General features: G+C 42.4%; 6 protein-coding genes across 15 annotated transcripts; 2 read left to right on the top strand and 4 right to left on the bottom strand.

Moving 5' to 3' along the window:
• The first annotated feature begins 19076 nt into the window (after nt 1-19076).
• On the top strand, nt 19077-24766 carry tbr1b (T-box brain transcription factor 1b). The gene is given in 7 exon segments (XM_053877792.1): nt 19077-19104; nt 20832-21480; nt 21548-21702; nt 21775-21896; nt 21973-22131; nt 22255-22316; nt 23291-24766. Coding segments are annotated over 7 exon segments (2007 nt in total). The 3' UTR covers nt 24123-24766.
• A 1476-nt stretch (nt 24767-26242) lies between these two features.
• Nucleotides 26243-51758, top strand: slc4a10b (solute carrier family 4 member 10b). 5 transcript variants are annotated; one of them, XM_053876191.1, is made up of 26 exons: nt 26243-26364; nt 28168-28209; nt 36363-36444; nt 37557-37706; nt 37775-37913; nt 38312-38472; nt 38546-38731; nt 39369-39457; nt 40415-40572; nt 40670-40757; nt 43244-43390; nt 43539-43636; nt 44760-44934; nt 44999-45132; nt 45384-45629; nt 45756-45861; nt 46827-46988; nt 47104-47217; nt 48253-48414; nt 48482-48733; nt 48860-48928; nt 50340-50513; nt 50583-50702; nt 50766-50824; nt 50891-50983; nt 51072-51758. In XM_053876191.1, exons 1-25 carry the CDS (start codon nt 26317-26319, stop codon nt 50964-50966), a joined length of 3237 nt encoding a protein of 1078 aa, XP_053732166.1. In that variant the 5' UTR covers nt 26243-26316; the 3' UTR covers nt 50967-50983; nt 51072-51758. The 5 variants fall into 5 exon arrangements, with proteins under 5 accessions (XP_053732166.1, XP_053732170.1, XP_053732165.1 ...); XM_053876190.1 differs by having other exon boundaries at nt 26244-26364; nt 37554-37706; XM_053876195.1 differs by lacking the exon at nt 47104-47217 and having other exon boundaries at nt 37554-37706.
• Nucleotides 51759-54147: 2389 nt separating this feature from the next.
• On the bottom strand, nt 54148-55745 carry gcgb (glucagon b). Of its 2 annotated transcripts, none has more exons than XM_053876197.1 (3): nt 55604-55745; nt 54370-54525; nt 54148-54302 (listed from the first exon to the last, which is right to left on the bottom strand). In XM_053876197.1, the coding sequence occupies exons 1-3, from the start codon at nt 55696-55698 to the stop codon at nt 54185-54187; spliced, it is 369 nt and encodes a 122-aa protein (XP_053732172.1). In that variant the 5' UTR covers nt 55699-55745; the 3' UTR covers nt 54148-54184. The 2 variants fall into 2 exon arrangements, with proteins under 2 accessions (XP_053732172.1, XP_053732173.1); XM_053876198.1 differs by having other exon boundaries at nt 54165-54293; nt 55604-55742.
• A 771-nt stretch (nt 55746-56516) lies between these two features.
• Nucleotides 56517-67622, bottom strand: fap (fibroblast activation protein, alpha). The gene is made up of 26 exons (XM_053876196.1): nt 67528-67622; nt 67373-67451; nt 66144-66233; nt 65979-66073; nt 65093-65167; nt 64972-65024; nt 64832-64901; nt 63372-63492; nt 63160-63314; nt 62948-63045; nt 62736-62865; nt 62627-62665; nt 62462-62560; nt 62312-62382; nt 60851-60904; nt 60642-60766; nt 60503-60553; nt 59198-59296; nt 59064-59133; nt 58799-58993; nt 58681-58735; nt 58521-58620; nt 57820-57878; nt 57666-57738; nt 57467-57540; nt 56517-57388 (listed from the first exon to the last, which is right to left on the bottom strand). Exons 1-26 carry the CDS (start codon nt 67528-67530, stop codon nt 57281-57283), a joined length of 2241 nt encoding a protein of 746 aa, XP_053732171.1. The 5' UTR covers nt 67531-67622; the 3' UTR covers nt 56517-57280.
• A 2222-nt stretch (nt 67623-69844) lies between these two features.
• On the bottom strand, nt 69845-81686 carry ifih1 (interferon induced with helicase C domain 1). The gene is made up of 16 exons (XM_053877631.1): nt 81131-81686; nt 79905-80076; nt 79729-79812; nt 79456-79521; nt 76743-76963; nt 75618-75828; nt 74735-74952; nt 74190-74291; nt 73999-74122; nt 73718-73930; nt 72907-73163; nt 72686-72835; nt 71728-71889; nt 71472-71665; nt 71235-71328; nt 69845-71097 (listed from the first exon to the last, which is right to left on the bottom strand). Exons 1-16 carry the CDS (start codon nt 81566-81568, stop codon nt 70900-70902), a joined length of 2904 nt encoding a protein of 967 aa, XP_053733606.1. The 5' UTR covers nt 81569-81686; the 3' UTR covers nt 69845-70899.
• A 513-nt stretch (nt 81687-82199) lies between these two features.
• LOC128765920 (potassium voltage-gated channel subfamily H member 7-like) lies at nt 82200-139288 on the bottom strand. Of its 5 annotated transcripts, XM_053877167.1 has the most exons (15): nt 138852-139288; nt 138463-138693; nt 119196-119351; nt 111870-112310; nt 111201-111412; nt 100459-100884; nt 95682-96081; nt 94064-94264; nt 90867-91121; nt 89651-89856; nt 89453-89540; nt 89171-89347; nt 88245-88401; nt 85354-85534; nt 82200-84424 (listed from the first exon to the last, which is right to left on the bottom strand). In XM_053877167.1, exons 1-15 carry the CDS (start codon nt 138925-138927, stop codon nt 84161-84163), a joined length of 3471 nt encoding a protein of 1156 aa, XP_053733142.1. In that variant the 5' UTR covers nt 138928-139288; the 3' UTR covers nt 82200-84160. The 5 variants fall into 5 exon arrangements, with proteins under 5 accessions (XP_053733142.1, XP_053733144.1, XP_053733143.1 ...); XM_053877169.1 differs by lacking the exons at nt 138463-138693; nt 138852-139288 and adding an exon at nt 121818-121855; XM_053877168.1 differs by lacking the exons at nt 138463-138693; nt 138852-139288 and adding an exon at nt 121608-121753.
• Nucleotides 139289-144179: the final 4891 nt, after the last annotated feature.

Here is a 144179-nt window from a genome sequence, read left to right as displayed (position 1 = left end):
ATTCATGACTGACTCTCTTCCTCACAAACAAAGGCTGCAGCTAACAATGCTGTTCGCACCTTCTGCTGCTGATGTGAAGTCAAGACAATGACCTGAGAGATATTAGGAATATCTTAAGGACAAAATAGTGCTGCGAGCGCTTAAAGCCGACGCTGGCGCCGAGCTGCGTTCATAAATAGCAAAGAACAATCCTGACTAATTAGCTGCGAGCTGGTGGAGGATCGCCGTGTGCCAAACACAGTGTTTTAATAGCCACCTAACGTTCAGCCACACAACGTGGAGTGGAGAATTTACTGGCGAGTGATTCTCACTAATGAAGCTTCTCTTGTGAGTCTGGACAGAGTTGAAGTCCACAGCCTGCCTCAGTCTCTCTCTGGGATCCACAACAGCTGCTGGCTCATAATTATCTTGTCATTCATTGTTAGTTAGGAGAGCAAACTTGCTCTGACAGCAGCCATTCCTCCAGTCTGTTTGCCACGGTGGGAAGGAAAACAGCTCTTTTCCACCCCCGGGGTTGTGTTTTTTATTTTTATTTTTTTATATTTATCTGACACTTCCCGTGTTTAAGAAGACTGGTGGCGCATAAAGGAAGAGGAAGGACATAAAGGACAATATATTCATGTTAAAAATATTTTAGCGAGCAATGTAGCCATGGTATAAAACAAAAATATATGTTTAATATTACACATATGGGGGAGAAAATGACAGTCTCAAAGTACAAGAGATGTAATGGGAATAATGTATGTAGGGGGAATAATGTATATATATATATTTTTAATCTTTATCAAACACTTTCTGTATTTAAGAAGACTGATGGCACATAAAGGAAGAGGAAGGACATAAAGGAAAATGATTTCATGTTAAAAATATTTTAGCAAGCAATGTAGCCCTGATATAAAACCAAGATATATGTTTAATATTACACATATGGGAGAGACAATGACAGCCTCAAAGTACAAGAGATGTAATGGGAATAATGTATGTATCTTTTTTTTTTATCTTTATCAAACACTTTCCGAATTTAAGAAGACTGATGGCGCATAAGGGAAGAGGAAGGACATAAAGGAAAATAATAATAAAATAAAAATATTTTAGCAAGCAATGTAGATATGGTATAAAACAAACAACAACAAAAATATTATTATCATATTATTATCATTTGACATGATCTGAAAAACTTCAAATTATGAGGATTAATAATGAGGAACAAGACAGAAACTACCATTGATATTATATGGATGTTACTAAATGGAATGTGATTTGAAAACAGAAATTCTGCATCAGAACACGAGTCCAATTATGATACATTGAAAGTCAAGATCATGTTGAAAAAAACTCCCAAATCCCAAAGAATTTGGAGCTGTAACTCGAGGAAAAAAATGAACGAAAACAATATCAAGTCAGGCCATGCAATTCTAATGGACACGTATGGAAATAAATATAATTTCAGAATATAAAAAAATGTTACATTATATATGTGTGTGTGTTTTCGTTCATTTTTAAATATATACTGTATATATATATTTTTTTTATATATATTTTTTTTCTCCTTTCAAATGCATTTTGACAAGAAAAAAAAAGGTTGAGCGATCACGGTCAGACTTTTGGGGAGAGCTAAAAAAGAGAGGGAGCGATATGGATGGAGACGTGGAAGTCGCAGGCTGATTACGAGGTGTCAAAATTGCCAGGAGCAGGAAGGTGAAAGCAATCAGGGGTGAGAAGAGTGCGGCGTCGGAGAGGGGCAACTAATTATCCATCTCATTTGTGGAGGGAGCATTTGAGGCAGCTCGGGCGGTGACAGATTGGAGCGGAGGAGAGGGAGGTGTTGGAACAATGGACCACCGTCACCATCATTACTGCATGCTAATCACCAGAGCTTCTGCACCACCAGTCGGTGCTGCGCGGAGATTTTGAGGAGAAGTCGGCGGCTTCAGGGGACCGAGCTCACGTCCAAGAGAGGAGACACACATGGTTCATGTGTTGGCACCGCTCGGGCGATTGGATCGCACGTTTCTATTCTGCTGTGTTGGAGAATATGGAGGACAATTGCAGTCGAAATGTGAGACCATGAAGCTAGTTAGCTGGGGCTTTGCAGTGGTCAGTACCTGTGTCAGTCGATAGCGTGTATTCTGATGTGAGTTCAGGGTACAATTTACGAAATACGCTAGTGGTGATCTGGTTCCGAGGAGACATGCGAATACTTCAGTCTGAGTGGATTCCCAACAAGTCGCAGCTAATAGGGACACAATGGGAGATACAATGAGAAAATAAATACAGGTAGCATCCGACTTATGACCTGCTTGACTTACGTCCACCCGTAGTTCGAACTATGGCCAGCAGGTGCTTATTTATTTATTTTTTATTCAGTGTCCGGCAACGCGCTTACGACAGTTACGGCAGCACAGTATCCCAGCATCTCACTCTCACACAGTGATCTACCACTACAGTAGCACCTATAACCCTCGCGTCGGCCATTTTGAATGGCATTCCACTTATGTCCAATCTGACGTACGACTGGTTGGTCGGAACTGATCCCGGTCGTAAGTCGGATGTTACGTGTATTTTGTTTTGTACCTGACATCAAACATGTTTAAAAAAAAATTAAATTCATTTACTGTTATCTTGCATCACTCTGTTGAAGTCAAACAAAGTCGCACTCACTCCCCATTGAGTCAAAAGAACAGATGCTCCTGATTCAAGGTCACCTTCAGTCATCTGCGTTTGTTCATTAACATTTACGAATCAGTGACTTGAAAAGTGACGTTGCAGTAAATGCATCTGCCATCTGGCGATTATCAGTTTTATTTTACGTTATTTTACAGAAGAATCTTACGCTCTCTAGCCACCTTCAGGAATACGCTAAGAATGTTCTGATACAATTCAAGGTAGCGGTGAATTGTTGCAGTGAAGTATTTGTTCCTCATGTGTTTCTGATATGAACAATGGCATGGCTTCATTAGCAGACTAGGCTGGTTATTGTTTATGAGATCATGCCATTGTCAAGTCGATGAAACCCAAGTGAGAGGAAAAAAAAGGATGGTCACGGGTTTAACGAGGCAGAAACTAAACATGGAGCTAGCGGGAGGACTGGGGTCACCTGGCGGCAGTGGCCTCTTCACATCAGTGTCGCTCAGATAATTAACAGGCGAGCAGAGAAGCATATTCCAGTGCGTCTGCACCGGTCACCGTTGGCATGAGAGGCTGCCAACTCTCAGGGCGACGTGAGCTGGGAGTGTCACCTCACAGTTGTCTCGCTGTGCGCCGCGCTCGCCGCGCTCTCTGTGCAGAAGCGACTTTGTGTTCGATTAAATGTGTTGAAGCCGTCGGCGCCTGTGTAAAGTCTCCAAACGGCCCCTCGCCATTGTGTTTGTCTCCGGGCTGGTCTGTGAGCCCGGCTTTCTGGAGCGCGGCGTTGGCAGTCACAGCAAGTGATGACAGAGGCAGTGGTGAGATCGCACCCGGCGCCCCCAGAGGAGGCTCCCCCGTTCTTCAACACGCCGAACAGTTTTGATGATGCCATTGTTCTAAAAACACACCACTTGTGCGGACCGACTCTGGGCAGGCCGGCTCAGGAGGGGCGGTCGTCTGCCAATTTGAATGAATGGCAAGACGGGTAGTCTGGCTATCAGGATCCTGCGTAGGTTGTTTTTCTTGTCGACACGTGGGGGGGGGATCGAGCAAGGGGATCTCAGCGCAACTTGCAATTCAGAGGTTAAGCCGCCATGAAAGAATCCATTCTCAGTTGAATGGCCTCGCCTCGCCGGCCTGGACGACAGGGAACGCGCTCTTGCCTCACTCTAAATTTGCCAATTAACACCTCCGATGAGGGGCTGCCGCTGAACATCACCGGAGCGGGGAGAGGAGGAGGAGGAGGAGAAGGAGGAGGAGAGGGGCCGCTCGCGTGCACTTTGTTTTCCAGACTCTGATCCACAAACGAGATGGTCTGGGATTTATTTGTGCACAGGGAAGGATACACAATGCTAAAATTAGCTCCTGTCTTCTAGTTCTGCATCAGACTTGTCAAGTGACACAGTTGAGGTGGGCACCTTTAGAGGGCCTACTCAGTTTAGCATGCTTGTCGCCAGAATATTTTTCCCCGTCCATATCTGGGGGAGCTTCGCGACAATGTCCTTCTTCTAATCCTTCATTTGAAAACGCTCCTTCCTTCCTCACTACCTTCAAATGAAGTCGTCCCTGCAGCAGCACACCGGCTTATCAGACTCCCAAACAACACCTAGCGCAGGTGTGAATATCAAAATCCCCCGAGTGAATCACTGTGACTCCCCATGTGTTATCCTCCGAGTCCTGCTAGATGCGGCTGTATGTCACCGCTGCCGGCGAATGCCACCCTCAGAAACACCTTTGGCTAAGTGTAAGGTGGCCATCCTCCTTACCAGCATGTTTCGCCGCTGAAAAAAAGCCCGGCACCTTCACCTAATTGAAAAAGCACCTGAGTGTACGCCGGCTGGTTGTTGCCCAGTTTAACTCACACCGTAACATGGCGCTTTCACAATCCATTAGCAGGCGGTTTAGCAATACGCAATAAATGGGAGAAAATGAACTCAAGTGCGGCGGTCCGTCTAATTATATCATGATGGAAAAGGGCCGCCAAGGTGTGAGCCGACAAAGGTCTCGTCCTAACACTTTGTCAACAAACAGCCATGTTGATTTATCAAAGAACTCTTGGTGTCGGCCTCCACGTGTTTCATATTTGGATGGCTGGTCTTGCATACGGACCAATGATTAATTCGCCGCTGAGAAACCAGCTGAACGATGTCCTGGCAGGCCGCTTCCCTGACTGACACCTCCAAGGAGTTGTGGGAGGACAGATTCATTTACCGTCTTTGCTCAGATGCAGCATGACACAACGCCATATCAAACCACAATTTAATGGTGCAAAACATTGACCAGCCTGGAAGTGTAACGGAGCATCCAGCGCCGGGTAGCTGGCATGAGCTCCGGCTCCTAGGTCCACGTGGACTGTAAAAAATGCAAAATCCTAATAACAGAATCATATACTGCCATATCGGACAATATATGAAATACCGACTGATGCTAGAGAAGTTAAAGATCTTCGATGAGTTGAAACAAAGTGTCAAAAACAAAAAGAAGTAAATGGTAACTGGGAGAGTCCCACAAGTCCTGTTTAACTTGTGCCACAAAGAGGTTTAGAGACTGTCCTTGTTGGACACAAGGTGACCCCCCTGATTCCAGATTTATGAAGTAACTTGGGGCCACACCAATGCAACCACACGGTGGTATGACCACGGCACTATGTCCCACACAACTGAGTCAACGAGTCCCAAGTTATATTTGTGCTATGGGCTACACGCTGCCTTGTTAGCATGAGCTAACCTGTCATTAAGCTACATTCATAAAAAAACAAGTGGTTTAACGGCTTTCGCTTTATCATTGTAAATAAAAATATTTAACCTTTTGGAAAGCTAACAAAGATACCTATTTCATGAGAAGGCATTATAATTCCTTCCTTCCTCAAAAGGGGACTTGTACTTTAGCATTGATTCGAGAGTACATAAATATGACTTTTTAAAAAATAATACTTTTCATAAAAATAGAGTAAAAGAAGTACTGCTACTCAATAATAGAATCATAATTTAAAAAAAAAACTTCCACTTTAAAGAAACATGAAGTCAACCGATATCAGGATGAATGAAAGCATTATGTACGAGTAAATAATTAGAACTGTCTCAATATCAAAACAGATTCTGCAAAACATTTTGCTGTTTCATAGTTTCTCACTAACCTCATTAGGGCTGTTTGTTTTTATAGTTGACTTGTTGAGTTGATGTATTTTAAAAGACTCCGATGCCAATAAAAATGAAACATAATAAATAAATGATAAACTAAATTTGATTCATTCAGAAATTATACAACAAAGCATTAAAAGTCTTAGTAAAAATGTGTTGATAATTTCCAGCACAAGTGTATTATAGGCACAACAAAACCTTGTGTGACCAGTTTGGCCCTCGAGCCAGGCCTTGAACTGGCTGCTCTTTAAAGATACGCATTATTTACAGGCCTTTTCTGAATATAGGTGGGAACAGACACGGCGTGTCTGGCTTGTTGATTGGTGGTAGCTGGTGCGATGTAGCACGTTTTTTTGTGTTCTCTTTGTGGAAGCTGTGAAAGTGGCACGCCATATGCAAGCAATACTCTAGCTTGCTGCTGGTCCTGCCAATTCCCCCAAGATCAGTGGTTCCTGCGCCAGCGCTCACACTCTCTTTGTCCTCATCCTTTAAGTCGGACAGCTTTTTCTCCCTACGGGTGTTTAATTGTCTGCATTTGATGTTTTCCTCCGACTGCTGTTTTCAAATATCAGATGTAAGCAAATGGAAAAACAGCAGGCGGCAATCAGCAATACTCGGGGAAAAGTTTTCTCCCCCGTCCGCATCTGCACCGAGCAAATTGGGTGCATATTTTGTTCACACCTCGGGCAACCTGGGGATAGCCGACACAATTCTCCCATGTCATACCTGCGACAACAACCTGCAAATGGCTCCCCGTGCCCCAATCTGTGAGCTGGAGACCCGACGCTCTTTCTGCTGCATCTACATGTTTTCCTCTACCCTGTGGCTTCTACATGTACAAGGTAACACAAGGCAGGAGCGGCGGAAATCTCTGCAAACGGAGAGCGTTTGATTCAGGAGCTGCGGGCCGATCTTGGTTTTAGCATCAACAGATGGCCGGTAGATGGGTTTAAGTGAGTAACACCACTGCCTGGTGTGGAGTTGGCTGCAGCAGAGGAGTAGTGTACAACTGTCGTGTCATATCTCCTCGTGTGAATGGTGATGTCACTGTGATAGATGCTACTCAAGCGGGATCTTGGCCTGCACAGACCAGCTCGGGGAGATCCCTGTCTGTCTGCATTATTTAAGCTCTCAACCTCTCACAAGCAAAAGGCTTCGGCGCTGAATATTTGAGAGACAGATATTTTTTTTATTGAGGTGTATTAGGCGAAGGGGAAAAAATAGAGGCGCTGCCAGCCGGCGCTGCCTGGACGGTCACCAAGGCAACTTGCCGAGCTTGTCTGATGATCCTCAGGACTCTTGGCCGTCTCAAGGGGAGATGTTTGAAAGAAGTGGCCGCTTTTCTTTCTCTCTTTTTTTTTTGATCGTCTTTTGACAGTGAATTGATGGATCATTGATGATTTTGGGTTCAACTACTGCAAACGTATCAAACACCGAAGAAAGCAATGCAGTAACAGATTTGTGGAAAAAGTATTATAAGTAATCCTTGGAATAAAATGTATGGCATCGCATCTGCACATCAAAACAAGAACAAATAAAAAGAAATAAGCTTATCATATTTCAAATGATTTAGGAGAAAAATAAATATTTAAAGGAACAGTATCAAAATAATAGTATGTTATGTCACACCAGCTACCACAACTGTTTGTTTCCAACTATATTCATGAATAAAAAAAAAATCTGTACATTCTTAACGGCGAGCAACGCTTGGCTCGTGGGTCAAATCTGGCCTGGTCTGATCTTTGTCCAGTCCTCGTGAGGTCACACATTCATGCCAATAATCATTTACAATTATTCAACGTTTTTATTTTATTGGTGTTTTTTTGTTTTTTTAAATGCTGTTATTGCTTTAAAATCATGTATCAAAGTCAACAAAAATGGTATAACACTCTTGCTCCTACTATTATTATTAATATTTCAAGCAATGAATTATTAAGAGGAAAAAATTCTGTTAAACCCGGTCATCAGTTTAAGCAACTCTTGCCTGCCAGTGGACTCCAACAGTAAGTCAGCCTCCTCCATCATAACTTTTCTTGATCATCCTCTCCACTCCTCTCTCATAACACATTCTCGAACCTCATTGGTTCACTAGATTCGCAGCACACACACACACACCCCGCAGCGATGTCTGTAAACACGTTGCTAACAGCAAACTAGGATTTCATGTTTGAATTGACCCTTTGTTTGAGCCTGGAAAGAAGGGATGAAAAAGAGCAGACTAAGGTGTTGATTCTGTTCCACCATTGTTTATGAAATTAAACGTATCAATATTTCAAAGCAAGACAGGAAGCAAATCTGCTCATTAAAAGCGTAGCAGACACGGTGCCAGACCACGGCTCAGATCCTGACAAGCCCGGCTCAGTATCGATCCATCTGGCTCTGAAGACACTGTCGCGTCACCCCTGCATTTAAGTGTTATCGCGGCATCGTCGAATGATAGCGCTGTCAGCTTCAGGGAGAAGCTGCCGCCTGATGTTGCTTTGTGTTGTCGAGTCCAACTGTTGAACACGGTGTTTGTGCAGAGAGTGCGTGGAAACGGTAGTGCTCCTTTGATCAACAATCATGTCAAAGTAGGAGCAGATGCCTTCAGGGTCCCCTACAGCATCAGTCCTAGAGGTTGGGTCACGAAGGTGAGTCTCAAAAATGCTCACTGTTTTTATATTGGATTTATTTCAATTTATTTCTTGATTTGGAACACGACAGGCCATGGTGGATCAGGAAGACAGCTCAGTAGAGAGGCACTGCTGCAGTCCATCTTCCTCTCATCCGAGGTCTGGTCACAGCACAAGGATGAGGCACCCACCTTCAGCTTATTTGGGCTAATGCCTAGGCCGCTTAAACACAGATGAAAGCGAGAGAATCTGTTAGGGTTTTATGTCAGATGCTGCGATACACCTCAAAGGCAAGCAGACAATTTAAAAGCTCGAAGCGATGAGTGGCACTGTCGTCCTTTTCACCGCTAAATGTGGACCATATATATATATATAATAATGACCATATATATATATATATATATATATATATATATATGTAAATGTGGACCATATATATATATATATATAAATGGATGCTCAATTGCAGCACAAGCCCAGTGTAAATAGTTTCAAAATGGATTCCATCTTTGAGGTGGATGACAGGCGTGGAGGGTGGCAGAGAAACCAGCCACACACACACGCACACACACTTGCTATCAGAGTGTGACAGAATGGTGAAAATGTGAGAAGCAAATGCTCTCCCCTCTAATGAAACGTCTAATGTAAAACACCATCACGCTCTCAGCAGTGATATTGCACCCAGTTGATGTTTGTTAGCCTCAAAAATATAGGTTTTCTGCATGATAATGTAGTTTCTGTTTAAAGCTGAACTCATATATTCAGCATGGGACGGCTCATTTCCAATGTCAGGAGCTTCCCTGTCGCTGGCAGATCCTGATACTGTATTAGAATCCTGCAGGTGGGACAGTAAACCGGGTGCTGAGACCGCAACAGGAAGGCCCTCCATTCTTTGTGTGACAATGTGCTTTGCCTCTCAGTGAGAATCTCCCTCCCTGACCTTTAGCAGCACTCTGGTTGATGAACAGGCCACTGGGTGATGTGAAGCTTGACAGATAGGTCCTTGTACTAAATGTACTTCCACATTCTACTTATATAATTGTGACTGAAACCAGGTCTGAGCCGGTTCCCTTCCACAGAAGGTCAGGATGTGTCAGTGTGTCACTGTGACAGACGGTGTCAGAAGTGGGATGAGTGAAGCAGGGCTGTCCTACAGACGTAGTGCAGATCCAGTGAAGCACAAAGTGAGGTGAAGATATAATGTGATGCTATGTTCACGATTCAACTCTGATGATGATGAACACAGATGAATCACGAGTATCCAACTCAATTCGGACCCATTTTTTCTGAAACAAGAGAGAACAAGAGCCTTCAACAGTTTGCTCCAAATGGATGGTGATATAAAGAGCTTCCAAAAACAGTTGACAAGCATGGTATGCTGATCACATGATCCATTAACACAACAAGGCCCCTGCTGGCTGTATCTAGCAAGCAGTGGTCATGAACGCCAAAAAAAACGTTGTGGTGAAGGGGTGGAGTCTATGTATTTTGACTCAAACCACAGCGGTTAGACTCTTGAAAAACATGTCTCCTTTGCGTAGACCCTTCTAGACTGTTCAATGATAGATATGGTCTGCAACGTTCTGGGTTCTTGAATCATTGAGGACTCGTTCATGTTGGATATGGCAGTCATTGCTACCTGAATTTGAAGTTTTGAAAACAGTTTGTCTCTGTGTGATCAGAAACGGAAATAACAGTTTGATGTAATCACCTCCCACACACTTGCTCAGCATCAGGAGGTCACAGCCGCTCTCTTCTGCAGCGCTCTGAGTGAGGAACTGCTCTGGTGTTTGCTTGGTTGAACGTGTGCAAAGGAGCTGTTGCTCAGGATCTATTGAGTGACTGGGTGTATAAATCAAGCTGTGTGTCATGCACGGCGCTGCAGTAAACCCCTGAGAGACACAATAAAAGGAGTGATTTCTGTGGAGATCAAACATGAAATAACAGTGCACATTAACTAGGTTAACTAGAGTAATTAGTTTTTAATAGATTACAATTTTTAACCTCAATGAATCGCTCTTAAAATGAGTTAACTCAAAAGCAAATCAGTCAGTGTTGATAGTTAAGGAAACTAAGGAAGCTAAAAAAGCTTTAAGGTGTTTCCATCATTTTGTCCAACCCCTGTAGATGGCACATTAGATGACATTATTAGCATTTTCATGGCGTTTGCTACCAACGCTCCCCACCTCCACCCTCATTTGTTAAATCATATCAAGCGGTCTGAGCTGATCTGAAAAGAAGCCACGTTTAACATTATGATGCGTTGATCTGAGCCTTCAAATGCAAACTGCATCCCACTTCTGAGGCTTCCGGGGTCTGAAAATGCTTGTGCGCAGCCGGATACTGTTGAAATAAAGACACAACTTTATATTAGCAGACACATTATTATGTATTATGTCGTGGGAGATGAATATTTTCATTTTGCTTTCTCTCCTTCCAGAAACCGCAACATTGCATGTTCCAAATGGCAAGCGCTAAATGCTGCCTTAATACAGTTAGCACAGGTTTGCATGGACGTTTAGCATATCACCCCATAATCCAGATTTGGGTGACGTTGAAGGCATGAATCTGTAGATGCAGAACAGCACAAACTGTCTGGTGTAACGGTCCCTGTGATACATGTGATGGGCCCACAAAAACAGATGCCGCGGATGCTTGAAGGAAAATACAATATTTGAGGGAGAGCAGGAGCTAACAGGCGACTGTCGTGTTACCAGAATAATCTTCATTAAAATCACAGGCAACAACACCAGGCCAACACGCAGCTCATTGGGAATGCAGTGTGAAAATGGAGGCCCACAGATTATCACTCCGTGTAACTCATGTTTAATTTATCCACCAGCAATATTGTCAAGAGCCCGACCGTTCCAAACGAACGCGGATAAAAGGCTTTGCCGAGCCCAAAAATAACAGCGTGGAGCGAAACAAAACGACGAGCGACTTCATGTCTGTTCAGATAATATAGCCGCTTTAGCGCGTTGATATTTCAAAGCTTTACTTCCAAACAGTGTTTGTACAACAAGTGGACATGATACGCTGCACTTAACCTTTCCTGCAATTTACCTGCTGGATAAAAGAGGATTTATAGATTTCCAAGAAATAACCAGCCCTAAACCAATTCTGTACGTTCTATGGTGTGTTTTTCCTCCTCCTCCTCGTCCTCCTCCTCCTCCTTGGCCCCGTAGCTGAGTGAAATGGAATTGCCTCTCACATTCAAAGACAGCTCTAGGAAGGTGATAATAGAGCTACTCCCTGCTGTCTGCAGGCAGGAAATAGGAAAGTGGCATATGGGGCCAGGAACCAAATAGAGAGGAAATGTGACCAGGCGAGGGAAGAAACTAAAGGAAAGGTTAATGATCAGCTCTCAAATCTACTGGGAAGAGGAATCCAAGTCGAGGAGAAAAATAAATGTGACATGATTTTAATGCGGCATACATCTGCGCTGTAACCGATAAGAACGGGACGATATACGCGGTATTTTTAGGTGGGTCGCTTCTTACAAATTTTGTCTGAGTTACAGAGCTATTCGGGCCTTCTCTGGTGGAACTTTGATTGCAACAATTTACACAAAAACTAGACAATTTTGGACCTCAATCATCAGAACCGTGTGCTGTTCAATGATCCATGCAGCAGGGATTTACAATATAATAACATCCGACTTACGACCTGCTCAACTTACGTCCATCCGTACTTACGACCATGGCCAGCAGATGCCTATTTTATTCAATTCAATGTCTGGCACCGCAGCACGTAGCCGCCCAGCAGCACGTACGACAGTCACAGCAGCACAGTATCCCAGCATCTCTCGCAATGTACCACTACAGTAGCACCTATAGCCCTCGCGTCGGCTATTTTGAATGGCATTCCACTTACGTCCAATCTGACTTACGACCGGTTGGTCGGAACCGATCGATATTTTTCTTACACCGCTAACCAGTAGTGGTGGAACCTTTGTGGACAGAAGCGGAATATGACTTCCTTTTCAGCGGATATACAGTGGAGAGGATTTTCTCAGCGAGTAAGTCCTCTCCCGACATGTCGTATTTAAAAGTCTTTCTCACGCTCAATTTGCACAACGGTGAAAGAACGTCACGTGACAAGAGATCCTGCCGCGACAAGTGCGAATGTATGAGTGATCCCACCTGTGGCGAGGAGTCACGACTTCGCTTCTTAATTTAGGATTTTTGTGTTGTCATTTTTCTGACAGTACCTTCTGACACTACTAGAGTGTTGCCAAATAAATAATGCCAAAAAACAAATGGAGGAGTTTTCAAATAATCAGTGCTTTGTGCGTTAATGCTGCTTTGACTGTAGTCATCTGAGCTGTGCTTGAGTGTGAATCGTGCCCCTGTTCTGTTTGTGGGTTCACACATCACATCAAGTCTGCACAGATACAAGTTCCTAGCTCTCCCAGTCGAGTGGATCGTGCTCAGAAAAAAAGAGTATTCTCCGAGGGGCAAAAGCACACACACACCATGGCATGGCTACTCTTAAAATGGAAGTGATGTTTTATAAATAATTTCAATCGGCACAAACATCAAGCTTCACAATCACAGCAATCCAATGATATTCATTTGGCATAAGTCAGTTTCATTCCTGCGAGCTTTTCATCAGAAATGGTTTGAAAAGTGGAGTCGCTGTGAATTTTTCATGCCGTGGGCTTACTGGGGACAGTGGCTGCGTTCATCACCCGCAGACGTCTGACGGTGCACCGCAGCAGAAATAACAAAATGGTCACAGCCCAGCCGCACGGCTCGGGTCATACAGGCTCTTTAAATTTTAAAAGGACCAGCAGCAAACCAAACAGTTGATAACGGGTCAGTATGAGGTGATAAAAGAACTTTTCCAAGGGACATTAACCGCAGCAACTAACTTGATCTCTGACTCCATATCCTCGCCATTTGATAAGCAAAATGAGCTCCATCGTTGCACCGCAATTCCACCGCTGCTTGTGCTTGGCTAGCTTTCCTTCACTCTGTGACAATCTCCCTTCAGAAGAACGTCATGGTTTGCTTTTGTTTTGCAACAGTTTATTCAGTTTCCTGTAAATGTATTTTGAGGCTGTTGATATTAATTCAGCTCTTTGCATTTTTTAGTTTTTTTTCTCTCTGCATGCCTTTTTTTTTTGCGTGCATATTTTTAATTTATTTTTTATGAAACGAAAAACAAACAAGATGTTTCATGTTAATGCTGAGTGTTTCCTTGTTATATTTTTTGTCATTGCTAAAATAAGAAATCTTTTGCTATGATTGTATTAAATTAATTTTTAAAAATCAATTTTCAAATAATTTATGGAAATATTCTGTTTACATTCCCCCTCTTCTACTGACATTTGCCATTAACGTGAACTCCATGGCACCATGCCGTTTTGGAGTCAAAAGTTTTACACGATTCGCATGGTCAAGGGAAGTATCTCTTCATTGCGTAGTCTGCTGCAATGCTAACTAAATGAGTGCTTTTAAAATTCACTTTCACACGCGCTAACTTTGGATTCCAGTGCAACTTTGGCTGAAGTTTTTGGATGATTCAGCCTTTGTAAGTGTCCGGAACAACGCGCAGGTCATAAAAGGCTGCCATCACCAACTTTGTCACCGAACATCAAGATCATTGAACAGTACAAACAAATAGGAATATACGAGAATATAAACTGGGCAGGTCACATAACATAGAACAACCAGAAGGGCCCATTTCCCAAGGCCCTTTGGCGTGAATGGGATGTGTTATGACTCAGGTGGCGCCAAGCATCTTTTCTGTTGTGGTCTGTTTCTGTTTCTTATTTTATTTTTGATTTCATTTTATTTCTCTGTCTGTTAGCATGTCTGCTGCTGCTATATAAAATAATTCCACAGTGTGGGAGCGATAAAGACAATCCAGGGGGATCTGGGGTCTGGTGCAATCGAATTGTGTGACTTCCTACTTCCCCTGTTTTCATTTTGAAAGTTCTCCCACCATAGACTGTTTTGCTTTATTCTCCATTTAGTCTGTTTTTTTTTTTTAATGTACAATATATTATCTTATTTGTTTCTACTTTCACCTGTTTTTATTACCTTTATCCCTCCTAAAAATCCACTTTAATACTTCTGTAATTCTGGTTGTTAATGCTGTTATTCTCTATTGTATCAGTGAGACAAGCCACAACAGTGATAGTCCTTTGTTTTTTCGTCCCCTCTGTCTCTGTCTTTTGATCAGGTCCACACTTCTTTTATGAAACATGGTTTCTATTTGAACTAGCGCATGAGCGTGTCCTGTCGGAAATGAGCCGGCGCCATTCTGGATAGAGTGATCTCCATAGAAAGGCGCAAACACAGCCAGATAGGTTCAGCCGCCATGCAAAGCTGCTCACCTGGCTGAGGTTAATTTACTGCCAGCGTTGCGGTGAGGAGTCATGGTTGGGTCTGGTCAAGCTGGGCCAACCTTAAAGATCATGAATAATGAGCAGGTGCAGGAGCGCTCCTCTGCGTGGACGCGTGCCTCGGTGTGTCCAGGGAGGACGACTAATGAGGGTTTAAAAGCCACAACTGTCCACTCCTCCCCTCCGCAGGCCTCCAGCTGTCCTCTCTGTCACCTAGCATCCTGATTCCCTTTGACAGAGCGCATCACCGGTGGAAGCCAAACCACAGGGGGCTATAGTTATGCTAGCGTAACGCGCGATGCTCCCGATTAGACGTACAGGTTAATTAGCAGCTCGGGGTAAATAAAGAGGAGACTGGTGACCAAAGGGCTGGAGGAGGAAACGGAGGCAAACACTTCACTTTGATTTATTGATGGAAATTGCGATGTGACGTCTGGCAAACAACATATAAATAACTTAAGGGCCATCTTAAATGCATCTCCATTAAATTTTCAGGGCCACTGTAATATAAGCCACTACCTGTCATGAATCCCAAATAACCTTGGCTCCATCCTCTTAGTTTGAGCCCACCCAGCCTCATTCCTTATTACTGGCCTGACAAGGAAATGTTTACCCATCCGACAAGAGACAAGCCATTTCATAGTCGGGAAAAGCAATTTCACCTGACTGGAGGAGCGCACCATGCCCCCCATATCCTTGTGAGGCCGTAATTTTGTTGTCATTCGGTGTGCCGTGATCATGTCATCGGAGTGACAGTGCTGGGCTTTCGGTAAAGTCCCTTAGCTGGTGCTCACTTTCAGGCTTTTTCTCTCCTTGTCATTCACATTGATTAGATTAGACCCAGGTGGGAAGCAGCTTCTTTTTTGGCACAACAGAGCAAATCACAGCGAGTGGAGAGTTAACAAGCGCTACTTTACTTTGGAGCTATGAATAGAATCAGAGAATTGTCCATGAGCAGCATCAAAGGAGCCCATATTTAGGGGCAGTTGTGTGACATCATTGCTAAAGTAAAAGGCAGCCAACTCCTTATGTAGCGCTTGAAGCAGCAACTGGCGAGCTCAGTACGAAGCACCTGTGACTTTGGCACCATTCAGGAGAGCAAATCATCTTAGCTTGACAATGCATTGTGGACTGCAGTCGCCATGTTTACAGTCGACAGAGAGAGAGAGGAGAGAGGAAATGTCAATGGATCGTAGCGGGACAAACTGGACCTGCATCCTAAGGATCGATAGAGAAATTGATCCATAGAAAGTGAACTATGAGGTAAACCAAAAATGAACGAGTAGAGGTGGTTATGCCTTTGATTGATGCAACTTCTAAAACAGTGTGAGATAGGAAACGTGCGAGTGTCCCGGCACTTCACACATGTGGCAGATAGGATTTGAAGAAAACATGTCATGAACTCAAGAAACCATTCAATAAACGCAAAATTATCTCAGTTGAGTGAAGAGAGATGAGCTTTGCTGTTAGCTTAGCTAACGCAAGTGAGGTTAGCTAACATATATGTTTTGATTCAGGTTTTATTTATTCAAACTTCCAAGCCTTTGAATGCCATAAACACACCAACATAAGCCACGTGACTGCGTGGAGAGTGATGTTTGGGCTGCTATCCAGGATATTCTGCGCATCTTTGTTACCGCCGAGATTTTGGAGTCCTCGGCTACGGAAGAGGATTAGGGCCAGTGAAGAAAAAAAAAATTGGCAAAATTCTGACTTTAGTCTCAGAATTCTGACTTAAATCTCAGAATTCTGACTTTAATCTCAGAATTAAGAATTCTGACTTAAATCTTAGAATTCTGACTTTAATCTCAGAATTCTGACTTAAATCTTAGAATTCTGACTTTAATCTCAGAATTCTCACTTTAACTTTTTTCTCAGAATTCTGACTGAATTCTTCAAAGTCAAAATTCTGACATTAAAGTCAAAATTCTGACATTAATCTCAGAATTCTGACTTAAATCTCAGAATTCTGACTTTAATCTCAGAATTGAGAATTCTGACTTTAATGTCAGAATTTTCACTTTGTGTCGCTTAGCAATGAATTATGGGGAGATTAAAGTCAGAATTCAGCCTATTATTATTTATTTCTTCACTGGCCCTAATCCTCTTCCGTACTCGGCTCTTCTTCAGTTTGGACTTGAAGCAGTCAGGGTAATGAGTGTGGCGCTTAATAACGCAGCACGTTGGCACTATGATCAAAGTTTAGATGTTGTAAAACAACTTCTTTCCCTTCCTACGTAACAGATCAGAGTGGTAGTAGCTGACTTCAGATTAAGTAGTGGCTGACCGAACAATAGGGTGGAGGTGTCTCACAGCTCACCACTGAAACAGGTAGCTCAGTGCCTGCAGGAGGCTTTAATAGAGGGCCGAGGGGGTCCAATCTGCAGCGCTGGGCCCCCCTGAGGGGCCTGGCTGGCCATGGCAGGCTGCAAATCTGCCCCTTTGGTCCACCACGTGTCTAATCCAATAAGGATACTGCGGGTGCTGTACCTGGGGGAGATGGTGTGAGTTCACCTCCAGTGTGGCTGGTTTGCTCCGTGCCATTTTCCTGATTAGAGATCAGGGCTGGGAGCCTAATCCTGTAATGAGAAGAGCAGAGAGTGGCCACTGCTGCTTGGGCGCAGACAAGTCTGTGCTTGCATGTTTCACAGGAATAGATTGCTGGACCTTCTTGTTCTACTGTAATGACCCCTATTGTTAGCCGCAGAGAGTCAAGCCTGTTCATTAGAGCCACAGTCCGGCAGATTTGCACCAGGAGTCGTTCTTTTTCCTCTCCTTTCTCCTCAGGACATTTGCTCCTTAATGAACTTGCAGTTTATCTGACTCAAAGGTGAATTAGTTTGGTGGAAATGGGTCCTGTATTTCGCGTGGGTTTTAAAGCTTGCCGCCTTTTTTCCCAATTATTATCTTCAGAGGATATTTGGAAAAAAATACAATGACAGATGAAGCTGTTCTTTTTCCAACATCCTGAGAAGGTATTAATTGGTTATTACATAGATGATGTCGGGGATATTTTTCCACTCCCTGTCAGGAGCTAACCAGGTTGATCCTTCTTAGCAGCTTCTGAACCACCAAATACTATGGATCTTCTGTCTTCTTCTGCAACCATTCTTGCCTAGAAAGATAGTCATTGTTAAACTTTGAGAGTTAAGAGTCATGGGGACTCACAACTGGACTATCATCACTTTCAAAACTCACTCTGGGTTTTGGTGGAGGACCAACAGTCCGGCACCACATTTCTAAACCACACTAAGTCTCAACACAGGGCAGGTCCACCTTCTGGCTTGACTGGCTACCACAAAGCACAAAACCACCGTCTTACAACTTTGTTTCCCAAGCTGTTGTCATTCTAATGCAACCGACAGTATGTGACAGAGATTCCGAAATATTGTTCCTGACGGTCCTGTGAAGACAATTTCTGTGCTAGTGTTGTGTTGCTCAAAACCACTAGTTTAGTAAAGATAGTTTATGTTCTGAACTTCAGAGTAGAATACAATCACAATTTCATAAATCATAAAATGATATATATAAACATTGTAGAGATATAATCACATTTCTGGATATTTCATTATTTTTGTATTTTTTTCCTATCTATGTGACATGAACCATTATTTCATTTGCATCAATCCAAATGGTTGAAATATTCATCTCATAAAGTCTGGTCCAGGAAGATTCTCCTCAGTGAAATTTGCTGTGTCTTTGTGTGGGAAGTCTTATTTATCACTGACAAGATTAAGTACAGGAATGGTCCACTCACCACACTACAACGACTGCACTGGAGAAGATGTTTATAAAATAATTCCTCCCTTAAAGACGGAAGTATTTTTCCTCATGGTTACTTTTATTGTCAGGTTGAGCAAAAGAGCTTCTTGAATGTTCTATGAGACCAAAACTGGTCAATACATTATCAATATGTCATGGCATTACTACAAGTTTTGTTTGCCACGTACTAACACAACAACAACAACAATAATAATAACAACACAAAACCAATAACCAACAGCAATATAACTGTGACATATTTCTTTCAGCAGTTTAAAGTTAAGTGGAGTGACAGTGTTTTAGTTTTTAGAGTTTTAGGGAGTGTTGCTCTAAAACAGGGTCTTAAAACCGCTGACCGAGGGGTGAATGGAGGAGAGTCCGGGAGGTATCTGAAAATAAAAAGGTTGTTTCTGAGATTTTATTTTTCCCAATGTAGATAACTGTATATTGAATGATTCCACTGCACTATATTGACCTTGTATTTTTGGATTTAGCAAAAACAAACTAGATCACAAGAACACATGAATGGTACTTGTGTTCTTGTGAGAGAAAGTAAGACTTTTCAAACCACTATTTTTCACAATGGCAACCGTTAAAATCGTGCCCACCGGTAACTTTGTTTTTAATAAATGTCTCTGTGTCTACTAATATATTAGATCCTTCTATGTGTCAAAGCTGGATGTGTTTACTTGACATTAAGCATCACATTTATGGTAAAATGCAGGAAACTGATATTCAATTACTGCCTGTACATCAAATGCTATTTTGGTTTCCCTAATTGAATTAAACAAACAGGCCTGACATGTGTTTCTCTTAAGTCCAATTACATTTTAATGGACAAATGAAAGGAATAAAACGCTCTGGACCACTGCGGTGTGTGTGTAGACGTTCATCTGCTTTCTCCCCAGCAGCCGCATGTGCTAACGTGATAATAATCTTGTTAGACTAAATTACCATGAAGGTGATAACAGAGAGGTACAGATATTGTTTTACCTCCCGCTCATCGATGTGTGTGTGTGTGTGTTTTTTTATTTTAAGGAGAGCAGATTACAATATCACGTTGAAGGTTGATTTCTTCAGCAGAGACATAAGAAAGGCTCCTGTTCCCTCCATTAAGTCCTGCGTCACTGAGAGACGAGCTGCACTTGCTCCTCCAGCTGCGTTTGTCACTTCAGCCCCGCTACCAGCGCGCCGGCTCATAACTTTAAGGCATGAAATATTCACCAGCCCGGGGACTCATAAACACATCTTCAGTGGGACGCCGTGATTTCACGCTATATCACAAACATTTTAAGGCTGCCTGTCATTTTCGGCCTGTTAATAATATATCTTGGACATACTTTGGCACTCCTGGCGCATGAATAGGTAAATAACGCAGATAAATAGGTAAATAAATAACGCACGGACGGAGGGGAGCGTCGCGGGGAGGCGTCAGTTTTGCTTCTAATGACAAAAAATAAATAAATAAATAAATAAATAAATCCTGAGCAATTTGATATTTGCTTTTCAGAAAACGTAGCCGAACTTTTCTAGACGGCTTTGCCGACGTTTCTATGGCAACGCCGGAACTGTTGTTATTGCATTACAAGTGAGAAAAACCAACGTTTCATTTGAGTTCCACCCTCAAATATTAAACTCATCGCATCGTTACTACATGAATAATACAAAGGCGTCGTGTTAAGAATGAGAGTCAGCAACGGTTTTCCGGGGAAGATGCGTCTTCTTTTTAAACATACATTTGTGATAGCGGTCGATATTCCTGGCAAACATAATCATAATTTGTCACAAAACTCAAATATATTCAAAAGCAACTTGTCGTGTAAATCTATCCACCCGGAAGGGATTTATTCGCATTAACCCTATTAGAGTTTTAGATCAACAGACGGGTAGTTTTGTTTTTTTTTATGAAATAAATAAGAAAAAAAAAACAATAAAACAAAACGTATGAAATGGTCTTTAAACGAAAAAGGCTTTTCAGAGGGTTATCGCTTACAGTTCGTGATATACTGTGACGTCACGACTCATTTTTGAACTTTTGGAATGATTAAAAATATCAACATGAAAATCCATTTTTTTTGGTTTCATTTTAAAGCGTGGATGATATAAGCGTCTCCAGATTGGTGTAATTAGGCTAATTCAATTACAGGCTGCTGTCAGCCAATGGCGCGGCTTGTTTCATTAGCCCACAGAAATAAACACCCTCCATCATTGCAGGATGGCGTCAATTGGACAATTTGCCGCGTCGGGATCTTCGAGGCGTTTTTGTCGCGTCGGATCAGGGGGAAGACAAAAGCGCGTGCTATATAGGTTGAGCCAGGATTGGCGTGTCTCCTGCAGCGACTGGTCTCTGCAAGAAATTTATGAATGTGGGCAGTGGCTTCGCAGATCCTTCAGAGCGCTCGTGGTAGGACCATCCTGTCATATCTGCAAGTGACAAGCTGGGAAGAAGTTTGCCCCTGAAAAAAAAAAAAAAAAAAAAAAACTCCAGGGAGATGACGAATCAGTCAGAGGCTGACAAATTTCCCGACTCCAAGGACGCGTCAGGGGACGTGCAGAGGGGCAAACTCTCTCCTGATCTCCACGCTGACATCCGTCATCATTTCGATGGATCTGCTGGAGAAAGGTGCATCTTCTCTCCGTCCAGCCAGTCAGCTCCAAGTGCCATGTTTCCATACCCGAGCCAGCACGGAGCTGCGCACCCCGCCTTCTCCATCGGCAGCCCCAGCCGCTACATGGCCCACCACCCGGTCATCACCAACGGAGCCTACAACAGCCTGCTGAGCAACCCGTCTGCTCAAGGGTACCCGGCAGCCGGATACCCCTACGCGCAACAGTATGGCACATACCAAGGAGGCGCCTTTTACCAGCTCTCGTCGGCGCAAGCGGGACTGGTCTCCGGGAAAGCGCAGGTGTATCTGTGCAACAGGGCCCTGTGGCTCAAGTTCCACAGACACCAGACGGAGATGATCATCACCAAGCAGGGACGGTGAGTGCGCGCAGCTCTAACGCCCAAATTACGCACCGGCGGCCGTCTAATCCAATCCTCTCCACAGGCGGATGTTTCCATTTTTAAGCTTCAACGTCTCAGGCCTGGACCCCACGGCGCACTACAATATTTTTGTGGATGTTGTACTCGCTGATCCAAATCACTGGAGGTTTCAAGGAGGGAAGTGGGTGCCGTGCGGCAAAGCGGACACAAACGTCATAGGTGACTCATTTTCTCTATTTGTAAAATCCGAAGCCGCGTGAACGGATCGGCCCTGACACTTTTTATTCGCAGGGAACCGAGTGTACATGCACCCGGACTCCCCCAACACCGGGGCGCACTGGATGCGTCAGGAAATCTCATTTGGGAAGTTGAAACTTACAAATAATAAAGGCGCCTCGAACAACACGGGGCAGGTAAAGCCGTTGTTATTCAAGTGATTCATTCCCTCGGCAAAGGTAGGGAGAACTAAAAATGTGCTCGGACCTCCAGATGGTGGTCCTGCAGTCCCTCCACAAGTACCAGCCCAGGCTCCATGTGGTGGAAGTGAACGAGGACGGGACAGAGGACAGCAGCCAGGCGGGGAGAGTCCAGACGTTCACCTTCACTGAGACCCAGTTCATCGCCGTCACTGCTTATCAGAACACTGATGTACGAACAGTACAACTGCTGAACTCAAGCATTAAATATTGTCTATAAATGAAAAGCATGTTAATTGATGATGTGAAAAAGACCACTTGTGGGATCCTCAACTCTTTTTTTGTTGCTCAACAGATCACGCAACTAAAAATCGATCACAATCCGTTTGCCAAAGGATTTCGGGACAACTACGACACGTAAGTGAAATCATATGAATTTATAGTTTATTTCAACCTAAATATACCCAAAGAAGAAGAATGTGTCTGTGTTATTATTTTATGTTTGTGTATATAAAATATAATATTCTACTGATACTATGTGTGTTTATACAAATATCTCTGTCTAAATGAAATTGGACTCCAAGTGCACCAAAGTATTTACTGTTATTCATAAGAAAAATATTCTCTATCATGAAGTAAAGTGCTTTACAGTACACATTACATTGTTACATCGTAATATCAAAAGCTACTGAGATAAATAATGGAACGCACATCGGTTACTGACTCGTAAATGACTCAGAACTGGTTGGAGGACTACTATTAGAGATTTGAGGACTCTTTCAAGAGAAAGTGTGGATTTCACTCTGACAAGTAGACTGTTTTTGCTCTACAATCTGGGAAAAAAATTGATAAAAATGTTATTATTTTCAAGATTGGAATTCAAAAAAAAAAAAAAACGATTTGTGTGAATAAATTTGCAGGTGTTATATATTATTACCTTTAAGTATCAAAAAATATTTGACGTATTTATACAATATTTGAGGAGGCGGGAAGATTTTCTCTTTGAACCAACTCTACTGTTTGTGAGATTTTAATCTAATTTACAAGTTGGTCGAAATGAATGTCCACGAATGTCATTTTATTTAAAATGGCTTGCAGCTTCATGTAAATCCATCATTCAATATCTTTAGCCAATTAGACATCTCTGAATTGTCTTCACCAATGATACAATTTTATCCCATGTTATACACATTTATAACACTAGTGATGACGGCCTCAAAAGCATTTTCATTTTCTCCACTGAATTAATCTGTTTCTGTATTTTCCATATATATATATATATATATATATATATATATATACGCAGTACATACAGTATGTACATGGAGGTGTTTTAAGTCAGCGTTTTTAAAGCCATGCTATTTGACTGAGTCGGGGTGTTTCCCTCCCAGTGTGTACACAGGCTGCGACATCGACCGCCTGACCCCTTCACCGGGGGACTCTCCGCGCTCCCAGATCGTGCCCGGTGCTCGGTACGCCATGCACAGCTCTTTCCTCCAGGACCAATTTGTCAGCACTTATGCCAAGTCCCGCTTCCACCCTGGCGTGGGGAGCGCTCCTGGCATGGAGCGCAGCGTCCCACTCGGCAACAGCTTGCTCTCCCCGCAGCAGAGCGACGATCCCGCGGTCGCCTCCCCCCCGCAGCGATGGTTCGTCACCCCCGCCAACAACCGCCTGGACTTTGCCGCTTCGGCATACGACGCCGCTGATTTCGCCGGTAACGCAGCCACCTTGCTGTCGTACGCGGCGGCCGGAGTGAAGGCGCTGCCCCTGCCCGCCGCCGGATGCTCCAACCGGCCGCTCGGATACTACTCCGACGCCTCCGGCTGGGGAGGCCGCACGCCGCCGCAGTATTGCGGCGTCAACAGCAAATCGAGCTCGGTGTTTTCCTGCTGGCCTTCCAACTCCATCACCGGCAGGACGAGCAGCAGCTACCTGTCCGCGGAGGAGGGGGAGCCCGTCCCGCCGGAGAGGTCCCCAGAGGAGGCCAAAGCTAAAGACATGACGTCAGAGTCGAGCTGGATAGAGACGCCGTCCTCCATCAAATCCATCGACTCGAGCGACTCCGGCATCTTCGAGGCCAAGAGACGGAGAGTGTCCCCGTCAGCCACGCCGGTCCCCGACACCGTGTCCCCGCTGAAGACTGAGCTGCTGCCGCCGAGGGAGTGCGAGAAACTCTGCTCCAAGGACGTTGGCTACTACAGTTTTTACCCTCATAGTTAAGTTAGCCGAGCGGATTCTCGCTTCCAACTTTTACACCTTCAGTCGCTTGCTTTAAGGATCGAGGCCACAGAAATGAAAATACAAGTGGAAATATTCTGAATTATTCAGACTGTCTTTCTTTGTAAAGTTGCTGACTTTCCCTTAAGCCATCAAGCGCAAATAAGTAAACCAGTTGCCAACCATTTTTGAATCATATCCATCTTGATCAATAGCCAAACGACCCCATCAATATCTTTAATATCGACATAATTATCTTGTAATAACCGAATTTAAAACCGACGCTATTACTCATTGAAAAACGTTGCTCTATTTTAGCACAGAATTTCGAAGAATTAAAACGCGTCATTTCACTTGACAATATTTTCCCGTTGCCATGGAAACACAAAACAGTGACAAAACAGCTTTTCCTCCGCCCGCTACTATAACAACATATTTTTCTTTTCTGTGGCCCAAAACCTCCAACGTATAAATCAATTGTACATAATATTCTGTGAAGTGTTTTGATGTACACATATTAGAAAAAAAGCCTATATGGTTGTTTCTTAAAACCATCTTCTGTTCAGTAGCCTGAAGTGTTCGTAAATATAAATATATACATATATATGACTACAGAGTTTTAATGTTTCTTTGGTAGCAAATGCTGGCATAACTCCAATGACATCTGTCAAAGCATTGCGGTGTGTTTTGTACTTGATCACAACTGTAGGCTACACCAAATGATCACGACATTCATGAAGTGGTTGAAGCTCTTATACATGTTGGCAGTGTAGGTTTATGTTCCTTATGTTCTATGTGCGCTACTCTGTTGTGAGAATATTTGTCTCTGCTGTAATGTAACAAAGATGTAATAAACTGCAGGAAAAGATGTTGTAGCGTTGTAACTAATGTGCGGATAAAGAAGGTTTATTTACTCACCATTTATTAATTAGTTAATGACTAGATAATCTAAATTTAATGTGAGGTTGTTAGTGGTGTTTTGTTATGAGTCAATTCTATAGTGGAATTCACGAACTGCTGATTTCAAAACAATGGAATCCAGCCAAGTTAAATTCAGTTTAAAGTGTTTCGAAAGCGACACAGTAGAATTTCCACATTTTAATTTCATGTTTTGAATGGTTTGACCCTGAAACCAAGGCGGCTATTACTCATTTGACGTCCCACTGTAATCGAAAAACTAAAATAACCGTGTTTAATTCAGAGCACTGGGTCAAATTTCACATGGTATGCAGCCGTTTTATACATGAAATATAAAATTAGGAGCAACATTAAAGTTGTGATCGTGAATGGAAATGTCTGTCGCTAATCGCTATATATATATATATATATATATATACCTGTATAACGAGCGGGGGGAAATAGAAGTAATTGAAGGATTAAAGTGCAATACAGAACTCAACAGCAGGTGGCGGTATTTGACTGGATGTCAGGCTGCGCTCCATGGTTCAGATTCACATGAGCAGAGAGAATATTATTAATGTTTTCACTTGTGCGTCTGAAGCGAAATAAACACGTTCTCTTCCTAAACAGACGCCCACTTCACTGGGCGAAGGATTAGCCCGAATTCAGGTGAGAGAAACACATGATCCCTCCCATTAAACTTTTATTGGTCACACAAAATGCAATACATCAAGCATAGTAACTAGTGTTTATAAAGCGCCCTCTTAGTCTGGACATATACTTCATATGCTATTTCATTTAGATCTGATTATTTGAAACAAAACACACTTATATATTCACTGATCAATGCATGCATGTGATATATTCAAAAAGTAATGTCATTATAAAAATACAAAATGAGTATAACAAAAGGAACCACAATACCAACAATGCGAGAGTTTTATATTCAACAGTCATTTTAAAGCACTTTACTTAACACAAAATACAGAATAATGGATCTCAGTTGGTCAAACACAACGTTCAGCGTGACTGTGTTTTATTGGCTTTGCTAATGTTGAATTAAAAGCATAGACTTCCGCTCTAAGTGTTTCAGATGGTTTTACGCAGGATCTGCTCTCTAAAGCAGCACAGAAAAAAAGGGGCATTAATTCTTAACTTCCGTCCCATTTGCCTTTTAAACTTAATCTGCAGCGTGCATGATAGAAACAGCCACTAATCATCAGCATATAAACATGTGACCATCCCGACTCGGCTCAGTCACTGCTGCACCTAAGGATATCACTCAGCGGGATCCAGGATGGAGTCCAGGGACCAGGGAGCCCACATGGAGCCGCTGCTGCCGACGGTAACAAATGATCAAACTAACAGAACATCGTACAATAGTTTTTAAAAATATGTTTTTACTGCTATTGAGTCAGTTGTATTTGATAATTGTGGAGTAGTGGGACAAAATGGCACCTGAGCAGATGTGTTGAACTGAAGATTTTTTTTTTTTAGCGCTTCAGCAAGAAAAGAAAAAAAAGGTCGTAAAAAAAGGTCATAAAAACAAGAATTAACTGCACTAACCAAATGATCTTCAACTACTTGATGATAAAATATCATACAGGTCTCGATTATCATTATTATCATAGATTTCTTATTCTTACACAAGTGTGTTTCAGGAATATAAATAACAGATAAAGGGAAAGGTCACCCAAAATTACAGTATATATAGTAACAAGGTTATCCCATTGTTTACTATTTGGTACTGCATAAATTTGTGGGTCACATAAATCTCTATTTATGCAGGCCTCTAGGGGTCAGAACAAAGCTACAAGAGAAATAAAACTATTTCCCCATCTCATTACTGTTTGAAATTCAAATACAACTTGATTTATTTTTAGGTCTTCATTTTCATTCTTTCTTGTACCCCATAATTTTCATGGTTAATAGTTCTCATTCTTGAATAGGAATAAATAAAAATATCATATTTACATGTTTCACCCACCACTTAAAAATACCAATATGATTTATGCTGACAATGTTAAAATATTTTAACACATAAAGTCATGGTGTAATTACCCCTTTCCTCATTTTTATGATAATTAAGTAACCAAATTCCAGACTCCTTTTCTTGTCCTACTGTATTTGGGAATGACACCGCCTCACAACGCTCACAGCATTTACTTTAACCCCTTAGAATTTGGGATTTTTATTATTATTTTTTTGATGGTCCCTGTTCTGGGAAAACGTTCATCTTTCGTTCACAAACGTAACCTGTTAAAGACCACTTCCACACTGTTTTGTAAGACTCACCAACCTTTCCCCGGTTAAACAGCAGACCACGCCAGCACAACTAGACAGTGAAACTGAAAATGGCTCCTATGAATGGCTTCTATTTTTATGGAAAAAAAGGCTAACTCCTGTAATTTTTGTGAAAAATCAAGCCATATAAAAACGTGTGTCATAGAAATGACAAAAAAATGTCCTGCAGCTACGGTGGCTTATTAATACACACATGAAATGAAATGTTAAAGGTGCTGTTTCTGCCATCATGAAGTGAACCATGGGAAGGCTCAGGTGTTCTACTGTGCTACAGACACTTGTGGTGCTGTTGAAACGTGTGCCTACTCTCTCAAATCAAGTAAATAAGGAAGCACTTTAACAGTAAGTGAGTCAAGAACTCACTCGGGCTGAAGCCTGGTCAGAACATTCTGACGGGATTTTGTCATCAGTTGCAGCTGAGGTTTTTGCCCTTGATCTCCACTTTTAGATCTGTCCAGCTTTAGCTCCATAAGATCTGTCCATGACCTGAGTTCTGGAGTCTGAGAACACGGAGGGACTAAAAATAACAAATCACGTTTAATCTGCAATTTTACTAAGAGGTGCTGTGAACGCGTTGACTTGTGTGTTTCTGTGACATCCACCATGGAGGCTGTGGTTTTGCTGGACGGTCTGTCTGCTATCAAAATGACCCAAAAGGTTTTGGATGGATGAACTTCCACATGGATGTGGTGACTAAATGTGTTGCTAACTCAGGAACTGGAACGTTCCCAAACCACTTGAGGGCAGCAGTGGATGTGACCTCTTGGCAGGATGCTTAGGGAGCTGTCGACTCTCCGAGGGCTTATCTACGTGAAACTAAAGCTGTTGTTCTTGCTTTGTTTAGGTTTACTCTTTCTTTGGATCATCAGTTGGCCGCAGGAGTTTGGTGAGTTTAAACTGACTTTTGTTTGTTCAGTTGACAGTCATTTAGTGTAACACTTGGGGCATCTTCCAAACTTTGTCACTGTGAGGAGTAAATTGAACCATAACCACATCAATGAAAGTATTATGAGCGGTATTTTTGTTCCTAATATAAATATTGTGCATTAATACTGTTGACTTTTATTTTTCAAATTTCTTTAGACAACAAAAACCTATGAAATATACTTCATAAATGAAAACATGGAAAATATGAGACATTTTTGTGCTAGTATCCTGAGGTTTATTTAAATAAATATTCTGCTTATCATTGCAATGTTGTCCAGTCACCTTCATCAATATGACAGCTCAGTGTATAATGCAGTGTACCTGGAATTTGAGCGCTGAAAATTGCTTCCTTCGCACACAGTTAATCTGCATTATTTGCATCAATTCATCTATTTTCTGCAATGAATTGATCAAAATTAACAAGTTAATATCTAGTCATTGTTTAAATTCAAATTGTTTCATATATAGTCACCAGAAAATGTGTTTTTTGTTGGTGTCTTTTGAGGCACATTCAGCCTTTTCGCCATTAACACAATGTTCAGATGAAAACCAACACTGTATAACACTATTTACACATTGGGAAAGTTGAATTTTGAGTCGTATTCAGACGGCAAAGGCAGCCTCACATGAGGTATTGAATTGTAGTAGATGTTTTGCCTTTTTCAGCAGCGCAACATATATAAAAAAGACAGGACGGGGATGTGTAACAAAGCGTCAATTGCTATTTAAAGTCTATTTAAACTGATGTGGTGTACCACTAAGGAAGAGAGCCAGGTAAGAGGTTATAAACAGCAACTGACATCCAGTATGACTCAGTGAAAAGAGCATCCGTACGTCTACCTATATTTTGTGTATCCGGTTATTACATGAAGAAGAACCAAAAAATTGAGATAAAAACGACTAAGCATGGACATCAAGCCTAACTGACACAGAACTTGTGCGGTTGTGACGGACACTGTCTTCATATGGACAGGCCTTAAAACAAAGTGGGTTTGAAAGATTTAGTATCTTGCCACCTATCAAGACTCATGCAGTCAAATGTGCTTGGAAAAGAAGGATGGACAGAGCTTAAGATCGATCCAGTGGAACATCTTCCACCACGCGACCTGGCATTGGTTTGTCATGGTGAGGAAAGAGCTGAGCCACGAGGCAGAGAGTGGAAGTCAATCGATGTTAATTGGTGGTCAGAAACTTTGGGTAGTGACTGAAGAACACGACACAAACATCAAGAAAGAGCAGCTCAGCCATCAGTAGTTGCAGTGGCTTAGCGAGCTTGTTATGTACATGCAACTGGGAGGCGGCACTGGTACGGACATGCTGCAGTATAGGTTGACCTGGAAAGGGAAGCGTGGGCCTCTTCACTTTGACTGCTGCCCCCACTACTTGATCTTGGATCACTGTAAGAAAGTGAATGTCAGACAGATGTTCTCAAGTTTAATGTCCTACTGTTGTGAGACCCAATCTGTTGGGGATGTAGTCTATCTCTTGACAGCATTTACTGTGCCGAAGTCAAGATCATCTTATTCCATAATAAAGCCTGTTTTGCCTGCCGAGTCTGTTGGCTAATCACTCGCAGATAAGAATCTTATAAAGCATTTATGACCTTCAGTAATAATACATTCAGATTCTCGACACTACTTTTGTCCAGTACAACGATTTGTAAAAATATAAAAAACGAATAAAAAGCGCTGCCTGAATAGAGCTTTTTTTCTTCCTGTGGAGTCAGTGTGGACAGCAGGGATGACGATGTTGCCACGGTTTTAATCTCAGTGGCTGCAGACGTTTGATGGACGCTCAATAATAAATTACAGTTGTTCAACTCAACAGAAGGGCTTGGGCTTCCACCCGGCGTGGTGTGAAGCAGAGCAGCTAGCGCTCAGATCAGCATCCATTCTGACTAAACTGACTACTGAGCTCACACTTCTGAGGAGGAGGAATGATTTCGGACAATTTGGAGGAGCCGTGGCTGTTCAACTGCCAGGTAGGACGGCGAGTCCGCGTAAAATCTTGATCATATCTTCAAATGTTGCGACTACGGACAAGATCTTTTACACCGAGAAGCTGGGAAGTCTGTGATATTTCTGCCACTGGTGGCTCCAGAAATGCCACGGCCATCTGTACGGATCACATCCAAGTATCTGCCACATCCACTGATGTCACCTTAGCTCTGTAGACTGCCTGTCATTTCGGATTCCCGCTCCAGCCGTCCAGACACAAACTGGTACTTTGCCAGCTTTTTTTTCTTTTTTTTTTTCCCTTTACTGATGTCTCAGATGTCATTTTATCTTTGTCTATTTTTGTTTCTAGTCATATAAAAGTTGTTTTAAAATTAAATTAGACATTCTCACTTGCAACTTAAGTGTCAGCAAAAAAAGATATATCTTGCTTGTTCGTTTGGGATACATGTATTACACTGTTACACTGTTGTTACTTAGAGACTCTTGGATATGCAGTAGCTAGAATATTATTCTTCAGCTCAATGTCAAGACGATAAGCTCAATAATGAATTGATGCTCAAGAAAGAGCCCACACATCAGTGGTTCCCTCACCGACGAATACCTTGGTTCAGTCACTAAGCAATGTCGCCTCTGTAACAATGGGTGGCGCTGTTACTTTGTGTCCGACCGGTTCAAATCTCAATAAGTACACTGCTACAACAACAGTATATCGAACTTGGCGCACAACGATCACACCGACTTGTTTCACTAAAGAGGTCCAGAATAGTGAGAGCAAGCTTCTGGGATATAAATATGAGGGAACATGTGGCCATTTTTTAAAAAAACTTAGTAGTTCAAGTCCAAACATTTCACATGAGACAGTGCCATCTGGTGGCCTCTGAATGTCAGGACACTGTTTCATGAAGTTTCATCAATTCAATCCATTCAATACTTTGTCATGAAAACTCATCTACTCATTACTAGTGTCGACATAGTTCTCCCCACCATGGGGACAATATTGACTGTATCAGATCAATAATGCTTGATGCAAAGAAAGGGAATAAAAACAGTTCACGTTTTTGTAGCATCTGTGAACCTCATAAGCAATGCAGCTAGTGATGTGATGTTCCTGCCATTTCCTTAATCCAACACATGAGTGAAGGTGGTCAATGTCCATGTCTATTCGACGGCATTGTGATTTACAACATGGCTAATATTTGGTTCACTGTATTGTCCACTGACATCAACCCCAGGACCAATGCACGGTACACACACACACTTGTATTTCTATTTTTGTTTGGACATTGTGAGATTTCACATTGACACGATGCTTTCCCAAGCCTCTCACCCTTAACCTGACCATCCTGTCATGGCTGTCTGAGGTTAGACCCAGGTGCAATGTGTGCTGGACGACAGAAGGCATGGAGACGAGATTAATTTAATAATTTAATAGACAAAGACGAGGCTATACACAGTCAAACAGGAATGAAGAACGAAAGGCGCCGGAACCAGAACACGGACTGGGAGTTACACATATGAGCAGGGGAAAAAGCCAGAACTAAAGAGAGGCAAATTATAATCACGCACTCGGAAGTTACTCGCGAGGCCCAAAAACACAAAACGTTCGATGGTGGTAAACACATACACACGATGAAATAACTATATCAATGTGGAAAGAGATCTACAAAATACTCACATGCGGAAATCTACCAGAGATGGAAAATGAAAGCAGAGATGAAGCGAGAAGAAGTTTACCATTGGGAACGCGAAGAAACCATCTGGCGACACAAGCTAGCGTTGAGGAGTTGATATCCGTGGAAGTCCGATTACCAAATACAAGCTAGCTGTGCCGCTCGGAAAGCTGAAGAGAGAACAGGAAACGGAAACAAAGGAAGCATGGAAAAACGCGACATGACAATAACAATACAAGCATGACACATCCAACAGAAATGGTTAGTAACCAGGACTCTGGCCTAAACTTAAACCCCATTGTAATGACCCAGTTACTTTGAAGTCTTCATCCTAAAATTATACATAACCTAGTGGGGTCTAGCAAAATGTCCCTACAAAGTCATAGGGCCGTCACAAGGATAGTGTTGTCAAGAATTGGACCCCACAAACACACACATATGATTTCTCTATTGTATTAAATGTTAGATCACCTTCTTAGCGTTGTAGTCGAGACCACCTAACCCTAGACCAAGACCAATGAAGGGATCGGACTCAAGACCAAGACCGAGACCAAATTGAATAAAAACTGCTTAGTTGGTTACAATGAATGGAGATTTATTTTGGAAAAAAATTGGTTTCTAATTTCTAATAAATAAATACGTATGTGACTACATGTATGTATGTGACTAATAGAGTCATGCTTCTGCATTTATTTTGGTCTGTTTCGGTGTGGACTCTGTCTGGGATGACTCTTGCTACTTCTAGTGGGAAGAAAAGCACTCGGAGAGCGCAAACCTCCGCCAAGCCGCTTCAGTCCACCACCCAACACAATTTCCCAATGACAAAGTATCTTTCATAAAAGAAATCACTGGATCCAAATGCTGACACGATGCCAAAAATGATCCTAAATTTCCCAATGTTAGCGATTCCTTGAAAAAAAAATCCTGGATCCTTACGGTGATCCAGGTCTCTCCCCAAATTGAATAATTCTTCCTAGTCTCATTTCACATATTTTATGAAAATTTCATCCAAAATTCGAGTTCCAAGATCTTCTGATCACAAATAAACAGCAATTTCTGGCCACTGGCAGCACCAAGACCTTGAGACTCCAGTACTAGAACACCACCTTCCACACTGTCATCCCACCTCTGACAGGAGAGAACTTTGTTTGACGTTGCCAGGTCCAACATCCCTTCCAGTCCTCATCCCTTTCTGTCAAATCATTCACAGCAGGATCATCCGGGTACCGCTCCACAGTAATCTGGGATCAGACTGCATTTTAAATGGTAATATTGCTTATTGTTATTAGACGCCTTCTATGCCGATGCATTGTGAGCAACTTGAGCATGAAGCACTGACAGCGTGTGGGTCCTTCTGTCATGCACGGCCATATTCTAAAAAGCAGAATATTTGAATTAAAAGAAATACATTCTAAATTTTTGGCTCACAGCCAGGTCATATTTGGGTTTAAAAAACACAGGCACTTTAAGCTGAGCGGGGATTTTGATATGATGTGTACTCATGTGCAGATTATGAGTCTGGCTGGGAAGCTGGCCCATGTGAGGTTACAGCTGTGAAAGGTTCAGCACGTCAACTGACGGTCAAGGCGGGTACACTCGGAACACTGGATTAAAGTGTAACACCTCCGATGCTCCTTCTGGGTCGTGCTGACCACGTCCACGAGAGCAAAACTCAACTCTTCCATTTACAGCGTTTGACAGCAGCGCTTCACTTTACATGATCTGTTGTGGTGTGCCTAGCGGCGTGTGTGTGTGGCTCTAAGTCTTAAGCCACAGTTCACTCATCATCCCTCACATGCTACGACTCTGATAATGAATCTGTCTACAGATATTGTGGCTTGTCTGAATGAGGTCTGGCCACATTAATGCTGGCCGGCAGCGAGTGAAGAATGATTAAGTGAGAGGATGGTATACGTGCAGCAGCGTTGGTCCGGCCGAGAGAACAACATGCTGACACCTCCTCCAACACCTCATCTTCACATCTGCCTTTGAAAAGATTAGTCTAAGCCTGAGCGCCATGAAATACATCAGTTGTTCAGAACAGCCGGAGAGTGAGACAACGACATGTCGCGGCGAGAAAACCGTTCATGTGTTGGAGTGTTGGAACAGCCTTCCTTAACGTCAAATATCAGCGTGGAGAGAAATGGAGACTCCAGTTTGCTCACAGTTTAAGTTGTACACTTGTTTACTCTACTAATAACTTTCAGTTTTTTTTGTAAATGTCAAGCATTTTTTTTAGATGTTTTCCCAGTCCAGGGTTGCCAGCAATGTTCCCTCAAATTTTTCATGTGTCTGAGCAAACACACAAACTCTCTGAGCGGTCAAAATGCTGACTGATCATTCTGGGATTTGGTAATAGTTCGACCCATTAATAGTGGTCAGGCTTTTATCTAGGAGGGCGTCTGGTGTCTGCAAACCATGAAAAAATTGACGCCCGATTCTTGATCATAGCTTGGCCGGCAGGTCAGGCTGGTATATGGCGGCCAAGAAACGGTCGAGAATTGAGCTTACATTTTTTTCATTTTTTTGCAGACGCCCAGACGCCCTCCTAGATAAAAGTGATGATAGTCAGAGCGCAATGGGAGCTCATCTATTTCCATCTCATGGGGGCTCAGATAACCAAAAATATGAACAGGAGTTAATGGTGAGATAAAACTTATTTCCTGATCTAGCTTAACATTTCTCACATGATGCCTGTGAATTGGAAAGACACTTTCCAATGCTGTGAGAGTACCACTTTTCGACCGGCATCAAAAGTTACTTTATGTTTTGTGTGATATGTAGAACCTAACTACAATGGTCAGACTCGATAGTCGGTCGAGTGAGAGCCTGCGTGCGGGACAAGCGCCACAGCAGGGGTGTCAAACCTGATAGGTCAACCAATCAGGTGTCAGCTGAAACAATCGGCAGAAAAAACAAAAACAAAAACAGACACTCATCTGACTATTTATCATTTACATTGATATGTGTGATCCAGAGCATGAGACACAGTGGACCAGAAAATTACTTTGATAGACTTCCATTCATTTTCGTCCGACCTTAGGGCCCATGGAACGATTTAGGCTCCCTACTGCTGCCAACTCCACAGTAAGGAGAGTCACCATTGGCTGTCATTGCCAAATAACATGATCCCTATTTTGCTATTTCGATTCACTTACAGCCAGATAACAGTCTTTTAGCATGAGGGTTTTGGTAAGTTGGCAACGCTAAATTCCTTACTTATTTGACACACATCATAAAGTTGCACCATCCATCCATTGCATAATCTCCAACCCAAAGAAAAAGGCATTGTTTATCAGAATACGTTTACCTAATTTCCAAACATTTGCAGGCAAATCTTCACATCTGTCCATGTCAGTCGCTCAGCCTTCACATTTAAGGATTTTCTGAACCCAGTCCACTTAATAAAAGTTTGAAAATATTGATGCGTGCGTCCTCTCGTGAGCCAGAGTTAATCTCAGATGAAATCGGCACATTTTCATTTTGAGCTTCAATTGAACGTCAGGATTTACTCGGAAGGAAATGCAAAGGTCAGACCAGTTTGCAACTTTATCCACAGTGTCCTGAGTTTAAAGATGGATTGGGGGACATCTTACTCTTTCTTCAGATGCATTTGCACAAGATGTCAGTTGCAATTACAAGCACAGATGTCCTTGTTTAGTGTCTTTCGGGTAATAAAATGAACAAAGCTGCAGAAAATGAATGTATGAAAATATAAATGGTGCTCCAAAACAAGTGAAGCGGCCCAACGGAAGGGTTTGTGACACGTTAAACAAACTGTGCTCTATAGACCAAGCCACATGTAGATGCAGAAATGAAGTCCGGAGCTACTTTGTGGAGTCTGATATGACAAACTGGCGTTGTTTGTTGTAGTGATTCACTTTTACCACCGCCCCCTTCTCACCTTCCTGGGGATTACATAAGTGGACCATCGTTCACACCACAGAAAGCTGGTTGTCACAGTTGTCAGAGCTGACGGCACCGAGCCACATCCTGCTGAGTCTGTAACTCGCTCCGGCCGCATGCATCTCGTCGGAAGTGATTCGGTGAATAAAATAGCTGAATGTGTTTCAACGCCACGCGGGGCTCTGGTCCTCCGTGGATCCATCGTAAATCTCTCAAGCAGCCTTGATGATTCCCAGTCGTCATTCAATATTCTCAGTCGTAATCTCACAAAAGCCTTTCACTGAGGAGGATTATGGTCCTACGCTTCTCGCTCGTGTCTCACATGCTAGCGGAGAACGCACAGGTCGCTGCCCGGTGTTAATTCAATACAAACACAGTTCAATGAATCAAAATAAGTGGAAAAGCTATGGAGAAAAGCATTTTGAATTCAGCCAGCTGTTGTGTTCACAGTGTCCTGAATGGTGAGTGGGACAGCGTGTCAACATTTTATTTCATAATGTGTGCTTGTGCAAGAATGCCATTCAAGCTCCAGTTTGTTCTGAATTACATGAAAAAAAAAGTGTTAATGTGTTCTGCAGAGAAACGATGACGAGGCAGTGGTGGACAGAGGAGGAACACGCTCCCTGCAGAGGTCCAACTTCGAACAGGAGGATCTTGAAGGTACAGAGAAGCTGTTGTCAGGGGCAACCGACTCAATTGGTTTGGTGTCAAGAGTGAGAACTATTTTCAAAAGGACATGAGAGGGAATGAGTTTTTAAAATTGCTTTTTTTTTATACTTTTACAATAGGAAATTGGAGAAAAGAAGACGGATACATGAGTAAAATACAGACCGAACGTCTTAGGGTACAGTTTACCATAATTAACGATCAAATGCACATGTTATTTAAAAAGAAAATGATGAAATCGTATGGGGAAATCATTGTAACGAAATAACCAATGACATTACTGGCTGTGAGGAGGTCAATTACAGCAGAAAAAAATAAACTAAAATGTCAGTTAAACTGTAAGGAATAAAATTATATTTTCACATAAAATTGTGAATTGTAACAAGAGATTTCAAAGGGAGAACTTTATAAAGCAATAACTTCAAAATGGAGCATCATCATGATGACAGATGAGTTGGATTTGGACATGAGTTGAAATGTGGACCTAAATTTGTGCTTTGGAGTTGTATAAAAGCCTCCATATTCCACGTCCCCCCACAGCTCCTCATAATAGCTGAGTGCTTGTGATCTGAAGGTCTAACTGGATTCAGTTTGTTACAGTAAGCCAGTTAAAAAAAACATACGTATCATTGAAAATTATGTGATTTTTTTTGCCCTAAAATAATACTTGTCAGTACACTACATATATATATATATGCTGCAATATGTGCAATATGTGATCACAATCCACGTACAACTACGAAAACATTTTTTATCATGACCTGCTTGACTTACATCCACCCATACTTACAACCATGGCCAGCAGATGCTTTTTTTTTTTATTTATTTATTTTATTCAATGTCTGGCACAGGTATCCCAGCATCTCACTCTCACACAGCCATCTACCACTACAGTAGCACCTATAACCCTTGCGTCGGCTGAATGGCATTCCACTTACTTCCAATCTGACTTACGACCGGTTGGTCGGAATCTATCCCGCTCCTATGTTGGATGTTACTTGTATATCTATGGACAGTTTCAAATGAAAATCTACTGTTTATTCATTACTAACAACACATCGAGACTCGTGTCGTCTAAATCCACTCTGCATGTGACGCCTCAGCAGGACACAGGACTCTATACATTGGGGTCCATGTTCCTTTGGGCAGCACCAGGCATCGTAGTCACCGCAGACACCGCCACCACGGACACAAACACAGACGGAGCAGGGAGCGGACCCCCATCTTGGTGGAGGGACGAGAGTCCCCAATTTACGGTATACACTAACAGTCTTCCTGGGTCTGTGAAGTTGTCCTCAATGGATTCATACCACACCCCAAACAGACACCCCATCCCAGAGAGTCCAGTTCCTGCTGGGGGCGGAGGACGATGACGAGGACCACCTGCCTCATGACCTTTTCACTCAGATGGACGAGATCTCAGTGAGGGAGGGGGAGGACTCGGACTGGAGAGAAAGTGCCAGGTTCGGTGTGTTTTCCTGCAACTAAGCTCCGCGCGAGTGGAGCAGCTTTGTGGTCTCACTCACCCTGATGAGCTGCCTGTCTTAGATTCCAATTACATTAGGAGGCCACGTCTCATCCATGCCATGACTCCAGATATAAATATCACAGAAGAAATCTGTGAAACAGAAATGCCTTCATGAGAATCTGACTCGGTTATAGCAGGTAATCATTGAAGCAGATTTTATTTGGAATGATTAACTAAGGACATACGCTAAATAGGTAAAACTGACAGAAACGATGATGTTTGAGCGAGAAATGAAGAGAAACGGGGAAGGAATGTTTCTTTAGCTTGAACAGATGGTGGGCTTCTTGGCCATCTGGTGACGTCCCCTGACTAAAACCCAAACTGGTTTCACAGGTGGTTGAAGTTCGAGGAGGATGTTGAAGACGGAGGAGAGAGATGGAGTAAACCTTACGTTGCAACGCTGTCGCTGCATAGTTTGTTCGAGCTGCGCAGCTGTATCATCAACAGCACGGTGCTGCTCGACATGAGGGCCAGCACCATCGAGGAGATCGCAGGCAGGGAGCCATTCGTGGGACGATTCACTGTCTTTCAATAGATGAAAACACTGAAAGGCTTCTTTTCTTCCAGATATGGTGTTGGACCACCAGGAGTTGTACGCTCCTCTGGGGGATGAACTTCGACTGAGGGTTCGTGAAACTCTACTGAAGCAGCACCATCACCAGAATCAGAAGAAGCTCTCCAACCGCCTCCCGATTGTCAGATCCTGGGCCGATATGGGACGGCGCTCCTCAGACCACCATATAGACAAAAATGGTGAGAAAGCCCTGAAAACACTGAAGGCATTTGTGCCAGTGGTTTTCTAAAAAAGAGGCATTGTTGTTGACTTGCTTAATCAACCTTGAACTTGAGACTTAAATGGTCACAGTTCTGCTGCCTTCATTGAGAAATATTACATCACATGACTATGAACAGGTCGGGCAAGTACGGTGAAGAGAGTTGACAAGTAGACTGGGTGGCCTGAGGGTTCCAAGCGCACCTGCTTTTATCTTCTGTGTGGCGCTACGGAATTGCAGTTTTATCATTTGAACTTTTTCTTTTAGCTTTTTATACTAACTTCTGCCTACTGTACATGTACATTTTAAGTCTTATCACGCTAATTTATGTACTATTTGTTGCTTTTATTATTTTTCATCCTTCTCTAGTCTGACCAACTACATTAATGCATCTTTTTTTCATCCAAACAATTCTCCATGCCATTTTTTTGAGTATGAGATTGGGCAACCAAAAAAATGAAAAATGAAAAGTCAACTCCCAAACTACATCCACAGGAAAGTTATTAGTGTATTAGCCTAAGAGCAACATTCTCACTGAACTGAAGAGTCCATGTTACTAAGTGTGATACTGTGCATTCTTTCCCCTTTTTCAACCACCACTTTGCTTGATATTCCAGGTCAGATGACATCATCCCAGACTCATTTAGCTGCTCCTGATGGCAAAGGCGACATCACCAGGGAGAACAGCTCCGTGGACTTCAGTAAAGTAAGAGCACATGAATTACAACCATAAATACGGGCCGCCTTTTACTGAGAAATGAACACACTGACCCCAGAGAATGAGCTGTCATATCAGAATGTCATATCAGCTAAGTGTTTTTAAATGTCAATCAAGTCAATGATAAAGGCCACTGACTGTATTCATTGGAGGTTGAGGATTATTCATGTTAAATGTGATGAAAAACACGTCAGAGACAGAAAACCTTTTGCCCGGGTCAACATGTGACCTCTTGCCCTCTCTCTAGACAACGATGATGATAATCTGCTAAGGGGCAACAATGCAGCTGTACATTCTATATTCGCTCAGCAGATTTAATAATGATACCCAGTGTTGCATAATGCACACAGCTCAGCCATCACTGGTTCAACATAAATTAATTTGACAATGAAGCCACCAGATGTTGTGCAGCGATGTCTTTTTCTGGACACAGTGCTTTGACCTCCCAGAGTTAAAGAGCACAAGGAGCCATAGAAATGTGAAGTGCTGCGGACAGAAAGCACCACAAACCTCGACCCACAGTAGTGCAGGACTGCGTCAACATAAATGAGTCTGAGGACGGTGAAAAAAATGCCAGTTAGTATTTAGCTTGAATTACTAACATAAGATGTTTGAAATATATTCACTATAAAACCCACAATTGGATCAGTAAGTGTCCAACTTGACCACTGAGAGGAAGCACAATGGTCACAAAAAGCTTTCTTGTTGATCATGAGTATCACACTTTCCTGTGTTTGCTCATTGTTATACAGTATGTCAAATTATAAAATGCCTAGAACTCCTCTCATAGTGTTTGTTACTAAGCTGATGGATTACACATATGTTATTTATAGAACAGTTGCTGTGTTCATACAGATGCACTGCAAGTTTGAAAGTCTGCTCTCAGCCAAAGCTGCTTAGACAATAAGGGAAGCACTTTCATGTCCCGCCGCATTATTGTTACAGATGGACCTTCATTTTATGAAGAAAATCCCACCGGGTGCAGAAGCGTGTAACGTTTTGGTGGGAGAGCTGGAGTTCCTGAACAAGCCTGTGGTGGCGTTTGTGCGTCTGTCGCCTGCGGTGCTGCTGAGCGGGCTTGCGGAGGTCCCCATCGCCACCAGGTGGGGACCTCTGACCTCATGCCTGATACTACAAGACAAATATAGAGCACTTTTTGCTTCTGATCCAAACAATGACAAAGTCTGATTTTGCATTCAGGTTTTTGTTCATTCTTCTGGGACCCTTTGGAAGGGGGGCTCAGTACCGTGAGATTGGAAGGTCCATCGCGACTCTCATGACCGATGAGGTGAGAATTTCCAAACCTACAAGCCGTACATTGATTCGATATATTTACCAGATGCCATATTTGGGATTCGTACAGTCGCTTTTTGCATAAATTGACAGTTCCGCAGAACTCTGCAGGGTGATGAAACATTTCTCAGCACGAAAAGCTCAGAGCTTTTATGACAGGCTTTTTTGGCCATTAGTCAGCCCTCATGTCCACTTTTTTTTGTCTGGGACTTAAGCTGTCAGCCGTCAGCATGGTGGAAAAGATGGACTTGGACAACTCTAAACTCGGTCAGGCATTCTTTGTAAGCGAGCAGATTTGTTAAAAACCTGACTTTACAAAGGGAGGCGTTGTGTCACTGGGGCTTTGTCAGTGAGCAGATTGTGGATTCACCACCATTTTCCTCTCTAAGTGGGACATTTGTGTTTAGACCCTCTGACAACATGCAGAGTGACACTCTTGTTTTCAGCCCTCTAGACCCTCCATGAGGGAATATGCTTGTATCTAACCATCACAACCGAATAACCGCATATAGGAGTGAGGCTGTGTTAACGTCCTTGTGAATCATTGTTTAGCTGTCACCTTGAATACTTGAATCACGGAAAAGAACCCGTGATAGGCGAAATCCGTGCAGTAGTCAGCTTTATTTTTACCGTTATTGTACAATACTGAACCACGTATACAATGAAACCAAAGGCCAAAACCAGGCCCAAGCATAAAAAAAAAATACAAACATAATCGTTTTCAACAAATAACTATGATAGTTTTTGGAAAAACTGTAAAATAACATTTTTAATAGTCAGTACGAGGTCGGACACATTGTGACTCACGCGTATTTCCGAGAGAAGAACATAGTTATGGGCAATTGTTGGCACTCTCTTTTCTTCTGGACAAGAAGATTTTTATCTACTATTGTTGCCAAGCGACCGAGTGTCAGTCCATCCTCCTCATCTTTATCAACACGTGTCCCTTCTTCTTCCCCTTGTTCCTCATCCTCGCTTGGTGGCTTTGTCATCTCTGCCAGATCTTCATCAGTCAGCGGATTTGTGTGCGCATCCATCAGGGCATGAATGTCATCAGGAGTCATGTCATTAAAGCCGTCTCCTCTGAGCTGTTCAGCTAGATTCACAGCTCTATCTACCACGGAGTGATGGATCAAGGTCTTGGTCTTGTTGTGGACAGTTACAACCCTTTTTGCATCCTTGTTGAAACTTATTGCTGCCGTCCTCCTTATGTTATTTTCCTCCTTCTTTATGGAACGAACCGAAGATTCATTTATTCCGTAATGGCGCCCGACAGCCGCATAGCTTCTACCTTCCTTCAGCATGTCCACAAGTTTCACTTTTTCTGCGATATTTAGCATCTTTCTCTTCCTTTTGGCCGCGTCCTCAGGTGCCTTTGCCGGTGCAGAACGTTGACATTGTGGGTTTCATCATGGAGTGAATTTGCAAACGTAGAGAGACGAGGCGCGGACACTGTTCACGTTGGTTAGTCCCTTGGCCAATCAGGATGCAGAACACAATGCACTGTTTAAAAAAAAGAATAAAAAAAACGGCACTAAAAAAGTCTGTGAAACAGCGAAGCCGCGAAAGGTGAACCGTGTTATAGAGAGGTTCACTGTAACGTTGACTATGAGGAGTGACTTAGTAGCAGTTAGAGAAGCACTCAGAAAGTGTAAATCTCTGGCAATAAAGAATCCTTTAAAGAACTAAGGCTGTGTCCCATTTCTCACCCTAACACTGAGTTTTGCGCGTTCACCTGTAAGTGTAGTGTGTCCCAATCCTCCTAAGACCGAGGAAACTCGCCGTCCACCACTTGAACTGATCCCTTCAAAGCGAGGGAGCTCCGGAGCTGACTTGAAATCAAGTGGGAATATGAAGTTGTTTACTTTCTCTTGTATCACACGTTAGCGATCCAAATGGTCCCACAACATGAACAATACAACATGTATGTACAACAGTATTTCTTCTTAGCAAACAACAGTGGGCTAGCATCCAGGCTAACGCTAACATCCTCATACCTCTAACAGATCTATCACCGCAACATAGTGGAGGGCACTAAAAACCAAGTGTTAAGTGATAGTGTTAGAAATGGGACACAGCCTAAAACTTGCTCTGACCGGCACACAAACCCGGGCCACGGTGGTGAGAGGGCAAAATCTAGACCTTGAAGATGTGTATTTCTAGTGTACTGAACACCCTAATTGATGGCTGGTAGCAAATGAATCGTATCACTCCGAAACCGAATACTTTGTCCCTTGTCCCTTTACACGTCTTGAAAATTTAATTGAAATCCATCCGTAACTTTTGAGTTATTTTGAACACAGACAGACAGACAGAGCAGCAACATTGGAAACATTTCCTCCTCGGTGGAGGCAAATATTTCAGGTGTTGCAGAGCTACTGCTACACCCCAGCAATGACACAGTCCACAGTACTGGCCATAGAACAAACAAAATGTTCACATGGATCTTGCTTTTCAACAACGTTACAAACTGTTGCCCAGGTTTTCCACGATGTTGCCTATAAAGCTAAAGACCGAAATGATCTGATCGCTGGTGTTGACGAATTCCTGGATCAAGTGACGGTCCTGCCACCAGGAGAGTGGGACCCATCCATCAGAATAGAGCCGCCAAAAAACGTACCTTCTCAGGCAAGTAGCAAGAACTGCAGACGCCACTTGGCTTTGTTTTCACTGCTGCCACTCAACTTTGATACTAAATCAGTAAAGCTGGAAACCTGTCTGTTCATGGTGCTGCTTTAAAACTCAGATCATAACTGCTCCACAATTTCCCTCACAGGAGAAAAGAAAGAAAAGCAACCTTTTACATTCGGATGCAGAAGGCAATGGCGAGGAGCACGGAGGCCATGGAGGTCCAGAACTGGAGCGCACAGGACGGTACGGTGAATCAGTCGATGAAATATTGTGCAAAAAGATGAGGGTGATGTGTCGACAAGAGGCACTAGTGCTGTTTTTCGGACCTGCTCCTTTACTATTAGAAAGCTACACGGAAGCTCTTACATTTTAGCTACAAAAGAAAACCTAAAAAAAAAAAAAACTATTGAAGGAATAAGCTACCTCTAGCAGCGTATCGACATGCTGAGTGTAGAACGGACTGTTATCTAAGGCGTTTGGCAGATATTTAAGTCCAGTTTATGACACAAATGTTGCAACATTTGACTAAAAATGTTTTTGTTCAAGATGAAATAAACATTGATCCATAATATAGTAGAAAACATTACTAGGATAATGCCAATAAACTGACCATATGTGTAAATATTGTAAGTAAATAGAGAATTTTCTGTTCTATTAATACAATGAAGTTTTCATAAATGTGCGGCTGACTGAACCAGGGTTTTTATAATCGCAAATACACATACAACACATACATACATACAACATTCTAGTCAAGATGTTGGATTCATGATGAAAACAAATTCAAGATCTAAAGTAGTGAGACACTGATCTCTAGTTGTGAATGTGAGCTGTCCATCCAAGTCAGACATGAGCTCCCAGTCAGAATCTCACTTCCATTTCCAGGTTGAGCTGAACTCGATTTCATGACTCACATAGTCACACGCAACAAAACTGAACAACACAAGGTCATGAAGGAAGTATTGTTTAAGCCACCACAGTGAGCAACTGCAATGAGAAAATTAAAAAACACTCACATTGCTTTTTCACACTGGCGTGTCTGTACACACCTGCAGTATGATGAGATAGATGTTAATTTTATATTCATATGAAAATGTATACAGAAAATAGAAAAAAAAAACCCATTTAGTTCAAGGATTTTGTGGTTTGTAAGTACATTTCCAGTTGACTCACCTTCTTTCATCATAAAAATAAATAAATAAAAACACTAAATTCAAAGTATTATTTTATTCAGATTAAAATTCCAAGTGTCATTTAGAGAAGAGTGTATCGCGTTAAAGTGGTAAAAGTTCTGGTGTAATGAAGAGTTTACACTTTCCCACCTCTTGGCTGCACGAAAATGTAAAAACTCGTGTCGTGTTTCCAGGTGGTTTGGTGGTCTGATTCTCGACATCAAACGCAAACTACCTCACTATGTCTCCGACTACAAAGACGCGTTCAGTCTGCAGTGCGTGGCTTCCTTCCTGTTCCTCTACTGTGCCTGCATGTCACCGGTCATCACGTTCGGAGGACTCCTGGGCGAGGCAACTGAAGGACGAATAGTAAGCCTCCCACGCAGCAACGTTTCACCAATGAGAACAGCATTTTAACTCATTCATTCCCCAGAGTGCAATTGAGTCACTCTTCGGAGCTTCGCTAACAGGAATAGCCTACTCGCTCTTCGCTGGACAGCCTCTCACCATTCTGGGCAGCACCGGGCCGGTGCTGGTGTTTGAGAAGATATTGTTCAAATTCTGCAAGTGAGTTTAATGTGATCAACTGTGCGGCGATTGGTAATCGCCTTGTCTCCACCTGTTTAATCCGTTGAGCATAAAGCAGGTTAATACTGCGTTGTTTATCTATCACCCTGTGGAGGGATCCGGGCTGACATCTGGACCGCATGTCCATTTCATTGTCTATAGCACATGATATATTTATATTAAAAAAAAAAAAAAAAGGTCATCCACCCGGAGAGTGCCGCGCTTTAATCCGCGGACCTGTCTCTGCACAGAGAATACGGATTGTCCTATCTGTCGCTAAGAACCTGCATCGGCCTCTGGACTGCGTTCCTTTGTATCGTCCTGGTGGCCACTGACGCCAGCTCCCTGGTGTGTTACATCACACGCTTCACAGAAGAAGCCTTCGCCTCCCTCATCTGCATCATCTTCATCTACGAGGCCTTGGAGAAACTCATCAACTTGGGGGACTACTACCCATTCAACAAAAACAACGACCTGGACAGACTCACCTTGTACTCGTACGTAGATTCTTCTCCCTCTGTGTGTTTCAAAGAGAAAAGATAACTGCACTAGACGGAGGTACAGTAAATCCCATGACATGTGCGGGATTACTGAGTCACCCAGATGCTCGTGTGCCTCCACAGATGTTCATGCGTTGAGCCAGCTGACCCCACAAATGCCACCCTGAAGTACTGGGAGATCAACAACATCACTGCCTCAGAAATCTACTGGGAAGCCATGGAGGTCAAGGTACCATGCTGCAATCTGGCTTTCCGTCAGATGGAGAAACATCCTGCTGCTTCCTATAGTGAGGTGTCAGACCAAGCTGAGGAAGTTGCTAATTGAACCTGGTAGTGAAGGCTCCCATGGACCATGGAAAGTGGATTGGAAAGGCAGTTTTCTTCATGTCTTTTTTGTGAGAAAATCGAAATGTCTCCGCTATAACAATTCCAAAAGCATACTGACTTCAAATCGAACCAGAGACCAAACTCTATTTTTTTTGGAGGAGACACAACAGTATATCACAGATGACACCACTTTACTGGCCTGCTACGACAGACAAGAGGTGCATCTCTGGGTGTAAAAAGGTCAACCAGACAGTGCGAGGTTGCTGGTCATAATGTTATGGACAATTGTTTTGATTTATTCTGCCTTGAAATCAATCCAATGCTGCAGGGCAGGGCAAAATGTATGTTTATCATCCTCCATTGGCAGGAAACAAAAGTGCAAACACTGTGTTATATCAGTAACTTGAATGACATCAGTTACCACTCTCGCACAACTCTTTCATTGAACTATCTTCCAGCAGCATCAAATTTTTGGTTTCCCTCAATTCATGATGGAAAGCAGCCTGTTGAACAATGTTGCCGTGCGTCACATTAGTTTTGAGTATAGAGCTCTTGCTGGCTTGATGAAACGACACAGCTGGCCAAATTGGGCCCACGGGCCTCGCGTTTCAGACCTGCACATCTCGCACCGTAATCTAAAGCGAATCTGACTGTTTTGTCTACAAAGTCATAAAAACCACAGCAACCTTAAAGTAGCTCCCAGATGGAGGTTTCTGAATTGAGCAGATTAAGGGCACGCAGGCTGGATTATATTGGATTACCCTCAGCAAATCACTGTAAAAGCACATTTTTGTACTTTGAAGTGTACTTTCCCTGGACACAGAATTCATGCTCATGGAGGCCGCTTACAGCCAACGTCTCTTGCAGGACTGTGTTGACAAGCGAGGGGAGTTCGTGGGCACAGCCTGCGGCCCCAGTGGACCGTACGTGCCAGATGTCCTCTTCTGGTGTGTCATTCTCTTCTTCTCCACCGTCTTCATGTCTGCCTTCCTCAAGGAGTTCAAGTTCAGCACTTATTTTCCCACCAAGGTTTGATATGTATTGCTATGAGACTGTATCTGTCGGTACAATGGTGCGCTCTAGTGGTGGTGTCGGGTACTGCTCAGACCATATCCTGATTTTTTTGGTTTTTTGTTTTTTCCAGGTGAGAGCCATCATCAGTGACTTTGCTGTTTTCATCACCATCCTCACAATGGTGCTGATCGACTACTCTTTAGGGATCCCGTCTCCAAAACTCAAGGTCCCCAGTGTGTTTAAAGTAAGCACAACGCTGATCAAATACTTTGAGCGTACACTATTGCTGAGAGCGAAGAGAGAAAAGAACGGTGGTTCTTTGGGTTTCAGTCCCAGCTATGGTGAAGCCAGTTGGTGAAGAGAGTCAGGGCTAAGTTCATGAAACTGGCAAAGCCCTTGATGACTCTTGTCCAGTGACTCACCAAAGATTTTGACCTGCACTGAGCCACGTAACTCCTTACAAATCTGGGACTAAATCTTACCCCAGTGTTTAGGTTTTAAACGTGCAAAAGCTCCACACCATTCTGGTGTTTCCCATTTAGTCCGCCACACACTAGGTCAGTGTTTTTTTAACCTTTTTCAAGCCATGGCACCCTTGGTTCTTTGGAAAAATCCTGAGGGACACCACCAAAGGAACCTGGGCCAAAGCGCACTTTTGCTTAAAGTCCAAAAATCTCTATTCATTTGTGGAAAAACTGTAGCTACTGACACTCGGTTGTTATTTTGCCATGACATTTGCAGTTTCAAATGTGCCCAGAAAGGGATGTGTAATATGACAAAAATATATCATGATTTATTTATTTATTTATGTACTTGCTTTAAATAACTGTTTCGATATTATCACTTTTGCATTTTTTATTGTAGTTTCCAGATTAATCCTTAGCATTCTTTGCCTGAACTTGCTTCATGAAAACAATTATTCTTTCTCTCTTTACATTTTGGAGCACATTTATTTTGTTGTGCATTTAGTTTTTCACCAACTTTGACAGTCCATGAGTATCAATAAAGTTTTGCAGTGAGACGTCATGTTAGCCATTAGCTCTGCGGTGCAGACAGTCTTTGGCATTGCGGGTCTGGCAAGGATCCCTCCCTCCATAGTGCTGTCGTGAAAGTGTGTGGTCAAAGGCACATTAGGTTTAAAAACAGCTGGAAGTTTCGCATTTGACCGGCTTCTTTGCTGTGAGTGTGTGGGAAGAGGAGCGCCGCACGCCTCAGCAGCGCTGCTCTGACTCACGGCTACCACTGAGAAACATCAACATTGTGTGCTGTAATTTTGAAGCCCACCAGAGATGACCGCGGCTGGTTCATCAACCCCCTGGGTCCGAACCCCTGGTGGACGGCGATCATCACGGTGATTCCTGCTCTGCTTTGCACCATCCTGATCTTCATGGACCAGCAGATCACGGCAGTCATCATCAACAGGAAGGAGCACAAGCTCAAGGTATCAGCTCCCTCATATCCTCCTCGGCATGGAAGTGGCGTCTCACAGTTTGTGTTGATGCTTCCAGAAAGGCTGCGGGTACCACTTGGATCTGTTCATGGTGGGGGTGATGCTGGGCGTCTGCTCTCTGATGGGCCTGCCGTGGTTCGTCGCCGCGACCGTCCTGTCAATCAGCCATGTCAACAGCCTGAAGCTCGAGTCGGAGTGCTCAGCCCCGGGAGAGCAGCCCAAGTTCCTGGGCATCCGAGAGCAGCGCTTCACTGGCCTCATGATCTTCACCCTCATGGGCTCCTCGGTCTTCATGACATCAGTGCTGAAGGTCGTTTGCTGCCTTTTTTGTTTGTCTCCTCAGGCTGTCAGCGCACTTCTTTGCTTCTAATCGAATCTAAAAACAAGGGATGATCCGATGACAGGAAATGATTTATCTAGATGTTCTGTCTCGTAGTTCATCCCCATGCCTGTCCTGTATGGAGTCTTCCTCTATATGGGAGCATCGTCCCTCAGAGGAATCCAGGTAATCCTGACTTCTCACATGTTATTTGAGAGACATCGCATGATAGTGTAGAGCGAAGTCCAACGCATACATCAAATATAATTCATCTCAAGATTTTCTCATATTTGAAATATTCCAGTTCAAATGTTTACATCACATACAATTCATCTAAAGATTTTTAATATTTGAAATATTCCAATTATAACACGCATATTGTGATAAAAAAACAATATTATTGGCCGACATCTTTTAATCTCTATCAGTAGATTTTTTTTTAGCATTTGAAATATTGTTGATAGCAATGAGCTCAATTGGACAGTAGGTGGCAGTGTCAGACTCACATTCACTCACAAGAAAAAAGAAACCTCGCTACATAATTCATGGATTCAGGTAGTGATCTGGTATTCCACCACAATGTCATCGTTCCCTCCTGGTATCATCACCAAAACATGCAAGAAATGCAACTTAAAATTACGGGTGGGATTTGATGAAAAAAGACTAGTTAATTAGAGAATTTGTGATTAATTAATTCAATTAATCGCAGTTTTATGGTATAAGAATATTTGCCACAAGAAGCCGCATTTTTCAATTTGAATGAATGTGGTATATTACTGAATCAAATGATGGAGCCATACATACATTTAAACAACAAAATATTGTTTATTTTGCATCAGTTTGACAACAGCACAATAAATCAGGATGGTGTCTATATTCAAGTTTTTATATCACCTTATTTAAACTAAAGCTCTTTTCATGTCTTGAAAATATTTGTACAGTGTATAAGAATTTCAAAGCTATAAGAATTGCAAATACATTCAGAGTATTATAACATGCATATTGTGATGAAAGTAAAAAAAAAATACTATTATTGGCTGACATTTTTTTTATAGCATTTGAAATATTGTTGATAGCAATGAGCTCAACAGGACAGTAGGTGGCAGTATCACACTCACATTCACTCACAAGAAAAACACTAAAGCCCTCGCTACATAATTCATGGATTCAGGTAGTGATCTGGAATACTGCCACAATGTCCCTCCTGGTATCATCACCAGAACATGCAAGAAATGCAACTTACAATGAATCATAGATGTCTGGCGAACAGACACACGGATTCATGGTGTGACCTTGTTGCACTGCATTACTATACGTTGATCTCCGCCCACTCACAGAGGATCACCGCTCATTTTGTCACATAATTGTCTCTCATAAAAGAAGAAAAACTGCTCTGAGTTTCTGTTCTGCCACAGTTCAAACAAGAATAGAGCCTCCATATTGTCTGGCTGCCCACAGAAGGTGTTAATTGGCCTCCAGTGTTTTTCTCCATCTCCTCAGCACCTGACTCTGGTTGAATTGCTTCCCTCTTTCCTTTCTTGACTTACACACGTGATACTTCCTGCCGCATCACCCCACCAACCCTTGTTTGCCGCAGTTCTTCGACCGCCTGAGACTGTTTGGGATGCCGGCCAAGCACCAGCCGGACTTCATCTATCTCAGACACGTGCCCCTGAGGAAGGTCCATCTCTTCACCATCATCCAGCTCAGCTGCCTGACCCTCCTGTGGGTCATCAAAACCTCACGGGCAGCCATTGTGTTTCCTATGATGGTACATAGACTCCATGAGTCTCTGTGGTCCTTAGGTGCAGATTAAACACCAGTCGGTGTCTCCACGCAGGTGTTAGCTCTGGTGTTCATCCGGAAGCTGATGGACTGCATCTTCACCAAAAGAGAGCTGAGCTGGCTGGACGACCTCATGCCAGAAAGCAAGAAGAAGAAGCTTGAAGACGCCGAAGAGGTGACCTCCAGGCAACACGCTTTCATCAGGTTTTTCATTAACTTGCTGCTGCTCACTCTTCAGGAGGAAGAGCAGAGTATAATGGCGGAGGATGAAGGAGCAGAGCAAGTGCCGTTACAGGGGTACGACCTCAGCTGTTCTAGCGCTCCCTGCCCAGTTGTGATCACATGACCTCTCGGTCTCCACAGGGGGATTCCCATCATCAACATCACGGATGAAATGTCAAAAGGCTCTTTTGGAAACTCCTGGAACACTCACTGCTAAGATCTTAAAACGCCGTGGTAAGTCCTGACAAAGTCCAAAAACTACTTGGAAGCCATATATCTAAATATTTGTGGCAGTTGAAAGTCACTCCTGCTGTCATCCTAGAAGTCTTTTGAGCCACTTGAGGGAGCCTAAAGAAGTCCACCCACGGTGACTCAAAGATCTTGGAAGTCAAAAACAACACTTCACTTCAAGGGTGCTGGATCATTTTGCTTTTTATCTCTGTGTGATTGTCTCACCCCCGTGAAACACGCAGTCTCTGTAAGTCTGTGGATGAACACGCACCCCGGCGTGATAGAGACATTCTCATCCTGAAAAGTATTTTGTGGCGTATTTGTACTTGTAAATCGCAGACGTGTAAAGGCAATTTCTTGCGGAGAGATTATTGTAATATATTCTATATACTGGGACTTTCATGTGAATGTATTCCTTCGAATAAATATACTATCATGTATACCACACTCAGATCAGTATAAAATACATTCTTATATTCTGCTAGTACATTTTCTATCCGGGCAGTCAGATTAAAAGACCACTTCACACGTGCACTAAATATGAAATACAGATCAGCTAACTGCTGATGTTCATTAGATTAGACGTCCTTTATTTCTACACATGATTTACAACAACGACAAACAAATATGTGACTAAACAATACTGCGTATGCATAACAGATATTTATTCAGTTTTATATGTCTATATATCTACATGCTACATTTTATATTAAAGTTCATCCTGTTACATCATGTTTGCTTTGAATGTTTGTGCGAAGGGCAGTAAAATAAAAATGTGTTTGACCTCAATAAAGTCTCTGAAATGTTATTTTCTAATGATGGCTGGTCATATGCTTCCTTAACTACATTAAAATGCTCTGGAGGAGCAGCTGCAATCTACTATTTGAGACACCATTTTGGGCTTCTCAACATGGACTGCCATACAACTGTCAGTGTGATGGTGAGTCAAAGAACATTAAACCGCGTTGTAGCTACCTCGGGAGTCGGACATTGGAGCCGGGAATGACGTCACAGATTAGTCCAATGTGTTCCAGTTATTGTAGTCGGAAAAAAAGATAGTGACATCCATGAATGTTATTCTCCGCCTTGTCAAGAAAGAAGCAACTTCTTGATAGATACACTCTGCATTTGCAACTTGAAAACCTGCCGAACGAAGAGTAAACACAAATTTACGGAATGTGTTTATTTCTTTTCACGTATTTCATTGAGTAATAACCTCCACTTCCTGTTTGAGTTCAGGGAAGCCATCTTGGATTGCGCAGTCAGGTGGTGAGCAGCGTCGTGAATTGTTGTTAAACTTGGCGACTTTTTTCAAAAGCGACTAGCGACAAATTTATAGACTTTCCTTGGTCCCAGTTTTCATGAAAACGCACGTAGTGGCTGCCGTCTTCAGCAAGCAGTAGTGTCTTCGCCAAGCCTCTCCCCCTTCACAAAGCCTTTAAAGGCGTCAGACGCTGACTGAAGCGGCTCAACGCAGCCCTGTCCGAAGTACGAAGTACTGTACCGCTCCATTCCTCTCAAGATGGGAATTTGCTCATGCATGCGCAGTCATGATGCATCTCGGGCTGCCAAAAGCAACATTCCTCTCCTTCTTCATAAGTATTTGATCAGCAACAAAGTGAGGGAAACGATCCTAGCAAAGGATTTATTAAGAAACGATTTCAGAAAGATATATTATAATTGGCAGAAATCAGTGAAAATTCTGACTTTAAAGTGAGACTTATGACTATAATCTCAGAAGTGAGAATTCTCACTCTAAAGCCAGAATTCTGAGAAAAAAAAGCAAAATTCTGAGTTTGAAGTTAAAGTTAGAATTCTGAGATTAAAGTCAGAATTCTCACTTTAAAGTCAGAATTCTGCCAATTTTTTTTTTTCTTCACTGGCCCTAATCCTCTTCCGTACTTCTGGCTTTGACCCGTTGGGAAGATTTTCTGGCAGGAGATCTGTGACTTCATTAATAACATCGTAATAACTAATTTTGAACTATATTGGAAGAATGTTGTCTTTGGTTTATATGAAGAGCGTTTACCACCATCTTATTTTGTCATTAATTACATTATAATTTCATTATAATGCTCACAGATCCCCTTCCTCAACTGGTTTCTATATTGAAACACAACAATACTTTAATTCCATTAAACATTTCGCTAGAAACAATGACAAAGCACAAAATTAACAGCTGCTTGCTCTCAATTTGAAATCTTCATTCAAGGCTCAGCTCTAAGCTCCTTCCTCTTTGCAATGGTGATGGACAGGTTGACAGCTGAGGTTGGACAAGAACCAGGCAGAAGGTGGAGAGGAAGGCCAAAGAGGAGATTTATGGAGGTGGTGAAGGAGAACATGAGGTTTGTAGGTTTGAGAGAAGAGGAAGCAGAGGACAGGGTGAGATGGAGGAGGATGATCCGCTGTGGCCACCCCTGAAGGGTGAAGCCGAAAGAGAAAGAAGAAGAAGAAAATCATTTACCCGATGGCTTTAATATGTATATATTATTTATATTAATAATTATTATTTATTATTATGTTTGTAATTTCTATTTATTATTGTCATTTTCATTTATATGTTTCTGATATATATATATATATATATATATATATATATATATATATATATATATACACACACACAAGTCTTCCTGGCAACCTTGGCTCATAAGCTTTTACTTTGAAGGAGTTGATTTGAGGCCAGAAAGGAGGTTGGCCAGAGGTTTTCAACAGATGGTCCGGGGTTCTGTGAGAGACAGCTCGGAGAGGTGACACATCCCCAAGCACGTCAGAGCTGCTGGCTCATGCGAGTCATTGTTGTTCTGAAGCGCTGGAGTAGCTGATGAGTGTCGACCCCGTCAGTGTAGCCATCATGTGGAAGACTGACGTGAGACGTCCCTCCCCTGCCTCGCTGTCAAACCATCAGTTCGCCTGCAACGCTCCTCTCTCCAAGGACTGTCGCTCTGTCTCGATGAGCGGAGGAATTAAAGGAGTCGCTGGAACCGATTTCATATCATTGTCTCAGCAAAATGTCAGGCTTTTTTTTTTTTTTTTTTTTGGATTGAAATTTAAAGTCACATTCTCAACATCATCAACACAGCAGAGATTTTATAAGGAATATTTTAATAGCAATTTGACATTTAAATCAGCTCCGAAGACTAAAGTGGCACAAAGTTGGTGTTGGTTGGTGGTTGAATTCTTCCTCTGTGAGACGCCTCTGGTCTACTGCCGCCTGCCTCGGCCGGTCTTGAGCCAAGATACGAACTCTTTAGCCGCCTGGTCCTTCAGGTAGGTGCTGACGTCGCTGGTGTAGGTGCCATCTGCATGGCGTCTGTGGAGACTTGGGTTTAAGGTTAGGAACCACGCGTCAAAACAAGGAATTCCATCCATCAGAAAAGATCTTTTACCCGTTTCTTTTGGAGTTCTTCAGCCACTGGACGAAGTCCTGGGCTCTTCTCGTCTCCAGGTATTTACTGTAGTCGTTGGAGAACGTTCCCTCTGAGTGGCGCTTCATGGTTAGATGCTCAATGGGCTCAGGAGAAATTGAGTTTTCAAGAGTCAGTCTGGAGGAAAACAAATATATGTGTCACGTTCCGAGGAACTCTTGTGGATGGTTTATGTGTAACTCTCCTCTAACAGAGGTCATCAATTATTGAATCCCATTGTGACCTGTAACGGCAAGGTCATGAAATGTGCTCATCTTTATGGTGGCCTGTGAACGTAACGGCGCGTGGAACAACACAGACGATTCAGTCTAGTCAGACATGTTGTTTTGAAAAGAACAGGAACTCATTTTGAATAAAGACGCGCATGAATCTCATTTTACAACCGATCACTGAGGCACTCAAATCTGTGAAAGTAGTTTGAGGAATATTCCCAGCACTCAGGTTTGTTTAGTTGCACTTCAACATTGAAGGTTTGGTTAAAACGATGATAAACTGTAAAATGTTTTGCTTACAACTTTCAACATTTATGTCAATTGTCAAACAATGTCAAACATTTTCAGCTGGAATTTTTTTTAATGTATTTTTACATAGGAACAATGAATCGCAATGAATGAAGTCATCTATTTTCAAAATCGCATTTATCATTTCCTTAAAAAATAAAAAATATTTAAATATTTAAAAATATAAGATGGATAATAAAAAACATTTGAAATAAATGTTCATCCTCTTATGACTTTTTTTACAAGGGGTTTCAATTGTGTTTGTAATTTGTAGTTGTAAATTAGCATTTTTCACAATTATCACAAATTAAATATTAGTAATTAAAAATAAAATACAAAACAAATTGTTACATTGTTCTGTGTATATTCTATGATAAATATGAGGCACATTTATTTGATGATTTAAATTATTATTTAATAATAAATCACAAACAAAACATACATTACATATATAAGAAAATATTGTTTGCCTTTATCAATGCAAATTTCTGGTCTTATTTTCATAGGTGCTCTGTTCTAGAAGATTTTTCAGCCTTTGTTAAATCAAGACATTGTTTTTCTCGTGAGTTTATTTTTCTTTTGAATTCTATGTTACTCACAATGTTACACCTCAGAAGTGTAACAGTCTCTTGTCAATGGTCTGCCTTATTTTAAAGATGCACGGTGAACTGACTATGAAAAAAGGTTGAACTTACATGGAGTTTGGGAGCTGGTCTTGATCTGGAACCTGCCAGCTGCCTTGGATGATGATGAGGAGCAGGAGTGCAGCCAGAGAGTGAGCCGAGTTCATTGTTCTCACCTGTGCTTGTTGATGTCCAGCGACTGACTCAGAGAGGGTTTTTGTCAGAGTGTCCTCTTCGGTTTCATGGTCCCCTCCTGGCATCCTCGCTCTTATAAAGCCCGCCTGAGAAGATCTCTCCCAGGTGACTGCTCCGTCACTGGAAGCTCAGCGTCTTCACTGTTACTCGCACACCATTAATCAGCTTCTGCCTCACTTGCTGAGCGTATTTGACTTCAACAAAGAACCAGATCTGACAGTGGATTCAGGGTCACGTTCAAACATCCCCTCTGCACAACAAATACAGACCAGTGGCTTACTCAGTGAAGGGTGTTGTGATACTCAAACAGGACTGATGTAGGTGCTTCATGTTCATTGAACATGGTGTTTATTATCAGGTGACGGAAAAGACTTGCATGCATGAAAAATAGGTCCATTTTGATTAAAATAATAAAAATTAAGATCTATTTACATTTACATTTTAGCAAAATGGCTTCAATTATAGAATTAAAAAATGTCTTTTTAAACGTTTTTGTCTGCTTTTCTTTAAATGTATTTCACTTTTTATACCTGCCATTGATAAAACCAACATCCAGATCAATGTGTTGAAAAAAAGAAAAACAGCGATTACACATGTTCGGCCAGCAGGGGTCGTTGAAGGTTCCAAATCGCAAACTCGGATCTAATGGTGTTTTAACTATTTCCGACATCAAACAAGGACATCAGTCATACAGAATGTAAATATTTATTTGTCAAGTCAAAATACCTTTGGAATAGCAAAATCCAAGGAGACGAAAATATGAAAGTTACCATCGCAATGATTTCTCCCTGATATGTAAACACATATGAAAGCTCACTTTTCTTGTTCGCGTTGCTTTGTGGTGAAAATAAGAACTAAAACATGGACAGTTAATAACCACCCTGATAACACAAGTCATTCACAGGGTTTACGATCATGTACAACAGGTCTGCCCACACTGTTGTTCTACAAGACGCGTAAACAACAGCAATAAGCAGAGGCTGTGAAGGAGGTGTGAGGTTATTAACAACTTCATCATTAAGGCTATAACTCACACTAAAACTACAGACTGCTGACGTAACTACTCTGCGGGGGCAGCTCCTAGAGAAGGAGTCACGTAAATCAGAGCTTCTTCATTCTTCAAACACTGACAAAAATCTGATCATTGACACACAAACAACATTGGTGAGTCTTTGTTACCTGCTTGAATTCAGTTTATGATCCCTGTGTGCACTCTGGTTTCCTCTCAAGCTGCAAAAATAGAGATCTACTTTGATCTTGTTTGCTGTTTATTTGTTCCCTGTCCTAGGTGTCTGCCCCCCAACAACCCGAGGGGACTGGACTGGGGTCATTGGTGAATAAGGGTTAGGTGCTAACATCACTAACCGGGGAATAAGCAGCTTGTGCGCCTCACAAACATGATGCATTCATGACTTCACCTTGATGACCTTCATTGTTGCAGCACTCGTGTTACTGTAAACTCAGACAGGGGTTTGAACGGCACAAAAATATAAAAAGAACTCACAAAAATGATTGTATATAAAAAAACAAAAAGTGTGCTGCTGATGTTGGTCTTCACATCTGTTGGGGATGGAGGAGGCATCTCTGCAGGAAGTGGCTCATCAGGGTGTACACGTGATGAGTGGCCGATCCACTGAGGGAGTGGTCCTTGTCTGTGTACCACTGGAATTAAACGCACAGTAAGAAACATCGGAGGCTTCAGTAGATCAGCGTCAATATTAGGCCGGAGCCAATATTTACCATGGCCTCGAACTCCACTTGCTCCGCCACCAGAGCTTTGGAGATCTGCGCTGCCTGCTGGAAATGGACGTTGTCTACAGGAAACACACCATGTGGCCGATCAAAACGTTCCACTGCACATAATGCTGTTTGTGCTTTTAGGCACCGGCACGTCCTCCTGTTTTGTTACAACGGGCAAATACAGGCTTGCTGGACTCACCATCTGCTGTGCCGTGGACCAGCAGGTAGTCCACGCTCTTAAAGTTCTTGGCTCTGGCTGTCACAGTTGAATTCTGTTGAGATTCATTGGAAATGTTTATCATTTTGCTAGTGCAGATTATTATTCCAGTATCATTTGAAACCAAAATGCTCACGGTGTAGGCGTCAGAGTTCTCAGTAGGCTTTCCCATGTAGCGTTCAGTGTAAACTGCATCTGCAGAACAACAGACAGGTGAACGTAATGATGGACGATGAAGACCATACATGACGGTGACAAGCAACTGTATAGATGCTACACTGCTAACCTGCTTATGGAACAGATCACACCCTCTATATGAGTCTCTGACATCACTACATCTAAGGTGTGATAAAGAAAGATACCATTTGAATATTCTTTATGTTGCAATATCCTGATGTCACCCAATACCCCGCCACCTGCCGCTGCTCCTAGGTGCCTTCAGCTGCCACAAACGGCAAAAAAAGACAATTGCTGTTGTGCTACAAAAGACCACTCTTTCCTTCCTTCCCTCACCATTTCCATGCTGCATCTGTAAGTCCAATACTTTACAAGAGGATCCACTTCATACTGGTGTTGGACAGACGTTTTTCTAAGGCGCTATGCCACTTGCTCATCCCAACATTCACTGCCTCTCCACTATTGTCAGGCAAAGACAAGTTACGCTTCAGCAAGGAACACATTGTGAACAAGAATTCTCCACAAATCCCCACCCTCCTGAGGTTGATGCCACCCCTAATGCCAGGGTGGCTTCATGCCGCACTGTCCTACCCTCATGCTTCTTCCAGCACTGCTTCCACGCGGCATGTTCTGAACTCAACTTTTTTGGTTCACACCTACCATAATATTCCCACTTGGCCACCGGTGCGACAGCTATCCCGCACTTCAAGAGTCCACTTCCAGCCCCCAGAGCCATTGAAGTGACGTATCCGCCATAAGACTGCGGACGACAGAGACTTTAGCCGATGGTACAACAACGGCAACAGCCAGCATCACTCACCCAGCCCCACATAGCGATTCTGTCCTTGTCTATGAAGCCCATGTCAATAAACTTCCTACAACAAGGGAACCAAGAAGCATCAACGGTTCTGCTCCCACCCGAGTGACTCGGTCACTACCTCACTGCTGCGAGCTGATCCTCCACCTCAAACGTCCCCAGCCGATGATAGATGGAATGCATGATTTGGTCGCCTTGGTAAGCACTGCCTCGCCCGTCGAAGCTCGCGATGATGATCCCATGTGAGCTGGACAGGTAGGTCCCCCAGTTGAGCTTGAAGCGATAGTTCACCATCCGACTGCCGGGGCCGCCGTAGCTGAATAAGACAGTCACCTCATGTGAATGACACCGGCATCAACGCTGAGAGAACTTGAGTCTGAACCTACACATCAATCAGAAGTGGGTACTTCTTGGATTTCTTGAAATTGGGTGGCAACATCATCTGGTACCAAAGATCTACATGCAGAACACAAATCTTGAAGAACATCGCTCTACACATGTGGCGCAAGCTGAGTCTCACCAAAGCCTGCGACCTTCAACGTGCCATACTTCATGGTCGGCATTTGGAATTCAGAAAGGATGTTCTCCATCTCCTTGTTGTCTTCAAGGACAGCCAGCTCTGGAGAAAGGGTTGCACTCAAGACAACAGCAAAACCAAGGAAACATTTGACACCTGAAGACCAGGTCAAGTGTCAAACTTGTGAACAGGGTTGCGTGTTCAAGTCGCAGACAGGAAGTCATAACTCTTTGCTGACACCAGACATTTACAGCTCTGGGCCACTTATAAAGTAATGCTGCGCCTGGCTGTGACCCTGAGGCAGCTTTTTTTTTAGTGCCACCAATTTTAGGTTTCCCCTGAAGCCTGGCTTTCTTGGGGCCACATCCAGATGGACATCCACCTTTGCCAGGATTACACCGGCTTTCATGAGCTAGATGAGCCATGACCCTTAACCTTTCTGAAGACTGAAGCCCAGTGGTATCAAATAATTCAAGATGGCAACCCTGATCAAGTGCATTCTTCACTTGTATGTTTGGAGGTTTGCAGTGAAGTCATTTTGATACCATTCAGTTGATTTGTAGTGATTCAAAAATCAAATATAATATATATAATAATATCTTAAGTGTCTTGACAAACAGAAAGTCAGAAAGTTAACTTCCATGTCATGTCAGAGTTTGGTCCAGTTTAATGAGAAATTCAATGCTTCAAAACTCTCCTGTTGCAGTGCATCATGGGGCTTCAGCTACAAGGACACATGATTTTGACGTCATGAAATGACGTACAATAGACTCATAAAACTGTCTGGATGTGGTCCTCGCTTTCACAAGATCCCCCTCCGTGAAATGCTGAGTCATTACATGCATTCCAGATTTGCCCAAAGTGGTTGAGGAGTATTAGTCCGATGATATGGATGACACAGCTGCTCATTGGACCCAGCAACAGAGAGGAAGTGGGCAATGAAATGTGACTCATTTCATCGGATCATTTTAATTTTTACTAGTTTGTAGTGGCTCAGATTCATCCTACACATGATCTATCATTTAAACCACAGGAGGAACTATTGATCCAAAATACATTGCTTCAACTGTCACCTGTCATCCTGTAAACTTTGGAGGAATGTATTGGCTTTTTTATTATTTATTATTCTGTGCTTTAATTTTCTACAAAACAGCGGTGTCTATAAACACCTGCACAGCATTCACTAACACTAACATCGATGTTCCAATGAGATACGTCTTATCAAAACGGAACAACCTCGAGTCACATGTGTCGCAGCAGAGGTGCATCGGTGACAGAAGCAGTGTTAAAACAGTCGAGTTGACGTACTTGCACCTGCGCCTCGGTTGTCCATGAGCGTGTAGAGGGGCAGTCCGGGTCCTGGTTTCAGTAAAAATAGAACAAGAAGCGGCGCTGGTTGGATTATTGCTCACAGATGCGCAGGACAGGCTTCTCCAGAGCAACTGACCGTAACAGTCCAGTCGGTAGTAGGAGGCGTGAAGGCTGAAGTAAGCTGAGTTGTACTGACATCTGTCCTCTGAAAAGTCACAGGTGAGGCAGCGAGGTGTGGACGCGCTGCTTCCAAGCATCAGCCTGACAACAAGAAGTAACAGAGCATTCTTACGCCTCCATTATGGCCAATGACATCAGAACTACGGAGAGAAACAATGCCCTTACTTGTACATGTTGCTCTTCACTGGTGTTCCTTTGTATTCATTGCTCACATAATATCTGCAACACATTCAATCTCTGGTAAATATTGAACTTAAATACACAATCTTAAAAATGTTCAGGTAAAACATGCTTGAAAAATACAAACTCTCCCTATAGTAGTTTTAAATAAACTTACATTTAATTAAAAATGCACCACATTTGAACTTGAATGGACACACAACCCTCTGTGATAAGCTCTCAAAAACCTGTAAACTGAAACAATAATAATGGACATGTATTTAACATGCTTTTAGGGCATTTATGTTTTAATTGAGTTGAAGTTTGTATGTAAGTACAGTTTCAGTATGATATAATAAGTATGTATTATTTAAGTATACTGAAAGTGTGTGTGTGGGTGTGTGTGTGGACAAGTATTAATATTCTTGTGTGGACTAATCTCTGACAAGACGCTGATCTTATGAGAACGTTTTGCTTTGTGCGGATATTTTGGCTGGCTCACGGGGAGAGGCTGGGGAAAGGGTTATGGTAATGGACCTTTAATAGCTATACTTGTAGGGACATGCATTTATGTGGACTTTTTGATGGTTCCCACAAGTACAAGCCTCAATTAAAACTTAAAAATAACTGTGTAATAAAACTATGATGTAATATTGCTTCAGAGTCCTGGTTAAGGTTAGCCATTTGTTTTGGATGGTTAGGTTTTGGGAAGGTGTCATGTCTGTTTTATTTGGTGCTTTAATTTGGGTAGTTTCCGGCTGTGTTCTGTGTTTTGCATTTCCTTGTTTTTCCCCAGCTTTCTGAGCGACACGGCTGACATTCATTTGCTAATCACACCTGTGTGCCAGTTTGTGTCGCCAGATGGTTACTTTGCGTTCCTATGGTAAACTCTCCCTTGACTCCATTCTCTTGTTTTGCCATCCTGAATGAATGAATCTTTCTAAATTGTGTGTGCACTCGATTTCCGCTTCAGCCGCCTCCTTACTTTCATTCTTCTCGCTCCGTTTCTGTTCCCCGATTATTATTAGTCTTTCTATTTATTGGGCCTCGTGAATTAATTTCCGAATGTGTTTGCGTTTGTCAAAAATCTTGAATTTAATGTCATTCTCCGAGTCTTCTGACAGCCAGCATTCACACTGCACCTGGATCTGATTCCACAGACAGCCATGACAGAAGGTGGCTGGGGAAAGGGTTATATGTCAATGAGATGTCGCTGCAAAATATGAAAACATTGTGTGTATGGGATTGGTTTATCTATTCTCTATTCTACTCTGTACTGACTCACTTCATTTTTAAAGTAAGAGCGCCACCTACTGACGCTTAAAAATAAATTGTGACGCCACCAAACCAAACATTGTGTCCAACAATACCAAACTGACCAGGAAGCCCCAGCAGCATGGTAAACATCAAAATTGTAAAGACAATTTGGAGGTGAGAGTGAAATGAAAACTCCACGTCACAACTCACATAGCCTCTTTGGTACACTTGGAAATGTAAATCACTTCCCACTTCCCTGAGGTCATGGGGGTCACTTTGCCCTTGGAGACAAAACATGACTCAGCACAAAACAACAAACACAGAACTGTGGTTCAAGAAAATTAAATAAAAGACACTCACATCTTTGAAGTAATGGATGTGCTTGTAGCCGCTTGTGTCGCTCATCACCTTGTAGAAACTGAGTTTATCCTCAGCAAAGAAGATGGGCAGAGGCACGTACTGAGCAGAAAGCACAACAGTTTAGAAACAGTCTTTTAAAACCGACGACCCACAGAACAGACTTACGTATCCGACCCAGCCCGTGGTGCTTTTCTGTTCATATTTCTACACAGACGAAAAACGATAATCACTGGACGCATCGCTGTACATGTGTCTCGAGTGCCGACAGAAGCACCTGACTCTCTCTCCAGCGGCCTCCATCGTAGTCGTAGATCTGCACCACCACGTAGTCCTGTTTCCTGGTGAGCCACTGCACCGCCAACCGCTGGTCGGTCGCCCAGGTCACCGAGCACAGGAGGTGATCGCTGAGCGAGGGGCCAAACAAAGGGGTCACCATCACCACCATCAGAACTGAGAACATTTATCAAAGTAAGAAGAGGAGCAGACTCTGAAGCCACGGCAGCAGGTGGAGACACTTGAGCCCGACGAGACGGATCCGTGGTGTCCACCACATACAGCTTGACCTTGGTGAGGCTCGATCCGGCCTGGAAACACGGAACATTGCTGAAGGAAGAGGGATTCAACTACAGGGCTTCTGATCCACATAGTTGTTCTTAAATAATGCAGAAAAAAAGGGAAATAAAGAAATCAAACGACACCTTTGGGAATGGAAGAGAAACTATTTCGGGGTATTGGGCCGCTCCAAACCAAGAAAACTCCACTTTTCCGACCTCGGTGTCGTTGAACTCGGCGTAGGCCAGAAACAGGCCGGTGGTAGACCACCACAGAGCCCCGTTGGAGGCAAACACCTCCTCTGGAACAGACACGGAGTCACCCTCAACCGAGAGACAGCTTCAGTGTCAGAACTCACCCTCGTAAACCCAGTCTGGGATCCCATTGAGGATCTCGTTCTTCTTCCCATTGTGTGTCAGCTGCACTGCTTTGGCGTTGACGTCAGATTTATAAAAGACGTTGTAATCTGAGACGTAAGCCTGGAAGACACCAGCGGGTTCGGTTGGTGAGATGTCGGACTCGAGGCTTCTCAGAGGCCAAGACACACAATAAACACACATAGCATTCCTAAACAGATACAAACTACATACACTACATACACTGCTGCTGAACAGACACACCAAAAGGCTATTTGTTTTTTGGTGGCCTCTGTCTCGCTTTTGAAATGTATTGGTTTTGAAACTCTCTTGTCTCAACAGTGTTTTGGACTGGGTGGTCAAAGAAGTCTCGACGACAAGTTTACAAGACACACGCATTTTACTCTCATTCATTCCTACACACTAGTTCGTATTTATATCCTTCTTACGGTGGGATTTTGGAGGTCTCTCCTAACCCTTTCCCCAGCCTCTCTCCCTAAACCTAACCATCTTAAACACATGGCTCACCTTAACCAGGACTCTGAACCAAACTGACACCCAGCCACAATGACCCAGGTATTTTGACATCTTCATCCTGAAATTCAGTTAACCTTGTGTGGACCAGAAAAATGGTCCCCACGACGCAAAATGTAAGTGTGTTTCAAGGACTTGATCCGCACAAGTATAGCTAAACCTGGTACACATACACACACTTGTCCTTGTGGGGACATTGTGAGGTACCAACACATTTGTTTCGCTATTTCTGTGAGGACCGCTCATTGACGTAACTTAAGCATTAAAAACAAATGGCTTACCTCAACCAAACATGCGCCCAATTACATTAAACTATATTTAAACATTAACCCAAATGTCCTAACAAGAAGGTGGCTGGTCAAGATTTGGTACTCAGTATGGCAAAACATGTCCACGTAGGCAGTCACGCACACACACACACACACACACACACACACACACACCAGCATGTAAGCCTCAATAAACAACCGACTAGTGTCCTGCTACACCTGACTATATTTTACTGTGGAACAGTCAGCAAAAAAAACACTTTAAACTACACAATAAATACTGATTATTAACAGTACATAAGCAAGTAATTACTTTATTAATGTGTATAGGTCGCCCATTCTACACACACACACACACACCCAAAAGCTACAACTTTAACTGACTCCAAAGCACAGAACACCACAGAGCAAAGCTGAAAAACACATCGAGGTTAAGTCATCACAATTGTCCCATAGAACACACACTTCTGCACACACCAGCTCACCAAAACTCACCAAAACGTACACTAAAAACACAATTGCACTCCAATGCAGCGTTTGGTTCTGTTATTTTGGGGGAAACAGCGAGAGCCCTGCTTCCACATCAAACAGGTCAGCATACCTGAAACCCAGTGATGCTGAAGCACCACAATATTTGCCAGGGGGGAGTAAGAACTCACATATTTGTTCCCAGTGGGCGCCCAGAAGAAGTACTGCACCTCAGAGGGAAGATCCTGAGTGAGAAATGTTCTGCCAGACCAGAGGCAGAATTTAGGGCACAGAGACACGTAAGACAGCGTCAGCGTTGGGCTCCACTCACTCGCTCTCTCGGTGGAAGATGGAGTACGACGCCGTGAAGGAATGTCTCCACTTCTGTTGCATCACAAGACCAAAACAATCACTTGGGTTTAAACACAGGAGAGCAGAGGTGAAGGACTCACCTTTGTGAAGTTGCTCTCAAACGCAACGTAGCTGTGGTCGCCTGACAGCCAGTAATCCGTGGCATCCACCTTGGCCTGCAACGGTCCAGCAGTGTCATCATATTGGTGAATGCATTATGTAACTTGAACGCAGTAACACTTCGTAACAAAGGTCCCATGCTGTGTTTCATCCTCAGTGATGATCAGTGATGGACATTCGTAACCTGTTTATACCGCAACCATTAGCGCTAGTGTTAGCAACCGCCATTTCTTTTTCTCCCTCATCCAACATTCTGCTCCCTGTCCCCAATTTAGGTCACGTATCATGTTTAGCTTAAACTATTGGTCTCTGCGTGGCCTGCAACTTCCACATTCATTTGATGAAATGCTTTTATTTGAGAAGAGAATCTGATATTCTCATGGAATGTTTCTGAAATTGGGCACATTTCTTAATCTTAGCACTTTTTCCTCTTTTTGTGTCTGCATTTCAATTAGTACTTTTTTTTCTAAATGTTTTTCATGCACAAATAATTATTTACATTTCTCCTAAATTGAGCAATTTTTATTCATAAATATATTTTGTTTTTCTGGATAGTAACATTTGCACTCTTCACACCTTTGTTTACCTTGTTACAATTTCAATCATATAAAAGTATTATTAATAATAATAACAATAATAATGATAACTTATGTAATAAATGAAATATGAACATTGCTGTTGTAGAAGAAATTGCATATTAGTAATCGTGAAAAAAGAACTTGTAAACTGTATTTCTGTGATCATCTAGTGGCTGTTAAACATGTAATTTATTTTATTTCATTTTTAAAAATAAATGTCCGCTCAAACCATCAGTCAGAGGGACCCTCATTTCAAAATGTTACCACGGCAACAGACGTGAAGCATTACAAAGGACGAGTTGCTCAGGTAGACGGACTCTTGGTTGGTTTCCACATCGTGAAGGAAGATGTTTCCGTCTTTGGCTTTGTGCAAGTATTCCTTATCTGCATGCGGGAGAGACGACAGAGGAGACTGTCAGCATCTTGAGGCCTCACTGGCGTGACACAGATCTACCTGAGATCCAGTACAGGTTGTAGGATTTCCAGCGAATGGTGTCGTTGAAATAGTCGTCCAGCGTGTACGGCCGCTTCGTCACGTCAGACTCTGAAACAACACCACTGGAATCTTCATCTTTTTCAGGAGTTGCATTAGGTTTTGTGTTTGCTTGTGTTTGTTTGTTCTTATTTATTTATAATAATTTTACTGAGTAAATCACTGCAGCAATACAGCTACAGTACAGTCTGGCATGTGTATGAATCGTTATTAACAACCGGCTCATCGTTGTTACTAAACTGTTGTTTTAGTTCTGATTCTTTTTGTCATTATATCTATTTTTATTTCTGTTTATTAATAATTGTGCAGGTACATTTCTGTCTTCACTTTAATTCATTTTAATACCGCAATTACAATAGGACCATTGTAATAACGTGATAATAATAACTGCTGAGAAAGAGAAAAGGAGGGGCCCCAGGACAGAGCTCTGTGGCACACCACTATGGTAACATACTAATAAACATTAGGATGATTCATATAATAATCAGACGATTTTTATATCATCAGAGCGGTGGGCTGCAGAGCTCGGTCCTGAGGTCCCTCCCCCATTTGTTTCCTCCCCCTCCATTTTCAGAAAGATCTCTCTTTCTTCTGCAGAAGACACCCAGCTCTTCTTCTCGTCTCAGCTCACCTGTATACAAGATCTCACAACCTGTCTCTCACAAATGCCTCAAAGTCAAGAGCAACACAGCTGACCTCCTACTCACTGGTGCTCTCCATCTGTTCCCTTGAAATCTAAACATCATGAAGTCTGTTTACGTCCACCTCCATCAACTGTCTCCCTCCATCGCTCACCCTGATCCCTCCACATTGGTGAAGTAAAACGTATTCTACTGCACAAGTCCCTCCAGAAACAGGACAAAACTCCTCCAAACATTGTGCCTTCATATTTTTATTTCTCACTAATCTGCTGACTCTCCATCTCTGAAAAACTGTTATCTATTTTTTTCTTCTTCATTTTCTTATGATAATTCTTGTTGTTCAAGTTTCAAATGTTCCCTTTACGCCACGGGGAGGCGCCCTACACTGGGAAAAGAAAAGCATGTTTGACGCTCCAGAGTTTCCAAACTTCACTTCAAAACTTCGAAATAACAACTCGGTTCCCGGCTTGAAGAGTCAAACATATTCACCTCCATAGCTGAGTGAGGTTGGTTCAGAGTGCGTGTGAGGGAGAGAACCCTTTGACTTACTGATGTAAACTGCGGTGACAGTTATTAAAGTGATGACTAGGATCGCTCCCAACAATCCCAGCAGTATCTTCATGAAGCCCTGGCGACAGAAGTTTCAAAGTAAAGAGCAAGCAGCCGGAAAGTTCTGCTCTTCCCAGATCAAGTGAGCGACTGACCATGATCAGATGAGGTCTCCGTCCCCCGTCCGCGTTCCAGTCCACCTCCGATCACTTCATCTTGAGCCGACTGGCTGTGAGAAGCAGAGGATCACACTGGGATCGAGGCGGGGAAGGAGCTCCGTCCCAGTTGTGCAGGAGCCGACACCAGCCTCCTGCAGCCTTCAGCTGCATGACTTTGCATTCGATCACACTTTATCAACTCAGTGTTTGCTCTCAATTCACGTGTTCCAAACAGGACATTCAGGTCGCACAGGTATCTGCATGCGAAAGAGAAACCGAGAAGGAATCGATCTAAAAATAGCGGCTGTGACTCACCGATCAGTTACATTCACAGGGAAATGACGGACATCTGCGCGCGCGGGCAGCAGCAGACTCCAGGGGCTCGTCCACGCTCGGTGGCCTCGGGTCTCACGAGACAGTCGGGTTGAGTCTTGCTTTTTTTCTCTTTTCTGTGACGCCCATTCAACATTTTGACGGATATTTTCAATTCATGAAACTGTCAAACCAACGTACCAAGTACAATAACGGAAAACCCGGACACGTGACGTGCTTCCGCGCCATTTTACCAAGTGGTTGGTTCATAGATGAGCCCGGACAATTGCGAGGCTTGGGGGCCCAAATCTGCCCGGTGAGACATTTGATGTGGCCTGATGGAGATTTACACAACACTCCGATATTTGGATTAAAATTAAATTCAACATTAATATAAAAAATATATCTTAAAGAAAATTGAGTTAATAAACGTCAATGATATGAAAACTGAACATACTGATTTGGTGGACGTTTGTGCTTCTAAGAGGAAAAAAAATCGTTCTAAAGATGGAGTCAGGGATGAGTCCTGTTTTGCTTTCTCCCTCCGTTCTTCCTGTTCCTGTAGCACACGCCTGGACCCAATCAGGCCCTGATCACCTGAGTATAAGAACACCTGGACGCCAGCAACGTGTGCCAGATCGTCTCCTCTTGTTCCTGTGGTAAATTGGCTCTCCTCGTTCGTTTTTGCTTTCTGTGTGCTAGCTAGCTTACTGTGATTACTCTGTCTGAAACCCTGGTGTTTTGTTTCCGCGTGTTGCCTGGTTTGTTTTGTGATTGACTATCTCTGTCCATTGTGTTTTTTGTCTCTCTGTTTACAGATTTAAATTTGTTTGATTCTCCTTCTCTTGGACTTTTATTCATGTTTATGGACTCCTGCTGGTTTGGTGACTCTTTGATTTTGGACATTCTGACTTCGCTTTGTTTCTCCCGGTTCGGTTAGGTTTTCTGTTCTGGTTTTATTGTTGTTAAAGATTAAACAATTGTATGTAACTCGCTCCCGCCTCCTGTGACTTTCATCACTGCACTTGGGTCCCACTCCACGTCTTGACTTGTAACACAGTTATTCGCACTGGAGATGAGTAACACTGTGATTAATGGCAAACTGGTGAACACATTTTGTATCTGTTCTAAATGTATCTTACAGAAGATGATATCAACACACAAGTGTGGCCCATTTGTTCACCCACCATAACAGATACTGTCAAGAACATTCTTTAGAATAACCTCAGAGGCTCTGAAAAGGTTCAAAACCATGCTAACACCAAAACATTGTAAGCATTAATGGCCACTCTTGTGATGATAAAATATTTCAGTATTTTAGAAGTATATTTAAAAGAAAAACAAAATATATATATATATATAGAGAGAGAGAGAGAGAGAGAGAGAGAATAATTTGCCAATAATCGCTACTGAGAGCCATAGTTGACACAAACCACACAGCAAAATAATTTTCTATTGTTTAATTAATAATAGTGTATCATCTGACTTGGACTTGTGTAAATGAGTCCTCAGGGGATCAAAGACTTGTTTAGAAGACGTTGATGAGAGCAGGCTCGCAAGGACGGAAGGATCCAATCACTGAAGTTCTTCCAGCAACAGCAACGTTTGTCATGGCCCAACAATCTCAGAGGGATGAGCTCACTCTGTAGAATGTAGCTCAAGTTACACCACAAAATAATGTGATGCACACGACGCATTTCCTATTCAGGACTATGCTGAACTTCCTCACTCAAGGATCAAGTCTTAACTTCCTTAAAGTACGTCCTACCAACACTGAGGCTACACCTTACGTCTGCCACATTGTCTCCCGTGTCGTGTTTACAACCTGCCTTCCATTGATGCTCATCACTATGTCACTCATGCTGTTGACTCATGATAAAGAGTGGAAACTCCAGGAAAATAAAAACCTCTTTCTGCATAATAAATAAATGAAATCACATTAAAAATAAAGGAGTCACAGAGAAACTTTGAAATTGTATCTGAAAGTCCTAACACGAAGAAAACAAAAAACACAAACCAAAGATGTTAACTTTTATTGAATTCCCCTGAAAACAGAAGTAGGTGCAACAGTGCCAGATGCAGCAAAGGCAACTTCCCATGAAAGTATTCTTTTTGACTCATTAAACCTAAAATGATCACAACACTCTCTCACAGTAAAAAGGAAGTCCCTCCAGCACTAGGAACACACATAAGAGGAATTAGACACGGCTCTAAAAAATCAGTTTACTCATTTGAAGCCTGAAAGTGCAGATTAATGGCAGCACAAGCACCAACTGGGAACTTTTGTTTGTTTTTTTCGCGGCTCTTTGCGGACTAGTTTGATGAATCGCTGCGCATATTTTCCAGGTTTCTATCTTCGCAAGCATTCACCTGGTGCTGATCACGAGAATCCAAATGAAAGACTCCAAATCAAATCAGTGCTTCACCAGCTGAGAAGGAAGATTTGAGTCACAAACTGGTCTCGCCAGGCGCACGAACAGAAAACAGGTGCTCAGGCCAGAAAAAAAGGCACTTGTCGCAAAAAAAAAGATTTTTTTTAAATATTATTTTTATTATATATTTCTATTATGTTTTTTGGTCATGAAAGACATCTATTCGAATGGGTTTATACAGTATGCAGGCTTTTAGCCAGGGGGGCATCTGGGCGTCTCGTGGACGCCAAAAATTGGACGCCCATGCTATGGACGGCCTGTTTCAAAATCCTCGCTAAAACCCAGTATGCGATTATTCCGTGGCCTAATGGTACTAGGCAATTTAACGGAGCAAATCATATACATTCAAAATACATTTTAAATATCATTGCACAAACACCATATTTAAATGTGGGACATTTAGCCACTTTGAGCAGCTTTTGTCCCCTCAAGAATTTAAGAATGAAAAAAAAAGAGACACTTTTCTCATGCAGTAAAACAAGGGTGCATCTGTGCACGTCCCATGGAATCCACTAGACCACCTCCACCACCTCCACCACCTCGCAGTAACCCAGAATTTGCAGCACAGTGACTTCACGACAACATCGGATGCATTTCCTGAAAACCATCGCCAGAACTGACTTGTTCAATCAGTGTCCGAGTCGTCCGAGTCGTCAGCCATGTGTCTCGCGTGCTCGGCGTAATCAAAAGCTGAGAAGTTGATGGGGAGATGTGACCACTTGGCGCATTTGCTGATGTTCTCCCCGTTGAGTGACACCACAAAGTTCTTGACGTGAAGACACGGGCAGTCGATCCCACGATAGTGCATCATGGAGCCCCAGCGCTGCAGCGAGAAATCAACACAAGCGTAAGCCATGACGCTGTGTTGCTCTGACTCTCTGTCTCTAAATACAGTTCAGGCCAAGTTATCCACACTACACAAAATGGACCGCCATAAACACCATCTAAACACAAGCTTACCTGACCACATTCCTTGCAAGATATGAAGCCGTTCGTTTCGTAATCTAGAAGACGCTCTTGAAGCGAGGTGTTCTCCGTCTGTATGAAGAGCTCACTGCTCAGGAGTGGAGAACAAGATCAGTTTTAATCGATCCGACCGTCATTTAATTCCATTCTACTGCTCCTAAAACAGCTACTTCTGCTACGGCTGTAAGACCAAGTCATGCACTTGAACACAGCACGGGTTGGACATTTCACCTGAACTCGGGCGACACGTTGACTTTGTGCATGTTTTCGATGACCTGGATGTTGTCGCCGCTGCAGATGAATTTGTTGCAGCCTCGACAGATCAACTTCAGATTGGCCGGGTCCTCCTGCTTGATCTTTTTCCGATTGTCTTTGGTCTTCCGCACTTTGGCTTCCATGATGGCCTGGAGCTGAAACTCTGTGATCTGACGGAGAACATGACTTTGACACGGCTCATCGTGGAATGTTGCTAAAAGCAGGGACTCACTCGTTTGTCATAGTCCTCCTGATTGAATGTCCGGATTTTCGCGATGGCCTTGTCCATGATGGACTTACGGTACTCGTTCACACTCTCTTTCTCGACCACTCCGGAGCCTTTGACCCCCACTAGAGTGTAGCTGCTGTCATCTGCTCTTCCTCGACCCTGGGCCTGCAGGAGTGCAACAACAGGTCAAGGCTATGACCTACAGCTGTTGGACAACACAAACAAAAGTGACCCTGGACTCACACCAAACACAGTTCGGACCGGAACTACTGTCTTTTGTGCACATACCATGGGTTAAAAAGATTAATTATTTTTCCAATATTTATGTCTATTTAGATTTTTATATGTATGTAATTCATATCCATTCATACAGACACTACAAAGTGCACTGGAATATTAGCCGCACCTGCAAAGTTTAAGAAGGAAAATAGAGCTTGTTCGACCACAGGTTGCACCAGTCTGTAAGCTGCGGGTGCAGTGGTGCTGTCTGTGCCGCAGAACGGTCAGTGGTGGACCCGGTTTAAAAATGCATGAGGATCACTTCTAAACCAGCTTTGAAAACAGGGTCCAGCATCGAGACTGACTCATGAAAGAAACTCGGCAACGTTCTGAACTTCAATCATGAACTTGTCGTTTTTGTTTAACATTTAAGTGCTCCAAATACGCTGTTTTTGCCTGTGTGTGTCCGAGGTTCACAGCAGGTCTCAGCTGCTGCTTTTTTGTCTATGGTCCTCCAGGAGATCGGCTCTGATGGCAGAGCTATGGACACGCAGGTGAAAACAGCGCATTTCGAGCGTCTTAAGGGAAATAAAACATAACATAAGAAGAAGAAGAAGAGGTGGGGAACATCACATGGTGCTTCTGAGCTCTTAAGACTTACACAAGTTTCGTGACCACTTGTTGTCATAGGACACAATGTCGAACCACTTTTCAGCACGAACACACAAACTCGGAGACTGACCTGAATCATGGCGATCTCGTTGGTCACCAGACCGTAGCGGATGACGAAGTTGCACGCAGCTATGTCCAAGCCTTCCTCTGCGACAGTGGTGGCGATCAGCAAGTTGATTTCTCCCCGGCGGAATTTGTCCAACACGGACTCCTGCTCGGCCTGAGCAGCAGAACGTGGAGGGTTAGTGGAGAGCAGCGCAGCAGGCAGCCGTGGCGCCTGGTGTCACTCACAGAAGTCATGGGCTTCACGATACTCTGGTGTCCTCCTCCGATCAAGAAGGCAGCTTTCACCTTCAGGTCATCAAACTTGGGGTTCTCGTGAACCCAGTGGCAGAGGGCCATGGCGCTGCGGCGGGTCTTGGTGAAAATGATTCCTCGCGCTTCCTTCCTGGTGCTGAACTCCTGCAGGATCCTGGTCCGAAGTTTGGACAGACTGTCGTTTTCATATTCAGGATTCTGAGCCAGCGCGCGAAGCGCCTCCTTGTTATCTGGACCACGTTTACAAGAGAGCACAATATGGGTAAGAAGCACCAGCAACGTTTTCGGAACCAGTAAGACTTGGGAGCATTGTCTGTTTTTAAAATTGTTTTGCAAATATATATATATGAATAAAAACGTACTCTAAAATCTGTGTTACCAAAATAAAATAAAACAATATGCTAATGTTCAAGAAAACAATAAATAATACAATAAAAATATTTTATATTAAAAATAATAAAAAAAATAAATTGCAGATAATAATTGCACTGAGCAATTGAATTAATTTTAGCCACATCATTTTCATTTAACAATATCATAATAATAACAACAATAATAATAAGGGAAAAGGCTGTTCATTTTCTTTGGAAGGTATTAACTGTACGAAATAATAACAAAATAATAGTAACAAAATAAAAATAAATTGACATAAATCAAGATTAAATTCCAGCAATTTCTGGAAAAAAAAAACAAAAAAGAAGAACCATGTGAGCTTAAGACCTTACTAACTGAGGCACTAACTCACTCAAATGCTTTTGACTTCTGACTTCAGTGTGAGTTTTACCTCGGAACAATTTAAAAAGGAATCTCTCTGTGTCGGTGATGTGGATTTCGTGCTCGACATCAGGAGACTTCTTCTTCATCTCCTCCTCGTAGTACTTGTCCAGGAAGTTGAAGGCATCACTGAGGCGGATGGTGTTGCTGAGCTGCACGGCCTCGCAGTACTGATCCAGGTGTTTGGCACAAACCCGCACGCTCAGGTCTCCGTTTTTGGCCGCTGCGATGATGGAAGCAGATGGGAATGAATTTCAGCGGCTCTCGAGGAATAACGGCAGGCGTCCGAACCTTTCCGCTCCTGCTGGACGACCCACTGCTCGTAATTCTGCGAGCCCAGCGCACAGGTAGGATGGAGGTTGGCGTGAGTGTGAATGTGGCTCATCATTTTCTTCATCATGTCCTCGAATGGATTCTAAACACGCACGTTTAGTGGGAAACCAAAACACTGGCAAGGTGTAAATCCTCGCTACTAAACTCACCCGTCGTCTGTCTTCAGCAATGATGATGAGTTTTTCTGGCTGCTTCTTGAACGCTCCGAGGTTCCCTGTCATGATTTTGGAGGCATCCAAGTTCGCACAGATCTAACAGAGAGGACAGACTTTTGGTTAGTCAAACCGTCTTCTGCAGTTCTCCTTCAAAGCTGTGGACCTGACGACACACAATAGGATGGCATTTACTCATAAACATTTCCTAGCTTAGCTCCCTAGTGAGCTGAGCCAAGAGCTGGTATAACTGTGACTATCCACAGGGAGCAGGAACGGACATGATGGAGGGATGTGTGTCTCTTGAAACACACACGTGTGGAGTTCACCTTCACAGCCTGTCAGTAGGGAAGCAGTTTGAAGCGGGAAAGTTGGGGTGGAAAGTAAAAGTCATCCTGGATAAGTATGAGAATGCTTTCTTAGCAGGATTATTATTATTGTATTATTATTATTAGATTCAGAGACAATAGTTTTGAATGTAAAAAGAAAGTTCAATGTGAGGATGCAATATTTGGAAAATGAATGTTAGAAAACTCAGTTACTCGAAGGATGTGCTCCACTGCCTTCTCAATCTTGGAGGCTCCTCCCACCCCAGGTGATGCGGTCAGACCCAGGATCTGGGGCAGCGGGACGATCTTCTTGTCCAGCTTCTTAGAGCGTATGTTCTTGTGCTTCTGCTTCAGATAGCGCATCATGATGTGGTTGTAGACTTCTCCCTTCTGGGTGTGGTGGCACTCGTCGATGATGACCAGAGTCATGTCTGCGGCAACACACAGCCAGACCACATACAGCGTGGTTGTTAGGACAAAATGATTCAGGTTTTGCTTTTTTTATATACTCAGAATCAACACATAAAGACGCACATAAAGGTCTACACACATCTCTGTGTGTCTGTTGGTGTGTGTGATCGAAGCTCTCATGAGAACAGTGGCAGCCTCTCACTGATGGCTTGAACAGACGTGGAGCCTGGAATCCAGGAGGAAAAAAAAAAAGGCAGCAGCACAAGCTCTCAGGCGTTTCAACAAACAGCATATGTTCCACTGAGATGGCTCCTCCACCCTGGACCAGTCGGAGCCGGAAGACTTTGACAAGAGTCTGTCAGGTATCATCCAGGGAGAGGGTCTGAGTCCCGCAAGGGCCTCTTTTAAAAAACCTGATTAGCCAGAAGGCTTTAGGCCGTGACTCGTTGTGACTTCATCTGGAATTTTAGATAAGCATCTATGAGAATATTCTATTTAGGGTTGAATATATTCAAATTGTTGCGTCATCTTCTTCAAGTTTCAAGTGCTTTTTAGTGAAGTTTGGAGTTCATTTCTTGGGTTTAAAATTCTCTCCTGAATTTTGAATTGAATTTTTTGAACTGTTTGTTTGCCTAACATGTTTTTGTCAAATAAACATCAACATATTCATATGCATTTTTTTTACCTCCAAAGTCCAGGCCTTCGTCGTCGCCTGTCTTGGATCTGTCCAGGAAGTTTTCCAGAATCTGAGCCGTGCAAATGATGACGTCGTTTTTCTTCATGATCTCGACGAAAGAGATTTTCAGCTGCGAGTCTCCGCTGACTCGGGCCACTTGGAACGTTTCCTCCAGGAACGGGAGGAACTCGGCAGCGTAATGCTGCTCCACCAGAGGAACCTGCAGCCAAGAAGGAGAGAACATCTCGCAAACTGTGGAAGCCAAGTCACTTTCATAAACAACATCCGTCTTTCTCGTGAATAGAATTGTTCTAGGATTACACTCTTCTGCGCCACAGAGTCAAAGGGTTTAACAACCTAAGACATAAACAGAGAAAATATTCAAATGAAACATGAGACTGAGTTTGACCAGTAAACAAAGTAAGCTACAAGTAAAAATGAGATATGATGATAACAATATGTGAGCATACTGAATCAAAACATCAAGACAAAAATTGAGGTAATAATAATAATAATAATGGACTGTTAAGTTGAAATAATGTGACTGTAACTTAAACAAACCAAAAATAATGTCACATTTGGGTCAAAACATTGGACTAATATGGAAACAAAATGACAACTGTGTCAAATGAAAAATACTAAGGTATGAGATATAAGAAATAATTCTGACATAATCAGATAAAAAATGGCAAAACTATGAATTAAAACATATATAAAATAATGAAATAAAATGTAAAAAACTGTAAAAATGTATTAAAAAGTGACATGAGTTTAAATCCTCAGGGGAGAAGAGATTTCATTTCTTTGTTCTGAGTGAGTCTCTCCTCCAGGTGAGCTGTGATTTATAGCCTCCGGACTGAAGACATCCCAGACTCGTGTATAATTTGCTCCGGAGAACAAAGTAACGCGTGTCTGCGCTGTCAGTTGCCGACTCAGCTTTGGCTGGAAACTCTTTAATTCGAAACAGAGGAAAAAGGGTTGTTCCACTTGGAAGCCGGTGGGTTCACGGCTCAGCAGTCGAGCGGGGGAATATCTGAACTTTCTGGCATGTCATTTGTGGTGAGCCGGGTCACATGTGAAAACTGGCGGATTGCTGTGTTGCATGAAAGTCTAAAGTGGGTCAGAGTCCCGTACCTTGTTGACCAGGACCACCACTTTCCCTGGTCGTCCCTCAGCCCGTCTCTGCTCCAGATGTTTTTTAGCGATATACACTGCAACTCTGGTTTTACCGCTTCCTGTCGGGAGGCAGATGATAATGTTCTCCCCCTCCAGGGCAGGTCTGGCCACCTCCATCTGATAATCCCGCAGAACGATATCGGACCTTTCCATCTCCTCATCTGTGGCTCCTGACTCATCTGAAAAGCAGAGAAGGTGCCAGTCAGCAACCACTGTTCCAGAGAAAAAGTGAAAGTCCAACAACTGACTGACTCAAAGAACATGAGGTGATAGTTTGGCTTTTATTGCCACGTTTAAGACAAGAATAACAACATGGATGTCTGGGACTCTCCGTTCCTGTTGAGCAACTTGACTCACAAAGATTTGGATATGTTGTATTTGGCAAATCTATCAGCTGCCTGTCACTGTCACTCATTCAGATGAAGGGGACTGAATGAGTCCATGAACTAACTCAAATGTGTGGGACTCAGTAAGTCCACAAAAATCCTTAAAGACTATGAAATGAGTCCATGAATAAAAGCATTCGAGTTTATGAACGATCACCAGGACTCACTCTGTGACTCAAAGAGTCCATGAATAAAACCTTGAAGACAACAAGCTGTCTTTTGGCTCAGATGTGTGGGACTCAAACACTGCTTCCAGACTGTGAACAATCACTGAGACTCATTCAGCGCATTATTCAAACAGATTTCCAGTCTATGAATGAGCACAGAGACTCAGTTAGACGTGCGGAACATGAGTCTAATAATAAAACATTCAAGATGATCCACTATCACAAGGACTCACTATGTCTCAAGGAGTCCATGAATCCACCCTGCAACCAGTTGCTGATGTGTGGGACTCAATGAGTTGATGAACCAGCACAGTGACTCACTTGGACATGCTTTTTTGCCAATTCCATGGGTTAAACTGCCAGTCTGGAAAAGTGAGTCCCTCAGATTCACTTTGATGTTTGGCAACTATAGAGTCAATAACTTTGTCAATAAGTTGTTTTTAGCAGATGAGACTCACTTCTGTTTGGGAATTGTATTGGTAGGACTCAGACCTGAGCAGGCCACTCACTTGTTGATACTCAGTGAGTCAACAAGTCCTGCTTCCCATCAAGTAACAGTGAAGTCCAACACAAGTTTTCCCAGTGAATCAGTGGACATTACGAAGCTGGGAGTCATGAGAGAGCTGTTCACCCCACAAACTCAACAGTTTGTCTTTCAAAGACACATGCAAGAGCAAAGGTCGCATGGCCAGTTGAAGGTGTGCGGAGACGTACTCAGTTAACAGCTGGATCAACAACGTTTTTAACCGTAACACCCTCTTTCCTTCTTAAGATCTGGGAATGATTATCAGTCACCTGGAACGTCATCTCATTTTGGTCATGTCTGTGGTCACGGAGCCACTGGGGTCTACTTCAGCTTTGCATCCAAGGGATTATTTACATGAGCATCAGGCTGCTGACCAAGTCCTGCAGAGTCAAGTGTGACGCCCTACAGAGATGTTTTCTTTGTCTCCTGAGCAGGAGTTCCAGCTTGCTGGGAGGTATCAATGAATCTGAACATGGTAATAAACTTTGCCTCTCAGTTCCCAAGCAAGACAAGAGAAAACTCACTGGCTATTAAAGCCAGCTTTGCTCATCGGAATTACTCTTCTTACTTTTAATGATCAACAGAAAGTAAGAATAACACTAAAAAGTCCTCTAAAATGAAGACGGGCCCCGCGGGTGTGAGGGACGGTTCCACTAAGCTGCAGCCAGACTCAAACTTTACATTTCCCAGTCAACACAGCGTCAGCATGTGGTTTCCATTTGGTGCGTCGGCCACCCTCTGTTTTCTTTAACCCTGTGTGGCTCATCATCTCATGGACGTTTCTCTTTCTTGTCATGAAGGCGGCGCTGAGATATATGAAGAAATCCAGCTCTGCCCTAAATACCACGGCATGTGCTTGGACTTGGTGCGGTCAACCGAGGGAGAGGATAAATTATGGAGTGGAGCATGTGAGAGAGTCACATTCAGAGGTGCTGGTAGAAGAGAACTATAATATCCTGCATGTAGCTAAGATGATAGTTCATAATGTTGTTGCACACGTTATTTATATAATCTTTTTTTGTCTCTTCACTTTGTCAAGAAAACAATGATATGAGATCTTTTTTTCCATTCAAGACATAAAAAAAAGTTCTGCATCTCATGCATTTTACCACACTTTTCTGTAAACTGCACCTTTCCCATATTTAATACTGTAACTACGTCGAAGTAAATATTTTGATTTTACTTCATTATGCTATTGGTTTTGAGGCAAAATTTACCTAATTGACTTGTAACATTTTAAATTTTACCTAACCATTACTTGAGTACTGTAATTCATGCGTAAAGTACCTCTTTTTCTCTCTGTGTTTTGTTGTTTGTCTTTATTTATATTATTACATTTAAGTGTGTAAATTTAGTGTGTAAATTAACACATTTTTTTATTTCAATTATTTTGTTATATAATTACACAGGAGTATGTTGTAAAAACGAAATATGAAACAACTTTAAAACTGACTTTCCTGACAAATACATCATCGGTGTTATGAAGAGTTAAAGCGCCCTCTGCTGTCCAGAAGTGGTAATGCGCTTGCTAATGTTTTAATATCATCATGTATGCACAACAGCATTCTTCTCGAGGACTGGAGTCAGCTGACCTGGATTCACAGCCTCCAGTTCGTCAGGCAATGTTTCGACATCACCGTTTTCAGCAGCATACAAGTCTGAAATGGTTAAAAAAAAGATACACTTTAAATATTCGTTGCATTCAACTCTCCAGACAAAACATTTTCTCATTGTATAGCTTTCACTTCCAGTTGATGGCTTTTTCAACTGACACTCATTCACAATGTAGGAACGTTGAGAAGGATTTTAACATCTTGACTTGGCGCTAAGGCTCAAACATCCGATGAATGGAAAAATAAAGTGACCTATCTCCTCGACTTCCTCAACAATGATGTCTTCTTCTGGAGCACTTGATGGCTCGGCAGCGGCTGCACTTCCACTGTTACCATCTGCGAGACAAAAATCTGCTCTTATGGTCTCCATCCAACATGAAAACGTCGATTTAAAAGGTTTTTTTACATCAATAAAGACGGTCATTTACCCGCCGTGGGTGAGTTTGGTGACTCTCCTGTCAACTGCAACAGCAGCTGAGTGTGTTCCGTGTCTTTCAAAACCTTTAAGAACGTTGAGAACCATCCATACGGACGCCTCACGATCCTCTTCAGCAGCTCCCTGGCTCCTCTTCGGTTTCCCCTTTGAGTTTCTGCCTCCACCTGCAGCATACAAACAATAGCAGTGAGGAGGATCGTGACTGCCATCAGGTGGCAGGGAGCCGAATAAGTCGCCTTCAAAAATACCACTACTCACATATATGACAAACTCACATGGCATTCTGTTTTATTTTGTATTTATTTATTTAACATGAATGAAAGCAGTTGTGCTTCTCAGTCAGATTAACCACATTGTTCTGGTTTTCATTGGAGTCAACGGCTTTCAGGCAATTCAGTGGTGATAATTTTTATCTCTACAAAATAGAGTTTTTGTCTTGAGCCATAGGGTCATTCAATAAACATTTAGAGAACATACAGTTGAGGCCATGTATGTATTTCTGTGCATGGAAACCTCTTAGGGCTATATGTGATAAAAACGTACGAATTCATTTGATCTAATAATACCAATAATGTGCTGGTAAGTTTGGAAACAGTAGAAGGAAGCAAGACACATTTTTTTAAATATTAAAATAGCCTATTTAGAAGCTGCGAAGTGTGATGGAGGATTAAAAGTTGGCATTTTTAATAGTCATTTGAATTGAAATATACCGCTTAGGTGAGCTGTTTAATTCCTGTACTTTCTGACAGGAAGAAGGACACGGTAACTTCTGAGTTTGAAACTAGGAATTTCTGAAAAAATAAACATTGCGCTTTCGTTTTCCTTTCTGACAGTGCGCATGCGCGTTAGACTCCACCGACGTCAGTCTCCTGCGCCGCTCAGGAGTGAAATGCAAACTTTTACTACTTTTTCATTTTCGAATTTATCAATTCAGCTTGAATTTTGGTCACTATTTGTAGTGGCATCTTATAAAATTAAAACAATAAAATTCTCATGTGTTTCATTGTATTACTGTCACTGAATAAGCAGCCGCGAAGAAGCAAATAATTCATTTCAGTAAAAACTGCAGCTTTATTCTGAAATGAAAAATCATTTATGTTAGTGCTTAGCACCGAGTTGGGGGCTGAATTTCAACTGTATGGGGTTTGAAACGCCATTGAAAATGACGTGACCAGACTGTGCCTCGACACAAACAAGTGAGTTCTGAAAAGTACTTACGACTTGTTTGTCCTCGTCTGTCAGCAGTTTCTCGGCGTAGCAGCGCAAAGACACCTCGTTCGTCTTCATGTCCACCAGACTCGGGTAGAGAATCTCCACCAGGCGGACGAAGGAGTCGTTGGCGGCCTCCTCCTCGGGTTTGGGCAGGTTCAGCTGAATGTAGTCCGCCGCCAGTTCACAGCCGGAGTTGACCAAAGCGTCGGCAAAAGCCGTGAACCAGCCGTTTTCATGGGGCCTTTTGATGACCTCGTCCAGCAGCATATTCACAGCCACCGGGTTCCCTTCGTTCCGGGAGACGTTCCTGATGCGCTCCTTCTTCTCCCGACCGATGAAGTGGATGTGATCCAGGACCTGGTCCACCACGATGTGCTGCCGCAGCCTCCACCTGAAGGAGTCGATCACGATCTCCCACCGCTCGTCGTTGTCGATGGTCTCCATGTCTGTGTGACTGTCTGTCTGTCTGTCTGACTGACCCGAGGCTGCCGCGACGCGCTCACTTTATACGGGGAAACAGATGAGTCACGTCGCGGCAGAATGGAAACGAGTTTACTTTCGTTTCTCGGGAAATGCGGTCACGCTTCTGGCCAGTAGAGGCCAGCACTTCACAAGTTCAAAAGCCAAAACTGCCGAGAATCGAAAACAAAAAGGGAAGCAAAAGAATAGAATGAAAAAGGAAAGAAAAACAGAAAATCGCGCGTGTATATAAACAGGAAATATCAATCATACAAAAAACAAGTAAATACTTAAAAAAAAGGTCATATTTATAGTATTTAATTTTTTTTTGAGAAACTAACTGGACCTGAGCTGCCAATTATTATTATTAAGTCAATTTGTTAATTATTAATAATGTTAATGTTAATAATTAAAACTTAATGCATTATTTGTGCAACAAAAAGCAAAACAAAGTTAAGAACTTGTTGAAACACAGGAGGTTGCCACAGCTGGTCATATCAGTTTTCATCCTCCTCCAACTCATCTCTCAATCATCATTCAGTTTTAGGAATTACTCCCTTTGGACCGTTTCCTCTCCAAACTCACCCAAACATTGACAGAAGAACCACAGGTCACATGTGTGCATTGACTTTATTGCTCCCACACCTTCAAAACAAGCATTCCCTACAATATCTCATTAACCTCAGTTAAAAAAATATCAGTCGTCTCACATCTTGTGACGTATTTTCCCGCCGCATGTCTAAACACAGTTTACAATTAGCATGGTCACCAAAATACATACCAGAAAATGTCAAGAGTTTTCAATAGAAGTAATAAATAAGATGCTGACTTTTATTTGGATCCAGTGTATAGGCACATGTCCCTGTTTGGGGTGTGTTCAAATTTAATCTAGCCTTCCGAGTGCTTCCTAAATATCATGACATCATTATTAAATTGTGTGATGTGCTACGTTTGGGCTTTCAAGCAGTGCAAAAACATTTACTAGATTAAAAAAAACAAAAACAAAAAACAAAAAAAACACATGCACTATCTACAAATCCGCCGTATATATCAGGTGCACGTCATTGACCTCGGTAATAATGCACATTATTCTTTCTTAAAAGGAAACCATGGATATGGTGCGGTGCGATAGTCCACAACCCCTGAGTCTCACTTCAGAGAATACGACAGATATGTGTTCAGATACCCACGTAATAATGCTGTAATACACCTCCATGGCTCATTTTTACACAAGGAGACAAAGACCGGCACTCTAAACTCAGCAGGCTCTCCAAAAAAAAAATAAGCCTGAGATTGTTAAATGAAATCGCCAAAGAATGCTGGCCATGCAAATTTTCACTTTCAAGGCTAAAGTATCCAGCAGCAGCAGCTGCAGCTCTCCTTCAAGTCGTCTATAGAGGAATGAGCATCCTAATATCCAACCATTGTATGAAATAGACATTCAACTTCACCCACTCATTAGCTCACACAACTAGCAGGCAAGCTAGGAATAAAAGTGAATATCAGGGGCAAATATCAGGCATTTCCTATACTATCCTCTCTGTCGATGAACTCCAGAATATGCCATCTCAGCTTGTGTGAACACAAACTGTGGAGCCCTTCAGGGGCGACAATTTGCTCACTGTTGTTGATGGTGTTTTTCAACACGTGGTCCACGGTTAAAACACCGGTTCTGAGAACAACTACATTGACCGATGAAAGCAAGTGTTTACTTACAAGTCTTTGTAAATGGTGATATGAGCTACGTGTTACTGAAATGTGAAATATTCTCTGGTAACGTGGACCGTAAACAGATCTAGTGATTCAGACTGTGACTTTAAATTTAGCTTAATAAAAAGGCTCATCAACAAAGGAACTAGACAACCAATTCCTCAGTCATCTGCTACGGACTTGTAGCGGAGCTGCAGCTTCTATCAAACCTCTCACTGCTTCCCTGACTGGGACTCGATCGGCTGAGGTGAAGAACTCTTCACTCACTCTCCACTAGAGGCAGTATTGACTCAAAATGCTGGTCTGATACGTCAAATTGTCTTTGGTGGAAAATCTGGGGGCAAAAACTGAACTTTATTTTGCCTTTTTTTTTTTTTGGTACCGTCCGGGTCTCCATCAGGAACCGTGAAAAAGGATCCCTGGTCCTTGCCGTATTGATATGTTGCTGCTATGATGGCTTGGGTCCAGTCGGGGGCAGTGAACGTCTCGGATTGATGTGACCAGCCTAATTGTGAGGTAGGTTAGTCAATGTCAAACAAAACAGAGATGGTGACGACAGATCTCAATTTAAGAAGCGAGCAAGCACAGGCTGGTGAAACAAGCATTCATGCCAATAAATACCAAAATAAAGTGTTTAATTCAGGGGACCATGGGTATTTACAGGTGTGCGTGGTTCAGATTTGCTGCCGTTACTGCATGTTTGGACTGACGAGAATTCAGAAGACATCACAAAAGAAATGACCACATATATATATATATATATATATATATATATATATATCCAAATGACTGTAAATCCACAACCCTGCTGCTCATTTGTCATTACAGCATTACAAGTCAGATATTTGAACTTGAACTTTGAGGTGTTTATGGTCGTGGAAAAGCTGCACCTGGTGCTGGTCCGTGGGAGTCAGAGGCCGGAGGGGATGAGGGGGCGGGGTCTGTGGAGATGAGGATGAGTGGGGACTGCTGGAGTCCTGCACTCTCCGGTGGCTGCTGATGCTGCTGTGGCTCTGTGTGTCTCTGTACACATGTCGTAAGGCTGTCAGCTGTGGAGGCGCTCACGCTCGCCAAGCTCGAAAAAGAGTCTTTGAGTTCGTGACTGCTCCCCTCCGGGCGGAGGCTTGGTCCCTGTGGAGGTCAGAGAGGGTCAGTCAGGAGTTCCCTCGAGGAGTGAGACGTCACTCAACTTAATACTAACTATTCATTCAATAACTTCCCGGGAATAGGGTCACACGGAAAATAACTGTAAACAACACACTCAAAATAAGACTAACAAAACACCCGCAGACACACTATTGTAAACTACAGAGGCCTATGGACAACATTAAATCACACACACACACACATATAGACCACACTGTGTATATGGTTAAAAACACAAAGTCAGCAAAACAAGTACAGACATATAAAAATATTCCAGAACACGATGACATCACACACCGTCTCATACACACACACACACACAAAACTCGGACGTATGTGATACAGATACACACATTAAACATTACAACAGGCCTCCAAATACCCAACAAACAAATATAACAAAGACACGTTTTGAACTCTTAACAAAACGCACCACTCAACACTTATCACTGCACAGCCACACTATAGACACACTCCTACTTGATACACTCAAAACAACACTGCTGTGCATATGACTTGACTTGAAGCAAGAATATCACTGATACACAGCCACACTGGAACACACATTTGAATCCATGACACACGAGACATACCCAGCAAAAAAACGTGTGCACAAATGACGCTTCAGCATGTACATCCTCACACCAAACGACACACTAACAAAATGCCAGCTCATAAAACAGACACGCAAAAACATGTTCACAGCCACACACAGACAAACAAAAGGAATGACAGACTCCACTGAGTCACATTCAAATACACAAGAACCCACATTCAATTAACATGCATCCTCCTTTGCTTTTTATGACTTTGAGAATCTAATGACAAACAATACACCACACAAATGTAATGTATTTAAAGAGCATCGTGACCTTGGAATATTAATGGAGAGCTAATGACCAGCACTTGCTTACTTGAGGCCCTGAATGGCTGAAAAAGTGGCTCGCAGTCATCGTCGCCGGCTGAACCTTGACAGCCAGCCTGTGATAGTCTGGACTGGAGGTCACGGTGCTGTAGGCTGGAGGCCCGGGGGTCGGCTGCCGCTGCAGCAGCTGCAGGATTGTCTGGATGTCTGACATCAGCTGAGACTCCAGTCTGAGAGAGAAACGCTGTTCAGGCACCAGGAGAATCTTACGGAGGCAAAGCCATTGAACGAGCGATGGATGTATGCATTAAAATATATTATAAAAATCTGAAAGCACAAATAAATTCTACGCTCTAGTGAAGCGTAGAAAATATTAGATGGAAAAATAAAGCAGAAAACTTGTTTATATTTCATTTCAAACTCCTCCGCTCGAAGGTGATTTCAATGATAAATAAAATTGAAATTGTTTCACCTGTCAACAGCAGGGGGCGCTGCCGCACCTCTACAGCTGATAAAAAAAAAGCAACGCCTAAATCGCTGCTTCATGACTGAGATAATGAGTCTGAATTTCAGGTGTTAATTAACGGTGTTTCAAATGAACTCCCAGGAGAATCAATGATCACATGAGGGTGACGGGATGAGGTGTTACATTAGCTCAACAAAACAACATTGTTGATCAGGAGACAAAGCAGCTTCAGCGTAAATGGATTTTTTAATTTTCCTGCTGTTGCGGTTTATGCTGATTTATTGTCCCATTTTTCCAACCAAATGTGAGCTGCTCGTCCTGCAGGTAGCTTTCACTGAAATTCACTGGCACTCGTGGCGAGCACCGGCAAATACATTTGTCTTTTTTGCAGAAATAATGTGCTGGCTCGGTATTTGATCATCATATTCTCCCAAAGCGCCGGCCAGAAATACCACCTGCCGTGGATTTGCCTGTTTATTCAGGTGGCTTGCTGGCAGCAGATGTGTAGAATAATACCGTTTCCCCAAAATATTCAAATGAAATGAATCCACCCTCCTGTCTTATTAATATCACTCGCATGGCATCAAGGCAGTTCTTGTAATTAAACAGTTTTGTTTAGCCCACGTCAACATCATGTAGCATTCACTTGTGATAAAACTGACGTTTTAGACTGATTCTCACTCAGTGCGACTTTGACATAAACAAATAATGCCGTGTAAAGTGCGTTGGACTCTCGCAGCAGAGGAAGGTGACTCAGAATAACAAATATATTTAGATTTAGATTTTCAGGAAATGTTGTTGATTTGGCAAATGATACATTTTGGTGTCAGGAATCATCAAGTAGATCCTGTCGACTGACCACACTGCCGACCTACACTCTCGCTCAGTTTCTACTGGGTTGTGCCAGTCAGTTCTGCATCATACCAACCATAGCTTAGTGCGGAGCCTATCCCTGCGGTCATTGGGCGAGAGGCAGGAATGCACCCTGGACAGGTCACCAGTCCACCGCAGGGCACACACACCATTCACACACGCACACCAACGGGCAATTTTAGAGTGTCACACTAACCTAGTGCAAGTCTATGGACTGTGGGAGCAAACTGGAGTACATGGAGAAGCCACGCAGGGAGAACATGCAAACTCAGGGAATTGAACCCGTAACCGCCTTGCTTCAAGACGAGAGTGACGAATGATATTTCAAATGCTAAAAAAGCTATCTAAACATTCAGTTCATCAAATGCAGGACAATAGTATCAGTAGGAAATGAGCATCTGAGCGAGAGACTGCTTTTAGCAACCATGTTAGCATGCTATACCCTACGTTAGCATAACCACGTTAAGTTGCATCCAAAGGTAGCACGAAATATTGACCAGTCACATGGCCGAAAAAAACATAAGTGATACGAAAACGAGGTTTAACGCTAAACTATTACAGAAATATTCCAAAATTACGGAGCCCTGGAAGTGACATGCATGACTTTGTTTGTTTTTTTCTCCCGAGATAACAGTTATCTCGAGATAATTTTTATCTCACTTGTAACCACTACTGTATGTCTCCCATGGCTTCGTAACTGTTTGTCAATGTTGTCAGTCACTGTCTGCAAGTGTGTGCGCTTTTAACACTCTGATGATCAAGTGCCTTCTGCTCAAAAAAACCATGTGTGTTACAGGACATAGTGGTTACAGGAGAATATCTACAAAATGCTTTGCCAGAGAGGCAGTTACGCATGCGCTGACATTTCTGATTTTATCTTGAGATAAAAATTATCACGAGATGCTAATTATCACAAGATAACAGTTATCTCGAGATAAAAATTATCTCGGGATAAAAAAAAATAAAGTCATGCACGTCACATCCCAAAAAAAATAAACACATGCACGTCACTTCCAGGGCTCCGTACAAAATAAAAACAAAAAAATATATAAACAAAAAAAAAAAGTCCTGGATAATTAAGTTGTATTTTGAAAGGGGAAATATTTTGTTATATTACATTACCTATTAACATTACATAATAAGTTTATGCCAAAAAAATAGCAAAAAATATAACAAATGTATTTAAATGTAGAGAAAGTATTAAAAAGGACAAATAAAATGAAAAGATGAAGAAAGTAATGATGAACCCTTGTAAAACTCATTAAAGTTTTACAAGGGTTCATCATTACTTTAAACTCTTTTTTACATGGGGCAAAAAAGAGTTTAATGCTTTGTTGGAAAACCTCCCCTGATCAACAAGATTTTTGTGAAATAAAGTGAAATAATGTGCATTTTTTACGTTTATATTTACAGTTCATTTATTGAATCATGTCCAGGTTTCTAATGATCGGCCATGAAGCACTGACTCTGCTGACAGTGTAAAAAAAAAAAAAATGACAAAATGACCTGAAAAAAAGAGCTGACAAATAAATGCCTGGAGGTAGATTATATTTAGAGAGCTGGGATCAACCACCATGGTGCTGAGTGCTGACAATGCGTACCTGTTCAGGTGATCTTGGAGCTGACCTAAGCGCTGTTCCACCTCTCCGAACGTGAGCTCGCTGGCAGAGTTATCGTCCTCTCTACAGTCCTGGAACTGTGCTGACTCATCCAGGTAGTCCGCAGGCTTCTTGCAGACCCATTTATCACAGCACAGATCTGCAGGGATACAAACACACGTTCATAACATCCACACATGTGGGTCACGGCGACGTCATCGCCAGATAAAAAAAAAGGGCTCCAGCTAAAATAGACTGTAATTAATCTCTGAAGAATAGCTGCGTGGAGAGTCTTTGTCGTAATTCATCACACTTTTGTCCCGGGAGACTCGCCGGGGCGGTGCGTTCAAGTGGCCAAAGCACACCAATGTTATCGCCGCGGGCCAGACTCCTGTCCAGAGAGTGTCGTGACCCTTTTTAAACTGGATCTGTGATTACTTTATCGCCCAGCGCGGTATGTTCAGGTGGCTTTGTACGGCTGCGATGAGTCGTGTAGATATGGGGACGTTTGTTCTCTGGCTGCTTTTCTTCACAATGAATGGCACTTGGCTTCGCACCTGTATGGCTTTTGTTGTATTTGGAACCTGCTGCCAGGACTACAGGTTAATGTGAGCTAATGGTTGCTACCCAGCATTTGGGATCCAAAGACCTGAAAGCAGTACTTTTGTTTTAGTACATTAGAGCCACCTGGTGAGGAAAAGTAGGCCTTATTCAAGTATTTTTGACAGAAATGATGCGTTGGTGGATGGAACCATGGTCTCAAAATTAGAGGACTGTAAGTATATGACATTGGAGCCTATGACCACGGGACCTCTGTCGGCCCATGACTTATAAATAATGAAGAAAAAGTCAGAGTAACAATAATCAATATTTCTTCCTGAACAGCCCCATATTTTGTAAAAGGAAACAGAAGAAATCACCAAACGTACCATCAAAGGAAGGACTCCCGGAGCTGTTTCTGGCCTGGATGTGTCCAACGAGATTTGAGTCCGACTCCAGGGCGTTGGGTGACGGGGGACCCAGGAGTTCTGGGCTTCTCTTCAGGCACAAGTCGGACTCCCTCTCCCTCTCTCTTTCCAAGTCTGCACCCACTTCCCTGTTCTCCCCTGTGGAGCCAGAATCAACGGAAGTCGGCTGAATAACAGTCCACGCCGCAGAGACCAAGTGTTGACGTTCAACATTCCAGCGGCCGGTGGGGGGACTTGACTCACCTTTGGAATCACCGAGCGTATAAGAGGTCCTCCGCTTCACGTTCTTGGGGACCTCGGCGTCTGAATCACACCCCTGGGAGCCTGAAGGCTGTAATGAAAATCAGGCAAGGAATTTCTTAGCTGTATAAACTCCGACTTTGTGAGTGCCATACAAACCTCTCATCTGATTAAAATGCCGATTCAGCAGACAAGACTCACCTTGGGAGAGTCGTCTCTGAGGTTGAACGTGAGCTCCAGGTTGGTGAAGAAGGTGTCAGCGAACTCCGGGTACATGTCCAGCACCTCCAGCAGGTCCTCCCTCTGAATGGTGCTCAGGTCACAGTAACTCAAGGCTCGCACATCGGCGTTGGACTTTCCAGGTTTGGCAAACAGATGGATCATCTCTCCAAATATGTCGTTTTTCCCTGGTTAGATATATGGGAAAACTGCAGTCAAAATTCCCCCAGTTTTTCAGGATATCACTGGATAATTATTGGTCCATTTTCTCCATCAGGAATGGAGGAACAAATAAGAGCAGTGCTACAACTAGTATTTGAACCTGATCTCCAAAACAATAACATACAGCAGACAGGTGAAACGAAAGATCAACGTTGGCATCAAATCTAAGTGGGCTGATCTGGGTGGCTTTCCCCGCGTGCCTGTTAATAATAGGTTTTGTGTGATTCAGCAGCTTTCGATGAGCTTAAACCTCGTTCTGTCAGGTGCGGCTTTGGAACGCATTCATCTCACAAATTATGTCACGTTTAATCCGGCTTGGCCCGTATCACCTGATAGTGGTTCTGCCATGATGAAAAATAAGGGAAAAAGCATTTGTTTTCACGGACCAGTGTACTGAGTTGCCCTTGTCACTGCATGATATAAAAGGTCTGACCGCCATGCTAGCTAGCTACAGCAAGCTAATGATGGGCTAAAAAATGTTTTAGATTTAGATTTAGATTATTTTAGATGGACATAACCAGTCTTGGTATATAACGTGGCAAGGTCAGCTGATCTGGAGGGAATAACTCTACACAAATAATAACAATGAAGTGCTTAAAAGCTGCCAAATAGAAACAGCTACAGCTAGCAGCAGCTACCAATAGCTAAGACTTGAAACTTTTGAGAAACTGTCAGGTGAACCTTTAATAAAATAAGCCGTCATTTTGCCCAGAGAGATAACCACTATATTTATCACCTGCTATTTATGGTCCAAAGCTGTGGTCGTGACAATAAAAAGCAAATGAATCAAAATCGTTCGTGTTTGAAGTGAGCCGTTTTATCACAAAGGTATATATATAAAACGTAGCCTCTGCCTCGCAGTTTCTTCAGCTCCTCTGTTGCAGTTGGTTTTCTAGATGTCTTCTATTTACACTCGAGACTCAGTCGACCTTCATTGTTACCATAATCACAGATTGAAAGTGGAGGTCAAATGTACCCAGAATTGCCACCACGATGTCATCCTTCAGGATCTCTATGGAGCCGCGGGAGAGGAAGTACAGCGCTGTGAGCACATCCCCGCTGTGGACCAGAGTGTCGCCGGGCGGGGCGTGAGTGGTTTTGAAGTGCATGGCCAGCGCCCTGAGGCAGCCTTTGGTGGCTCCTTGGAACGCCTTGCAGTTGTGAAGAAGATTCCTGTTGAGATGGAGGCAGATATCGGCCTGCAGGCACTCAGGAAAGCCTTTTAGCACCTGTGAAGCAGACAAAATTGGTCAACCACAGGCCCGAAAACATTCACCTCATCTGGGGTTTTTAGACAATAAGGTCCCCAGGGACGGTGAGCTCACTCAGTCATCACGGTCAGCTGCGCTTGCAGTACTTGAAAATGCACACTAAGACAGGAATCAGACGGAAAAGAACAGAAACAAACATGTTTCGGAATTAAGATGCGGCGGTGTGACTGTGCCAAACTTTTTTTTTTTTTTTCCCAAAATGAAGATAAAAATAACTGCCATCTGGCTTTATGTAACTGGCCCCAGAGCTAAAGAGACACTCAATACTCCCGACGTGACAGAGGGTTGTGAATAAAAAGTACTTGTTAGCGCAAAATTTAGTACTTAAAAATTTAAGTGAGCGCCCTCAAAACATTGTTGTTCTTCACATGTTTTTCTAGTGGTTTGCAGGTTGCACGGCTTTGAATCATAATGAGGGTGTTCTTAAAATATAAATAAATATATATAAAAACAAGGAGGATGGAACCGACAAACAGATTAAGTCAAAGGCAAAGCGCACAAGTTGCCCACTTTTTTTTTCTTTATAATGAAATGATGATGTAAACACATCACTATTTCACAACTGTTACTCAAATGTCTCCCTCTTATTCCTCTCCTTCTCTGCTCTGTTTCAAGCCTTTAATTAGATTATTATTATTTGATTGATTTATTTAGCTTTTATCCAAATATTATTTAAGTCAGGCTACTGGGGTCTGGGTCTTAAATTGAGTTTCCCCTGGCACGGTCACCGTCACGCTGGCGCTCAGCTGGGGTGGGGGTCTCTCTGCGAAACATTAAAGACAAAAGATTCTGCCACTGACGGTTTTTTTCCGGAAATACACAAAATTACTTTGTAAAAAACGTGTTCAGTTGTGAGCAGGTTGCCATGTTTACATTTGCTCTGCTTTAGAGAGTAGCTACCAGCATGTACAATACACATTCTATGACTTGGTAATAACTAGAAACAATGATAATGATACTATTGATCTCAATGAGAAGTTTCATCGTAAAATAAAATAAAAAAATAAAATAAACTTCTTTAACTATTGCGTATTGTGCTTTACACATTTGTGGAGAACATTGGGGTTTATGTACTGTCATTCACTTTATTTCCCTTCAGCAGAGACTGATTCATATACTTTCACTGTATGGTTTGTTGCTAAAATGTACTCTTTCTAGTGTATTTGATTTAGCATCTTCGGTTTAGGTTTCCACACCACATGTATGAACTGATGTATCAGATGGCAGATGGCATCTGCGGCAGATGGAGAGCACCTTCAGTCCGACTCCTCACTCCAAGGATCAGGACTGACGCGCCTTTGTGCCAACGGCTACAGGCCTCGATGGGTCATTCCACAAACCTGGTGGGTTTTAGGTCCTGTCTATTTCATGGCCTCATGGTGTCAAAAATGTATTTAAAAAGGAAAAAAAAAGTTAATTGAAGGGTTGTGAATAACATAGTGCATTTTACAATGTCAGAATAAACATAAATCTTCATTTTTTTTGTCATTTTTACCAAGGACATGGTCAAATCGATCACAGATTTAGCAGCATACTTATTAAAATTCTTAAATTTCTAAGTTTAAATTAGGCTCTAAATCCTAGACTGTCGTTGTGTTTCTTTAAAGGCACCCTCCCTGTGGTGTATTTCTTTTCTTCAGTTATCAAATCTCACATACTACTAGAGTAACTAACAGAGAACCAAAATATATTTTTAAATGGCTGTAGTTCATACAAAAAGGGTGAACAATTGTACCTCTACCCGTGTAAACCTACAATTTTAATACAAAGAAACATATGAAATCATCAGATTGGTTCATGCACAAGAGGATAATCTAAGTAGAAAAATACACTTGCAACTTGACCAAGCGTATAATTCTTTAAGACCCAATTCAAATAGGTGTTTCTTATTGTAGCCATTAGCACAAAACCTTCCTGAGTGTTCACAGGTTCTTCCATTTTAAGAATAAGATAAAAAAAAATAGCTATACTTTAGATTAGGGAATATATATTACCATAAATAAACTACTTATTTATGTATGTATTAGCAGCATATTAGCCAGTAATTTATCATAAAGTATCTTGTTACACCTGACTATGTTTTGCCTTGGAATAGTCAAACAACACCTCTAAACAACACCTTAATTACTGATTGTAACAGTGAATAAGCAAGAAATAAGGTTATTAAAAGTTGATAATAGTTCCCCAAGCTAAAGAGCTACCGATCATTTTACTCTGCATTTCCCAATTTCAGCGTCCTTTTTTACTCTTTATGTAGTGGCATGGAAACATGACAAAGCTGGATTCTGGTTTAAATGTTTTTCTTTTCTCTCTCTAGCAGTTCATTTGTGTTACCGGCTGAGAAAAAAAATGACTTGTAACTTTTATATTACTACTTTTCTGATGTTATGATTCATGTCTATACAGAACTCTGAGCTGTAACACATGAAAAGTGCTGTAAAAAGAAAATCCAAAACGGCTGACTGATTACCCTGGTACAGTGTGAGCTGTAAAGTCGCAGCCCTTCATTGGATTGTAGGGCTCGGCACATAAATCAAGAGTGTTGGCTCTCCTTCGTGTCAAACTCACTCATGCTGTCTCATTTTTAAAAATAAAGTTATTAATATAACGCATGCGTGGAAAATTCATCATACCATAGTTGGACATGCACTAGTGCTTTCCAGTTGCTCCAAATTCTCTCGCACACACCCTCAAACTTAACATACACCCAAGCTAGCATGAAATGTACAAATAAAAGCGCAACCATGCTTTAAAGTATTGTTCATAGAAACAGAATATCAAAACAACAAGTACCTCCTAGTGTTGAAATCCAGACGAAAAGCAGGCAGGCAGGAGAGAGAAATACATTGTTAGAACTTCACACACGCTTGAATCTGCGACTTGATCTGCGGCTAGTGATTTACCGTGTTCATGTCAATGCCATTCGTGTAGGTCCAGGAGTGCTGGAAATATTCCTCCAATCTCTGCCTCAGTGGGTTGGGGATCTGGTGGAAGCGGATGAACTCTTTGACCCGTAACATCTGAGCATGGTACCGGGCTGTACCTGAGTACAATCTCTGGATGATGGCCGAGACATTTCCAAAGATGCTGGCGTACATGAGTGCTGCAAACCAAGTACAGGAGGTGTTTATATATTGCCAGGAATAAACTTGAATGCTGCGACTGAGTGTGACACCTCTTCATAATAACAGTACTCTTTTGTTATAGCTTGTGTGGAAAACAGGACTGAAATAAGAAGTCATTCCTTGAGATATAATACGAAGTATCAAGTGTGGCTGTTAAGCAAATCGCACATGTGCATTCGTAAAATCTTATCACAGGATTAATGATGGGTTGTGTCAAGTTTGGCATAAACGTCGTGCTACAGCTAGAGTCGACATGCTTTACAAGGTTATAATACATAGCTTTACTGTTTTACTCAATAAAGTCGTTTTTATTGATCAAGAACTGTCAAGCAAGTGGCTGGGGTGAAAGGAGCCATTGGGTTTCAATTAACAGCGAACAATTTACATCAGTGTCGAAAGTTTACGAGACGTGTGTCGGCCCCAGACAACAAATCAATATCTTGGAAATCAATCGAGAAATATCACGTTCTAATTGACTTTAGAAAGTGCTCCTCGATCAGCAACAGGAAAATGGTACAACCCCAACGACAACAACACTGTTATTACAAAATACATCAAAACAAATGGTTATACATAAAATTAAAATAAACTGGCAACAACCTGCTAGCAGTTGTTAGTGCTACGCTAACTCTTTGGTTTATCAGGCAAGGAAATGTTTTTGAAACCATATAAAATTTTACTTTATATATGGACATAAAAAGTGTAATAAATGGCAAACAAATCTAAAACGTGTTGTATTAGTAAGACCGTAATGGAATGTTCCTGACTTCAGCTCCACTTTCCTATCAGCCTCATTAGCATCTGGCTAATGCTGTAAAAACGTTGTTTATGCTGCGTTCCAGTTACCTCGGAAGTGGGAAGTAGGAGCTGATGTCAGAGCCGAGGCAGAAAAGAAGACAAAAGCTGTTGTCACGTGTGCAACTTCATGATAAATATGCTCGGTTTGAGACAAAAACAACCTACTGGATGAAGACGAAACACAAATTCACAGAATGTGTTTCTTTTGCCGTCTTTCTTTAATTTAAAACTTCTACTTCCTGTTTACATTCCGGGAAGCCATCTTGCATTTCGTATTCACATGGGTGTGAATTCTCCAACTTTCTGAATGAGAACTCTTACATCGGGTGACATCACTAAAAGGGAGCAACTAACTGGGAATTTCCCAGGTCAGAGTACAATTGGAACGCACTCTTAATCTTGAACTTCTATAGCGAAATAAACTGCTGCTTGTAGTAGGTGTTGTCCGATACCTCGGAAGCTACATGCTAACCACAAGAACCAAAACAGCATCTTGAAAGGGTTTAGTTTGACATCAATGTAAATTGGTGCTGCATGCCTGACAATGTTGTTAACACACAATAATACACACTGCTAGCTACGCCGTGAGGTACTTACACCCAATCAGCATGACACAAATGGAGAAGATCTTCTCTGAGTTGGTGTTTGGAGAAACATTCCCAAATCCCACGCTGGTCAGACTGCTGAAGGTGAAATAAAGTGCTGTGACATACTTGTCCTTGATGGAGGGTCCCGACGTGGGGTCGCTGTAGTTGTATCTCTTCCCGATCGACACACCGAGATTGTCCAGCCAGCCAATCTTGTGCTCCAGATAAGGCTTTTCCACGTTGCCGATGGCGTACCAAATACACGCCAGCCAGTGGGCGATGAGGGCGAAGATGCACATGAGCAACATGAGCACCGCGGCGCCGTACTCAGAGTAGCGGTCCAGTTTCCGAGCAACACGCACCAATCGCAGGAGCCTCGCCGTCTTCAGCAGTCCGATCAGAGTCGTTGTCTAAACAAAAAAAAAAAAAAGATTTGTGTCAGAGACAAATAGTAATGATCCTAGATGGCGACAAAATACTTCAACAAACTGTCACTTGTCAAAGACAGGGAAAGCCGTACATACTCGGGCTCGGGAGGTGGGGGGAGTGTCATCTGCAGTGTCTTTAAGGAACACTAACCGCTATTGCTAACAGCACGGCCATTTTTCCACCTGACAATTACAACACGACCTTTGAAAGGGAAGTTAATGTCCTGTACACGAGAGACGCTCGGGCCTCACCGCTGATGATGACAAATTACAAACAGAGCAGGCCCACAGTCTTCCTGAGTGGCTCTGCCAAGAACAAGTGCAGCTGTTTGAGTGTCTACACACACACACGCGACATCACAATGGTGTTTCACAAGGTCGGCCAATGTTGCGTTATTTAACCGCTTAAGCAAATGGTATTTATTATGCTGACGCCATCTCCTGCACTTATTGACACGAGCAGTCCTCTGAGGGCTAAATCTGTTTGTTAGCTGCTGTAATGGTCCGGGATGATCAACACTGACAGAATGAGTCACCTGGGGAAAACTATGCAGCTGGAAACTAAACAGATCAGCAATCCAAAGGCTTCTCAGCGCGAAATCTATTAAAACAGCTCTGCCAGTTTCAGATTCATCGAAGAAAGTCTGAGCAGTGATGGAAAGGTTTACTGGAGTTTGAATTTATCCATTTATGTTTTGCAAATGTTTTTAATAATGACTGTAATTATGCTTATGTTAATATGTTAATTAAAATTAAGGGTGGGATTCGATTAAAAAATAATCTAGTTAGAGAATGTCTGAATAATTAATCTCAATCGCAGTTTAATGGTATCAGAATATTTGCCACAGGAAGCCACATTTTTCAATTTGAATGAATTTGGTATATTACTGAATCAAATGATGTACGCATACATACATTTAAACAACAAAATATTGTTTATTTTGCATGAGTTTGACAATAGAACGATAAATCACGATGGTGTCTATATTCAAGTTTTTATATCGCCTTATTTAAACTAAAGCTCCTTTAATGCCTTGAAAATATTTCTATAAGAATTTCAGTTTATTTTAAGAATTTCAAGTCCATTCAGAGTGGTGGAAACCCTGGCCATTGTGTAGTGAAAAACCTCCCTGAACAAAAGCAAACAGATGCTTTTGTTTGCTTTTGTTCAGGGATTCCTCCATGTTTGTTGTTGTTGTTGTTATCATCCTAGCTGCCACGTGTCTTGTGCATCAGTGTGATCAGTGGACCAGGAACTCCTGCACTGACAAAGGTTCCCTGTTGTCTGGAGAGAAAACTGTTCAATTAAATTAAATTATTATTTTTTGTTGTAATTAATTAATCGAAAACAGAAAATAATGTCATCAATATGTAACACAATATAGGATCAGATTAATGTGAAAAAAAACATCAATTGCAGTATCAATTACAGTAACATTCATTCTATCGCTGTGCACAGCTCCATCAAAGTCTCCTTTGGTCCCAGGCTCTGCCTTCGACCAATCACAAAGGAGAATCCAAGAACAGTGGTGAAGGCCAGAGGTGTCTACTGATGCGCTGAAATGATAGTTCGCCGCTAAGATCTAATATCAATGTCTAAGCCCCTGAACTCAGCATGATGTCAGGGTCTCCCGCAGCGCTGTAATGCCTTGACAACTGCTCTCAGCCGTGTCCCAGGAAAATAAAAAGTCACTTCACTGCGTCGTCCTGGAACGCTCAGGCACGCTCTTGTCAGGAGTCTAGGTAGCAGGACGCTTGCGCGTAATGGGGATGCTTTGTAAGGAAAAAGTGATGCTCAACTTTTGGCAGTACACATTGAGGATGCCCTCCGTGGTTGTCCACAGAAACCTCACTGATTTAAGAGGATTGATTCACTGCCGCCATGTTCTTTAGCCCATCAAATCCTGGCTCACATCTCACAAGACTCACATTTAGTTGGTCAAAATTCAGTGGGGGAGCTGCTCATTGGAGGAATTTTCAATGCCACTTAGGATGAAAGCCCCTATCCGATCCAGGTATGGGGTCACCCTGAAAATAAAATCCTGGCTAAAAGGCTGGCTCTTGTTCTCACGGAACATCACACACACCCAAAATGTGACCCCCACAACGATTGACGAAGCAGTTGTGCACAACAAGAACCTCGAACTTGAGTGTGTTGTTCAGGCCAAATTCTGCCTGCTGGTTGTTACGGAGATGTGTGCGACATCTTCCAGTCATCAGTAGCTCGGCACCATAGCTTTAAGTTTCTCATTTTACCTTAGTCATGGGGTCAAACAGGAAAGGAAATGGACTGAAACGTCCTCACAGCTGGAACCTGACACTAAAAGGAAGCCGCAGATGCCATTTCCTGATGGAACTGTTTTTCGGATTCAAACACGCTGAAGCTATAATTGCACGATTCAAATATAATGTCGCCGCATCTCCGGTTATCCTCGCTCAGACACACCGCAGGGTGCATTCCGCAATCTAATAAAAGTTCAATTAAATGTGAAATGTACCTGCTGGAGCAATTATGCAGAAAAGCTGCGCGGCAGACTGGCCGCGTCTCTGCGCCCTGTAATTCGATCTCTGGGTTTTTTGTTTTGGATAAATCAATCAGTGCTCACATTTCAGACGACGACTCTGTCAGGGACTTACTGCCAATGTTCTGCTCCTATTCCAATACCCACTTGAACTTTGAGCCAGGAAACATTTTAATCTCAACGAAACATCCACTGAAGCCCGTTTGATGCTGCATTATTTTGAGTTGAATATTATGGTGCTTTGAAGTCTGCATGTGTCCTGTAGGAGTTTTCATTTGGGGCACAAGGAGAGGACATTATGGAGGCAAACCTAGTTTGAACCGCACCATTGGGGAGAGTCAGAATGAGTAGTGATGGGATAAAAGGGGTTGTCAAAAAAGTCAAGGGAAAATAAGGGAATGAGGAAGCTGCAGTGGATTCATATAACCAAGTCTGACCAGTGATGGAAAGGTTTACTGTAGTCCAGATAGAAGTTTTTATTCATCCAGTTATGGTTTCCAAATGTTTATAATTTTGACTACAATTATGCTTATGATTTTAATTGTATGTATTAAGGTTGGACATATATGTTAATTACAATTTTAAGCTGCAGAGGTCCAGGCTAAAATGAATAAATAAATATGAATAAATAAATCAATCAACAAAAGAAAATAATGTTATCAATTTGTGTTGTTTTTGTAGATAATTTAATTATTATTTATTTTTCAATGTAGTAGTTAAAGATGAAAGCAGGCAATAGTAAGAAAAAAGATAATGTACATACCATATATATATATTTTTTAATCATGCACTTATGAGTTTGGCTGGTGTTTATAAATGGATGTGTTAAACATGGAGCCATTGATGCTTTTATGATGTTGACTATACAACAGTACAGCAAACCCTTTTGGAAGATGAGCGAAATATCAGTATGAAAGAGCAAAAGAAGGCAAAAAGTTGCTATAATGCCTTCCCCGGCTGCTTTATCTGACCAAGTTAAAAAAGATCACAAAGTCAACAGGAAAGTCTGTTGTCAAAAAAAATGAAAGACAAGTGTCTGAGGGCAAGATGACATTGGATCATTTCTTCTCATAGCATCAATGGCTTTAGTGCTTGTGTGTTAAAACCGTCTTGTTAAGCTGCTGAATTAAATGAACCTTGTGAAAACCATCTGTCTATCGCTGTTGCTTTATCTGAATGAGTCTGCAGCTGAATGAGGTTGTGATTAAAAAAAAAAAAAAAAAAAAGAATGACACCACTTTAAAACAAGACATCAAAGCAAAAACAAATAAAGCCACATTTGAAAACAACCTGCCGGTCAAACACCACGTAATCCCGACGGAAACAAAACGTCCATCTTTTCATTTTGATTTGTTGTCATTGACTGAAATGACTCAGCAGTGGCTGCGGCAGTTGAAAAGATGATTATGATTTATAATCGGGAGCTTTGCGAGTGTAATGGAGTGGCTACAAAGCACGATAAAGCGCTGAAGTGGATCCCGAGCGCGAGGGGGCATATCCTCCTAACAAACAAGCCAGCCGGCCTGGCAGCCAGCCCACCAATGGACATCTCACATCTGCATGTAAGCTGCACACACACAGCGCTGTTGGCCGGCTCCTCACATAAATGCATCATTGATTGCCATTTGGTAAGCCATTAATCCATCTAAATGGAATCTAGAATGAGGACCATTCAAAAAAAAAAAAAAAAATCATGCAATTTAAAGTAATCCTTTCAGAGCCGAGACAGAAAGATTCAGGCTTTAAGCAGCGGCCTGCAGTCTTAGTAAACAGATAACAGTGCAGGAATGACTACGTATTAAAGGTCCGCCGGACAGACCCGAATAAAAAGACGTACCTCATCGGATCCGGAGCCAAAGATGAGCAGGTCAAAGGGGATCGCGGCCACCATGTCTATAAGGAACCAGCCTTTGAAATAATGGATGGCGATCTTAGCCGGGTGACTGACCACCTCCTCGTTGTGGTTCACGTAGGTGGTCCTGAAGTTGATGAGGATGTCGATGATGAACATGATGTCCACCATCAAGTCCACCACGTTGAGAGGGCTGCAGGAGTAGCCGCACTCGCGCCTCTTCTGCTCCTCCTGGTCGTTGAGGAGGAAGGCGGCCGAGTAGGGGGTGAGGATGGCTGTGTAGATGACCAGCAGCAGGATCAGCCAGTCCCACACAGCCTTGAAGGGGCTGTAGTGCAGGATGGTGAACTTGTCGATGCGGGTGGTCTGGAGTTTATACTCCGGGAGCACGTCTGCTCCGAGCGACAGAACCTGTTTGGGAGAGAGGGATTTAGACTCTGATGACGGATTACAGCAATGATGCTGGTCACCTTTTAGATCGGGGAACATAGACTACCTTAAAAAAAAACAAACTAGAGGGAATTCAACAAGTTAATTATAATTACAACATTATTATGATTAATGAACTACAACAACAACAACAACAACAAACTTAATTTAGTTGAACAGTTTGCTCTCCAGACAACAGGGAACCTTTGTCAGTGCAGGAGTTCCTGGTCCACTGATCACACTGACGCACAAGACACGTGGCAGCTAGGATGATGATAACAACAACAAACATGGAGGAATCCCATGGAGGTTTTTCACTGTGCATGTGCATGTGTCTACGTTATGCTGTAACCATGTTGAGCATTCAGTGCTTCGGGTTTTTCTAAAGAACGTTACGTATGTTGGGTCATTAAAATAAACAAATGTTGTGCGTGAGGAAAATAACAATAATAATAAGACATAAATATTTAATTAAAAAAAGGCATGAGGAAATATCTAAATATGAAACAAAAAAACGTGACTTTCTCAATGAATAAACCAGCAATATCACAATTGTGGGAAGAATAAAGGCAATCTAACCTACATACTGTACATATGACCAAATGTAGAAGATGGACATATGACTTGAATGTAAAACTGTATTTATGACGTTGTAAACTGGCCTCTGTCAAGCTCCTCATTTACACCCTTTATTTTAGTTTTTTGTTACATGACATTGCTCTACAGTCAAGTACTGCTGCACCTTCTGCACCATGAGGCGTGCTGAATCTTCAACACCATAAAAAAATCATATATCTGGTCCTTAACATATTATCAACATTACCACAAAAGTTGTTCACAAAATGTGGAAATATGAATCAACAGGGCAAAATAAAAAAGAAAAATGTGATCATTATATTTAATATGACATCAATAACTGAGGATTTAAATAAGACTGAACAAAATTAGGAATGAAATAAAATGTGGGACTGTGTTAAAGAAATGTAAAATAAATAATTAGATGTTTTACACTTATAAATAAAAAAAAAACTTTGCATCCGTTATTCAATCCTTTTCATCATGGATGTTCTGGTGGTGATCACATCTTATATTGTGGCACACTGAAAGATCTTCCCTGTGACTACATGTGACTGATCTGTGCTATTTGTCTTTATTTTTCTAAGTTATTAATCGAAATGAATGTGTGAAAAAGTCACATCTCTCGTGGCCTGTGGTCCCACGAGGGACCAATGGAAGCTGGTTATTTCCTGTCAGAGGAATGAAAGTGGCCTCCAACAAGCACTTTGACCAGGTCAGTGTAACATGAAAATCATTACGCACTTGACATTTCCAAAGTGTGTACGGCTGACATTTACGATAAACACAGGGCTGGCGTCCACACCCTCCACGGCACAGTAGCACAGACCTGATTCTTTCCACCCAAGCTTGCTGAGCCAGCATGAATCCCCTGCACCAGATCAGGGTTGGTGACGGCGGATGATGCAGTACTTGCAGCTGGAGCAGCCTGGAGGTAGTGATTTCTCAGGTGTTTAACAACATCTGCTCATCCCAGCAGAGAAGGCATCAGCTATGACGGCGGAAGGAACAATAGTCCTTTAAAGCGTCTACTGATATCTATTTCAGCGAGTGGCATCACTCCTATCCAACTCACTATTGTGGACTCAAACCAGCTGCTTAGAAAGCTACGGAAGTCCTTTCTCTCACAATACATTGTTGGAAAGTGAGTGTGTTCTGTTTAACAATGTGCACAGTTGCGCGTTTGACATTGAAACACATTATTAAGATCTAATTTCAATGTCTAGCCAGAAGCAAAAGCTCTTATTCGACAGCGACTTGTGTTTGCTCAGTGAACACGTCCTTGGACCTCCACAAGTCAATTTCGCTGGTTGAAAACTCTCTTTGCTCCGAGACTTTCTCATTCCGACAAACCAAAAACAAAAAGCGGTACTCTCAGAGCACCAGCGCATCCTTGAGAAGTTTTCCAGGCAACACGATCAAACAGTGGATGGCGGATTTTTGACGACGGAGACCACATGACCGAAGGGCAAACCTCCAACTAGTTAAATACAGAAGGATCAGCATTACTCACATATCTGATTCAGAAATATCAGATTAATATTGACTTCTGGATTCAAGCACACGCTTTCAACTGTGTGGTCAATGTAAGTCTGACTTCGGTGTCAACATTGGAAGCAACGACGGTCGTCGATATGCCACTTTATGAGTGAGAATATATTGTCTGCCATGCTGAAGACATGGTCACTAGCAGAGGTCAGATTTAAGGTTGGAATTAAAATGAATTTGAGTCAGGTTTCTTGCATGTTTCATGTCATCTCCTTGAGTTCTGTTTAAACGCGCAATATAACATCGAGTTCACAGAGGTGGTGCCAGCATCTTAGCATGTTCGACATTCCATCATAGTTGGAAACTTCACTCTCTGCCCTGGTGATTCAGTTATGTAAGGTTAGCCTTTGATCAAGCTAAGCAGAAAGGCTGGTGGAAATCCAACCACAATGGCTGACCTCATGTTACCGACCACACTACCACAAGAAGTCGGGAGGGTTCAAGCGCCAAATATATATATTTTTACCCCAAAATAAATACATAAAATAAAGTGGGGGAGAAAGAAAAAGGTTCATCCCCCGGCTGAAAACACGATTGAGCCTTAGAGCAGAGGTCCCCAACCACTGGGTCATGAGGAACCGGGCCAGGTACCACACTTAACACATTGCATTTCACACTCCAACTCAGCGACTCAGATGACTTCGACCAGGTTACAGCATCATGATTCTAACTAACAATTCCCATGATGCTTTGCGACACCATTGCCTGTCGGCTGAGCAGCTCAGAGGTGATCAACCTCTGTTCCAATGTCACGGTTCGCGAGCTTGTTGGTTTCTGCCTCGGACCAACTTTTCGGGTTCTGAACCAGTTCAGTTCCTGTCTGAACACGTCGGCTAGTTCAAAATTGAGGGCAGCAACTGGAACCTGCACAGAGTTGTGCGGATGGGATTGGTTCACTCTGGTTAGGTGGCTGTGTATGTTGTATAAAAGCACAGAATCGTGGCACGGCTATGTGAAAATTCCTCTACACACATGTAATTTCATATTTACAATAAACTAGTCGGTGTGGCAGTGATTTGTGCTATTGATCCGTTACGCAACTTAGAATTCGGTCCTCGGAGATAAAACGATTGGGGACCACTGCCTTACATGATAAGACATCTGTTTCAGTGGAATCTGCCTTGAATGTAGTAACATGTTCAGGTATAAGCACAGTAATGTCATCCAAGCCTTATCTGGAATTTTGGGGAAATTTAGAAGAAAAAATGGGCGTTTTTTCTCATCCGTTTTGTATCGTCACAAAATAAATCCTGGCAAAGTCTATGATTTAACTACAACAACTACAAAAAAAGACTAAAAACAGAATCCTTATCTGGCAATTGAACAAAGCACGGTGGTCACATGCTGAGCACCACAACTCAGTCCAGCAGGTAAAACCGTCTTGACTTCCAGAATAATCGCCGACTCGGCTACGGCCCAGGCTTTTTAATTATCGGAGGATTAAAAAAGTTGTTTTTATCCCAAATGATCTGTGCAGTGCATCCAATTTTAATCCAATTGCGGTTTTAATAATTGGGGGTTGTTGCAGCAATCCTCTCTTGCTCCAGTGAACAGGTCGGGATATCTTCTGCTCATAAAACTGTCATGGAGGATATCCGAGGCCACAGAGAGCGCTTTATGTAAGTCAGTTACAGTCCAATATCAGGCGCCGGCCGCTTCACAGCAACCAAGTCCTCGCAGAGAGGAGGCTCCTAGTCAGCAAGTATCCGGACAAACAAGCATCTTCACATCTCTTTTGGCTTCACGCTGACCAGAGTGTGCAAAAACAAAATAAAAAAAAAAATCCATTGAACGCTATTGTTCAGTTTGAGAACTATTTGGGTTCATGTTGCTCAGTTTTGGGATCCCTGTGGTTTAATGAACTTAGCGTGAGTCACTTTGGATAAGGGTCTGCTAAATTAATTGTCGTGCAGTGATAGCTCCCCACGGTGATGTTGTCAGGGCCATTTATAGGGGACCAAGACAATGCCAAGTCTTCCTCGATTAAGGTGAGCCCAAGGTCAGAGATCATGATACAGCCAGGGGCACATTATAAACATCCAATTCTGTCTGACAAGCTCCTGTTCTTTTATTCAGTACTGTTTTAAACTGATGATGCTACTCGGTCCTGTCTGTTATTAGCCACAGCTGCCTTCACCTCCCTGGTGCCACTCAACATGTTTTCTTGTATTGAAACTGAAGCAGAGAGATGTCAAATTGTTGCTAAACATTCAGCAAGAGGTTGCAGCCAACTTGACCAGTGTTCTTTGTAAAAACAACACAGTTATCTGTGAGGATCTAATCCCTAACTTATAGCTAGGTTATTTATTTTGCATTTATATGCAAAGTAACCCATAAGTAAACTTGATTGTACTATTTTTCCACATTTTCAGATCATTTTATTCAGTGTATTTATTGATCGATCTGAGGTTCTGTTTTTATCCATATGCAAGTAACATCCGAGTTACGACATGCTTGATTTACGTCCACCTGTACTTATGACCACGGCCGGCAGACCCTTATTTTTTTTAATTCAATGTCTGGCACCGCAGCACGTAGCAGCCCAGCATCGCGTACAACAGTTACAGCAGCACAGTATCCCAGCATCTCACTCTCACACAGCCATCTACCACTACAGTAGCACCTATAACCCTCGCCTCGACTATTGTGAATGGCATTCCACTTACGTCCAATCTGACTTACGACCGGTTGATCGGAACCAATCCCAGTCGTAAGTCATTTTTTTCTACGCCTTTTTAAGAAAGTCCTTCCCTTATCCCTGTGCTATCAAAAATTTGTGTATTTTTCTCAGTATCGAGTTTTAAATTTTAGTATGGTGAGAACTGTTCTCCACCGTTCTCGATCATCTCCCAGACTTTGGTGGTTCCAACTTTCTTGCACTTGCAGATGCACCAGAGTTCAGTTTCGAGGCAGTGAGATTTCCTAGTTGGTTCGAACTTTTTTAAAGTGATGGGGGTTCGAGTGACAACACAAACAAAATAACTGGAGTGAAGCCGTCACACAACTGAATGTGGAAAGAGAGAAGAGCTGTGAATAGCTGCTGGATGCACGGTATATAAATCAGCTCTCATTAGCTTGTGAGCCGTGGATTAAAACGCCTTTGACCAAAGCAGTTCAGAGATCGTGGGCTTGAGACTCGAGACCTCCTGAGACTTCAACTGGTCGCTCTCACAGAAGAAACCTCAAACAAATTTCATCACAAAAATGTCTTTTTTTTTTTTTTTTAGTAGGAATGCCTACTTTGAACATTTTTTTCTTAATAAAACTTTTAGGAGAATGTGCCAGAGTGTTTTCCGCGTGTATGGAATCTCTTCGCTGGCTGTCTTGTTAGTCAAGCACAGCCACTCCAGTGTGACAGGAGACGGCTTGAAACTCAAATGTGTCCAACGCTGACTTGCTCCATATTTGCATGCAGTGCGTTGGATGAAAAAAAAAAAAAAAAAAACAAGCATCAGTGTAGCAGCAGTTTCTCCAAAACCAGTTCTTTAAAACTATTTTAATGGCATTTCCACTTGTGAAGAATTGTGGAAATTTCTTGATGAAAGAGGTTTTGAATTATTCAGCGTGTGCGCAGAGATGCCAGCAAGTTCTCTGTTTTGGTTTTCCAAGACACACTTGACAAAGAGAAGAGTTTTTCGTTGGCAGAAGACGGTGCGGATGAGGATGGAGGGCCTTGCTGTTGGTTATATATTCCCTCATGTTCAGCACATGAATTATAGATTTCCCAGCGCTAACAGTCAGGAAGTCGATGCCCCATTCACTTCTCAGTGGGGTCTCCAGACTGCAGTCAGCGGGGAGGACGACTGTTTAATCATCATGATGGTTTGTCCTTACTTATAAATGAGAGCGCTGTGTTGAGAGACATGGAAATATAGCGTTTCCTGACCCACTCCTGTGTCCAGATCAGAGGTCCGCTCCGTTGAGCTTGTCAGCAAAAGGACACTGATGGCTGACTGATATCATTTATTTCATTGTGGAGTCTGACATCAACATTCAGAAATGCCGAAATACTGTGTGATAGCTACAGTTTTCATTTTCTGAAGCAGCGACTCATAGGCAAGTTTGCTTGATTCTCTTTGAGAGGGTGCAACTATAGTTATAGTTGACTAGTTTCAGTTCTTTCACATGACCGCACAACTTCAGAGGTGGCTGACATGATCTTAACTGCTGCTGTGGTGCAGCTATCGGTTAGGATTTCACTTAACTCACTCATGGGTTGAAGTCAGAGATGGACCAGTAGCAGCAGATGCTACCATCAAGTTGTTGTGGAGGCTTTTGTATAGTTGTAGTAGTAGCTACAATAGCAATGACAGTCATAACAGCTGTGGATATTTTGCATCTTTTCCTACTTGTTACAGAAGTTCTGACTGGTAGTTGTTTAGCTGTATTTCTAGTTCCTGTTGTAATGATTTTGTTTTTGATGTTTTTGTTTTAATATATTAACGGATATAATGGAAGTGCGTTGCATTTGCTTGAAGAAAAACGTTTGTTTTTTTATTTGTTTTATAGGGTATTCATTTTGTCCACCTGTTATTCAAATTAATATTTTTCCTGAATTATTGAGATACTTTGTCCATTAACAACAGAGCTTGAGCAGTAAGCATAAAAAGCTATTTTGTTGCTGTAAGGTTAAGCCACTGGGAATCTCTTAGTACCTGTTATTATGTTAGTATGTCAACTTTATGCAGGCGCCTGAGGACTTTAGAAGTGAAGCCCACTCAGATGCTCTCAACGTTGTAAGATCTATGGCTAAGATGTTGCACTTAAAATACATTCTTGCAGGATTTTGAAGTATGAAAATGAAAGAAATAACCCCAAAACAAACCAATAATAACATTACTCACAGGGTTTCCGCCAAGATTCTTTGAAGCAGATGGGAACGTCTGGACTTTTATTGAATTGGTGACAATAAAAATGCTCATTTTTAATCATGAGAAGTAAATCCCTCTCTTCATATGCCCGGACAGAATGCGTGACGCGAGTACCACAAGCGACAAACTTCAGTCATTGTGAGATTTCTTTTGGGATATTTCCATTAAAAGCCACGATGATGCGTTACATGCTGCTTGTTTCGATGTCGCCACTTCAGGTCAATACGTTTGATCCCATCAGATTCATCTTTAAAAAGAGGTCTTTTTTTGAAGCCATGGCAACTCTCATGTATAACAGAAACCCTGACTCAGGAAAACAGGAGTTCTCAAGTGAATGCAATGAGCTCCCATAATAAATGTTCATTAATTATTATTTTTGCATTGTTGCATCACTTTAATGAGTTGAAGTTATTCTGACAAGTATCAAATATTATTTTTACAAATCCGGTTTTGAACATTTTAAGTACGAATGTCTGCAGTATAACCACAGAACAGCCCATCTTAAGTCAAACTGTGAAAACAGAATGCTGTGCATTCCGCTGCATAAGACTGACTAAAAACAGACTTGTAGCAGTTACTGGAAATGGACACACTTGACAGAGAGTTTATCTTTTAAAGAATATGCCACCAAAAATATCTTTTGGTAGCCACAAAACAGAGGAAACTGAGGCTCTAGAGACGTTCCATGACACCCCAGCTTTGTTGTGCGTAACGTGTGAAGGGATCTGGTGAAAGGGGGCCAATTATTGAACACGCAAAAGACGATGACTTCACACACAGCTGCTTTTCTTGGATCCAAAATAAGTGGAGGGGGCATATTTGGATGAATGGCAGCATGATGGACTGCCCTTGGAAAGTGGATATGAGTTGTCAGCGATGTGACATGATGTGTTTAAAAAAGGCGCTTGACCTTGCCTTGCAACAGCTACTGGGCCTGCCAGTGCACACTGGTTTGTTTAAAGCAGAAGTCTTTCACTGCAGTCGTTCATTCATCGCCCCCAATCACGAGCAATTAAATGAGCAAGATTCCCCGGTGTGCTTTACCCTCTGCTTATATTAGCCGTCTCAGCTGGCGGCCGCACGCTCTCATTTTAAATAAATTATGCGCAATCCCCAATCTTGCGACACTGATATGAATCATAGCGTAAAATGACAAGTCAAGTGAAGTGTTTGAATTAAACACGTCACAATAAATGGCAAAGAACACTGAGGCCATGGTTCTCTCTGGGTCGGTGGAGAGTTCTTGCCCCAAGTGGTGGAGTTTAAGTATCTCGGGGTCTTGTTCTCGAGTGAGGGAAAAGGGAAGCGTGAGATCGATAGACGGGTTGGTGCAGCGGCAGCAGTGATGTGGTCGCTGTATCGGACCGTCGTGGTGAAGAGAGAGCTGAGTCACAAGACGAAGCTCTCGATTTACCAGTCTACGTTCCCACCCTCACCTATGGTCACGAGCTTTGGGTAGTGACCGGAAGGATGAGATCGCGGATGCAAGCGGCTGAGATGAGTTTCCTCCGCAGGGTGGCTGGGCGCACCCTTAGAGATAGGGTGAGGTGTTCGGTCATCCGGGAGGAGCTCGGGGTGGAGCCGCTGCTCCTCCACATCGGGCGTCTGATCCGGATGCCCCCTGGACGCCTCTCCTCTGGGGAGGTTGTCCGGGTAGGGGGAGGGGAGGAGACCCCGGGGAAGACCCAGGACTCGCTGGAGAGATTATGTCTCCGGTCTGGCTTGGGAACGGGATCGGGATCCCCTGGGGAGAGCTGGAGGAGGTTTGTGTGGACCGGGAAGTTTGGGCTTCCTTGCTCCGAATGCTGCCTCCGCAACTCGACCCCGGATAAGCGGCAGTAGAAGGTGAGGTGAAGGTGACAATAAATGGCCCACGTGTACTTGCTCAAACTGCGCACTGCAGTATTTTATCATAAACTCTCACATGCTCAGCTTCTCAGACTCACGCTCCTCCAAACCGATGTGCAGTTTTGTCGCAGTCTTGCATGCATAACAGCTCAGAGTCAAAAAAAAAAAAGAAAAAATCATGAGATGATTAGTCGGAAGGTTAATCTCCCGTGGGGCGCTTGAGTCTTCCTATCATTCCCGTCATCACCCCACTCTTGTTCAAATATTTTAGTTTTCTGGTGGTGCCGTTGTCTCCTGACATCCAGCTGCACTTCACTTTGATGCCCACTCTCAGCGGCATGTTGCCTCGGAGGCTTTGGGAGCGTCCCCTAAAACGCTTCTCATGCTCGGTGTTGCTCTAAAGAGAGACACACGGTAGCGGGACCCAAGTCCATTAGCGGCTACAACAAACAGTCATTTTGCTCAGAACACAATTCCTGTCCGGAAACGATGATTTAACGCATCTAGACGCGCGAGGAAGTACCACCATATACTTAAGAGCTACCCTTGAATGCACCACATTTATAGCAGAGTACCCGCCATCATTCCTTTCTCAGCCTCAAGACACTGAAACTGACTTTTGATGTTTGCAGGGGCCCCAGCTGTTTAAACATTAACTCCGTGTATGACTATAGAAAATATTGAGAGTTGCATTGAAGCCGTTCCGTTTCACTGCATCCATTTGTCCTAATTTATCCTTTTTATTTTTTTACATTTATTTTATTATTCCTTTTTTCCATTGTATTCAAAAAAGTTGTTCCGAACTTGTAGCCAAAAATCCTAATACAACATCTTTTACCAAAATAAATAAGTGAATCAGGTCCAGGTACTGTAAAAACAAATGCATACCTGACCTCCGTTTATAACATGGCTCATGCTACAAAACTGAAATATAAAGAGACCTATTTTTGAGGGGGTGCAAGAGGTGGAGAAGTGCAAGGCAAACACCGGCATGTACGCAGCAGCACCAGGATTAAAGAGGGGGGAGGTGAGGAAGTGATAAGAGAGTCACACTGGTTAGAGAATGGAGAGTGACCAACACGCTGCAGTGGTGATGACCGGGAGGTGACCTGAGCAGTGACTGGGCAGCTGGTGGAGAGCATCATGCAGAGACTCTCAACTGGGAACTTTTTCAGTGGGTGTCCCCACTTATTGTTTTGAATTCTACATGGCCACTTTCAGTGGAAACCAGGGGTGACTCTGCAAATCTTGATCTCATTCTGCCCTATGGGTCTCTGCTTGTCATATAGAAGCGACGACAAACAGAGAACCAATTGTCTGAACATCACAAAACTGAGGTGAGTTAAAAATACTACCCAGAAAAAGAACTGTGATGATGGCGAACGCCTCCCACATTTTGCAAATTAGACACGCTGCCTTCACGGGTGAAGCCAGAATGGAGCGGCGACGCCTCACCTGTGTCACTTTCTCTGTGACGTTGTGCGTCCTGTCCTTGACCTTTGGTGCAATGATGGTTTTCTCCGACGTGGGCGGAGAGTGCGTCTTCTTGTCGCCGCCTTCAGCAAAGTTGAGTGCAATGAGGGGGATCTTGTGGATGGTGCTGTACTTGTTGATGTTGGAGTCAGAGGTGGAGCCCAGCAGGCTCGACTTCACATGATTTAGAGGACCTGGGGATGCAGTCAGGAGGGAAAGAATGAATCAAGGTGGGAGATGAATGGAGACTTAGAAAGGGCTGGTCACATCTGTCGTCGCCAATTTCACTGAAGTAAAGAACAAAACAATGGTGCGCCGATGAAATGTGCCATCCTAACCTATATATACGTCATGAACTGATCATTATTCAGCACATGAATAGTTAGTTTAACACGATCTATTCATGTCCTGGAGGCTAACTTTAGCAAGGCTAATTTTAGCTGGGTGTTTAGCATCAAAATTGATGACCAGGTTTTTCTCGCAGAGCTACAAACTACTGTTTTGTTTTCATCAACTTCCCATACATCTGCATCATTTCATCAACACTACTATAACAGCTAAAGCATCAAGTCGTCTTTAAAGCAAGTGTATGTGAGTAAATGTTAGCATTGCTAGTAAATTAAAAGTTAAAATCATATGTGATGTACCAACCTTCATTTGCCTGTCGATCTCGATAGCCACCTTTGGAATTGGCGCTGTAGCCTTCGATCTCGTGGGCCGAAGACGCTCGCCTCATGCTACTGACGCTTCCTCTGGGGAAGGTGTTGGACAGAGATGTGGAAGACTGATGGAGATCCGTCTCATACAACTTCTCCCATGGCAGTTTCGGGGAAGAGTGGTCCACGGGCTCGGGACCGATGCTGGCCTGGGACGAGTGGCGGCTGGAGCCGATGAGTGCGTGCCTGTCGTTGGCCTCGATGGGACTGCAGATGCTCTTGGTGGGCGAGGGAAAGCTCTGCAGCGCCAGCGAGTCCTCGTTGTCTTTGGGCGAGTCCACCATGACTGCATCTGGATCCTCTTGTGGTAGAGATTGCTTGTTGGTATTCATTAAACTTAAAGCTGCCTGTCGGAAGCGGAAGAATCTACTCCTTCCTAAGATGGAGGAAAAGGAGGGGTGTTACTGTCGTTCAGGGAGAAAACAACAAAGGTGAACATGTTCCTAAGAACCACCATGTGCGTGTGCATGTGTGTGAGAATGACATCCAAACATCAGCTCTCATGTCCAAAGCCACACCACCCAATCAAAAGATGGTCCTCACATGGTGACAAAACACCACAAAACCTCAGCTGGAGACTCACAACCTGAGTATGAATAACTGAACAAGTTTCACTTCCACATACTGGTCTCCTTTAAGGACAAAGCAGAATGCTACTGATCCCGGAAAGTCTATAATATTGAACACAATTCAAGTGCAAAGGAACAATGTGACTGCTCGCTCTCTATTAGACCACAGGTGGGAAATAAAATTTCCTAAAGGGCCACATTTAAAACTGTAACTGTTGTCAGGGCCCATCATCAAAAGAAAGACAGCGATGACAACAAAACATGAGGGAAAAATATCTACTTAAGGAACAAGGACAAAATGAAGCAACAAAGATTAAATGTGAGAAAGGATATTAAGATGTGTAAATATGCCTTGAAACCAACTGATATATTTCATTTCATTTGAACTTAACTTGAAATCAACACAACTATGGACAAGATACAAAGGCAATTTATTTTCAATATTCCCTCAATGTATTTTGAGGAACAAGAAAAACACACAAAAATAGCCAATCAAAAGAAGAAAATTATAGTCTTCACACAAGAAAATGCTATATTTACTGCTGAAGTGGTGAAATTGGGAACTCTTTTACATGGCTGCTTTCAGTGGAAATCAGGGGTGACTCTGCAAAGCTTGATCTCATTCTGCCCAAACGTAGGGCAGCTAATGTTCCGGACACAAACTTCCAAGATGCCTAGCAACCTATGATCCTGATCGGGACCCGAAAGCAGGTTGCACACTTTTTCCTCAACATCTGTCAATAAAACTGTCTTTTACTGCTGAAGTGGTGAAATTACAACAGTTAAAGTTTTAGTCTGACGTAAAAAGGGCCACAAAAATACAGGCAACGGGCCGCATATGGCCCCCACGCCACACTTTGCCCAGGGTCTGTATTAGACCATTTCCACCAGAAAATGGAGGTTCAGGTAGCAGGTGCCATTGTGGTGACGGTGGACATGACACATTGCGAACAGACCAACACCAACGACAAAAAGGAGAATGTGGCAGAGAGTTAGATGACAGGTGTCTGCAGCAGTGCGACGGTTCGCCCCGCGTGGGGCCTTGCAGCAGATGGGGAGGACAACAAAGGGTCAGTGGTTACCTGCAGCAAGTAGCCAAACAGAATGGGGTACTGCGGGGTTGTGTGTGGTTGCCAAGCAACGGGCTGAGCACAACAAGAGGGGGCAAGCTGCCACGTGGTCGCAGTGTCAGGAAGAGATGATTAAAAATCTATCTTTCTGACAGTCACAGTATCAGCGGTTGAGGACGATCGATCAGCTCACAATAAGAACTAAATCTTCCGGACAGGGTGGCACTTGTCGTGTCAGCCTGTAAGACTTTCTTGATCTGCTGTGTTGACAAATATAAAGAGCCTTAAAACTGCTCCTGTCAGAGTGAGAGTGCAGTGGTCCCATGAGGGTACAGAGAGATGCCGGAGCCCGGTCAGGCCAAGGTAAGCAAGTGTGTGGCCTTCTGTTCAGACGTGGGGCTCCAGGGGAGGAAAACAGAGAAAGTGCTGACGGTAAGTCATGGTTGCGAATGACGGACATGATCATAGTTTGTTGCAACACAGGGTTCTGGCTAGCGCAGTTGAGCATAGGGGGCCCTATGCGGTGACTTCAACAAGACCCTGCGCCGGTTAAAACTCAGGTTGTTTTTGTCAATTCGGAGTTAATGATAATAGTGAAAACAACTCCCCCACTGTCTGGAGGTCCACACCATCTGCCTCAATTTCCATGTTTCAGTAGAAAACCCAATAACAATATTTAAGATATTCAATCCTTGATAGCAATTTCACACGTAAATCTAACATTATTACCGTTACGAATAAGCACAAATGAAGGAGCCAGATTCCTTTCCGATCCCAGTTTAGCTCAAACTGGATTGAACCCATCTTGGTGATAAAACTGAGGCATTAGACACGCTCAACAAACTTTCAGCGCTTACAGCGAAAGCATCTTGGAGGCCAGGGACTTCTTGGTGCTGGAGTAATTCTTCCAGGGTGAGATGCATTATTGACATGTGCTGTCCAGAGCTCACCCTGCCCGGCTGAAGTAAACCAAGTGTGAATTTGAAGCCGTTTTACTCCCGGGTCATCTGCAGCTTGGAGACAATCACAGTGACAAGGTCATGTTTCAAGCCTGCCGTGAGAATGCGGTCAGGACTCGGCCTAATCTCGAGTCTCATCGTACGTCGACCCCGCGCGTCTCCCCGTCACTGAAGTGAGGTCACAAGCAATCAGCTGCGATTAGCCACGTTAGCGGCAGACAGGCAGCGAGGCGCTCATGCGAGCGCGGGAACACGCCAAAACAGTCTGTGTGCGAGCTCACGCTTCTGTCACATTGCACCACATGAATGAAGTGTTTCATTAGAGGAAGTCGTACTTCATTAACTGACTGAAGAGGGTTCTCTGGTGGGAAAACACACTTGGACTTTTACAGCTCAACTCACTGAATATATGGAAGTTGTCTCTGAACTTAAATCTACTTACCTGATGAAACTGAAAATACACAAATGTGGTACTTACTGTTACACAGTGGCGGGCTGTGCATTTTACACCTAGGCCTTCAGTCAAGCATTTTATATATATATATATATATATATAATATACCTCGGTTTTCGAATGTCCCGGACAAATTTTTGTTCGAAAATTTTTTTTGCTTCTGATTTCAAACGAAAATCCAGAACTCCCCGGAAAAAAAGCCGGAAAAACATAACGTGCGCGGACCGATCAGCTGACCCACGACGCGCTGTGTTATTGTGTATAACGCAGCCTCTGTATGCAGACGTGTCCCGTTAGCTACATTTACTGACTGTTTTTCCTTCATATTGAGGTGTAAAACCTTTCCTGTCTCCACACTGGACCGTGGTAGAGTGTCACAGGGGAGGTGCTCGGTCTCCACACCTCCGAGGCTGGAGCGCTCACTCCGGGGTTTGATGTCCTGTTGTGGGCTGGAGCTGGGACAGGGATGAGGCGAGTCTGGGACAGAGAGTTACTTGGTTTATGACTTTGTCACAGCCAAACTGCACAGAAGCGCACATTCAGAGCTGGACACGCACCGGGCACCTCTTCACTTCTGGAGAGACGTCACTCACTCGGCAACCCCTCCCACATGCAGCGGCCACACACATAGAGGAACAGCGCACCTGCAGCAGACACTCACTCAGCCTATTTTAAGGCTTTTGTAGGAGTGAAAAAAAAAATAATAATAATATATATATATATATATATATATATATATATATATATATATATATATATATATATATTTATATATATATATATATATATATATATATATATATATATATATATATATATATATATTTTACAATGAATGCAAAAAGAAATAATGCGTTCCAAGCCGACAACGGCACAAGAAACATGTCAGAGTAGAATCACACTACTGCGCCACTGCGTCCCGTTATTAACATGCTAAATGTGAACAAAATAAATATCTCAAACATTTGGACACACCAAGCAATAAGCCTGTGGTGGCCACCTGATTGAAAGAGGCGTGGAAGTATGATTATTATATGTACTATATACAGTATATTTTGGGAAAATACATTAAAAATGAAATTGACTTTTGTCATAAATATGCTCATGATTTCTGCTTATGTTAGGCCAGCAGAGAAGGCCTGGCTGGCCCTGTTACATCAATAATATTCAAGATTGGACAATACGTGGATTGCATATTAACTATTGAAAAACCTAGTTCCATTATGTACAGTAGAGCAAGATTCTCCAAACACAGGGAATATCTTTTATATTTATATTTATATTTTATTCAGTGAGGTTGGCCTTGAGGAAAATCAATCGCCACCATGAATATATTCCTTCCCTTCTGTTGTGGATTGTAACAAACATACAAACATATCAGATTCACCAGCAAGACTCTCTTGTTTCTACTCACCAAGTCACACACCGACAGAACAAAACCTGTGGCATTACAGACAAATCACAGGTCAATGATAGCAGTAGTGGCGCAGATAAATAAGAATAAATAATCAATAAATAGTGGAACATCTGCTCTTCAAATCACCTTTTCCCCTCCAACAGACATCAGTGATGCTTGTAAATGTCCTAAAGCTAAAGCAGTAACCTCCTCCATGAAACTCTTTTCAGACTTACAGATGGCCATCTGCAATAGCCCCAGCAGATCATTACATTTGCAACCGAGTCAATTTATGTCACCGCTGACCTTTGAGGAGCAGATCAGAGAAGAGGAGTTTTTTTTTATTCCGTTACTGCACTATGAATTTTGCACTTTTACGGCGATGTGAGGAAATAGTTTTGCCATTTCCTTCCCTAACAATCTGCTAAGAAAAAAAGCCCTCAACAACAGCATGAAGAATAAGCTTGACAGCAAGCAGCGCAGCAGTCAAACCTTCATGGTGTCTGCGTCTGATGCAAATGTGTTTCACTGGTGGAAAAACAAACTGTCAAATGGTCCACACCAAACTGCTGCGTATTCTCTCCTCACCTCTTAATCTCGCACCACAACAAAGAATTAAGTGCAAGGACATAACTTAGTGATGCATGAATATAAAATATAAATACTTATTTATTTCTTAACATGATTAAGTACAATAAAAAAAACACTGGTGAACCAAGAAACTCCTCAGATTAAGTCATGAGGTGACTATTTATCAACAATTATTGATGCCACTATGGACCTAGGGTTTGAGAGCACCAGGCAAAACAGTCATTTATTCAAAAGGTATTTTCATCTTCTGTTAACTATAGTGAATTAATTTTAAAATTTCAATACCATATCACGCTATCGGTGTACAGGTTGATGTGTTTGTACGTTTAAATAGATGGTTCTCGAGGAAGCATTAATCTGACCATGAAGGACATTAAAACCCTGCTGGTGAGGGAATGGATTTCCACACGACGGCTGACTCCATGCTGGGCTCCGAGAGCTGGCTAACCACATGCTCTCGTCTTCAGCCAAAATGTGTGCTAATGTTCTGAGTATTTTCTGGTAAACTGAGAGCTCAAATCTGATGTCATCCAGGAGAATATTTTGTTTTCTTTAATGCTGGTGCCACTGTGCCTTGCAATAGTAGCATTACCACAGAGGTGAACTTTGACCTTGAATCCATAAAGGCGCTACATCTCTACGCTAGTAATAAGCACTAAATCAAGACTTATTCATAAACAATGACCCCTCCCAAATGAACATTTTACATTTTACATCCTTAATAAATACACATATTTTAATTTAATCGCCAACACCCCCTGAACCTCTTCAGCTCAGTGTCGGCAACCACTGGCGACTTTAACAGATGGAACCAAGATAGAAACTGAACCGACACTTTCCCACCATGTATGTTTCAAATGTTGTTTAGGCGAAAATTAACCAGTCTACTGCACAGGTGTATCATAAAAGGTACACAAGTCAAGGGTTGCATGCAACAAACTCCCTATGCTCAACATGGGAGCGTCAAGTTTGGGGCAACAGGGTGGCAGCTTCAGTGCGTTAGAGTACATGCGACAAGAGCATTTTGAAAAATCTGAGCTCCAACAACAAGTCACTGATACTGAATCAGAGTCCAGAATTGTATGCAGAGAGGGAAAATAAATCAGAGTCAGGACAAAGAAGGGATTTTGGAAGGGAAGCTAACAGTCATGTTGCTGGCATACATGAGTCACCGAGCTGATGGCGCCTTTGAAGGATCTGATGGACCCAGAGTCAGCGGTGTCCAAGTCTTTTTTACTTTCATTTACTCACAATACAGTAAATGAAGTGCTACAATCCTGCCTCTCTGGTCAGCCATACTGACTTTAGACCGCAGCAGACTGGCCTGCTTTTGTTCACGAGACTCACTTGAAACACACGACCACTGAAGTGCAAGTACTCCCAACAAGTGTCACAAAAACACGTTTGGTATGAATCTACCTTGAGGCTAACAAATAACTGACCCCCCCAAAAAAGCAGGTGATCCTTGCCCTCAGAAAGAGGCCTACTGAGGAGCTACTCCAAAGGGCATCATCAAAAGAAAGACAGCGATGACTACAAAACATTATGGAAAAATATTCAAAATATGTACAGAAGTAACAAGGAAAAAATGAACCTTAAAAGATTAAATGTAAGTAAGGATATTAAGTGTAAATATGCCATGAAACCTGTTGAAATATTTCCATTCATCTTCACTTAATTTGAATATAACACAACTATAAAGAAGATATTCAAGATAAAAAGGCTATTTATTTCACAATATATTTTCAGTATTCCTTTTATGTATTTTGAGGAGCAATATCATGAACATATCAGTTATAGTTTTAGTCTAATGTCAAAAGGGCCATGAAAATACATGCATCGGGCCGCATATAGCCCCCGGGCCACAGTTTGAGCAGGTCTGGCCTATAGCCTCAGGAATGCCGTGGACAATGTTGGAAGGTGTCCAGTGTAGTTGAGTGTTCCAGGTTAGTATCCATTAAAGCTTGAATCATTCATGCATATCAGAAAGAACTTTAGTCTCAGTGGTGAAAGTGAAAGTTGAAAGTTGGTCCATCTAAATACAAGTTTGCTGCGAACCTAGAACCATTGAAGTCGAATTTCACTGAACAAAAAAAAGGCATCTAAAGGAGAGCGATGTGTGCGGCAGAACATCCGTGATGAGTCTATTACAACTGGAATACATGAAAACCTCTGTCAGATGTTCCAGCATGTTTTTCCATGATCAGAAATTGAGCACTCACTTTGATCTGACTTAGTCGGCGACGTGGGGCTTAGCTTCTCCGTGGAGCTGTCACTTCCTTCATCCTGAACACAGTCAAAATTTAGGATGAACATCATCACGACGCCCTCTTCATTCTTGACTGGGATTATGTGAATGCTGCACTGGAAGTCCGACCCTGAAGAGGAAACAAGATCTGCGTGTTAGAGAGCGGAGTCTGCGACATCATTAAGGGGAATTATTTTAGGTTGGTTTTTGACATTTGAGCAGTTTAACCTGTAATTTCACAGCTCTTACACACAACTTAATGAAACCATTATGGCATTCACCAACGCCTCCCACTGGTTACACACGGATGATGGGAAAACGGAGAAGTTGATCCGATTTAAAGGTCAGCGCTTGCATGACAGGGAAAATAGTGGGAGAAAAAAAAAAAGCCCTGCGGGTTCAACAAAGTTTATGTCAGTGTTTTTTATAATAACGATATACAGGAGCTCCAGCAGAGGTAGAAGGTGTGTGACACAGGCCAGCTAGCACGAGGCAAAACATTGACACAGAGGACAAATTGGGCCCGAGTTAGAAGGTTAGAATGAGCTCGTAGGAATGATCAGTGCAAGTGAGCATCATGTGAGGCAGCAGAGCAGAAAAGCGACGCTAATCTAAACTTATCTTCATCCCAGAATACCACAATCTCAACTGCTCATTGCTGTGTGAGTAAAAGCTATCAGTGCCTGAGGGCGCAACTGCCCACCAATAAAACTCAGCGGAACGTAAACAATAGCTCCATTCTGCACCGGCTTATACACTCCATCACACGGATCGGTTCAGTTCTCATCGGAATATTGTTTAAATGACGCGTTCGACCCGACGCTTCGGGGACATCAACGGTGAATTGGCGGCGGGAGCCGAAATCTCAAGCCGGCCCTTCTTCTGTTGTCGCGTCCGCGCGAGTGTGTGTCGCTGCTCACAGAGGACACATATTACCAGTGTTCACTATAATCTCCTCTGGGCTGCACAGACACCCTGCCAGCAGCCTTCATTAGCAGCAGACTCGCTGTCGGACTATATATAACAAGCTTGTCTGCGTCAACATGCCACGGCGCTTTTGGACGGATTTCCACATGCAAACTCCCGGAACTAATGTTGCACTGTCACCAGTGATAATGAGAACTAAACGTAATTAAAAAGGAAACTGCAGAATGAAGTGTGCGGGGGGACGACTCATACTTTTGAAGAATATGCCAACTGTTATATACTTCCTCAGATTACATTTGCATAGCCATCCAAAACATGTACTACTTGACACCAAAACACTACTACTGATATGCATTCTCTCTTACATAGTTATAGTTTGCATGGGTCAGGTGATGGGGGGCCGACTTGTCCAGGGCAGGTGGGCTAAGCCTCCGGGTCAAAATGTGTTTAACAGGATAAAAACTGCTCAATGAAGTGTTGTGGATTGTCAGTTGAATTGTTTTTCATGACAATAGTATCAGGAAAGTCCCACATAGAAATGGCACCTAACTACGGAGCCCTGGGAGTGACGTGTTTATTTTCTGGATGTGACATGCATGACTTTATTTTTTATTTTGTCTCGAGATCATTTTTATCGTAAATGTCAGAGAATGTGTAACTGCCTCTCTGGCAAAGCATTTTGTACACGTCCTCCTGTAATACGTCCCATAGCGTCGTAACTGTTTGTCAACGTTGTCAGTCACTGTCTGCAAGTCTATGCGCTTTTAACCCTGTGATCAAGTGCCTTCTACTCAATGTGGCGAAGCTATGCGTATTTCGCGTCCCAGGAAGCGACATGCATGACTTTTTTTTTTTTTTTTTTATCCCGCGATACAAATGATCACAAGATAAAATTTATCACGAGATAAAAATTATGTTGAGATACAAATTATCACGAGATTCTGGAAATAAAAATAATCTCGAGATAACTGTTATCTCAGGGTAAAAAAGGTCATGTATGTCACATCCAAAACAAAACAAACATGCATGTTACTTCCAGGGCTCCGTACCAAACATATGAACTGTGAAACAAAAATGGTGACACTTAAGAGAGGGGAACACATAACTATTAACAAGCTTAATACTAGCTTTTTTACCATTATATATCAGTAACTATGGCGGTACTTTATAATGACCAATAACAGGTTAATATGCTGCTGGTACACATATGGATAAGCTGACAGTATATGATCCTGAATCTAAAGCGGAACAAGAATTGCATTAATTTAACAAGAAAGGCACTCAGAGAGTGCAAACCTCCGCCAAGCGGCTTCAGTCCACCCTGTCACTGTCTCCTTCAGAAAAAAAAATCCTGGATCCAAATGCTAATCTGGCACGTTACCACACTTAATGAACGTGTATTGTATTTGTAATGAGCAATATGGGATATTCCTTCCTTCCTTATTTCTGTATTTCCCACCTTAGATATTCTTAGTAAAAAAATCCTTTAAAAAAAAAACTGAATCCAGTCAGATAGAACAATTGAATAAAAACTGAATACAATTCAACCTAAATCTGCCCATTACATTTGAAGTTATTTTGAACACAGACAGATCATTATTAAATATTTAAAAGAAAAAAAAACATATTAGAAATAGCACTCTCTATCCATGTTCACTCCACTGCATACCAGTGTTCCAGAGTCAGGCTGACACTCCACTCCACTCTTCACTCCAGAATAGTCACCAGTGACCAAAGCAACTTCCTCCTGCCTTTTAAGTCGCATGAAAGAAGTTGGTCAATGCAGAGGCGGGTTTTAAAGTCAGTGAAACGGCAACATAGCGGATCAGAGAGCAGCCACATTTTAGCCCTTCATCTAGAGAGGAAGTAAATTTGAAGCAAAAAAAAGACCTGTACTGTTTCGCATGTAGTTACAGCACAGTCGCCATAAATGTGTCAGTTTCCCTACTACAGCAAGAATTTGTCGCACGTTGACTGAATGAAAATACCTAGGAAGGAATGTATGTTCTTATACCAGTGCTACTTTATCAAGCTAACCTTGATATATGCTTTTTTTTCCAAGTCAATATGAAGATGGCCAATACATTTGCTTCCTTGGTGCATTACAAGTTTTTCAGCGAACTCACAGGATTGTATTTTGACTCACAGATTTATGTTTGAAAAGCTAGCAAGCAACTCAGCAATCTGCTTTTAGCCTTAGCACATAGCATGCATATTAGCATTGTTTTTTATGCATCACTGTGAAACAAAAACAATGATGAAAATATACAATGTTGACCTCCTTTATTCATAATGGACTCCGGTCACGCCGTGTGTTCAGCATAGCAATATTCCACATTCATTTCAACTGATGGAACGTGGTGTCCATGTCTAAAGGCTAAACCCCAGGGGTCCTCTTTTCATCTTGTGCCCTGCTGAATGTCACCTTTGTCAGAATGGATCAAAGAGGGACATATTTTTATAAAACCTTTATTCACGCGGAGACAACGGAACCCACCGAGGTGAGGAAATCCGCTGGACACATTCGCACCTTTGAAAACCGACGACCCCATCTTCCTGAGTGGCGAGCGTTTAGCGCCTCAGCGGAGGCGATGAGCTCTCACATCTTCACCTTCTGATCTGAGCATTAAACTAATGAGCGCTCTCTCACATGCAAGACTTCCAAGAACAAAATGGCAGTCACCAAATCAAAGCCATTCGTTTCATCTGTTAATCACATGCATTGTTTATGATTTCGGCGACGCTCACAGGAAAGTCACATTATTTAAGCTTCGAAAGGGGGATTTCTGCCACTCAAGGGCCCTTTTCTTCCAAACTCAGAGAGGCGTATGGTCGCATGCTTCTCATGGCCTCTGCGATCAGCTAGGAACAAGTGAGGTATTCTTCCTTCTAATGCTTGCGTCAGAGACTACGCAGGACTTCCAGTGGTACATATTTCACACTCACTTTGGACACTTCGATTCCCAGAAAACAGCAGAAATTGCATTTGAAAACAAACCAAAACGAATGTGTGTTCTATTTTTAGCACTTGCTAACACACACACACGGGAATACTTTGATATGCATTATTCATTCACTCATTCATCCCGTGCCACTTGACCCTTCTGAACCAGGAGGCACTGCAGGGGAGAGAGTGAATCCCAGGTGCCACCGGACTACTGCAGTAGGTTTGACTGACTCATTCTCTGGACATATTTATCTGTCAGTCATCGAGCTATGATCCTCAAGAAATAGGCTACTCCAATGGGAGTAAATTGAATTGTAGCTTCAAACAGACGTTATCTATAAATATAATTTTGCATTTAACATATTCTGTCACAGTCATTTGTCCATAGTGTTTATCTACAACTGCTCACCGTAGCTGGGACAAGATTGAATTAGTCATTCACTATTGGCCAGGGATGGAGAGAGTGGAAGTCTTGGTTGAAATGAAGGACGAAGCTGGCCGGAGCTGGGAACGTGAGACCTTGACTGCGGTATCATTTCGGGCCGCTCAGATAACTTCTACAATATGTTGCCATGTCAGTTCAAGCACAGGTCTTTAAAATCCAAAGTGGGACCTGGAATATTGGCATTTATATGCGAGACATTAATGTCGATAACATTCACAACAAAAATTTGACGTCAAAATCTGTGCGTCGATGCGTCGTGTTGCTGTTGGTGTAGACACACACGGGCCACAGGATGGGCATCGAGAACTGGTTGTTATTGAGAAGCAGTGAGAATATATCACATTCTCTGGAAATATTAAGATATGTTTTGATTTCTGTTCCTTTAATGGGTTCCTGACTGAGGTCCCACTCCAACTGGCCGCCGCCGCTGCGTGGCCCAGGCTCTGCGTCACCACCTCCGACTGACCGCCTCAGTCACAGTTACGGAGGAGTTGGAGCGCCGATGGGTCGTAGTGTTCAAAAGTGTGGCTCCGTTGTGTTTGCGAAGATAAACGTGTCTTAAGGATGAGCGAACCCCTTCGACACCATAGTAGAATGATGAGGGAGTGTTCCGTGTTTGGTCTGTGACACCACACACCCTCGAGCTAACTGCTAGCATGTCAGTTAGCGCGGAGCTAACTTGTACACATCACATCTGCGCTTACTAATGTGATTTTTTTTTTTTACATTGATGTAGTGAAATGTCCTCAGTGTCTCTCCTCCTAATAATAACCAGAACTGAACCAGGGAGCTAAACTGAACATGTATCGTTTTAGATTATCATTCAAATAACACCTTTTGTCTGGGATGTTGATCAGATATGAACACTTAAAATTATTCCCAAGGACCAATAAAGAGCTGGAGCTCTCTGTCAACTGTTTCATACTTCATGCTTCACAGGGTTAATACATGGTCCTGGATTATGTGTCATTATTTTAATATACTTGTTTAATAATGTATGGTGTCGGAGTACCACAGTGAGATGATTTAAGCTACTTTAGGTTAAACAGAAAATCAAAATAGGTCCAAACAAAGGTCATCGCGATTGGACGACTAATCGAAAAAAAAAAATGAATAGATAAGTCAACAACGAAAATAATAGTTGCAGCCCTGGTTGCATCACACATCCAAGAAGCCCTGGTTTTGTCTCAACAAATGCATTCCAAACATCAGTATCCAATTATCAGCCACTTAGTTCCGCAATGTTGGCAGCTTTAGGGAAATGGAAGCTAATGTTTGTGACAAATTCTCATGAGTCAGTCACATCATCTTTACTCCTTTGATGGGAGTTGGATGGAGCTCGGAAGTGCATAACAGTGAGTGGTGGAAGATGATTACAGGACGAGGAAAACGTTGTTTTTTCAGCAAAAACAATTTCGACTCGGCGATTATGTCGCGTTCCGACGTCAGTCAGTGCGCGCCGAGCTCCATGCTAATCAATTTTTCGGAAAATCTTGCTTACCAACGACTTCCTTAAACTTAAAAAAGTCAAGTTGACAGCCGTTTCAGTCTGTGTATTTTTTCATCCCTGGCCTACAAATATTTTGACAAAGCGAGGCCACGAGTCACTCAAGCCGACCCAAACTGACACTAAGCTGAAGACAGGAGACAGCCCAGACAGGTTGCCAGTCCATGGGAGGTTACACACTGACAGCAACCACTTAAACAGACACACGTTGGGCAAGAGAGAGGTTCCTCGGTTGTGAATGGGTAATCATGACGCGAAGCTCTGGTTTCCACCCAGTCAGGATTGAGCAAGATAAGTCACTTAACTTTCGGTAGTCTTTATATATATATATCTTAGATTAGGTAGAATAAACTCTGTTTAGTCTCTCAATATCTGTAGGCACTCTTCATAAATACACACAGCTGTTGATGTACAATTACAAGGTGTGAGACTACCTGTCACTAAAAAGCAGACAACTCTGATGGTATTTATCCGGTGTCTTTACAACTGAAGGAGCTCTCCCTGAGGTTTTGAAAACAAGGTTCCACACAGATCCTGAGGTCGGCATCTTCTAGTTTGTGCTACGAAAGCTGATTTCCTTTTGGGTTAATTGTGGTTTCTAAAGTAAATTGTGAGTCCATTCCCCAGCCAATTCATCTAACCGCCTATTATGAAGAAGAGAACCTTTTATGGCTCCCTGCGAGGGGAAAGTAATCTATTTTATTATACCACACACAGACTGCTACAAACATGCTCAAGGGCAATTTTCCTGAGCAGTCTCCAGTCTATACATGGCTAAGCAGAGAAAAAGTTTTATAAATTGCAGGGTTGTTCAAAGGTGACAGGGTGATGGAAGTTAAGTTCAATGGATGTTCACTTTACAGAACAATTCTGATGAAAAGAGCTGAGCCAGAAGGCAAAACTCTTCAAGGTCCTGATGTGGATGAATAGATGGACCACTGGTCTCCTTAACTTAAAAAAAAAGTGCACAAAACCAAACCTATACCAACTTGTAGCCATATATATGAGGTTTTCAGAATGGTATGTCACTCAAAGATTTCGGGATCACCTATTTTTGCTCTATTTTCTTATCTGTCAATTACAAATCTCTTTTTTTTATCAATTTTGACATTTTTGGTGACTTTTCTGGTGTTTTAAAAGATGTAGTACTCATTTTTGCCATTGCCAAAGGACCCTGAGGTTGGCAAACCCTTTGTTTTTTAAAGAGTATCCCCCTGTAGGCCTCATCTATATTCTAATAATTCTTGCACAAATAAGAAATTCTCTAAATCATAATTCCACAGATGACTAGCTGCATATTCTGCCATTGCAGTATTGTTACCATGGTACCAATACAGTTAAAGTTTTGGAGGCTGTGAACAGACTCAAAGCACTCATGGCAAATACTAAAGCTTTGTCAGAAGTCTGAGATATTTTACTGGATATGCTATGGAAGCATTAGATGCTGTCAGAACAGCCTGCTTTGCCCAAGAGTTGGACTCGGATTTTCAGAGGGACATTGCACAATTTTGCCATTATTGGTTAAAATGTGGCATGTGTGTGACCCCAAAAGCTCAGCTCCCTGGTGCTCATGATGTCGAGCACAATAATCATGCTCAAAGGTAGAAAAGAGGTCTTGGTGTGCGCAGGCTTCTGAGCAAGTGCACTCAGATTTTGGATTGCTAGAAGCTACAAAAGGGACCTTGACCACCCAGAATACAGGTCTGCCAACCTCATGGTCCTTTGAAATGGCAAAAAAAGGAATACTACATCTTTTAAAACACCAGAAAAAGTCACCAAAAATGTCAAAATTGATAAAAAAAAATGAGAGTTGCAATTGACAAATGATAAGAATAGCGAATATAGATTATCCCGATTTTCTAAAAAAGACAAGTTTAAATCTTTGAGTGACATACCAAAAAAACCTCACAAATATGGCTACACATTTGTGTAGTGTTTTAGTTTTAGTTAAAGTGTTTTAGTTAAGGACAGTGGGACGCGTCACCGCCCTAGTAACTGAAAAGCGACACAGGTGTGTCATCTAAAACGCGGTTGCGGCCACTATGTTTTGATGATGCCGTACAAATACTACGACATCAGTCAAGTAAAAATGCTTCCCATTGCAGGAGGTAGTACTTAGCGACTGCATTTGTTTCTGTATCATTAATGGCGTCCATTTCTCAATTCAGTCAACTACAGTGTATTCCGGCCAACAATGTATAAATGAGTCATTCTATTGCAGAAGCTTTTTCACAGCCGTGTTGTATTAATAGGCCTCACTGCGGCTTGTATCAATAAATGCACATGAAAATGCTTTGAGGTGCAATTTTGGCAACATCTACGCTACAGAGATAGATTCTTGGCCTCGCCGCTTCAGCACAATATGGATTATTCTCCAGTTGACCTTTACAGTTGAGGACGACTCCAGCGTCACCAATGTGAAAACACGCAGGATATTGTGCAGCAGAACATTTGGGTTAAAGGCTTTTCAACTTTTCTTTCATCTCCTGCGCGCCTACTTAAGGCATCACCATCAAGCGAGTACGCGGCTCCTTGACAAGATTAATTTTAGTGACAAAGACACAGTCGACGAGCAAAAAAAAAAAAAAAAAAAAAAAAAAAAAAAAAAAAATTCTCCTGAGATCTGTAAAGAAGCTGCCTCCGAGAGCCAAAATGTGGGTTCACACCTGCTGAAGCCCACTGATTGTTATGCATACGCTCCGTGCTCATCGTGGAAATTTCATTACTGGAGATTATATTTCCATCATAAATTATTCAAACATTCCTGCTTAATCAAGGGACAGCACTGCTACAACTATTATTACATCGACTCACGGGTCAAACAGAGTAGTGCTGAAGTACAACACGCTCCTGGCATGTAGACTTGTTTCCCTCTTCCAAACAACACGCTGGACTGCGTGATATATGTTTTAGAAGTCACATTCACATGTAGACTATTGAACATGATTTCTCTGGGCTAGAATTCATTCCATTTTGTGGGACAAAGATTCATTCAAATATTGTCAACTATACTTTTTAGACTAAAGCAACCAATCTGTTGAAAATGTATTTTTACCATCGCTGACAAAATGTATTTGGAATAACTGAAATACCTTTATTAGTCATTACAGTAATAGTCGGCATGCATGTTCGATGTGTTGCTTTGTTGTCATAGAACAAATTCAACAAACTCGCTTGTCCATGTTGTTGGGCTCATCTTGCTCAGGTTCGAATCCTGACATTCCCACACTGGGGCTGTGACTTTAGGCAATTACCTTTTTCTCCTCTATATTTCTACAATATTATCATGTGCTTCTGGTCTTGGGTCTCACTATGACGGCTGCCTAAACCAGGGGTCTCATACTTGCATCCCGTGGGCCATTTGTGGCCCTCAGGATGCAGTTTTGCGGCCCACCACTGGGTGACAAATTTTAGCTTGCGATTTTTTTGGATGGCTTATGGTCTTTTTTTTTAAAGGCTAGACTGAGATGGTTGGGCCGTGTACATTGGTAGTTGTTGGGGTTGGAACTGCCACACAGCAGGTCAAGAGGATGGCCAAAGAGGAGATTTATGCAGGTGGTGAAGGAGGACATGAGGTTTGTAGTTTTGAGAGAAGAGGAAGCAGAGGACAGGGTGAGATGGAGGAAGATGATCCACTGTGGCGACATTGACATGAATGGAATTATTTTTATTGCAAACAAATAACATCAGATGAAGCAAAATGACCAAAAACAAGCAGCAAAACCACAAGACCTCTTACTCCACCGGCCTTCAGCCAAGCCTCAACAAGACTTTTGCCTCTGGCAGCCCCCCGATCAGTCGAGTTTGAGACCCTTGGCCTAAACCCTGCCTTCATCATGAGACAACTGACTCTGACAAGAGAGTTAAGAGGGTTCACTTTGTTCATTTCACAGTGTTTCAAATGCGCCCGGAAATGCGTGGTGAACTTTGATTTTCTGACAGCTAACAATATATTTGTACATATAACCGTTGTTGAAGTTAATACCAAGGCAGAAAAGTAGCGCCAATATTGTACATCCTTGTTTAGCGACCTGTCTAAAATAAGTTGACTCCAACAGTAACTTCAAATAAATATTCTTTATGCTACAAGCACAGCGGAACCCACTGAGGGTCACTATTGTAGGTCACCTGTCCATCACAAGGAAAGTGGAGGCTTATGAACAAACATTTATAAGAAGCAATTCAAGGTGAGCTCGAAGGTTTCCAAGAGCAAAAATCCCCTTCACACCCAGATTGGAACCAACTAAATAAACAAAATATCCTCACCGGAGGAACAACGACAATGTAAAAAAAAAAAAAAACAACCTGTTTGAAATGTTTGGAAGGTGAAAGACTGGGCAGAACACTCGCACATGAATCGTGATCATGATTTTGGCTGCCACAATACATGCATTTACAGGGCCCCAGATTGCGACCTCATATTTTTGCCACCAAATTTGGGGACAGCGGGAAATTTGTATGAACTATCGCAAGGTGCGGGTTTGAGGAGATTCTTTAGAAAGGCGGCTGGACTTTAATTCAAATTTCTGCTTGCACAAACCGTTTTTTACGATCATGCCCTTTTTTTTTTCCATAAAAACTTATAAGAGCTTAAGCGTGAAAAGACTTTATTAGGGCGGCGCAAATAATTCAATTGTAATTGTGAGCACAACCTTGGCTGTGAGGAGTTTCCAGGGCTTCAGACTGCGACCAAATGCGGCGATAGCATAAGAAAATCCCAGAGCTTCTCTCACACAGCCGATACATACGTATGATCTTATGGTTCACTGAAGCTTCATGTTAAACAAACACAACACGCCTCCAGTCTGATGGCGGAGTCCAGCGAATGCAAACATGCTGCCATTTCAATGAGCGGTGGCTCGGAGAAAATGCATAGCAACCGTGCCTCACGAGAGTATCAAGCCTATACGTATACGTCTGTTGCTACACATTATTGGTCATGTTCATGCGAGTGACTTTATGGCTGTAGCACAAAATATCAGGGAAATAAAGAGAGACATTGCAACAGCATTCCTTTATGTATTGTTGTATCGTTTGAATGGATTTGCACTTCTTTATCACACTAGTTGTTGTAAAACCCAAAATGATCTGTTTTAAAATATCTATTCATATTAAAACTGCTCATACATTGTGTTCCCTTAAAAACTAAAGCAATATTTTCAATAAGACTGAAGGCTCGTGAGCACAATAATGATCCAAATGTGTATCATTTTTGCCATGTTCATGCAGCCCTGGAAGAAGTTTGCTGTCAAACACTAGCTCTGCGGCCCTCAGACAGTCCACCCCACAGACCTACCAGGCTACAGGCACCTCTCCGCAGTGACCTTGGCAAAGACAGAGCTCCCTTCTGAGCCCAACATATTCTACCGATCTCCAATCCCAGGTAATACGGGGCATGAAATATTCAGGCCATATGGGAAACACACACCAGAGTTTGGTAGACACGGAGCCCGGCACATCCTGAACAATTCATGTGCTGATTCATTTTCATAATCTGCATAAGCTGGGTTGCGCTGGAGGTAGAAACATGAATAATAATGTGGGGAAATGGTTTATGTATCGTCCTACTAGTGAAGTGCAGCATTTTAAACAGTGCCGCCTTCGTCTCCTAATGAAAACTGACATGTTCTCGTTCAGGGCGATTCTGCTAAAGTCAGAACGCACTGTTACTGGGGCATAGCCAATCGGGAGCAGGGCATGGAAGTGGAGGCCATGTAAGCTAGCCCCTTGTTTGGATTCTTCAGGCCTCCTGGCCATATCTCGCCTCAATGAAGGCCGCTGTGAGCCGCTGTGCCTGGCCTAATTTCATCTTCAATCAGTGTCAGCGGAGCCATCAGGGATCACAAGCAGCGCCAACAACACCTCATTTGTGTTCGCTTTTATCGATTCATGAGATTTCTCTTTGACTATAATCACACGGCTGAATGAGGGGGGCGCTGAAAGTGATTAATAGGGGGGAAAAAGCAGATGGTATGGAGGTTAATATCAAGATTAGTGCCTCCAACACAAGCGTCCCGACGGGTTCAGATCACCTGTGTGTAAAAGAATTGGAAATGACACCTGTGTTTTGATTCACTTCAAGGCTCCATCTGCTAGTCCTCCAAACCTTCCTCTTCCAAACCTTGGGCAGCAGATGAGCAACACCACCATCCAGCTGCATATCACACCTATGATTCAAAGCAGACAGCTGTCAATGCGCTCTGGTCCAATATCAATACTTTATTAGTGAAAGAAATGGCACGTTCCAAAACAAATAGGCGGTGACATTTACTCACTGGCTCTAGCGGGACAGAGAATCGTTGCAGAGGCACTTAGCAGAAGTGCGTGTAACTCGCCAGGGAAGACAAACAATCATAAAAGATTAATGGACTGGAGGGGAGAGTTTAGAGACTCGAAAAATTACAAACTCACACCTTCCTCGCCTTAGCAAAGAGAAATCAGGTGAGCAACAGTTCAAGGAATGCCAGCCGTGCCGCCACAGATCAAAGGTCACTCAAGCTAGCAGGATGAATTTCGGAGATCAAAGGTGGCTCACAGTGTTTGCTAGTTTTGGGAATGATGAATGATTCAATCCTCCTTTTCAAGGTGGAAATTATTAATGCAGTACTGAAAAGAATGTGTGGATTTTTTTTTTTTTAGAGTTAGATTTAGAGTTGGCAAAAACATATTTCAAGAGCTGGATAAAATAATTTAACAATGATCATAGACTCATTACACACATTTTCCACATTTTGAAACTCTCTAAACGCACCACCTTTGCAAAATAATGAAAATTCCCCAAAAGTTATTTTTATCTTGTGTAATATTGTTTTTCACATTTTGTTTTAGTAAAATCCATCCAATTCATTTCTTTTTCTGTACCTTCCCTTTTTTTTTTCAACCAGCTAGAACTGGACATCTGTAATTGTCACTGTCTTTGTTTTTTTTTGTTTTTTTTAAATCTCCTACAAATGCAATGGCCAATGCCAGAGTTTCAGCATCTCAGGCGAACCTGTGATTAGGTCTAGTGCAGCGATTCTCAAATATTTTGTCTCCCCAGGAAGGGGAATCATTATCAGTACACCTCTGCATAACATTGCATCCTTATTAACATTAAAGAGAAGAAAAAAGAAAGCAATACAGATCAACTTTCAATAAAGAAATACTTTATTATCATTGTTTTTGTCTGTAAAAGATACGTCTTCCAAGAGAAAAATCTTAAGAATTAAGAGATTATGTGGAGTCCAAACAACGACTGATCCACCTGATGTTTTTCATATTTAAACTTAATTTGGAAATATATATTCGAAAACAGAACACTTTTTGTGTCTTTGAATACAACAAAATCCAATATTTCTGAGCAAAATAACACTCCCTTTTGTATCTGAAGGTCATGCAGCATGAATGAAAAGAGACCTGAACGCTCGATAGATATCTCAGTTGAATTCAAAATCTTTAGCTTTGAAGTTTAAAGCACAAAAACAGGACCATAAGAAGTCAAAATCAAGAAGTACAATGCGTCTTTCAGTGTAGTATTTACCATCCAGCGTCACCAATGAGTGGCTCAGGTCAGGTCATGCAACCTTTTTTTCAGTTTATGGTGGGATTTCAAACCAGTTAGCAACAACTGATTTATTTTCTATAACTGATAGAGGGCCGTCACTGTCACTTTGCCTCATCCTTTACAGCAGTTTTATTGCTGACTGATAAAGCATCGGCAAGTTTGTACTTGGTAAAAGGTTTGGTCGTAAGCGCATCCTTGTTTCAGGTCTTGAACAAAAATATGCTGAGCACCAATGAGCCACTTCACTCGTGCAATAAACACTGCGGGTGATGAAAAATGGATGTGCTCTTTTCAAGGGAAGCCATCCAAGTGTCCTGCAGAAAACCCGCTGCAGCGTTGACCCTGGAGTGTCTCCGTCCCTTAGCTCTCCTGCCACTGACAACTCACCGGGGGGTTCACTGCACTTCAGTCCCCTTGCTGGGGAGTCACCTATGAAACCCAGCACCCACGCACACCACATGTCTCTGATCATTCAGCACGCTCAGCTAAGCTGCCACTGTTATGTAGCCATTATCCATTTAACTTGCCTGCTGCACGGTGTCGGCTTCCTTTTGTTAAGACTCATTCGAGTACAAAGTATTATTACACCCAGTGGAACAGGATAGCTGCACAGAGCCATCAGGGGAAAGCATTTATCTCATTGATTATGCATCCTCGCTGGAAGTAGGCACACGTGGCAGCTTCCCCTCGCGCTCCGTCGTCGGTGTTCGCAAAAGACAAAAACTATAAGCTGTTGTGCTGAACGCGCCCGTCGGGTCCGCGGCGTTGTTCCAGTACTTCATTTTTCTAAAGATACACATAAGCAGCTTAACTTACTGCCTTTTCACTGAACACTCCGGCTTTGTAGCTGCGGCTGCCGCTTCCAGCCATGACTTTTTCTGAATTTCCAGGGACAATCCCGATCAGAGGTGGCCACCAAGCAGCAGCGCAAGGCGTTTAGAACACCCTGTGTTCAAGGCTTTCTAGCTCATTTAACTGATGTGACTTCATTTATATGGGCTAGTGCTGCTGTGCTGTCAAAACTGGAGACAACATCCAACACCAAACTGCCATTAAAATAATCTCCCAGGCAAATGATTGTTAATAACTGAGCAGATGTGGTGAGTCTTGTCTTCATGTTATTAAAATTCTGAATCTGGAGCATATGTATAGTTTCACCTGGACTACAGGCAAGTGTCCAGCCTGTCTGTCACTTAAAAATAGGACTTGTACGAGCTCTAAAACACAATAACTATAAGGTTTAAAAAGTTGTCAAAAATAGATTGTGACAAAGACATAAGCGTCTTCTTGAATTTCAATATGAATGATGATCATCTCACCTTTAAATGAAGTAAAAAATAAAAGACACAGTGACTGGACGAGCTAGTCACTTAGCGAAAGGGCTATGATCGTAACAATGCTAAATTTAATCACATTTTCTGAATGGTTAACATGGCTAGTTGAATTCAAAAATAGCTAATAAGCAACAATAATTAAAGTGTTTATTTCATTCAAAAGCCCATAATGAGAACGTGTATTTTTTATGTTCACTTCAGGCAAATGTTTGTTCTAATGGGCATTTGAGGGCCCATAAATGTCTCACAGCCTGACTATTTATATGGTGGAAGGCCATTATCTCAATGAGCAATAAGGAAATAAAACCAACATTATCTGACTCCAAACTGATGAGCGTGTCCTCAAGCATTAGCAGCTGAAGTCGTAGAAGATTAGTTGGTCCTAATTACAGATGTAATGCGTCGTAAAGAGAGGGATCATTCACTGGCGTGATCTGGTCGATTTGTCGATGAAGTGGTCCTGAGAAACCAAGTTGGCCCAGTCATTTTAAGCAACATCAGCCAGTTAAATGGCAAAAAAAACATTTGCACAAGACATGCCAGCTTCCGATTAAATGGAATAAGTTTAAGATTTTTGGAGGTTGCAGGAAAACTGGACGGCAAAGCAGGTCGAAACATTCAGACCGAATCACTATTCAAGGACCATGACTGCTCCAATTACGTATGAAACTGTACCGGTCCATTTCAAACAATTTCACTGTCACTGATCACATACTTCCATCATTCCTTGCTGTTCACCAATATACCCACTAGGGGGAGCAGCCCAGAGTCAAAAATTTATGACAACAACAAACATGGTGAATGTGGACGTATTGATAATGAGAATCTATGATCAATAAAAGGCAGACTAAGGTCCCAATTTGCCGGTGCAAATTTGTCCTAGAATATTCCAAGTTGATCCACAGATTGCTATTGATTTGCTGAGACTGTAAGTGCTGGAGCAGGTGTGTAGCAGGAATCAATATCATAAGTCTGCCATGTCCTTATTTAATAAATAAATACTCAGATATGTTTGGGTATTTGAGTTGAAGAAAGGCGTCCAGCCACTAGTTTGCAGCAATTAAAGCGTTTCTTATTATAAGGCTCTTACTCTTATAAACAAATATTACAATATCTCACTTTTTTTTTAGTGTTCCAGTACATCGCGATGTATCGCATCACCACTCATGTATCGCGATACATATCGTGGCAACAGACTCTTGCCGATACACAGCCCTAGTCAGTTGCTGTGCCATGGAAAAGAGACAGATGTATAAAGAAAATGTAAAGGCGCCAGGAGTTTTGTCAATGCCTGTATCGAATGGGGTCACTCTGAGTTCTGCCAGCAGCTCCAAAATAGCACTACAGCAGGGGTGCGCATTACTTGGGGGTGTGAGTCAATTGGTCGATGGCATGACAGTCAGTCATCCATCCTCACGATTTGTCTCCGCTCAATTCAGCAGCAGACAGATGCAGTCTGATGTCTTCACTTCATAAAGACGTCAGTCCATGTTCATGTGCTAAACCCTTATATTCCGCTAAGGGGATTTGTTTTTATTGAACATAGAATTTGGGGTTGAATGACAGATGTTCAAATGCAGTACAGAAAAAACAGTGGACATATATCTGTGAATAAATCATTCAAATATGAACAATATACAGTTACTACAAATGCCTGGAAAATAGCAGCCAAAAAACTCATGGGTAACATAAGAAGCTGCCGAGAGGTGTAGAGTCCCGGACGTCACACGTTGGGCTATTTACACCAAATCAGCAAGTTTGGGTAGAAAATCATAGGGAGCTTTCCCACATGCTCAACATCACAGTCGCCCCTCCCCGCCTCGTTTCTTTAGGGGGATGCTTCCACGCTGTACTTGCAATAAGCTTGCATCACTCGCCTACACTCAAATACAAACATTTTCCACCAAATAAACCAGCAGCTCAAACTCTTCAGGGGCGAGGTGATTCTCTTCAGATGACTCAATAGGGCAGGAAGATTACCTTCCACAATATCTAATCCTGCGCTCTCCACTAACCCCCCACCTTCTCCTTCACTTGTGCTCACAGCCGACGTCCCCATTGTGTTTCATGTCGCCTAAAGAGTAGATGAGTTGAAGGTCTACTTCATTCATGACAAAAAAAAAAAAGTTATCTTGAAAAGACGAATGTATCTGAACGACAAGGACAAGCTGAAATGAACTTATAACAGAGCCTGTAGATCAGCTTCAAATTGTGGAGCCACTTGAATCAATAGAGCTGGATGTTCCGGAGGGTGCCATGAATCTTTCATTCCTCTATAGCTGTGTGTGGATTGTGTCCTCCATACCAGTTTAATGCATTTACTCTGTAAGCTGCTCATTCCCAGTCACTGCACTGTCAGCCCCGAAATCTTTATTCATGAGCACACACGCTCCGCCATAAATTCTTCTGAGGAGTATTAAGAGTTGTGTCTTGAAGCAGCGATGTGTGCAGCGAGGGAGGATTGTGAACAGACAGAAAGCGATGATTATGTTGGAAGGTTTCACCGGCTCTTATCCCTCCTCGCTTTTAACACTACAGGCGCACAACATAGGGATGGAGCGCAGCTCACGGTGGGAACTAAAAGATGCGGTTTAGTGAAAAAAAAAAAAACAAACAAAAAAAACAAGCAGTCATGAGTGCTCCGTCTAATTGGTCAGCATGTTCTCTGAAACCTAAAAATCTATTTTTGCTGTGTAGCAGCTGGTTTCTGGTTTCCTTCTGATTAACAAAAGGGGGATCGGCGCGGCCGATGGCAGATTAAACATGTATCCATGGCCTAGAATCTAACTCACAATTAAATATTTAAGATGCAGCTCCTTATGATTAAATAAAATAGTATTACTTTTCCCGGCTTTGTGTGGCAGTGTTTGTACATGAAACCACAACAAGAGGCAGCATCTCGGACGCAAAGCAGCGAGGCTTGCGATGGCGTTCTTGCAGTAGGTGCTCTTTGGGATTTGACTGCACAGCGATGTCATGCTGACCATGAAAGGCTCATGTGAGAGCTTGGCAGGAGGTGGTCAATCTGGGGATTTATGTCACGGAGCGGTAACATCATATTAATTCTCTCTGACTCGGGATTGCTGCCTCTGCACAGCACCATTCATACAAGGAGCAGGATAAGGCCGGCGATGAATGACAAGCACCGTGTTAGCAATGGTAGTTTGCACTGTTTCTATGCAAAGGTGACAAAAACACTTGTGCGCTCAGCACCTGAACTCATGCCACAACACTATCAACAGTTCATAATAATAAATAAATGGTGAAAAATGATGTGGCTAACGCTAGCTCTATCTTGAAACACTGCAGGACAAGAAGGAAACGTATCAACACTCAAACTCCATATTCAGATTCTACTTAGCCGTGCCTCTGTGCTGCTGGGTTATTTTCCCAGATAGCAAAAATAAATGGACTCAATGTTAAATAAACGTGAGGATAACGTGTTGCTAACTTGAAGCTGCAGCTTTCGCGCTACTCTAGCCTACACTACACATGTTTAGCTTGCTGCTCAATGACTGTTGGTTGCTTTATTATTAGCCATCAGCAGCAGGTAGCGTCACTTAGCTCCTTTATTCTATTACAGACTCTGCCACTGCTGTGTGATAAACAAAAGGCTTCTGAAGCTTTGAAAATAAACATATATTTGGATTATAATTTGCAAGTGAAAATTGTCATATTATTTATTGTATGAAATAGCTTCCTGGGAATCTATATCGACTTAGCAATTTTAGCGTCATGATAATGCTAGTGCTAAAGGTGGGAAGTAAAAAGAAAGAGAAATTACACATTGACTTGAGAGTCAACCTCTGGAACAACTGGGGTGTGAGAGACAAGAGACAGAGGCGCATGAGAAGGCGGGACATAGACCTATGGATGCAGTGGCGCGTGTGACTCCAGATCGCGATACCCTTTGTTGCAGTGAAACGTGGGGATGGCCACATCTATGCATGATAAATCAGTCAGTCGGGGATGAAAGTTCACGTGACACAAAAGAGCGCAAACCATGAATATCTCTCTTGCTGGAAAATAACAGATCAACAGCACATTGTCGTATGAAGCTGACGGCCAAGTCTGTAGTCAACGTTGCTGTTTCGAACTGAATGAAATTTAAAAATTTCAATAGTTCAAGTGCTGCAAAGCAGCAAAGACAATAGCAGTCTATCATTAGCATCATCCCGGCGCAGCGTCTGGTGAAGTTGTGATTATTTTTCTGATTGACAGATCAACAACGTTTGAAATCCTGGGCAACAATCATGCGCACGTTACAGCAGATCCACAACACAAGGCTGGAAACATTAATGAGGGAGTTGATGTTTGATTCTGTCATATGTTTCGAGCGACTTCACACGTGCACATCAAGCTATTTTAGGGATGAATGATGCTATTTTTAGGGTGTCCTTACGGAGTGAATGTATTCTGACTGTGGCTGGTCAGGTCACGTTATGCCATGGACATCTATAGTGGGTTTTCTCTGGAGACCTCTGAGAAGATCCAAATGAGCTGTGACAGCAATACGCCGCACCAGGTCACTGACTCACCATCCTTGCGGTAGTAGGTGATCTCTACTTTGCGCTCCTCCGACCCCTGCACCGCCTGGGCTACCTGGCTGATGGCCTCCTCATCCGTCAGGTCACCGTGCAGGAAGTCACAGGTGCAAGGCTTCTGCATGATGTCCGGTCTGGAGAAGCCAGTCATCTCACAGAAGCCATCGTTGCAGTAGATGATGGCACAGTTCTCCACTCTGGCATTTGCGATCACAAATTTCCGGTCTGTGACAAAGAAATACCGTAAATGACCTTATTGCTCCGGATTAAATAAAAAAATATAGAATATTTGTCACAATGAAAGAAACATTTCAAGCACATATATTTGCACAAAAGACAATAAAATGAGAATTTAATGAAATGAATCATAAAAATATACTCACTTTGACCTTCGAATTTCCGAATGATCATTCCCAGGAATGTGTTTTGTGGAGCAACGTGACCTCTTCTCACAGGCATGTCTGGATTCTTGGGATCTCCCTCGACTTCAAGACAAAAAAAATAATAAACAAAATCCCGACGCTACAAATGCTGCTTCTCTGAAGTGAGAGATTGAGCCCAAAGCATAGTGAAGAGCGGTTCTGCCGCTACTTTCGGTGACCTTCCTACTTGGTGGAGGAGTTCTTTATCCCGTTTGTATAGAGGAGCAAGTGAACGCCGCCTCTCCCAAGCGCGCTGAATCGGGGAGGACAGTTGGAGTGGGAATCATTTGGCCAAGCATGTCGCATCTGTTGGCTGAAGAAGGCGAGCCCGCTCCAAAGTCCTCGCAGGTGACGAGGAGAAGTTAGTTTGGGGTCGCAGCGTCGGCAGACACGCAGCCCGAGTCCGCAGGTTTCACGAGTGTTTGGCGGTGAGAGACGCTCAGCAGCCGGGCTTCGCTCAGGGACCGTCGACAAATGTTCGTCCACAACTCGCAACGTTCACCTCGCTCTTAAATCATTTAAAGCCTAAGAAAAAATATTTAGTTGATTTATTATTTGAATGTGACATCACACTGACCCATAGAGACATTTTATGTGCTAATGTTGACATTTTCTGCGGAAATCCTAAAATTATTTATCAATGGAATACACCACGAAGAAGAGGACATACCCATAGAGGGATGGCTCATAAAATGTATCCATCATTCTGTTTTCTGTTTCAAGAGCAACGTTATAAGAGAAGTATGAATATGAAGCTCTGTTTTTATTTTATTGGGAAGACTTTTTTTTCATCTCTTGACTGTAATACTGACACAATTTTTATTTTTTGTCAATTTTATTGTCAATGCAGAGATGCTTTTTATTGCACCCTAGTTACATCAATAAAAAAGATGGATAACTATGATTCCCAAATGAAGCAATGTGTTTGATTCTGCTGCCAGTGCTGGTGAGAAGAAGCTGCTGGATCACTGTCCAGCCTAAAACTGGCTTCCCAACAGAGATAAGCAGGGCAGGGACCTTTTCCCATGCAGCTTAGTCCTCTCCAATTCAGGGATAACCAGATAACTCTGAGCTGAGCGGAGTCGCCCATAATCAGAATGAGATTATATTTTTTTTTTTTGCTGCTGAATTTTATGCTTTACAATTTGTTCCACAATGTCTGAGGTTATCTCAATAAACAGGCTACCAGAATCAACAATTTGTCCTGGATGCGATGCGCTCCTGTGTGGCGTATCGCCCCTTTCCATCTCTGTCTTTCTGTATTGTCTATTTTTAGGTTGACAGATGAAGGCTTCGGATGTGGGCCTGTCACTCAAAGTCTTTGACAATTTAACTTTTGGATTGTTGTCATCCGATAGGACAAGTTTGTTTTTCTTTGACTGATATCTACATTCACAGGTTGACAGTGCAAGAGGCAATAAGAGAAATGCATCTAAGTGCTGTTATGAAGGCTCACACATTATCATTCATAGAACTCTGCTCTCTTCATTTTTTTCTGCTTCATCGTAGATCAATGCAGAGCAGAAGCAACTCAAGAGAATCAGAGGAATCAAAAGTGAAATCATGGCCCCATTGCTATTGCAGTCACGACTGAAATTGAGGTCTCACATGGACTCACCAAAATCATCGCTTCATTTCTGCAAGTTACCCAATGCAGATTTTTCATCAAGGAATCCTTTTGTGTACAAACACAGCAAGTCTTTTCTGATGCTGAGGGGCTCATGATCACAATACTACAGTACATGTGAGGTTGACTTCATGAAGGAGAAAACCAACAGCTGTGATTAAATCTTGTATTTACAGTTGGATTTAAGCCACAATTTTAAGACTTGTGAGACAAAAGAAAAATTATGAGTAAGCACCCACATTTTTCATTTGATTATAGTCTTCAATTAAGTGTTTTAAAGAACAATACTTAATATTTTACTATAAAACATGATAAAATATGATTCCTTATAAAACAAGATACTTCAGTCAATAAGCATATCTCTGTAAAATCGGATATGCATTTACATATACAACATTCATCGCTGGTTAACCAGCGCTTGGTCCTGTTCAGGGTTGCGGGAAGCGCTGCTCGAAGTAAACCTTCTTGCTGAAAGGTGCCACTGTTCCGCCCTGCATTTACATAAAATAAAATTTAAGTTAAATTCAATTATGTGTACTTCAATTCATCTTCAACGACGAATCATTTTTTTCAATCACTCACACGTGTGAGTTTTCATTTCACGTCCTGAATCTATTCCATTGAAGTGTCAGATGCCCTTTTTAGCTGTGACATTTGAAGAAGGATAGCGAACGTACCTGCATGTCCTGCAGAGCTTACGCTTATGAATACAGTATGGATCCAGTTGGCTCCATTTGAACAGTTTATTTATGCGACTCTCACCAGAGGAAAAGGTGAGAATATATTACCTTGCCAATAGTTTTATTCCCTGCTCATATTTTATAGTATCTATTTGGTTTTATTTTAATCAGGCCACAGATCAAAAACATGTTTTTGGAATATATATCGCAGTTGATCAAACTTGACAACTCAGAACAGATAATATTTGTAAATGTATTCCTTCAAAACAACTCATTTTTAGTGTCCCAACGCGGAATCCAGGTAAGATTCATTAGGTTTAGAGATAAAAATGCATTTTTAAAGATCCTAAATCATCAACTTGAAATATATCCGAGCTCTTTAAAGCGAAAGCAGAAGGTGTGAATGACTAAGAACCTCCACATCTGTCCCACATATTAGCAGCATCATGTCAGTTTGAAATAAGAGGCATAATAATTTATTCAGAAAGATTCCCAGCGCTGCTGCAGCGCGCAAACAGAGGTGCTGTCCATGGTGCTGGAGCTCCACTTCGAGTCCTCTGGCAGAAGGAGACACGCACACACATGCGCAAACAGACACAAACACACAACTACACACACTGACACTGTAAAATATTAATTTCATCATTCTTGAAATTTTCATGAATGGATGCATAAAAAACATGTATAAATATTCCGAGCTGAGCGCCGCGCACACTTAAGCGTAACAAAGATGCAGTGCATTAATAATTCTGATTCATGCTCGGGCAACATCTGTTATGGCATTTCAGATTATCACCCATCTGCTGAGTGAATGAACACAAATAAACACGCGCATATACATACGTCCTAATTAATAATCCCCTCACCTTCGGTGGGTGTTTGTGTTCAAGTGCAATAACTAAAGCCTCCTGTGTGAGAGGCAGAACTTTATCATCATAATCATAATAATGTCTGGTATTTGAGCAGCTCTTATTTAGCTGATTGGACGCAGCTGTGGAGTAAGAGTGGACTTTAAAAGTCAGCCGGGACACGACTTTGCAAGTCACATGCAAGATAATCTTTGAGTATGTTTCAGACCACAAACGCCGCCCACCTCCCTCCCCACTGTGCTGCAGTTTTATCAAATCATGCTCGCATTAAGCCATTAAAACACACAGGCAGGAGAGGCCCGTGGCGCACCACCATTTTTATAACTCTCTGAGGATGTGTCACTCTTGCTGTTCATTGGGCTTCTCTTATCTAAAATCTTCATTTATTCTTGATACTGTTAAGTATATTATGAATGAATGCAAGAAAACAGAGCTAAAAAAAAGCTAAAATCATCTCGAGATTTCTTTCTATTATTCCACTCTACTCCACTTCTGAAAGTGCAACCAGAGACTTCAAACTGAGCGATTTCATTTCTATCAATTGTCTTCCCTCTGGTCGCACCCTGGATTAACACTGTCATGTATGCTGTCTGATGTAAGGAATAGAGGGCAACAAAGTGTGGGTGAGGGGTGATCTTTTCCACGAGTAGCGCACGAGGAGAACAACATCCCACAGAGAATCTTACGCCTTTGGCGACTGTGGCTCCATTGTGGTTGTTGTTTATGCATTTGGGGATCAACCGCAGAAAGCTAGCGCTAGCAGGGTCGTTCTACGAAGACAGTGCCAAATGCACTTTTTTAATCCTCAAGCACAGGTTATTTTGTAATGTAAGACTTTAATGCAATACACATACGATTGGCTTAAAACTGTGTTATTTATTTCAAAACATTCCAACAAATCAGACCAAACTGTGTGGGAACTTGTTTGCTTCAGACTCCCACAAGGGTTTATATGGTGCCGGAGATGTCATGAACCCAAGAATAGTCATAACATGTAAGTGTTACGGGGTGGAATATAATCGTATGGCGGCATTTTTTTTAAATTTATTTTAAAAAAATTAATCCATGAGGATGTTTTTAATACCAATAATGTAGTTAATATCAGAGATATTAATGATATATGCGACTTTTCGGACATGTCCCCCCCACCCCTCCAAAAAAAACAAAAAAAAACCAAACAAACTCATGCTTTAAATAATTCACAGTTTTGTTGTTTATTTTATTTCATTTCATGTGTCAGTGCGCAGGGAAAAAAAGAAAACAGACTTGGCATTCAGTTCTTGGAGAAGTGCAACATTTGAAACAGTCAGAATCAGACATCACCATGGCCACAAATATTTACTGGCTTTAAATCAATTCAGTAACACAACTTAAAAGAACAATAGCTCACTTGTTTGGATCATGCCATCATGAACAGAAACTCCTCATAAAGTGCTCATGCCAGCAAATCGTTTACTGTCTCCATGAATGAATGACTAAAAACACGTTTTAACAAGACTATGCAAAAACACAGCATACCGCCGAGTCAATAAAACAGCTTCCGTAATTTCATTTTATTTAATTGGCTCACGATAAAAATGAAGTACCTTGACCTGGAGTCGCTCCACAGTGCTCCAACCATGAGACCGCGAGTGACGTTTGCTGGGAGGCTTTTTTGAGTTTTCAAAGTGATGTTATCCGGCCGCAGTGATGCTTGAATAAGATCATTTTGTCGCCTCAGTCACATGAGAGTAGACTCATTTTAGTAATTCAACACTGTTTTATGAAGTCACGTTTTCAGCTTCTGAACAGCCGCAAGGGAAGCCATGGAAGTGAAAGATGTACCCTTAAAAGCCTTCTTAAATCCAGATGGACTGCATTACACACCATTTCTTTATGCTATTTGCTAACGGAGGTGCTAACATAACGTAAGAATGCTATAGAGAGCTAGAGAGAACAAAACGGTCCCATGAAAGGTATGGCATTCATCATCATTCAGTCGTGACACCTTCACTCCTGCCATGTTCTGACTTTAGCTTTAGCTACAGTTAGCCACAACACTTGTCTAGCTTTAGCTACAGTTAGCCACAGCACTTGTGCAGCACTTTTTTGATCAACAAACACGGTTCTTGTT

The sequence above is a fragment of the Synchiropus splendidus genome, chromosome 10 (assembly GCF_027744825.2).
Source record: "Synchiropus splendidus isolate RoL2022-P1 chromosome 10, RoL_Sspl_1.0, whole genome shotgun sequence".
In the NCBI taxonomy this organism is placed as follows: domain Eukaryota; kingdom Metazoa; phylum Chordata; class Actinopteri; order Syngnathiformes; family Callionymidae; genus Synchiropus; species Synchiropus splendidus.
This window is presented reverse-complemented; position numbering and strand designations above follow the sequence as displayed.

Coding starts and splice junctions, on each gene's coding strand:
- slc4a10b (XM_053876190.1), top strand. CDS start 26,317: ATGGAGTCCAGGGACCAGGGAGCCCACATGGAGCCGCTGCTGCCGACG. Junction 44,935..44,998: donor AGGCAACTGAAGGACGAATA/GTAAGCCTCCCA, acceptor TTCATTCCCCAG/AGTGCAATTGAGTCACTCTT. Junction 48,415..48,481: donor GGAAGGAGCACAAGCTCAAG/GTATCAGCTCCC, acceptor TGATGCTTCCAG/AAAGGCTGCGGGTACCACTT.
- gcgb (XM_053876197.1), bottom strand. CDS start 55,698: ATGAACTCGGCTCACTCTCTGGCTGCACTCCTGCTCCTCATCATCATC. Junction 54,526..55,603: donor GACCAGCTCCCAAACTCCAT/GTAAGTTCAACC, acceptor GTTTTCCTCCAG/ACTGACTCTTGAAAACTCAA. Junction 54,303..54,369: donor AAGAACTCCAAAAGAAACGG/GTAAAAGATCTT, acceptor CTTAAACCCAAG/TCTCCACAGACGCCATGCAG.
- fap (XM_053876196.1), bottom strand. Junction 58,621..58,680: donor GAATCGCTATGTGGGGCTGG/GTGAGTGATGCT, acceptor TGTCGTCCGCAG/TCTTATGGCGGATACGTCAC. Junction 57,389..57,466: donor AAGTGGAGTTCGAGGCCATG/GTAAATATTGGC, acceptor GTTTAATTCCAG/TGGTACACAGACAAGGACCA.
- ifih1 (XM_053877631.1), bottom strand. CDS start 81,568: ATGGAGACCATCGACAACGACGAGCGGTGGGAGATCGTGATCGACTCC. Junction 71,890..72,685: donor ACGAGATCGCCATGATTCAG/GTCAGTCTCCGA, acceptor GCACTCCTGCAG/GCCCAGGGTCGAGGAAGAGC. Junction 71,666..71,727: donor AGGAGGACTATGACAAACGA/GTGAGTCCCTGC, acceptor GTTCTCCGTCAG/ATCACAGAGTTTCAGCTCCA.
- LOC128765920 (XM_053877167.1), bottom strand. CDS start 138,927: ATGCCTGTGAGAAGAGGTCACGTTGCTCCACAAAACACATTCCTGGGA. Junction 89,541..89,650: donor TCAGAGACGACTCTCCCAAG/GTGAGTCTTGTC, acceptor TTTTCATTACAG/CCTTCAGGCTCCCAGGGGTG. Junction 84,425..85,353: donor TCAGCCATTCAGGGCCTCAA/GTAAGCAAGTGC, acceptor TGACCTCCACAG/GGACCAAGCCTCCGCCCGGA.